At 38.7% G+C, this 135935-nt stretch overlaps 1 protein-coding gene across 1 annotated transcript; it reads right to left on the bottom strand.

Moving 5' to 3' along the window:
• Positions 1-16768: 16768 nt before the first annotated feature.
• Gs1l (pseudouridine 5'-phosphatase-like Gs1l) lies at positions 16769-88748 on the bottom strand. The gene is made up of 4 exons (XM_090385635.1): positions 88668-88748; positions 56902-57120; positions 43619-43851; positions 16769-17160 (listed from the first exon to the last, which is right to left on the bottom strand). The coding sequence occupies exons 1-4, from the start codon at positions 88723-88725 to the stop codon at positions 16984-16986; spliced, it is 687 nt and encodes a 228-aa protein (XP_090241761.1). The 5' UTR covers positions 88726-88748; the 3' UTR covers positions 16769-16983.
• Positions 88749-135935: the final 47187 nt, after the last annotated feature.

Below are 135935 nucleotides of genomic sequence, written 5' to 3'. Positions count from 1 at the left end.
AATTCCTGTGACGTCATCTACTCAAAGGATCATGGGAGACAAAATCAGTTCAAATCACCAGTACTCCTACTAGTATTTATCACAATCCTCTGCCTTCTTCCCTGAAGCCTGTGATTCCACCCTGTTCCAACATATAAAGTAACTGCACATGATGAGTCAAACGCTTTGCTGAAATCCAAATAAACAATGTCGAAATTATTCCTTAAATCCAGCTCATGAGTGACACTGTCCAAATAGCTAACCAGATTTGTTAATCATGATTTTCACTTTACAAAACCATGCTGTGTATCCTCCACAATTCCATTTATATCTAAATGATCTTGAATTCCACCCTTTATGCATTGCAGATGCATTGGAACTTTTCCAATCCAATGGAATATCTCCTGAGTCCAGTAATCTCTCATAATTAGCCTTAATGGTTCAATGCACTCACTTGCCACCTCACTTAAAACTATAAAGTATATGTCATCAACTCCAGGAGGCTTACTCGCCTGTAGGCTTGAAAGGTTTTTCATTAAATAATCGTGTGAAATTTCAATATCATTAGCATTAGCAAGGGCACATGATGCAAGAAAGCAAGCTTATACAGCATCAGCCAAAAAAACCTTCTCATTTCACCCATCCACTATCTCCAAATGTTTGTGAAGTTCTGCCTTGAATCTATTTAAGCTATCAACTTCTACAATGACAGATGGAAGTTTGTTCCAGCAATCACCACCCGCTGGCTAAAGGCAAACTTCCCCACATCTATCCTACAACCGTCTTTCCTCAATTTGAATCTATGCCCTCTCAGGCGATTATTCTAAGCAAGAGGAAGAACCCCATCAGCATTGAGCATGCTCAAACCATTCAAGGCTTTATATTTTATAGATTAAAAATTTAGTAAAATTGGCCAGTAATTTTCGAGATCATTACAAAAAAAAATTATAAAAGTCAAAAACTTCAATTTTTAATTCAGTTTGTATTGAAAACATTACAAAATATGAACCGCTAATTATATTAAAAGAAGAACAGCACCACGATTTGATTGGTTGTTCAAAGTAAGTTTTTCTAAAGACTCTCTCAAATTTCTCATTAAGTGTCAAACACATTAAAAATCAGCTACCTTGGTAACGGTTAATTATACAACAAATTTCAACTTGGAAATAACAGACAACTATAGCGCCATCTATCTATAAGAAATCTAACTATGAATTTTCTTCAAGCCTTTTATCGTATTTACTGTTAGAGAGAGAGAGCGGTTGTTTATTTTAATACGGTAATTTACGCTTCATTTTCATTTTAATTTTTTTGTTTATTATTTTATTAATAACATAAACATAACACTGTTAATGCTTAACAGCGCAGCGTGCGTGAAAACGTTTTAAAAATCACTATTTAAACAAGTTGGTCTTATTTTTTATTAAAATAAGACCAACTTGTTTACAATTTTTATTAAAATACAATATTTTCTATTGCATATATAATGAAAATAAAAAAAAAAACTTCAATAATATTTAAGAAATTTCTAGAATATTTCAGAATAATCCCGAAAGGTGTAGAAGAGTTCTGAATGTAGTATTCATAATGTTGCACTCATAGATGATTGGACAATATTTTAGAAAGTGGGAATGAATGAAGTCTTCGGTCGGTTTCTATTTTTTGTACAAAAAAACCCGAGTTGTTATTGCTCTTGGGTTTTTAGGAGCATCGGTAACTAAGGCCATGTTGTTCGGGTGTATAGTGTCTATAAATTGCATGTTCCGAAGTCGATTTTCTGTTTGCTGGATGAAAAATCGAAGTTTCCGAAAGAAAGCTAACTTGCCTGAGACCAACAAACTAGGCCACTTTATGAAAAAGACCCATAAAAATTCCATCAGTAATTAGCATTAGTATTAGTAGATGCATACGATGCAAGAAAGCAAGCTCATGCAGCATCAGCCAAAAGAAAAAGAAAAAATTAAACCCTAATTCCACAACAAAAGATGGAAGTCTGTTACACCAATCAACTACCGCTGGCTAAAGGCAAATTTCCGCATATCGATTCTACAACTGTCTTTCCTCAATTTGAATCTGTGCCACCTCAGGTTCTTAATCGGAGCAAGAGGAAGAATCCCATCAGCATTCAGCTTGCTCAACCCATTCAAGGCTTTATACACCTCGATCAGATCACCTCGCAGGTGCCTACTCTCCAAGCACTGCAATTTGCAGAACTTAAAACTTTCTTGGTAAGAGTACCCCCTCTGTTCCGCTCACCAATCTTGTTGCCCTTCTTTGTACTCGTTCTAACAACTCTACAACCTTCTTAAAATGAGGGGTCCAGACCTATACACAGTACTGTAGGTGTGGCCTGATCACTGCCTTGTATAACGGGATAATCACCTCCCTGTCCCTGCTAGCAAAATTCCTACGTATAGTTCATAAGACTCCATGACCTACCCTGCCAGCGCCTTTGCACTGCTCAGCGAACTTCATATTTCACTGCACAATTACCTCCAGGCCTTTTTCACTTTCCACTTCCCTGAGTGTAGTACCACACAGTTGGTACGTTTCTCTTCGGTTATTGCTACCCATATGCAGTACTTTGCATTTGTCAATGTTAAACTTCAGTTGCCACTTTCCAGCTCATTTGCCCTACTTATCTAGATCCAGTTGGAGTAGCATACTGTCTTTACTGTCGTTAACAACCCTTCCAACCGTTGTATCATCTGCAAACTTGGACATTAAACCTGATATACCTTCATCAATATCATTGATAAATATACAAAACAGCAATGGGCCGAACACCGAACCCTGGGGAACTCCACTAATAACATTTGTCCACGAAGAGCAGTGTCCATTGATTACCACTCTCTATCGTCTCCCACTCAATCACTCTTTTATCCATTGTAGCAACTTACCATTAATGCCATACCTCTCCAATTTGTACAGCAGTCTTCCATGTGCAACAGTATCAAAAGCTTTCCTGAAATCGAAGTAGATGATATCAAAATTAATTTTGGCATTCAGTTCCTTTGTGACCACATCATAGCATCCAATAAAATTTGTCAGACAAGGCCTCCCTTTAACAACCCCATGCTGTGTCTTAACTATTACTGCAGACTTGTCTAGATGATCCTGCAATGCTTCTTTAGCCAGTGATGGATGAGATTCGAACGTCATTCCCAAACCGAATGTCTTTTATATTCGGTTTGGGAATGACGGCGATCGCACCAACTGTGCTAACCACGAGGGCTAGAAAGTGTGAGTATTGATTCAATAATACAGAAGATTTTAGAGTGTTTTTCAAGAATATAAATTCAGGAGTATTAGCATTAGCATTAGCATTAGTAGAGGCATATGATGCAAGAAAGCAAGCTTATTCAGCATCAGACAAAAAAAAAAAAAAAAAAAAACCCACTTCCATTTCACCCCTCCGTTCGTTCGAAATGCCTGTCCAGTTGAGCTTTAAATTTGTTTAGGCTATCAACTTCAACAACAAGTGATGGAAGTCGGTTCCACCAACCAACCACCCGCTGGCCAAAGGCAAATTTCCGCACATCTATCCGACATCCGTCCTTCCTCAATTTGAATTTATGCCCTCTGAGCTGATTATTCTGAGCAAGAGGAAGAATCCCATTGGCATTGAGCATGCTCAAACCATTCAAAGCCTTATACACCTCTATCAGATCACCTCGCCGGTGCCTAGTCTCCAGACTCTGTAATTTGCAAAACTTAAGCCTGTCTTCGTAAGAGCAACCCTTTGTTCCATTCACTAATCTTGTTGCCCTTCTCTGTACCCGTTCCAGCAGCTCTACATCCTTCTTGAAATGAGGCCTCCAGACCTGTATACAGTACTCAAGATGTGGCCTAACCATTGCCTTATACAAGGGAATAATCACCTCCTTATCCCTGCTAGAAAAATTCCTGTATATCATTGACAAGACACCATGAGCTACTCTTGCAGCTCGTCTGCACTGCTCAGAGAACTTCATATCTGCCTGCACAATTACCCCCAGGTCCTTTTCATTCTCCACCACTGTCAGTGTAGTACCGCAGAGTTGATACGTTGCTCTGGGGTTACTGTTTCCCATATGTAGTACTTTACATTTGTCAATGTTAAACTAAATTTGCCACCTCTCAGCCCATCTGTTCAACCTTTCCAGATCCTGTTGCAGCAGCATAGCGTCCGTAGTGTCCTTAACAACCCTGCCAACCTTTGTATCATCTGCAAACTTGGACATTAAACTTGATATCCCATCATCAATATCATTCATAAACACCGAAAACAACAACGGACCCAACACTGAACCCTGAGGAACTCCACTAATAACATTAGTCCACGTTGAGCAGTGTCCATTGATTACCACTCTCTGTCTTCTGCCACTCAACCATCCCCTTATCCATAGCAGCAATTTGCCTCCAATGCCACACTGCTCCAATTTGTGCAGCAGTCTTCCATGTGCAACAGTATCAAAAGCCTTTCTAAGATCCAAATATATAATATCAAAGTTATTCCCTGCATCCAGTTCTTTTGTGACTACGTCATAGTATCCAATCAAATTGGTCAGGCAAGACCTGCCCTTAACAAAACCATGCTGCGTCTGAGCTATAACTGAATTCTTGTCTAGATGATCCTGCAGTGCTTCACCAGTGCCTCCATTAATTTACCTGGAACAGAAGTTAAAGTAACAGGTCTATAATTACTTGTGTCAGCCTTTGATCCTCCTTTGTGAATTGGGGTTACATTTGCACAACTCCAGTCTATGGGTACCTCCCCTGAGTCCAAAGAAGCTCTAATAATTATGGCTAGGGGTTTGCTTACCTCCTTTGCTGCCTTCTTTAATATAACTGGATAGATCCCATCCACCCCAGGTGCCTTTTTTATGTTTATCCTCAACAATCTCTCCTCCACTTTACTCTCAGTTATTACAAAATCATCCAGCTCACTGCCAATGTTTACTTTACCTACATCATTCTCCTTCCTGAATAACTCCTCATGCGTGAATGTAGATGCAAAATACTCGTTTAGATTGTTAGCCACCTGAGCAGGATCCTCAACTGTTGAACCATCAATATCCAGTGGACCAATCTGATTCATCCCTTTCCTTCTCGAATTTAAATATGTAAAGAACTCTTTTCTGTTTTTCTTTGCATCCTTTGCCAAGGATTTTTCGTAGTCTGCCTTTGCCTGCCTAATCTCCTTTGTGAGTTGGTTACAGACCAACTTATATCTATCATAGGCTTCCATGTCACCCATTAATTTATATGTATCCCATGCATTTTTCTTCTCTGCCACATGTCTCATTAGTTCATCTGACAACCATTTAGGCCTAAAGCTTGAACAATATTTCTTAGTTGGTATGTAAAGCCTGGTAGCCTCCAAGATTAGTTCCTTGAATGCTTCCCATTTTGAGTTTGCTGTTGGTAACATCATCAGTTGGTCCCACTGTACAGAATTTAAATACTGTCTCAAACCATCATAGTTGCCTTTACGAAAACAAAAACCCTTCCCTTTGCCTCTGATGGTAGTTACCTCCTTGAGTAAATCCCACTTCAACACACTGTGATCACTGCCACCTAGTGGTTCATTTATCTGCAGATTCTTAATGCATGAAGAATCACTGCTGATAATCAAATCAAGAGTATTACTCCCTCTTGTTGCCTCCCGAACATGCTGGTGTAGAAAACAATCATCCAATAAATCCACAAAAGCCCTGCTAGTGTGCGAGTGACCAATCCACAAATTCCAGTCAATATCTGGGAAATTAAAATCTCCCATTATAAGACTCTCTGATTTACTGGCCCACTCTATTTCCCTGTACAGTTTTTTATTATACTCCTCAGAGTCATTAGGCCTATAGCACACTCCTACTCTCAATTTTGATTTCCCTATGCTTATGTCACACCAAACTGACTCGACACTGCACTGTCCAGCGATGTCGACTGGCTTCATTTCCTTGGACTTTATGTGTTTCTTAATTAATAGCATAACCCCTCCTCCCCTCCTGTCCTGTCTATCCTTTCTATACACATTGTATTCCCCAAATTCCAGTTCCGCATTACTTATATCTGTGTGACACCACGTCTCTGATATCCCAACAATATCTGCCTTTGATGTTTTGAGCAATACCTCAAATTCATCAAATTTATTTACCAAACTCATAGCATTGGTGTACACGCAGGTATACATGCACCTGTTTCTATTCTTAGATACCCTAACACAACCCATGTGTTTACTTGTACCGCAATGACTCCCAGCAGTCTCTGAAATATCCTGCATCTTGTTTTTCAGGCTTCTGCTCATTTCAATAGAAGCAGTGCAAGAATCACTTCCACCTCTGCCAGTGGCTACTGTTAATCTATTAGTCCTTGTATCTCCCCCAACTAGCAGTTTTCCGACCCACCTAACATTGCCTCGACAGCAGCAGCAAAAATTCTTGCACCCTTTCTATTTAAGTGTATCCCATCCCTGTAGAAGCAATCTCTCCTGTTAACAAGTACAGTCCAGGCTGAAAAAAATTCTACCCCTTGAGCCTTGCACAATCCCTCCAGGGCCGAATTGATCGACAAGGCTCTCATCATATACTCCCTCCTATCGTGTCTGGGCAGAATTGCAGACACTTTCAAATTCAACCCTAATTCACGGCTTTTTTTCAACAGTGACCTGTACTTGCTAAGTAATTCCGCCGGTCTCCTACTCTTAATATCATTAGTGCCAACGTGTACAACTATATCACCTTTTGTGCCCTTAAAAGATGATATCCGCTCTACAACGTCATCAACCTTTGCCCCTGGCAGACATACCCTGGTCCTATTCCACCTATCCTTTTTACAAAGCATGTTCCCCGTTTCCCTGACAATAGAGTCACCAACAACTACTAGTTCCTGTGGGACCAGCGCATTCTGCCTAGGGGGCTGCCTCTGTGTTGCCTGATGACCAAGTGCAAGCTCTGGCGTTGATGTGGGCAGCTGAGAGCTTGATGGGCCCCTCAATTCATTTCCTTGGAGGGCATCCACCCTGTCCTTCAAGCTCTCATAAAGGCCCATAACAACGCTGAGTTGTCGCCTGATTTCCTTGCACTCCTTACATCGTGCACACACAAAGACATCCCCCTTGGCAGTATCATGTCCCGTACCCGACTGTCCGCAAACATCAAGCAAACAGTGCATTTTAAAAGACTGTGATTCAGAGGGCAACTGACCCCCTCAGTTCTCCCCTGAACCACAGCACTCCCATTTGCTTGAGCCTTTTGCTTTGCTGCTCTGGTCAGAGTCATGATTCCGATTTAATTCAATAAAATTTCAAAACAAAAATTAAATCCTTAAGTTATATCCCAAAACAGTTATAACGCTATATTTATTTTTTCGGTATCTAGTGTTTTCTACGAGTTCCCTTTATACAACTTCCGTATCACGTGTACCACTATAGTTATGTATTAATTATTTGTTACGATTAAGTCGTTATATATATATAGAGTTAAAAATACAATTTAATTGACAATAAAGTTTATCAAGATTAATAGATTTACTGATTAATTGACAATATTATATTATGCACTATACTACACTAAGGTTATGCTATCGTGTAAAAATGGCGGGAATTCACGAACGGTACTTCTACGGACTCGTAAGTATTGATTAGCTTCCAAATCTCGCAATTTAGAATAAACTAAGGATCCCGACTAGGTCTATAATCTACTTATAGAAGATAATTTGATATAACAATTGGTTAATAAATCGACTAAATTTGGTTAAAAAAAAAGACCACTCGTTCAATTTGTGACACGTGGATTTGATACCGTTACCGATACTAAGTAATATCTACAAAATCTCTGTCTAAGTTAAACTTTAAACTAAGTATCGTAACTAGGAATATAAAGCTACTCTAGAAAATAAGTTAATATGACAATTTAAGCTAATAAATCAGAAAATAAATCAGGAAAAACTTCTCTGTTCCAAGAGCTTCAAGGAGCTCGGCCGCACAGGCTATTCTCACACCCAGACCTGAATTTATGCCCTCTCAGGTGATTATTCTGAGCAAGAGGAAGAATCCCATCAGCATTGGGCATGCTCAAACCATTCAAGGCTTTATACACCTCAATCAGATCACATCGCAGGTACCTAGTCTCCAGACACTGTAATTTGCAAAATTTAAGCCTTTCTTCGTAAGAGCAACCCCTTGTTCCATTCACTAATCTTGTTGCCCTTCTCTGTACTCGTTCCAGCAGCTCTACATCCTTCTTAAAATGAGACCTCCAGGCCTGTACACAGTACTCAAGGTGTGACCTGACCATTGCCTTATACAAGGGAATAATCACCTCCTTATCCCTGCTGGAAAAATTCCTGTATATCATTGACAAGACACCATGAGCTACTCTTGCAGCCCGTCTGTACTGCTCAGAGAACTTCATATCTGCCTACACAATTACCCCCAGGTCCTTTCATTCTCTACCACTGTCAGTGTAGTACCACAGAGTTGATACGTTGCTCTGGGGTTGATGCTTCCCATATGTAGTACTTTACACTTGTCAATGTTAAACATCATTTGCCTCCTCTCAGCCCGGCTTCTCAACTTTTCTAGATCATGTTGCAGAAGCGTACTGTCGGTAGTTTCCCTAACCACCCTACCAACCTTCGTATAGTCTGCATACTTGGACATTAAGCTTGATATACCATCACCAATATCATTTATAAATACAGAACACAACAATGGACCGAATACTGAACCCTGATTGATCATGTTGCAGAAGCGTACTGTCAGTAGTTTCCCTAACCACACTACCAACCTTCGTATCAACTGCATACTTGGACATTAAGCTTGATATACCATCACCAATATCATTTATAAATACAGAACACAACAATGGACCGAATACTGAACCCTGAGGGACTCCACTAATAACATTAGTCCACGATGAGCAGTGTCCATTGAGTCACAAAAGAACTGCATCCAGTTCTTTTGTGACTGCATCATAGTATCCAATCAAATTAGTCAGGTAAGACTTCCCCTTAACAAAACCATGCTGTGTCCGAGCTGTAACTGAAGTCTTGTCTAGATGAGCCTTAACAAAACCATGCTGTGTCCGAGCTGTAACTGAAGTCTTGTCTAGATGAGCCTGCATTGCTTCTTTAACCAGTGCCTCCATTAATTTTCCTGGAACAGAAGTTAAACTCACAGGTCTATAATTACTTGTGTCAGCCTTTGATCCTCCTTTGTGAATTGGGGCCACATTTGCACATCTCCAGTCCATGGGTACCTCCCCTGACTCCAAGGAAGCTCTCATAATTATGGCTAAGGGTTTGCTTACTACCTTTGCTGCCTCCTTTAATATAACTGGATAGATCCCATCCACCCCAGGTGCCTTTCTTGTGTTTATCTTCAACAATTTCTCCTCCACTTTACTCTCAGTTATTACAAGATTCTCTAGCTTACTGCCAGAGTTGAATACACCTCTGGCATTCCCCTCGCTAAATAACTCCTCATGTGTGAATGTCGATGGAAAATATTCATTTAGTTTGTTAGCTACCTGAGCAGGATCATCAATAGTTGAACCATCGATATGAAGTGGACCAATCTGATTCATCCCCTTCCTTCTAGAGTTTACATAAGTAAAGAACTCTTTGCTGTTTTTCTTTGCATCCTTTTCCAAAGATTTCTCATAATCTGCCTTTGCCTGCCTAACCTCCTTTGTGACTTGGTTACGGACCAGCTTATATCTATCATAGGCTTCTGTTTCACCCATTAATTTATATGTATCCCATGCATTTTCCTTCTGTGCCATATGTCTCATTAGTTCATCTGACATCCATTTAGGCCTAAACCTTGAACAATATTTCTTAGTTGGTATGTAAAGCCTAGTAGCTTCCAAGATAAGTTTTTTGAATGCTTCCCATTTTGAATTTGCTGTTGGTAACATCATCAGTTGGTCCCACTGTATAGAATTTAAATACTGTCTCAGTCCATCGTAGTCGCCTTTACAAAAGCAAAAACCCTTCCCTTTACCCCTGATGGTAGTTACCTCTTTGAGTAAATCCCACTTCAGCACACTGTGATCACTGCCACCTAGTGGTTCCTCTATCTGCAGATTCTTAATGTATGAAGAATCACTGCTGATGATCAGATCAAGAGTATTACTCCCTCTAGTTGCCGCCCAAACATGCTGATGTAGAAAACAATCAACCAATAAATCCACAACAGCCTTGCTAGTGTGTGAGTGACCAACCAACAAATTCCAGTCAATAGCCAGGAAATTAAAATCCCCCATTATAAGGCACTCTAATTTATTGGCCCAATCCATTTCTCTGCACAGTTGCTCATTATGCTCATCAGATTCATTAGACCTATAACACACACCTACTCTTATTTTTCCTTTCCCAGTGCTTATGTCACACCAAACACTGAACATTGCATTGTCCACTAACATCAATTGGATGCACTTCCTTAGATTTTATGTGTTTCTTAACTAACAGCATAACCCCTTCTCCCTTCCTGTCCTGTCTATCCTTTCTGTACACATTGTAATCCCCAAATTCCAGTTCTGCACTGCTTATGTCTGTGTGACACCATGTCTCTGGTGTCCCAACAATACCTGCGTTTGATGTCTTGACTAGCACTTCAAGTTTATCAAATTTATTAACTATACTCCTAGCATTCGTGTACAGGCAAGTATACTTCTATGTACACGAAATTCCCAATGCCTTGCTTTCCAGGCTGCTGCTCACTTGCATTTCAATAGAAGTAGTGCAAGAATCACTTTTACCTCTGCCAGCGGCTACTGTTAATCTATTAGTCCGTGAATCCCCCAAGCGAGCAGTTTTCCGACCCACCTAACTCTGCCTCGTTAGAATCAGCAAATATTCTTGCACCTTTTCTATTTAAGTGTGTCCCATCCCTGTAGAAGGGATGGGACACACTTAAATAGGACACACTTAAATAGTCTCTCCTGTTAACAAGTACAGACGAGGCGGAAAAAAATTCTACCCCTTGAGTCTTGCACAATCTCTCCAGGACCGAATTGATCGACAAGGCTCTCATCATATACTCCCTCCTATCGTGTCTGGGCAGAATTGCAGACACTTTCAAATTCAACCCTAATTCACGGCTTTTTTTCAGCATTGTCTTTTACTTGTTAAGTAATTCTGCCGGTCTCCTACTCTTAATATCATTAGTGCCGTGTACAACAATATCACCCTTTGTGCCCTTAAAGGATGATATCTGCCCTACAACGTCATCAACTTTTGCCCCTGGCAGACATATCCTGGTCCTGTTCCATCTATCCTGTTTGTGCAATATGTCCCCCGTTTCCCTGACAATAGAGTCACCTACAACTAGTTCCTTTGGGACTAGCGCATTCTGCCTTGGGGGTTGCCGCTGTGTTGTGTGATGTTCAAGTGCAAGCTCTGGCCTTGATGTGAGCAGCTGAGAGTTTAATGGGCCCCTCAATTTAAATCCTTCGAGGGTATTCACCCTGTCCTTCAAGCTCTCATATAAGCCCATAACAATTCCGAGTTGGCGCCTGATTTCCTCGCATTCCTTACATCGTGCACACACAAAGACATTCCCCTTGGCAATATCATGTCCCGTTCCTGATTGTTCCACAAACATCAAACAAGCAATGCATTTTAATAGACTGTGATTCAGAGGACAACCGCCCGCCCCCCCTCAGTTGTCCTCTGATCCACAGCACTTCCATTAGTTTGACCCTTTTGCTTTGCTGCTCTGGTCTGAGTCATGATTTCTATTCAAGGTCAATAAAATTCCAATACAAAATATAACCCTAAACCTATATCCCAATGCAGTTTTAACACTATATATATGTATTTCGGTATCGAATGTTATCTCCGAGTTACGTTATATGACTTTCTTATCCCCTGTCAACTTATATATATTAATTTATGATATTGTGTTTGTAATAACTAGGTCGCTATAATATGCATATTCTGATTTAATTTTAATTTGACTCCATGTTGCTGCAGATGAGGTAATATATGCTCGAAGCTTTGAATATTTCTTCAGAAATGAGGATGATATATTGGTTTGGTTTGATATATGTGTTATTAACTTAATATCATCAGCAATCAAGTATTTCTTCGACGGAATCAAATAGAGGTGTGATGACAGCTATGAAGGTTTGACATTTCATGGTAGGTGTTCCTAATAAAGCCTCCCCTTGGATATTTAGTGATCTCTTCTGGAAGAGAGCTGACGAAATGCATAGGAATAACAATAGTTCCCATGTTGCGTGTTGCTTGAGGTCAAGAAGCCATGGTTATTGAACTGCATCAAATGGAGGTGCAGTGCGTAAATAGTTGATCACTACTTCTTCGTGCCATCTCAAATACATTGGTGATACTTTATGTGGTTGACATGAGGTTAATAACTGCGGAATGGTAGAGAATAGCTAAGTAGATTTGGGACAGTATGGTGTGATCTGTTGGTAAGGATATGCAATAAGATCTTTTCCCAGAACTTTCAGGATGCAAAGTGGCATTAGATATAGGCCATAGTGCTTTTCAATAGTACAGTATTTTACATTTCGGATTGGTCTCACCTTTGTAACTGCTCCATAGAGATGGAGACAATACTCTTTTAAACGTTATTGAAAACGATGAATAGCTGCTCTAAGATGTTGAAGCTGAGGCATTTGAACATAAAATTAACTCCATTTAACTAATGTTGCAGAGGTTGGGCATGGTTGAATGAGGAATGTTGAATGATTGATTTTATCTTTTATTGGAGGAAGGGAATGAAAACTATTTACCGGTTCTTTGTGGCAAACTTTGTTGTATATTCCAACCAGCTTTGTGGATCCAAATTTTGTGCAAAGCCTGTTGCCTTTTGGGAGCATGGGAGTTTTTGAGACACGATCGTTTAGTGCGTGTAGGGTTTGACTGACTGATTTTAAACCTGTTAAACTGAGTTGGGGCACTTAGATAAGTGATCCTATATTCTAGTGTTTTTTTTTTTTTTTTTTTTTTGTGACTACTTCTTAGTGCAACTGTTGCCTGAGATGGGAACTGTTACTTAAATCTGTAGTCCACCAGGCTTTGATATGAGGGGAAGTTGTAATCTTCTTGGTAGCCATATACCATGCGTTGTATTAAACCAATTAGTTAGTATCTTTATGGCAATTTCAGGTGACAGTCTTCGAGGATGGACCAAAAAATGAGAATTGATGCCTTAATGCATCTTGACACACTAGGAATTTTTCACTGGTGATACGCATTGCTATTTTGTATACCTTCCTGCTCTAGGGTTTGCATCTACAAAAATATATCATACATCATTCGAAAGGGAGGTTTCGTAATGTGTTTATGACATAAATTCATTTTTAATTATGAAACTGCACAATTTTATGTAATTGTAGCAATTAGTAAATTAGTTTCATACAGTTACACATAATTACTATTACGAAATATCGCAATTTGGCCCATAGGTGTCATTACGTTGTTGGTTGGCGTATCTGAACAAATCCAGATTTAAACAATGATGTCCATTCATTTTTAAATACCCCTATTTTTGATTTGAAAGAAAAAAAATTCAAAGTAGTAAAATAAATTGCAATACAGATTGATATAAAATATTTCTGACTTAACAAATAAGTAAACAATCAAATCCCTAATTTAAAAAAAAAAAATAGTTTCCATATCACCTGTGTACCCGATTTAACAATTCATCTAATTCTTTCTCGGATTTATTCAAACTACCCACCTCTACAACAGCAGGTGGAATTACATTCCAATATTTAACTACCCTCTCGCTGAAGACAAATTTCCTGCAACCATCCTTCCTCAATTTGAATTTATGCTTCCTAATGTGTGTAGCCTGAGTAAACAGCCATGTCCGATGTTCACTTAATTTGCTATAAAAATTATAGCCAAATGTCTATCTTCATGGATTGGCTGTTTTATTTTGGCCACAATGGTGAGGTCTGTGGCTCCGATGGATCCGCTTTCTCTTTGGTATTTGTGCACATTGTTTTCCATTGAACCTGAACATCTAAACTGTATTTTACAATTTTCAGTCTCATATGATGGCAGTCCTCCCCATATAGAGCTTTCATCTTCTCATAGATTTGTTTTGCTTATTTGCTGTACAAATGAAGAAATATATGACAGATTGGACCTCAACTTTCTCCAGCATATCTCTTCTTGCTGTATTGATGGCTCTGGCTCAGTAACCTATCAAGCTAGAAAAATAAATAAATATACATTAACTTAAGAGTACATATACACTGCCCTACAATTAATATCCGAACATCTGCCTTTAGACAAAAAAAAAGCTTTTATTGTGTCATTTAATATTTTGTGTTGAAACCTTTTGCTTTTATGACTGCCTTCAATCTTCAAGGCATACTGTCAACCAGCTTTTATTAAATGTCAGGTGATATGTTCCTCCACTTGGCCTTTAATGCAGTCACCAGTTCGGCCTTGTTCTTTCGGCGATCTTAACGTGCACATACCTGACAATCCAATACATCTCAAAGATGCTCGATAGTGTTCGGATCAGTACTCTGGGCTGGCCAATCCAGCTTTTCCACACCCATGTCCCCAAACCACTCTATTACGACTCGTGCAGTGTGGCATGGGCCTTACCCAAAGTATTGCAATAATGTTGGAAGTGCATAATTACCAGGCTGTCCTGGTATCGTACAGCATTCATGGTTTTGTTGATAATGACTAATGAGCCCAAGCTAAACCATAAAAAGAAACCCATACCATGACACTGCTTCCACCAAACTTCATTGTTGGGATGAATACAATCAGAAAGGAACTGTTCCCCTGGCATTCGACACACCCAAGAACAGCCATCCGATGGGTAGAAGTTTATTTAAGTTTTTGTTGTGTGGGGCGTACACTGTGATGTATAGAGAGAGTGGGGGAAAGACTGAAGACTGGAGGGGAAAGACAGAAGTATGGGGCCAATAGGAAAGACGACCCCAGGTATCAGTGCGGCATGCCCATGCCGCACCAGGAGAAGTAAACAGGGGGACGGTCCCCCCGCCAGGATATGGAGAGAAAGTGGACCAGACTAGGTGTTCAACCCAGATCACCAAAAGGCGAGGCAACAGCATAGCTGCAGTTACAGTCGTGGTTTTTGATTGCCAGTTCAGAATCACTTCAGATGGGTTACTGCGGTCAGTCATGGTTTTTGGATGTTTAGTTCAGTGTTACTTCAGGTAGGTCACAGTCTTGGTTCAGTATCTCACTAGTCTCGTGTTCGTCTTATGGGGTCAGGAAGAGGAGTGTTGACTCTGGTCAGTTTGTAGTACTGCTTTGATGTCAATTCAGGTAGTCATATTTGTTGAGAGCATCAGTCCTGGCCTTTTTTACCAGGTCATGAATGGAGAGGTATCTTTGTTGGTAATTTCTTCTGATCGGTTGAAGTCATGCGGTATGTTCATGCTGTAGGCTTGAATATCTCCTCCTTGGTTAGTTTCAATGGAGTTCTTCTATTCAGTTCACACTCTTCGTTTGTCCATAGGAGCTTTCCACTGCTCTACAGTCCAGGATTCGCGCTCCTTACACCATGTTAATTGGCACCTAGCATTTGTTGAGGTGATCAATTCTGTTGAATGTGTCATCTTGGATGCCCACTTTTGCATTTACCATGCTCAGATCCATTTAGGATATCATTCTTGTTGAAACAGTTCTGTAGTCTTTAACCATAAATTCAATAACCTTACCAACCAGGGAAGTCAAAAGAGCAGCCTCACTGATCTATAACTGGCTGTCATGTCATTGGCTCCCCCCTTACATATTGGGAAGACCGGCACTTCTCTAATCCAAGGAAATAATCTCCCTAATGATGATCTTGTTAACAATACTAACAGTTGGATGCACTCATCTGCTGCATTTTTCAGTGTAATTGGATGAAAATCATTTGCCCTTTGGGATTTACACTCTCATATCAGCAAGTTTTCAGGTAAGTGTTTCTATGGTATTTATTATGTCAATTATTTTACAACAGTTCAACTGATACCTTAACACTAATGTGGTTTCAATAGTAAAGATAGTTGCAAGGTACCTGTTCAACTTGGCTGCCATTTCATCTGGATTGTTGATTATGCTACCACTTTAATTTTGCACAGAGCCTACTGAATTTAATTTCTGCTCTTCAATTCAAAGGGTGGCTTCAGTAATTCAATAACAGAAGTCTGGAAGCCAAGATCATGGCAGTTCTTGAGGCGTATAGGGGAGTTGTACCTCTCTGCTCCAAGCTGGAAAATGTGTATGTTCCCAGACATCACGTTAGCATTAAAACTTGGTGAAACAATAACAAGATGAAAAGTTGGTTCTGTGAGTTTGAAGTTGGACAGCCAACATCCATTTACTGTCCAACTTCAAACTCACAGAACCAATTTTTCATCTTCCTTGTTTATTCATTCAGCTGCTGTTTTCTGGAACAACCTTCCTTCATACGTATTTCATGAAAATTACAGTCTACAGAAGTTCAAGTCCAATGTCAACAAATATCTTCTTTCGTCTTCTCAACCTCCAACCCAAGCACGGTACTAAGTACTATAGGTTCTAATACCTCTCGTTATTGGGGTTTACATAAAAAAAAAAAAAAAAAAAGACATTAAGCCAATGAAATAAGCTATTTACCAAACTGGTATTTCGATGATGGCTACATATTCTGATAATCAGAGATATGCATTTGCAAATTAATTTGCATTACTTTGGCTTAGATATGTAAAACAGAGAGAGACTGAATGTAACTCCTTTGCATCTGGTGATAACCTGACTTTTGGCTTGAACAAATTCTGTCCTCAAATTTAAAGAAAGAAATAAGTCAGAGACAGTATTTAGAAATAGAAATAATTAACATATATTTCTGATTTTATTTTGCAAGAAAGAATAAATCTTTAATTTGTACATTACTACAGCAGATGTCAAATTTAAAATGCAAGCTGTACAAATAACAATTATGAGTGGTTTCACAACAAATTTTAATTTGTCATGATTTTGTCAAATATAAACATATATACATATTTTACTATGCTTAAAGATAAAAATGGATTAACCATAAGACGGCAATCCAAACAACTGTGGTTGAAATTCTTCCATTGACTTCAGTACTTGAGTGGCCTTTTTGCATTGCTCAGGTTGGACCCTAGGATCTGGAATCATAACCACCTGCATTCCAGCAGCCACCGCAGCTTCCACTCCATTAGGGGCATCTTCAAACACTAAAACCTATATTTACATACAAAAATAAGTATTACATACTGATTTTTTGTTAATACAAGAAAAAGATAAAAAAGAGGCAAGTACAAAATAAAACAAGGGGAAAAAAAAAAATACAACAAAAAAAAAACAAATTAACCTCAATAATTCCAGCATACCTGGTAATAATCACAAACTACAACACAAATTTACCAAGGAGTTTCACATACAAATTGTGTAGAAAAATCAATAAAACAAGGGCAGAAAGGCAGAATAACTCCTCCTCCTCCACCCACCATAACCAACTTATATAGCATTATCATATTTACCCCCACCCAAGCTCCAGGGCCATCTTTTAGTGTTCAGGTACTCTCCATTCCAAAGCCCCACTATATTATATGAAATAAATTAAAATGTCCTTGCATTAAACTAATTTTTTGATTTTTAAAAAAAATTCCAAAGCATTTCTATAAATTTGGTTTTGAAGTTATTTCCACAACACTTATTCCAGTAGTAACGTAACTTGCAATATAAACATTGATTGCATGATTTTGCTAAAAGGTAAAGCTCAAGGTAGATTTAACTTGAAAATCGGCATTTAAAAATTAGCATTAGCATTAGCATTAGTAGAGGCATTTGATGCAAGAAAGCAAGCTTATGCAGCATCAGCCAAAAAAAAAAAAAAAAAACCACTCCCACTTCACCCCTCTGTTCGTTCAAAATACCTGTCCAGCTGAGCCTTAAACTTATTTAGGCTATCAACTTCCACGACAAGGGATGGAAGTCTGTTCCACCAACCAACCACTCGCTGGCTAAAGGCAAATTTCCGCACGTCTATCCTACATCTGTCTTTCCTCAATTTGAATTTATGCCCTCTCAGGTGATTATTCTGAGCGAGAGGAAGAATCTCATCAGCATTGAGCATGCTCAAACCATTCAATGCTTTATACACCGCTATCAGATCACCTCGCTGGTGCCTAGTCTGTGTGGCCCACATAATGAAAGTCTTATCTCATGTGGTTGCCCTTTGGCTGATCTCGCCATATGAGTTGCTTGATCTTTTGTCCCTTTCAAGTGGCACAATGTCTTTTTTCAGATGAGGTGCCCATACTTGGACACAGTATTCCAAATACGGTCTTACATCTTACACAGTATTCCAAATACGGTCAAATACGGCTTTATACAATTGGATTATGACTTCCCTATCTATACAGGATATTGTTCAATAAATCATCAACAGGACAACATGGGCTTTCCTGGCTGGCTGTTTGCACTGCTCAGAGGACTTCATATCTGCTCGTATTTTTGAATGAATTCTTGTTTGTTGCAACAACAGATGATGTTGATAAGATGTCCTGATGATAGCAATGTTTTAAATGATGAGGAAGATAAAACTTGGGATACGAAACTAAATAACTTCAAAGGTTGTATCGGAGTAGTAAATTATAGATTACTCTATCTCAACTGTGTCTACAGTAATGTCAGGAGTGTTGTGAATAAAATTTCTGAATTTGAACTCCTGGTTAGGACAACTAATGCTGATATCATAGGAATAACAGAAATGCAATGCCACATAGAAATTGGTTATTTGTTATTTGTTTTTTTTTAGGAGCATTAGCAACTAAGGCCATATTACTCCGGGGATATGCGGTGGTCATTCCCTGACCTTTCCGCATCCTCCGTATTTGGTGGCTCATGGGCTTGAACCCTGGTCTAATCAAGAAGCATGTGCTACGCACTGCTGCTCCTGCCCACCTGGCTACGGATGCGCCACTAGAAATTGGTGATGATGAGTTCCACTATGGTATGTATAATGTATTTAGGAAAGATAGAGAAGATATGAGGGAGGGTCATGCTTCTTATCAAAAGCAGCCCGAGTGCAAAAAGAGCTTTTGCTGAATCTGAAGTTAGGTCTGCCAGCATGGAATCTCTGTTATGTAAGTTAGCTGGATGCAAAGGAACAACGAAAGTAGGATTAATCTACAGACAAGAATATTGTGAAGAATATGATGAGAGTCTTCACATGCAGATAGAATGGGAAAGCAAGAGTGAATGTCTTATTATGGGTGACTTTAATCTGCCCCACAGATTGGAATAAGTGGGAGAAAATTCACAACATAGAAAACTTTTTTAAATCAAATAGATTATAATTAGAACCAACATGTTAGAGAAAGTACTAGGGGTGAGAATATTCTTGACCTTAACATTACTAACAAATCAGATAACATCACAGGGTTTAAAGTACAAGAACCATTGTCAGGAAGTGATCAGGCAACCATCAGTTGGAAGATGAAGAAAGATGTTGCAGTAGTTAGCATTAGCATTAGTAGAGGCATTTGATGCAAGAAAGCAAGCTTATGCAGCATCAGCCAAAAAAAAAAAATAATAATAATAATAAATAAATAAATAAATAAAAAATAACCACTTCCACTTCACCCCTCTGTTCATTCGAAATACCTGTCCAGCTGAGCCTTAAACTTATTTAGGCTATCAACTTCCACAACAAGGGATGGAAGTCTATTCCACCAACCAACAAACCACCCGCTGGCTAAAGGCAAATTTCCTCACATCTATCCTACATCTGTCTTTTCTCAATTTGAATTTATCCCCTCTCAGGTGATTATTCTGAGCAAGAGGAAGAATCTCATCAGCATTGTGCAGGCTCAAACCATTCAAGGCTTTATACACCTCCATCAGATCACCTCGCTGGTGCCTAGTCCCCAGACACTGTAATTTGCAAAACTTAAGCCTTTCTTCGTAAAAGCACCCCTTTGTTCCATTCACTAATCTTGTTGCCCTTCTCTGTACTCGTTCCAACAGCTCTATATCCTTCTTAAAATGAGGCCTCCAGACCTGTATACAGTACTCAAGGTGTGGCCTGACCATTGCCTTATACAAGGGAATGATCACCTCCTTATCCCTGCTAGAAAAATTCCTATATATCATCGACAAAACACCATGAGCTACTCTTGCAGCCTGTCTGCACTGTCAGAAAACTTCATATCTGCCTGCACAACCACCCCCAGGTCCCTTTCATTCTCTAACACTGTCAGTGTAGTACCACAGAGTTGATACGTTGCTCTGGGGTTGCTGTTTCCCATGTGTAGTACTTTACATTTGTCAATGTTAAACTTCATTTGCCACCTCTCAGCCCATCTGCTCAACCTGTCCAGATCCTGTTGCAGTAGCATAGTGTCAGTAGTGTCCTTGACAACCCTGCCAACCTTCGTATCATCTGCAAACTTGGACATTAAGCTTGATATACCATCATCAATATCATTTATAAATACAGAAAGCAATAATGGACCTAATATTCAACCCTGAGGGACACCACTAATAACATTAGTCCACGATGAGCAGTGTCCATTGATTACCACTCTCTGTTTTCTCCCCCTCGGCCACCCCTTTATCCATAGCAGCAATTTGCCTCCAATGCCACACTGCTGCAATTTGTGCAGCAGTCTTCCATGTGCAACAGTATCAAAAGCCTTTCTAAGATCCAAGTATATAATATCAAAGTTATTCCCTGCATCCAGTTCTTTTGTGACTGCATTATAGTATCCAATCAAATTGGTCAGGCAAGACTTCCCCTTAACAAAACCATGCTGTGTCTGAGCTATAACTGAAGTCTTGTCTAGATGATCCTGCAGTGCTTCTTTAACCAGTGCCTCCATTAATTTTCCAGGAACAGAAGTTAAACTAACAGGTCTATAATTACTTGTGTCGCCCGTTGATCCTCCTTTGTGAATTGGGGTCACATTTGCACATCTCCAGTTCATGGGTACTTCCCCTGAGTCCAAGGAAGGGCTCATAATTATGGTTAAGGGTTACCTTACTTCCTTTGCTGCCTCCTTTATTTTAACTGGATAGATCCCATCCACCCCAGGTGCCTTTCTTGTATTTATCTTCAACAATTTGTCCTCCACTTTACTCTCAGTTATTACAAGATTCTCTAGCTTACTGCCAGAGTTGAATACACCTCTGGCATTCCCCTCGCTGAATAACTCTTCATGTGTGAATGTCGATGCAAAATATTCATTCAGTTTGTTAGCTACCTGAGCAGGATTATCAACAGTTGACCCATCGATATCAAGTGGACCAATCTGATTCATCCCCTTCCTTCTAGAGTTTACATAAGTAAAGAACTCTTTGCTGTTTTTCTTTGCATCCCTTGCCAAAGATTTCTGGTAATCTGCCTTCGCCTGCCTAACCTCCTTTGTAACTTGGTTACAGATCAACTTGTATCTATCATAGGCTTCTATGTCACATGTTAATTGGTATGTATCCCATGCATTTTTCTTCTCTGCCATATGTCTCATTAGTTCATCTGACATCCCCTTAGGCCTAAACCTTGAACATTTCTTAGTTGGTATGTAAAGCCTAGTAGCTTCCAAGATAAGTTCTTTGAATGCGTAACATTTTGAATTTGCTGTTGGTAACATCATCAGTTGGTCCCACTGTATAAAATTTAAATACTGTCTCAGTCCATCATAGTCGCCTTTACGAAAGCAATAACCCAGGACATGATATTGCCATGGGGGATGTCTTTGTGTGTGCACGATGCAAGGAGTGTATCGAAATCAGGCAACAACTCAGCGTTCTTATGGGCCTATATGAGAGCTTGAAGGACAGGGTTGATGCCCTCGAAGGAACTAAATTGAGGGACCCATCAAGCTCTCAGCTGCCCACATCAACGCCAGAGCTTGCACTTGGTCATCGCGCAACACAGCGGCAACCCCCAAGGCAGAATGCGCTGGTCCCAAAGGAACTAGTAGTTGTTGGTGACTCTATTGTCAGGGTAACGGGGAACATGCTTTGTAAAAAGGATAGGTGGAACAAGACCAGGGTATGTCTGCCAGGGGCAAAGGTTGATGACGTTGTAGAGCAGATATCATCTTTTAAGGGCACAAAAGGTGATCTAGTTGTACACGTTGGCACTAATGATATCAAGAGTAGGAGACCGGCAGAATTGCTTAACAAGTACAGGTCACTGTTGAAAAAAAGCCGCGAAATAGTGTTGAATTTGAAAGTGTCTGCAATTCTGCCCAGACACGATAGGAGGGAGTATATGATGAGAGCCTTGTTGATCAATTCGGCCCTGGAAAGATTGTGCAATGCTCAAGGGATAGAATTTTTTTCAGCCTGGACTGTACTTGTTAACAGGAGAGATTGCTTCTACAGGGATGGGATACACTTAAATAGAAAGGGTGCAAGAATATTTGCTGATGCTATCGAGGCAGTGTTATGTGGGTCGGAAAACTGCTAGCTTGGGGGTGACAAAGACGAATAGGCACAATATGGCCTTAGCAGCCCTTGTGCCATTAAACAACATACCAAACAACCAACAAAGACGAATAGATTAACAGTAGCCACTGGCAGAGGTGAAAGAGATTCTTGCACTGCTTCTATTGGAATGAGCAGAAGCCTGAAAAACAAGATGCAGGATATTTCAGAGACTGCTGGAAGTCATTGCGGTACAAGTAAACACATGAGTTGTGTTAGGGTAGCTAAGAATAGAAATAGGTGCATGTATAGTTGCGTGTACACCAATGCTAGGGGTTTAGTAAATAAATTTGATGAATTTGAGGTATTGCTCAAAACATCAAAGGCAGATATTGTTGGGATATCAGAGAGACGTGGTGTCACACAGATATAAGGAATGTAGAACTGGAATTTGGGGAGGACAACGTCTACAGAAAGGATAGACTGGATAGGAAGGGAGGAGGGGTTATGCTATTAGTTAAGAAATACATAAAATCCAAGGAAGTGAAGCCAGTCGACATAGCTGGACAGTGCAGTGTCGAGTCAGTTTGGTGTGTCATAAGCATTGGGAGATCAAAATTGAGAGTAGGAGTGTGCTATAGGCATTAGCATTAGTAGAGGCATTTGATGCAAGAAAGCAAGCTTATGCAGCATCAGCCAAAAAAAAAAAAAAAACCCACTTCCACTTCACCCCTCTGTTCGTTCAAAATACCTGTCCAGCTGAGCCTTAAACTTATTTAGGCTATCAACCTCCACCACAAGGGATGGAAGTCTGTTCCACCAACCAACCACCCGCTGGCTAAAGGCAAATTTCCGCACGTCTATCCTACATCTGTCTTTCCTCAATTTGAATTTATGTCCTCTCAGGTGATTTTTCTGAGCTAGAGGAAGAATCCCATCAGCATTGAGCATGCTTAAACCATTCACGGCTTTATACACCTCTATCAGATCACCTCGCTGGTGCCTAGTCTCCAGACACTGTAATTTGCAAAACTTTAAGCCTTTCTTCGTAAGAGCACCCCTTTGTTCCATTCACTAATCTTGTTGCCCTTCTCTGTACTCGTTCCAGCAGCTCTACATCCTTCTTGAAATGAGGCCTCCAGACCTGTATACAGTACTCTAGGTGTGGCCTGACCATTGCCTTATACAATGGAATAATCACCTCCTTATCCCTGCTGGAAAAATTCCTGTATATCATTGACAATACTCCATGAGCTACTCTTGCAGCCCGACTGCACTGCTCAGTGAACTTCATATCTGCCTGCACAACCACCCCCAAGTCCCTTTCATTCTCTACCACTGTCAGTGTAGTACCACAGAGTTGATACGTTGCTCTGGGGTTGCTGTTTCCCATGTGTAGTACTTTACATTTGTCAATGTTAAACTTCATTTGCCACCTCTCAGCCCATCTGCTCAACCTTTCCAGATCCTGTTGCAGCAGCATAGTGTCAGTAGTGTCCTTGACAACCCTGCCAACCTTTGTATCGTCTGCAAACTTGGACATTAAGCCCGATATACCATCATCAATATCATTTATAAATACAGAAAACAATAATGGACCCAACACTGAGCCCTGAGGGACTCCACTAATAACATCAGTCCACGATGAGCAGTGTCCATTGATTACCACTCTCTGTCTTCTCCCCCTCAACCACCCCTTTATCCATAGCAGCAATTTGCCTCCAATGTAACACTGCTCCAATTTGTGTAGCAGTCTTCCATGTGCAACAGTATCAAAAGCCTTTCTAAGATCCAAGTATATAATATCAAAGTTATTCCCTGCATCCAGTTCTTTTGTGACTGCATCATAGTATCCAATCAAGTTGGTCAGGCAAGACTTCCCCTTAACAAAACCATGCTGTGTCTGAGCTATAACTGAAGTCTTGTCTAAATGATCCTGCAGTGCTTCTTTAACCAGTGTCTCCATTAATTTTCCTGGAACAGAAGTTAAGCTCACAGGTCTATAATTACTTGTGTCAGCCTTTGATCCTCCTTTGTGAATTGGGGTCACATTTGCACTTTTCCAGTCTATGGGTACCTCCCCTGAGTCCAAGGAAGCTCTCATACTTATATCTAAGGGTTTGCTTACTTCCTTTGCTGCCTCCTTTAATATAACTGGATAGATCCCATCCAGCCCGGGTGCCTTTCTTGTGTTTATCTTCACCAGTTTCTCCTCCACTTTACTCCCAGTTATTTCAAGATTCTGTAGCTTACTGCTAGAGTTGAATACACCTCTGGCATTCCCCTCGCTGAATAACTCCTCATGTGTGAATGTCGATGCAAAATATTCATTTAGTTTGTTGGCTACCTGAGCAGGATCATCAACACTTGACCCATCAATATCAAGTGGACCAATCTGATTCATCCCCTTCCTTCTAGAGTTTACATAAGTAAAGAACTCTTTGCTGTTTTTCTTTGCATCCCTTGCCAAGGATTTCTCGTAATCTGCCTTCGCCTGCCTAACCTCCTTTGTAACTTGGTTGCATATCAACTTGTATCTATCATAGGCTTCTGTGTCATGTGTTAATTTGTATGTATCCCATGCATTTTTCTTCTCTGCCATATGCCTCATTAGTTCATCTGACATCCATTTTGGCCTAAACCTTGAACAATATTTCTTAGTTGGTATATAAAGCCTAGTAGCTTCCAAGATAAGTTCTTTGAATGCTTCCCATTTTGAATTTGCTGTTGGTAACATCATCAGTTGGTCCCACTGTATAGAATTTAAATACTGTCTCAGTCCATCGTAGTCACCTTTACGGAAGCAATAACCCTTCCCTTTACCCCTAATGGTAGTTACCTCTTTGAGTAAATCCCACATCAGCACACTGTGATCACTGCCACCTAGTGGTTCATTTATCTGCAGATTCTTAATGCATGAAGAATCACTGCTGATAATCAAATCAAGAGTATTACTCCCTCTAGTTGCCTCCCGAACATGCTGATGTAGAAAACAATCATCCAATAAATCCACAAAAGCCCTGCTAGTGTGTGAGTAACCAGCCCCCAAATTCCAGTCAATATCTGGGAAATTAAAATCTCCCATAAGACACTCTGATTTACTGGCCCACTCTATTTCCCTGTACAGTTCCTTATTATACTCATCAGAGGCCTAAAGACTCTGATGAGTATAATAAGAAACTGTACAGGGAAACAGAGTGGGCCAGTAAATCAGAGAGTCTTCTAATAGGAGATTTTAATTTCCCAGATATTGACTGGAATTTGGGGGCTGGTCACTCACACACTAGCAAGGCTTTTGTGGATGTATTGGATGATTGTTTTCTACATCAGCATGTTCAGGAGGCAACTAGAGGGAGGAATACTCTTGATTTGATTATCAGCAGTGATTCTTCATGCATTAAGAATCTGCAGATAAATGAACCACTAGGTGGCAGTGATCACAGTGTGCTGATGTGGGATTTACTCAAAGAGGTAACTACCATTAGGGGTAAAGGGAAGGGCTATTGGTTTCGTAAAGGGGACTACGATGGACTGAGACAGTATTTAAATTCTATACAATGGGACCAACTGATGATGTTACCTACAGCAAATGCAAAATGGGAAGCGTTCAAAGAACTTATATTGGAAGCTACTAGGCTTTACATACCAACTAAGAAATATTGTTCAAGGTTTAGGCCTAAATGGATGTCAGATGAACTAATGAGGCATATGGCAGAGAAGAAACATGCATGGGATACATACAAATTAACACATGACACAGAAGCCTATGATAGATACAAGTTGATCTGTAACCAAGTTACCAAGGAGGTTAGGCAGGCAAAGGCAGATTACGAGAAATCTTTGGCAAGGGATGCAAAGAAAAACAGCAAAGAGTTCTTTAGTTATGTAAACTCTAGAAGGAAGGGGATGAATCAGATTGGTCCACTTGATATCGATGGGTCAACTATTGATGATCCTGATCAGGTAGCTAACAAACTAAATGAATATTTTGCATCGACATTCACACATGAGGAGTTATTTACCGAGGGGAAAGCTAGAGGTGTATTCAACTCTAGCTGTAAGCTAGAGAATCTTGTAATAACTGTGAGTAAAGTGGAGGAGAAATTGTTGAAGATAAATACAAGAAAGGCATCCGGGGTGGATGGGATCTATCCAGTTATATTAAAGGAGGCAGCAGAGGAAGTAAGCAAACCCTTAGCCATAATTATGAGAGCGTCCTTAGACTCAGGGGAGGTACCCACAGACTGGAGATGTGCAAATGTGACCCCAATTCACAAAGGAGGATCAAAGGCTGACACAAGTAATTATAGACCTGTGAGTTTAACTTCTGTTCCAGGAAAATTAATGGAGGCACTAGTTAAAGAAGCATTGCAGGATCATTTAGACAAGACTTCAGTTATAGCTCAGACACAGCATGGTTTTGTTAAGGGGAAGTCTTGCCTGACCAATTTGGTTGGATAATATGATGCAGTCACAAAGGAACTGGATGCAGGGAATAACTTTGATATTATATACTTGGATCTTAGAAAGGCTTTTGATACTGTTGCACATGGAAGACTGCTGCACAAATTGTAGCAGTGTGGCATTGGAGTCAAATTGCTGCTGTGGATAAAGGGGTGGCTGAGGGGGAGAAGACAGAGAGTGGTAATCAATGGACACTGCTCGTCGTGGACTAATGTTATTAGTGGAGTCCCTCAGGGCTCAGTGTTGGGCAATTATTGTTTTCTGTATTTATAAATGATATTGATGATGGTATATCACGCTTAATGTCGAAGTTGGCAGACGATACAAAGGTAGGCAGGGTTGTCAAGGACACTATTGACACTATGCTGCTGCAACAGGATCTGGAAAGGTTGAGCAGATGGGCTGAGAGGTGGCAAATGAAGTTTAACATTGACAAATGTAAAGTACTACACATGGGAAACTGCAACCCCAGAGCAACGTATCAACTCTGTGGTACTACCCTGACAGTGGTAGAGAATGAAAGGGACCTGGGGGTGGTTGTGCAGGCAGATATGAAGTTCTCTGAGCAGTGCAGACGGGCTGCAAGAGTAGCTCATGGTGTATTGTCAAGGATATATAGGAATTTTTCTAGCAGGGATAAGGAGGTGATTATTCCCTTCTATAAGGCAATGGTCAGACCACACCTAGAGTACTGTATACAGGTCTGGAGGCCTCATTTCAAGAAGGATGTAGAGCTGCTGGAACGAGTACAGAGAAGGGCAACAAGGGGTGCTCTTACAAAGAAAGGCTTAAGTTTTGCAAATTACAGTGTCTGGAGACTAGGCACCAGCGAGGTGATCTGATAGAGGTGTATAAAGCCTTGAATGGTTTGAGCATGCTCAATGCTGATGGGATTCTTCCTCTCGCTCAAAATAATCACCTGAGAGGGCATAAATTCAAATTGAGGAAAGACAGATGTAGGATAGACGTGCGGAAATTTGCCTTTAGCCAGCGGGTGTTTGGTTGGTGGAACAGACTTCCATCCCTTGTCGTGGAAGTTGATAGCCTAAATAAGTTTAAGGCTCAACTGGACAGGTATTTTGAACGAACAGAGGGGTGAAGGGGAAGTGGTTTTTTTTTTTTTTTTTTTTTTTCTTTTGGCTGATGCTGCATAAGCTTGCTTTCTTGCATCAAATGCCTCTACTAATGCTAATGCTAACCCTTCCCTTTACCCCTAATGGTAGTTACCTCTTTGAGTTAATCCCACTTCAGCACACTGTGATCACTGCCACCTAGTGGTTCATTTACCTGCAGATTTTTAATGCATTAAGAATCACTACTGATAATCAAATCAATAGTATTACTCCCTCCAGTTGCCTCCCGAACATGCTGATGTAGAAAACAATCATCCAATAAATCCACAAAAGCCTTGCTAGTGTGTGTGTGACCAGCCCCCAAATTCCAGTCAATATCTGGGAAATTAAAATCCCCCATTATAAGACTCTCTGATTTACTGGTCCACTCTATTTCCCTGTACAGTTTCTTATTATACTCATCAGAGTCTTTAGGCCTATAGCACACTCCTACTCTCAATTTTGATCTCCCAATGCTTATGTCACACCAAACTGACTCCACACTGCACTGTCCAGCGATGTTGACTGGCTTCACTTCCTTGGATTTTATGTATTTCTTAATTAATAGCATAACCCCTCCTCCCTTCCTATCCTATCTATCCTTTCTGTAGACATTGTACTCCCCAAATTCCAGTTCTGCATTCCTTATATCTGTGTGACACCACGTCTCTGAAATCCCGGCAATATCTGCCTTTGATGTTTTGAGCAATACCTCAAATTCATCAAATTTATTTACTAAACTCCTAGCATTGGTGTACCCGCAAGTATACATGCACCTGTTCTTTATCTTAGCTACCCTAACACAACCTATGTGTTTATTTGTACCCCAATGATTCCCAGCAGTCTCTGAAATATCCTGCATCTTATTTTCCAGGCTGCAGCTCATTCCAATAGAAGCAGTGCAAGAATCACTTTCAACTCTGCCAGTGGCTACTGTTAATCTATTAGTCCTTGTATCCCCCCAATCTAGCAGTTTTCCGACCCACCTAACACTGCCTCGATAGCATCAGCAAACATTCTTGCACCCTTTCTATTTTAGTTAAAGGTAAAGGCAAGGGTTTTAACTTAGAAGAGGGAACATTGACAGTTTAAGGTGATATATGGCATCTGTGAATTGGGCGGACTGCCAAGGGATGGCGAATACATTTCAATTATGGAACACTTTTAAAGCAAAAATCCATGAATGCATACATACATACCTTTAAGAAAATATTATTATTAGTAGCCATATAGAGCAAGGAGGCCTGAGGCTTATGCTGCACCAGCCAAAAAAAAAAAATTCCCCGAGTTACCCTGAGAGTGAAAGAGAGAGAGAGAGAGAGTCAGAAGTAGAAAGGAATCACCAAGAAAGAGAAGAATGATGATATCTAGCTCAGGACGCTGGGTTTGCCAAGCCCATACTCACCCGATGTCAGCCCCTGGGAGGAGAAGGCCAAAATGGATGACTGCAGAACTGGCTGGTCATATAGAGCAGAAAAAGATTGCATTTGACAGTTACAGAGCGATGAAAAGTACCGAAGCCCACAACACACAAGTTTATCTGTAATAGTACCACAAATAAGGTTAGGGAGGCCAAGGCTGCATATGAGAAAGCATTGGCTAAGAGCAATAATGGGGACAAGGAATTTTTCATGTAGTAGTAGTAGTAGTAGTAGTAGTGGCACATGATGAAAGAAAGCAAGTGTAGGAGCTTATGCAGCATCAGCCAAAAAAAAAAAAAATCACACCATTCCCTCCAAATGCCTGTCCAGTTCCTCCTTAAATTTATTTAACCTATCAACTTCCACAACGACAGATGGAAGTTTGTTCCAGCAATTAACCACCCGCTGGCTAAAGGCAAATTTCCGCACATCTATTCTACATCTGTCCTTTCTTAATTTGAACTTATGTCCCCATAGGTTGGTAATCTGAACAAGTGGAAGGATCCCATCAGAATTCAGCGTGCTCAACCCATTCAAGGCCTTATAGACCTCAATCAGATCACCGCGCAGGTGCCTAGTCTCCAGCCACTGCAATTTGCAGAACTTAAGCCTCTCTTGGTAAGAGAATCCCTTCATTCCCCTCACCAATCGTGTTGCTGTTCTCTGTACACGCTCAAGCAAATCTACATCCTTCCTAAAATGAGGCCTCCAGACCTGTACGCAGTACTCAAGGCGTGGCCTGACCATTGCCTTATACAGAGGGACAATCACCTCCTTTTCCCTGCTAGCAAAATTCCTATATATCATTGACAAAACCCCATGACCCGCCCTAGCAGCCTGTCTGCACTGCTCAGAAAACTTCATATCTGACTGCACAATTACTCCCAGGTCTTTTTCATTTTCTACCACCTTAAGTGTAGTACCACACAGTTGGTACGTTTCTCTGGGGTTACTTCTACCCATATGCAGTACTTTGCATTTGTCAAGGTTGAACTTCAGTTGCCACTTCTTAGCCCATCTGCCCAAATTATCTAGATCCTGTTGCAGTAGCACACTGCCATTACTGTCATTAACAACCCTGCCAACCTTTGTGTCATCTGCAAACTTCGACATTAAGCCTGATATACCTTCATCAATATCATTGATAAATACACAAAACAACAGTGGACCCAACACCGAACCCTGTGGGACTCCACTAATAACATTAGTCCACGAAGAGCAGCACCCATCGATTACCACCCTCTGTCTTCTCCCACTTAACCATCCTTTTATCCATTGTAGCAACTTACCCTTAATACCATTCTGCTCCAATTTGTACAGTAGTCTTCCATGCGCAACAGTGTCAAAAGCTTTCCTGAAATCCAAGTATATGATATCAAAATTATTTTTTGCATCCAGTTCCTTTGTGACCACATCATAATAACCAATCAAATTTGTCAGACAAGACTTTCCCTGTATGTATGTGAATACAACAAAGAAGAAAGCTAATCAGTTCAGACCCTTGTGGACTAGATGTGGGAAAGTCTTAGATAACCCAGCTGACGTTGCAGATGAATTGAATGGGCACTTTGCATTAGTCTTTACTGATGAAAGACCGACCCTTCATGATGTGAGGAGGCTCTGCAAGTGAGCTGAGCCATGTGAAATTAGTGATGTCACAATCACAGATGATTGTTTATTAGAAAAACTTTTGAACATAGAGGAAAGTAAGACTCCCGGAGTTAATGGCATATACCCTGTAGTTTGGAGGGAGAGTGCAAGGGAGTGTATTGAACCATTGAGGTTAATTATGAGGGCATCTTCAGACTTGGGGAGATTCCTTTCGATTGGAGAAGTGCCAATGTATCGTCAATACATAAAAGCAGTTCTAAGAGTGAAATTGGTAACTACAGACCAGTTAGTCTGACTTCCATGTTAGAAAAAATCTTAGAAGCAATGATTAAGAGTACAATCCAGGGACATTTTGATAGATATGGCATTCTGAAGGGCACATAACACAACTTTGTTAAAGGAAAATCATGCTTAACTAACTTAGTAGGCCATTTTGACAGTAACTCATGAGCTGGATTTAGGGAATAATTTCAGCATAGTTTATTACAATTTTAGCAAAGCATTTGACTCAGCCCCTGATGACAGGTTACTGTATAAGCTTGAACAGCTTACTGTTCAAGTAAGCTGTTCAGGATTACTGCTAAGATTCTAAGATGGATTGCTGGATGGCTGCAGGGCAGAAGGCAGAGGGTTGTAATTAATGGATATTTTTCAGATTGGTGTAACATCAAGAGGGGGGGGTCCCTCAAGGATCTGTTTTTGGACCACTGTTCTTTCTTGCTTTCATAAATGACATCAATGAAGGGATAGAGGGCATGATGCCAAAATTTGCAGATGACATAAATATTGGCAGAGTTGTTAATGAGCAGTGCTCCTTCAGGATAACTTGAACAGATTTCAGAGAAGTGCCGGCTATGTTTCAATGCTGCTAAAAATAGCAACCCACAAATAAATTATACACTTGGTGGGGTTGAATTATAAACAGTGGTGGAGGAAAGGGATATGGGAATTACAACACAGGCAGATATGAAGTTTACTGAACAGTGTAAACAGGAAGGCAGGAAAGCCCATGGTGTCCTATCGATGATTTATCAAACATTATCCCGTAGAGATAGAGAGGTCATAATCCCACTATATAAGGAAATTGTAAGACCACATTTGGAATACAGTGTTCAAATATAGAGACCTAATTTGAAAAAAGACATTGCACTTCTTGAAAGGGTCCAAAGATGGGAAACTCGAATGGTGTGATCGGCAGAAGGACCATATGAGGAAAGACTACGATTACGGGGGCTACAGAGCTTGGCAACCAGGCAACTCAGAGGTGACCTGATTGAGGTTTATAAGGCTCTGTAAGGGATTAGTAAAATGAATGAAGGTGGAATTCTCACTGTTATAAAGAATTCCAGAACTAGGGGTTATAAATACAAATTACAGGGGCTGAGGTTTAGATAGATTGTAGGAAGTTTTCTTTTAGCCAGTGAGTCGCTGATTGCAGGAACAAGTTGCCCTCGCAGGTAGCTGAGGCTGACAGTTTGAATAAAGGTCAACTAATAATTAACTGTGTGAGGAGGGAAGCATATAATTTGTATTTTCTTATCTACTTGGTTTTTTTCCAGTGGCAAATACTATTACTATATCATAACTCCTAAATCCCTTTCTTCTTCTACTGTTTGTAATTCAACTCCAAGTGTATAAGTTATTCTGGAGTTGCTATTTGCAAGCCTAAGACCTTGCATTTTGCCTCACAAAAATATAGCTGCCACTTTTCTAGTCATTCCTGAGACCTGTTCAAGTAATCCTGAAGAAGTGCTGCTTGACAATAATCATTAATGACTCTCCTAATTTTTACATCATCTGCAAATTGATGTAGTGCTCCCTATCCCTTCATTGATGTCATCTACGAAAATCAGAAACAAAAGTTCCAAGAACTGATCCTTGGGCAACCTCACTTCTGACTAATCTGGAGAATGTCAAGAAGACTAATCTGAAGGGTATCCATTAATCGCAACTCAACTCTCTGCTTTCTGGCCTGCAGCCACCCAGTGATCCATCTTAGAATCATTCCAGCTTATACAGTAACCTCTCAAGCAGGAATGAGTCAAATAAGTCAACTTGCTAAAATCCAAATAAACTGCCAAACTTGTTCCCTACACTCAGCTCATGAGTAACCAAATCAAATAGCCTACTAAGTTAGTTAAACATGATTTTCCCTTAACAAAAACAATGTTGTGCATCCCTCAGAAATCCATTTCTATCTAAATATCCCTGGATTGCACTCTTAATCATTGACTCCAAGATTTTCTCTACCACTGAAGTCAAACTAACCAACTTTATGTATTGGTGACATGCTGCCACTTCTCCAGTCCAAAGGAATCTCTTCCAAGTCCAAAGGTGCCCTCATAAATTAATTTCAATGGTTCAATACACTCTCTGGCAGCCTCCCTCAAAATTAGTGGGTATATGTTACCATCACCCCTGGGAGCCTTACTTGCCTTTATGCTCAAGAGTTTTTCTAATAAACAATCATCTGCAATATCAAAATCACTTTCATATGGCCAAGCCCGACTCACAGAGCCCCTTCTCAGCCTGAAAGGTCTTTTGTCAGCAAAGACCGATGCAAAATACCTATTCAATTCTTCAGCAACATCAGCTGGGTTAGCTAAGACTTTCACACACCTAGTACATGGGATTACATCTGATTTTCTTTCTTCTTCATCGTATTCACATGCACGAAAAAATTCCTTTTCCTCATTATTTGCTTCCTTAGTCGGTGCTTTTTCATACTTGGCTTTGGCATCCCTAACCTTATACGTAGTACTATTTTATATCAACATTTAGTTGTTGTATGCCTCAATGTTTGCTTTAATCTTTGCATGCAACTTTTCCTGCTATATTACACTGGCCAGCTCTGTATTCATCCAACTTGGCATCCTCTTCATGTTATATTTTGTTAATGGTATATGTGTTGATGGCTTTTGTGATTATTGCTTTAAAGGTATTCTATGATTCTAAAGTATTTGCACTCCCTCTGCAATCTGCCCAATTAACAGATGCCATGTAGCACCTTAAGATGTCATAGTCTTCTTTTATGAAATTAAAATCCATGCTTTTACCTTTAACTAATGCAGCATCTTTCTTCATCTTTCAAATAACTGTGATCACTATATTGCCAATCCTGTACTGTAAGTCCTGTGATGTCATCTGATTCCAGAGTAATGATGAGGTATAGAATATCCTTACCCCTAGTATTTTTCTAAAATGTTGGTACAATTAATAATAATCTAATTTATTTAAAAATTTTGCTCCTCATGGTAAGTTTCCCTCCAACTTATTCCAATATTTAAGGAAAGACTGAAATCATCCATAATACCACATTCATATACTTTCTTGCCCATTCAAACTGCATTTACAAACCCTCTCATACTCTTCACAATCCGCTGGTCTGTACATTACTCCCACTCTCATTATACCTTTGCTTTTAAACTAACTCGCACCAAAGATTCTATGCTGGCAGTTTTAACTTCTGACTCAGCAAAAGCTTTTTTTTGTGCTCAGGCTGCTTTTTACAAGAAGCATAACCCTACCACCTCCTCTATCTTTCCTACATACATTATACATACCACAGTGCAACTTGTCATCCACAATTTTTGGGTGGCACAGCATTTCTGTTAGCCCTATTATGTCAGCATTAGTTGTCCTAATCAGGAGTTTGAATTCACAATTTTATTGACAACACTCCTGATATTACTGTACACACGGTTAAGGCATGCCTCCAAAGCCGAGTGGTTGGGAGCAGGAGTGCAGTAGCACACGCTTCTTGAGTAGACTGGGGTTCGAGCCCCTGGCAGCTAAATACAGTCCATCTGCCAACCCGCACTGGACCAGCGTGGCAGATTACGGTCCATTTTTCCTCAGCATGAATTGTTGAGGGGGCTTCCATCCTGCAGTGGGTTGAAAATGGCTGCAGTTTACTTTTTTTTTTTTTTTTTTTTACAATTAAGGCTAAGTATTCCTCTATAGTCTACCACCCTGTCACATCCGTTGAAGTTCTTTAGGCTCATTTCTCTAGCCTTATCTTCCTGATCATTTGAAATGCTGCCACCCTCAGAACATCTTGCCAACATCAGCTGTTGAAGCAACAAACAAGAATTATTGATATGGGTGCAAGCATTACTTTAACCCATATCATCAGATAAACTCATGTCCATACTACCCTTCTCCTCACAACCAGCAGTTTCCCTGAATCCTTAAAGTATCCTGATGCTATTTGGCAAAAAACCTTGCACCACTTTTATTCAAATGAATACCAATTCTATAAAATAGATTCCTTCTACCTACAAATACATGCCATGCTAATAAGAATTTCCCTCCTAGAGCCTTGCAGAGATCCTCAAATCTGGAGTTAATCTACAAGGCTGTCTGCATATAATCCTTCCTATCGTGTCTGGGCTGAAGTGTAGACACATACACATTCTGACTTAACTCGGCATTTTTTCAGCACAGTCCTATATTTCTCTAACAAATCATCAGGTTATATTCATTTAATACTGTTGGTTCCCACATATATAATAATGCACTCTTTACCTTCTTAAAATCTGACAATCTGTTGGAAACAACGTCATTGATGATTTTGATCAAGAAAGAGGAAAAATGCCATCAGCATTCTGCTTGCTCAAGTCATTCAAAGACTTAACCTCCTCAATCAGATCACCTCTCAGGTGCCTAATCTCCAGAGATCACAATTTACAGAACTGAAGTCTTTCTTGGTAAGAGCAGTGAAAAGCACATATCAAAAAACCAGTTCAGCAAAATGAACTGATTTGGTTAGTTCTACATATCTAGTCAGATATTGTACTTGTATTATAATTATGACTTAAAATTACACCAATTACAACTGAAAATAAATTAAGTAATTAATAATAATTATTAATTATTAACTTTAAAATTATAGTTAATTATTTCAACTATTAACAATATATGACAAATAAAGTTTGATTTAAATGTCATCAAAACTAAATTTCTAACATTACATTTGGAAAATAAATCATTTTAATAAAAACAAAAATGGAGGTGATCTGATAAAGGTGTTTCATGCTTGTCCATATCAAAAACTATCTTGTTTACATCACAAGTAGAGTTCAGAGTAACTGCCAGTAGATGGGGAGAGAAGATGCAGATATCCAATGGCACAGGTCAAAGTCACACTAGTACTCTCTTCAAGGTTCTAGTAAGAGGCTTCCTGAATACAAGGGTCAACCATGACCTCAAAGATCCACAGATGATCAGTCATTGATAACATAAAAGAATGTGATGTAACCAAGGTACAACAGGCTAGTTACAATATAGCAGAAAAATAATTAAAAGAGATGGATTAAAGAAGTAACTAACAAGCAAATACAAAATTTAAATTGTTTGTATAGTAATGCTAGGAGTACTATCAATAAAATAGATGAATGCAAGCCACTCATCAGGTCTACCAGAAGAGTGGAAGAGTAGCTTCAAACTGCAGTAAAATAAGAGTCTCTATATACAACCTGAATGAACAATTAAATCCAGGGGTGTCATTTCAACTTATGATTCAATGAATGAAAATCATGGACTAGTAACTCAGCTTGTGGGATTAATTTTTTTGAATCAACTGATAACAGTTATTTATATCAATGTCTTAGGGAAAGTACAAGGGTCACAAATATTCCTGATTGGCCAATTTATTAGATACCCTACTGTTTTCATGGAATGGACATTCCTTTATCAACAGTATCATATGTTTGTACTATGCAATATAAAGCAGGTTGGCAAACATGCAGGAATATGACTTAAAATTACACCAATTACAACTGAAAATAAATAAAGTAATTAATAATAATTATTAATTATTAACTTAAATATAATTGAAATAGTTGAAATAATTAACTATAATTAATGGATAATTATAGTTAATTATTTCAACTATTAACAATATATGACATATAAAGTTTGATTTAATGTCATCAAAACTAAATTGCCTATGAGTGCAATTCGGTGTGAGAATGGGCAAGACAAGGGATTAAACAGACTGAAAATGTCATTGTAGTTGGCAACAGATGTGTTGGTACGAGGGGGTGTTCAATAAATTACCTACCTACAAAGGAAATGAGACAGAGGCAAAAGTCTTGTTTTATTTTTAAATGTAATTCCCCCTGAACTTTAATACACTTGTTCCATTTTGTTGGCAATGAGGAAATACTAGATAAATAAAATTCTTTATCCTGTCTGTCCATCAAAGAACACAGAAACAGCAGACTTCAGTTCATTATCATCAGCAAAGTACATCCACATAAGATTTTCTTGAGGTGCCAAAACAGGAAATAGTCACCAGGAACCAGATCCCACCTGTAAGGTGAATTGTTAAATTCTGTAAAGTCACAGTCTCTCAAAGCTGCAGCAATGGCATGTGACCTGTGCACTGGTGCATTGTCCTGAAGAAGCAGCACACCTCTGGAAGTTTTCCACAGTGTTTTTCCTTTATGACATCCCTTAGGTTGTACCATAGGGATGCATATGATTCCCCAGTGACTGTTTCTGCTGTTGTTCCAAGTAGTGAATGTACAAAATTCCCTCAGCATCCCAAAAAATTGTGGCCATAATCTTGCCAGCTGAAGGTTGTGTCCAAAATTTTTGGATGGAGAAGGGCCCTTGTGCTTCCATTACATTGATTCTTGCTTGGTCTCAGGATCCCAGTGATGAACACATGTTTCATCACCTGTAACAATTCTAGAGATGAATGCTTCAGAATGCCTTCCATAAAGCTCTAAATTCTCCTCACAACACTGTACTCTGAATTGCTTCTGTATAGGGATCAGAAATCTGGGGACCCACCTTGTACAGATCTTAGTCGTCCCCAAATGTTCATGGAGGATGTTATAACAGTTCCCTCAGATATGTCACATTCCTTAGGAATTTGGGACACCTTTAAAAGTCTGTCGTTCAGCACAAGGATTTCCACAGCTTGGCACATTTCTGGAGTGGTCACTGTCAGAGGCCTTCTTGGATGTGGATCATCTTCGATGGACTCTACCCAACTTGAATTGTATTGGCCAAATTTTCACCTGTTACTCTGAAGGTGCACTGTCGCCATACACAGCCACCATCCTTTCACGAATGGCCTTTGGCCCATTTCCTTCTTTAGTGAGAAACCTGATGATTGAATGTTGCTCCAAGTTCAGCAAATCCATAATTTGATATATAGGTGTCTTCCTTCTTTCTGTTACAGCAGCACAACATAAAAACATAGTGGGATCAAAATTAGTATAATTCAAGTTGAGATATGTAGAAACATGATAAATCATGAATCATTGAAATATAACTATGGGACCAACCTTAGGTAGATAATTTATTGAATGCCCCTCGTATGAATAAACTGCAAACCTGATGTTGTTTTCATGTACAAGTGTACTTGGGTGTATCAATCATAATCCAGCTAATGGCTATCCTTTGGACAGAAACAGCTCATTGATGCAAAAGGCCAACAGAAGATGACAAGACTTGTGTAGGGTTGAGATATGTAGAAACATGATAAATCATGAATCATTGAAATATAACTATGGGACCAACCTTAGGTAGATAATTTATTGAATGCCCCTCGTATGAATAAACTGCAAACCTGATGTTGTTTTCATGTACAAGTGTACTTTGGGTGTATCAATCATAATCCAGCTAATGGCTATCCTTTGGACAGAAACAGCTCATTGATGCAAAAGGCCAACAGAAGATGACAAGACTTGTGTAGGGTAACATAAAGGTCAGTCAAATAATAACTCGGTATAACAGTGATAACTAAGGAGCCATTTCAGAAGACATAAGTCAACATATCTTGTCACAGATGGGGCATTCAGCTAACCAAATTAGGTTCCACTTGACTCCACACAGCAAAATACAAGAAGGTACAGTCATAATGGGCTCAAGAACACACCAATGGAGAATAGGAAAAACATTGCTTGGTCTGACAAATCACAGTTTCTGCTGCTTCATGCTGGTAGGAGACTCAGAATATGGTGAAAACAACAAAAATCCACGGACCCATCCTGCTTACAATGTAGGCTGGAGGCTGGTCAGGTAGCTAACAAACTAAATGAATATTTTGCATCTACATTCACACATGAAGAGTTATTCAGCGAGGGGAATGCCAGAGGTGTATTAAACTCTGGCAGTAAGCTAGATGATCTTGTAATAACTGAGAGTAAAGTGGAGCAGAAATTGCTGAAAATAAACATAAGAAAGGCATCTGGGATGAATGGAATCTATTCAGTTATTTTAAAGGAGGCAGCAAAGGAAGTAAGCAAATCCTTAGCCATAATTATGAGAACTTCCTTGGACTCAGGGGAGGTACCCATGGCCTGGAGATGTGCAAATGTGACCCTAATCCACAAAGGAGGATCAAAGGGCAACATAAGTAATTACAGACCTGTTAGTCTAACTTCTGTTCCAGGGAAATTAATGGAGGCACTGGTTAAAGAGGCATTGCAGGATCATCTAGACAAGACTTCAGTTATAGCTCGGAGACAGCATGGGTTTGTTAAGGGGAAGTCTTGTCTGACCAATTTGATTGGATACTACGATGCGGTCACAAAGGAACTGGATGCAAAGAATAATTTTGATATCATATATTTGGATCTTAGAAAGGCTTTTGATACTGTTGCACATGGAAGACTGCTGAACAAATAGGAGCAGTGTGACATTGGAGGCAAACTGCTGCTATGGATAAAGGGATGGTTGAGTGGGAGAAAACAGAGGATGGTAATCAATGAACACTGCTCTTCATGGACTAATGTTATTAGTGGAGTCCCCTGGGGTTCAGTGTTGGATCCACTGTTGTTTTCTGTATTTATTAATGATATTTATGATGGTATATCGGGTTAATTTCCAAGTTTTCAGACAATACGAAGGTCGGAAGGGTTGTTAATGACACTAATGACAGTACGCTGCTGCAACAGAATCTAGAAAAGTTGAGCAGGTAGGCTGAGAGGTGGCAACTGACGTTTAATATTGACAAATATAAAGTACTGCATATGGGAAGCAGTAACCCCAGAGTAATGTATCAACTGCGTGGTACTACACTGACAGTGGTAGAGAATGAAAAGGACCTAGGGGTTATTGTGCAGGCAGATATGAAGTTTTCTGAGCAGTGCAGACAGTCTGCAAGAGTAGCACATGGTGTCTTGTCAAGGATATACAGGAATTTTTCTAGCAGGGTTAAGGAGGTGATTATCCCCTTGTATAAGGCAATGGTCAGGCCACACCTTGAGTACTGTATACATGTGGAGTCCTCATTTTAAGAAGGATGTAGAGTATGTGTATTTTTGTGCAATTGCATCATTTATACACAGCTAAATATAGATTAGCAATTTTGCAATAGCGGCATCATTTAAGTTATGAGATGTAACTTAAACAATGCAACTATTGCAAATTTGCTAATCTATATTTAGCTGTGTTTAAATGATGCAATTGCACACTAAAATACACATAGTCTAATCTCTTTCGCAGCTTGAGGCTTTAAGCCCTAATGCATTAGAGAAGGATGTGGAGCTGTTGGAATGAGTACAAAGAAGGGCAACAAGATTAGTGAATGAAACAAAGGGTTGCTTTCACAAATAAAGGCTTAATTTTTGTAAATTACAGTGTCTGGAGACTAGGCACCTGCGAAGTGATCTGACTGAGGCATATAAAGCCTTGAATGGTTTGAGCATGCTCAATGGTGATGAGATTCTTCCTCTTGCTCAGAATAATTGCCTGAGAGGGCATAAATTCAAATTGAGGACAGACAGTTGTAGGATAGATGTGCAGAAGTTTGCCTTTAGCCAGTGGGTGGTTGATTGCTGAAACAAACTTCCATCTGTCGTAGAAGTTGATAGCTTAAACAGATTCAAGGCAGAACTAGAACATTTGGAGCAAGTAGATGGGTGAAATGAGAAGGTTTTTTTTTTCTTTTTTGGCTGATGCTATATAAGCTTGCTTTCTTGCATCATGTGCCTTTACTAATGTTAATGCTAATGCTAAATAGATCTGCAAGCCACAGTTTGCAACAACTGTAGGAAACAATTGAAACATCATGGACCAGCATTCCTCTGGCACAATTTCAACACCTCACTGAGTCCATGCTGAAATAATCCAGGTTGTGACAAGGGCTTAAAAAAGGACCTATTAGGTAGGTTTACGTAACAACATGATCACTTGATGTGGGTAATATCATAAATGTGATGGTACATGAACCATTAGCAGTGGGTAACCACTGTTTCTGAAACTGGGATGAAACAAGCCAGAGGAAAAGCAGAGTTGAGTTATAAGGAAATTTCAACATTTATCATCAAAGCCATAAAGCCTTGAATGGTTCGAGTATAAACCATTCAAGGCTTTTACATAAAGCTTTGTATAAAGCCTTGAATGGTTTTAGCATTCTCAATGCTGATGAGATTCTTGCTCTTGCTCAGAATAATCACCTCAGAGGGCATAAATTCAAATTGAGGAAAGACGGTTGTAGGACAGATGTGCGGAAGTGTGCCTTTAGCTAGCGGGTGGTTGATTGCTGGAACAAACTTCCATCTGTCATTGTAGAAGTTGATCGCTTAAATAGATTCAAGGCAGAACTTGACAAACATTTGGAGCGAGTGGATGGGTGAAATAAGGGTTTTTTTTTTTGGCTGATGCTATATAAGCTTGCTTTCTTGCATCATGTGCCGTTGCTAATGCTAATAAGTGCATTCATTCCATTTAGGTATTGCACAGGGAGGATGCCAAGATGGATGAAAAGGAATTTAGTAAGCTTCACAGAACAGAAGAATGCCACATTGGACAGTTACAGTGCAGCAAGAAATTCAAATTTATGCAATGATTATAAGTTAATTTGTAACAGAATAAAAAAAAAGATAAAGTTAAGGATATGATATCTGAGTATGAGAAATCACTAGCCAAGAAAGCCCACAGTAGGGTAAACAAGCTTTATTTGCATGTAAAAACAAAGAGGAAAACATTAAACTATACACCTTGATACAATGGAAATGGTACAATTGCTGATAATCAAACCAATGCTGCTGATAGCTGAACTGACAAGCTGCATCAAAAGTCCATCTAGGCGCCTCCGTAGCTAGGTGGGAAGGAGTAGCAGTGCGTAGCACACGCTTCTTGATTAGACCGGGGTTCGAGCCCATCACCACCAAATACGGAGGATGCAGAAAGGTCAGCAAATGATCACCGCACATTCCCGGAGCAATATGGCCTTAGTTGCTAATGCTCCTAAAAACCAAATAACAACAACAACAAAAGTCCATCTGGAGCTTGGAAATACTGAGCAAGTGGACTCAAGAACTGTAGATTAAGTGATGTTTATAGTTATTATGAAAAACATCCTAATAGAAAAACTGAGCTTGAAAGTGGATAAGAGCTCCAAGTACCAATGGTATTTGATTATATTAAAGATGGTTGCAAAGGAGTGCATTAAATCATTAAGGTTAATAATGAGGTTCATCACTGGACTCAAGGATCCCCTTGGAGAAGTTCTAACTTCTCAACAAGTAAGGGGATGAAAGGAAGAGCTAAGGATGAGATGTGAGATAAAAGATTGTGGAGTCTACAATTAAGGGTACAGGATCATCTTGAGATGTATAAGTTTCTAAATGGACTATAACACTGCTTTATAAAAGGGCAAATCTTGTTTGACCAAACCTGACAGACTACTGTGACATGTTACAAAGGAGATGGATGCAAAAGACAATTCTGACATTGTATACTTAGACTTTAGCAAAGCAATTCACATGGTCCCATTTGGCAGGGTTCTGTACAAGTTAGTACAGAACCCTGCACTAACTAGTGTATACTGGGATTACAGGCAAGATTCTAAGATGGATGTAGAAATGGTAAAAGGGCAGGAAGCAAAGTGTCCTTATAAATGGTCACTCTTCAAATTGGAAAAGGATTATGAGGGGGTCCTTCAAGATTCAGTTCTGGGCCCACTTTTATTTCTGATTTTCATGAATGATATCAATAATGGAAAGAAGGAAGAAATGTTGAAATCTGCAGATAATGATGGTCAGAGGGTGGTTTGTGCTATGAATTAGGCTGATATATATCCTTCCAAATAATGGCTTCATGGATGGTCACAGAAATGTCAGATATGCTTTAATGCTGCCAAATGAGACTTTACATTTGGCAAATGACTTGAAAATAACTTATACACTCAGGTTGGGGGTGAACAAAAATAGTTGCAAAGCATAAATAAAAAGGAGGGACTTAGGTGTTGTGATTGGAGTCATAAAAATTTACTGCACTTTTGCAACTAGGGAAAAGGTTATAGTGCTATTATACAAGTCAATAGTGAGACCATATTTGGGAATAGTGCATTTAAGTCTGGACACCACATTTAAAGAGATTTGTTTGAAAGGGTTCAAAGATGAGCATCTCATCTGGTGAGAACAGCAAAGGGATGTTCATATGAGGAAAGACTACAGAGTTGTAAACTAGGCATCTGGAGGACAGAGGGGGAAGTGGGGAGAATCTGAATGTAATGTATACAGCACGTGAAGGAAGACAAAATAAACAATGATAGCATTTTCATATTGAAACAAGATACAGGAACTGGAAGAAGCATAACTACAAATTATCGGGCAAAAAACAGTGATACTCAGAAAATTCATTTTGCAACAGATGTAAAGCAAAGGCCTTCTAAGTTCTAATAAAAAATACCTTTTCAGGAAGTGGCTGGTCCTCAAAGCGAGAAGCACACACTATAAATACATCAGGAGCAGGCTTTCCCTTTGTAACTTCAGGATCTTCACTTCCAAGTACTACATGGTGAAAAAGACTAATCAAATCCTGATGATGAAGTGTCTTCAAATCAAAACTGCTTTTCTTAGAACTGGTAGCTATAGCAATAGGAATGTTATGTTTATGTAGATGGTGAACTAGTTTATCCACTCCTGTAAAAGAATAGAAAACTGTTGGTATATCAAATAATTCATATTCCACAACCTTAACCAGATCAGAGATACTTCATAAAGTGACAGTACCAAAAATAAAAATGCTAAAATTTTTTACAGTTATTCTAAAATTAATGAATACAATCAGTAAGAGATAAGATTCTTGAAAGGAAATTTACAATTCCTGTATTTGTATGAGCTACAGTCTTCAAATGGAAAAAAAAATTGTTTTCTTCATCTTTATAATAGCTATGCCATTATAAACACGAAGAGCAGAATTCTTCAAAGAGGTTCATACTGCTGATGCAACTTCAATTTGAAATTTCAAACAAAATGCCCTCAGATTTTTAGATTTCCTGTTGTGTTTTATTTCACATTCACTGAAGAATTCTGAGTTTTAACTTTTACTTATGTTTTGTAAAAGTTGAGTTAAAGACATTTAGAAACTAAGTCTTAAAATTTTATTTAATAATGTGTTGCACCTTAGTCTAGGATAACAAGAGTTATACAGAGACAAGTTTGAAATGAACTATGCTTAGTTGTATTAGATTCCACATAAGGTTTTATAAGGTTCCAGTAAAAAAACAGGTTTTTTCTTTTTTTTTTTTAAATGGAACATAAAGGTTCAATGAGCAAATTTTTCTTATGTTTTCTGAACTAAAAACATCTTATCGTTTTATTTTCTACTATTATTATAGCAATTTCATTTTGCCTTTCTTTTAACACTAAAAAATTAGGTATTCCTAAATTCAATGATTTATTCCAAAATAACAATCAGGCTATTAAGCAATTTTGTTTGCCTGTTATGTTTGATAAATGAAAAACAACTAAATTTCTTGATCTGCTTTGAACTAATCTGTAAGAATGATAAACACACACAGGTGAATATTGAGAATTCCACCAATGGCTACTAAGTTAATAGTTAATAACCCAGATGTGTAGAGCAGCTACTGTCAAAGTTTGCATGGGCTGTCATTCATGCTTATGTCTCTTTCAAGGAGCTGTGGATTCTGGTCAGAGACCAGTGGAGAGACTCCTAGAGTCCAAACATATAGCAAGAAGGTTGCCCACTATCCAGTAACCAGCATCTATACACAGTTTAAAAAAGTAAGTTAATGTGAGCACGTGTGTGCTCACATTAACTTACTGATGCACACACACACACACGCACGCACGCACGTGCGCACACACACACACACACACACACACACACACACACACACACACACACACACACACACACACACGCACGCACGCACGCACGCACGCACACGCACACTGTGTTTGTTTGTTGTTTGTTATTTGGTTTTTAGGAGCATTAGCAACTAAGGCCATATTGCTCCGGGATATGCGGTGGTCATTCCCTGACCTTTCCGCATCCTCCGTATTTGGTGGTGACGGGCTCGAACCCCGGTCTAATCAAGAAGCGTGTTCTACGCACTGCTGCTCCTTCCCACCTGGCTACGGAGGCGCCACACACGCACACACACACAATAAAAGTACATCAGAAGTGGTCAATATTTGTTGTGCTAATCTGCCAGCAGCTGAACCACTGATATTATGTTTATTGCTGTGTGCTAATTGAACAAATAAATGGACAATATGGCAGATTCTTCAGTTTATTTTAGTTAATCCATGTTTTTGTTAACTGATGTACAGACTTTTTTCAAAAGTTTTGTCACACAGATATGAGGAATGCAGAACTGGAATATTTGGGGAGTACAACGTCTACAGAAAGGATAGACAGAATAGGAAGGGAGGAGGGGTTATGCTATTAATTAAGAAACACATAAAATCCAAGGAAGTGAAGCCAGTAGACATCACTGGACAGTGCAGTGTCGAGTCAATTTGGTGTGACATAAGCATTGGGAGATCAAAATTGAGAGTAGGAGTGTGCTATAGGCCTAATGATTATGATGAGTATAATAAGAAACTGTACAGGGAAATAGTGGGCCAGTAAATCAGAGAGTCTTATAATGGGGGATTTTAATTTCCCAGATATTGACTGGAATTTATGGGTTGGTCACTCACACACTAGCAAGGCTTTTGTGGATTTATTGGATGATTGTTTTCTACATCAGCATGTTCGGGAGGCAACTAGAGGGAGTAATACTCTTGATTTGATTATCAGTAGTGATTCTTCATGCATTAAGAATCTGCAGATAAAGGAACCACTAAGTGGCAGTGATCACAGTGTGCTGAAGTGGAATTTACTCAAAGAGGTAACTACAATCAGGGGTAAAGGGAAGGGTTATTGCTTTTGTAAAGGCGACTATGATGGTCTGAAACAGTATTTAAATTCTATACAGTGGGACCAACTGATGATGTTACCAACAGCAAATTCAAAATGGGAAGCATTCAAAGAACTTATCTTGGAAGCTACTAGGCTTTACATACCAACTAAGAAATAATGTTCAAGGTTTAGGCCTAAATGGATGTCAGATGAACTAATGAGACATATGGCAGAGAAGAAAAATGCATGGGATACATATAAATTAACATGTAACACAGAAGCCTATGATAGATATAAGTTGATCTGTAACCAAGTTACAAAGGAGGTTAGGCAGGCAAAGGCAGATTGAGAGAAATCTTTGGCAAGGGATACAAAGAAAAACAGAAAAGAATTCTTTACTTATGTAAACTCTAGAAGGAAGAGGATGAATCAGATTGGTCCACTTGATATCGATGGGTCAACTGTTGATGATCCTGCTCGGGTAGCTAACAAACTAAATGAATATTTTGCATCGACATTCACACATGAGGAGTTATTCAGCGAGGGGAATGCCAGAGGTGTATTCAACTCTGGCAGTAAGCTAGAGAATCTTGTAATAACTGAGAGTAAAGTGGAGGAGAAATTGTTGAAGATAAACACAAGAAAGGCACCTGGGGTGGATGGGATCTATCCAGTTATATTAAAGGAGGCAGCAAAGGAAGTAAGCAAACCCTTATCCATAATTATGAGAGCTTCCTAGGACTCAGGGGAGGTACCCATAGACTGGAGATGTGCAAATGTGACCCCAATTCACAAAGGAGGATCAAAGGCTGACACAAGTAATTATAGACCTATGAGTTTAACTTCTGTTCCAGGAAAATTAATGGAGGTACTGGTTAAAGAAGCCCTGCAGGATCATCTAGACAAGACTTCAGTTATAGCTCGGAGACAGCATGGTTTGTTACGGAAAAGTCTTGCCTGACCAATTTTATTGGATACTATGATGCAGCCACAAAAGAACTGGATGCAGGGAATAACTTTGATATTATATACTTAGATCTTAGAAAGACTTTTGATACTGTTGCACATGGAAGGCTGCTGCACAAATTGGAGCAGTGTGGCATTGCAGGCAAATTGCTGCTATGGATAAAGGGGTGGTTGAGGGGAAGAAGACAGAAAGTGGCAATCAATGGGCACTGCTCATCGTAGACTAATGTTATTAGTGGAGTCCCTCAGGGTTCAGTGCTGGGTCCATTATTGTTTTCTGTATTTATAAATAATATTGATCATGGTATATCAAGCTTAATATCCAAGTTTGCAGACAATACAAAAGTTGGCAGGGTTGTTAAGGACACTACTGATGCTATGCTGCTGCAACAGGACCTGGAAAGGTTGAGCAGATGGGCTGAGAGGTGGCAAATGAAGTTTAACACTGACAAATGTAAAGTACTACATATGGGAAACAGCAACCCCAGAGCAACGTATCAACTCTGTGGTACTACACTGACAGTGGTAGAGAATGAAAAGGACCTGGGGGTAATTGTGCAGGCAGATATGAAGTTCTCTGAGCAGTGCAGATGGGCTGCAAGAGTAGCTCATGGTGTCTTGTCAATGATATACAGGAATTTTTCTAGCAGGGATAAGGAGGTGATTATTCCCTTGTATAAGGCAATGGTCAGGCCACACCTTGAGTACTGTATACAGGTCTGGAGGCCTCATTTCAAGAAGGATGTAGAGCTGTTGGAACAAGTACAGAGAAGGGCAACAAGATTAGTGAATGGAACAAAGGGTTGCTCTTACGAAGAAAGGCTTAATTTTTGCAAATTACCGTGTCTGGAGACTAGGCACCGGCGAGGTGATCTGGTAGAGGTGTATAAAGTCTTGAATGGTTTGAGAATGCTCAATGCTGATGGGATTCTTCCTCTTGCTCAGAATTATCACCTGAGAGGGCATAAATTCAAATTGAGGAAAGACAGATGTAGGATAGATATGAGGAAATTTGCCTTTATCCAGCAGGTAGTTGGTTGGTGGAACAGACTTCCATCCCTTGTTGTGGAAATTGATAGCCTAAGTAAATTTAAGGCTCAGCTGGACAGGTATTTCGAACGAACAAAGGGGTGAAGTGGAAGTTGTTTTTTTTTTTTTTTTTTTTTTTGGATCATGCCGCATGAGCTTGCTTTCTTGCATCATATATATGCCTCTACTAATGCTAATTCATTCTAATGTATTTAAATCAAAAATAAAAACACCCTTCATTCCTCTTTTTAATTCATATTCACCAAAATTTTGTCTACTGGATTTACAAGGTGTACACCAGTTCTTTTTCTATTCAATTAAAAAAAAAAAAAAAAAAAAAGATATATATATATATATATATATATATATATATATATATATAAAAAAAAATAAAAATTAAATTGAACACTAGTAGCATGGTAAACCAGTAGAGTAAAAATAAACTAAACCATACTTGTAAACGAAACAAAGGGATGGGGGGGATATATTGAAGGATATTGCAGAAGGAAACATTCATAAAGTAATTTCGAAAGAGCCAAAAAATATAATATCAAATAACAACAGATATATTTGAATATTTACATGAAATTTAGTGGCACTCTCTGACTAGCATCTGGTCCAACTTGTGCGAAATATCACTTAGAAATGAAATGAAAACCAATTACAATACTGGACCAATTAAAATTATAAATAAAATGAAATAGACTGACCATTATGCCCCATCTCGACGGAGGACCACAAGGCCAATAATGGTCAGGGAATCACTGCATTTCGAACATTAGACAAATCCATGCATATGAGAACCAATACATTGATTGATCCTCAGATGCAATGGATTTGAATAATGCAGTGAGAAATTATAATGAAACAGAACCTAGTACTCACATTGGTAATGCCATACAGTCAGTATGATGGTCATATTTTAATTGATCCAGTATTGTAATTGGTTTTCATTTTATTTCTAAGTGGTATTTCACACAAGTTAAACCAGATGCTAGTCAGAGGGTGCCGCTAAATTTCATGTAAATTGGCATATTCAAAAATATCTGTTGTTATTTGATATTATATATTTTGGCTCTTTCTAAATTATTTTATGAACATTTCCTTCTGCAATACCCTTCACTTCATTACCTCCCCCCCCTGTTTCGTTTTGCAAGTATTGTTTAGCTTATTTTCACTCTACTGATTTGCCATGCTACTCGCATTCGATTTAATTTTTATTCTAATTTTATTATTTTTCCATTTATCATAAATAATTTTATTATTTTTCCTTTTATCATAAATAATTTTCTTAATTTTCATTTTATTGTAATTAGTTAATTTTTAAATGTGTGTATATATATATATATATATATATATATATATATATATATATATATATATATGATTTTCACCAAGGTTACGTTCCACCGTCTCAGGGTCATTAGCTGAAGCAGTGTAAATCGAGGAAGAATTATAATGAATTTAAACAAGATAGGCTCCTTCACTATAAAATCTGGCCCATAATAGTTAATATAAGTGTTTTTTATATTAAATATTTGTGGTTGTTTTATAATTATGAGATATAAATAATATTTATAGATAAAATGTAAGTAATAAAATAAAAATTTAACTTAGTACTTCATTCTTATAGAGCAAGCTTTGGAGTACGTAGTAATGCTACTGTCTGCCCCCTTATTGTTCTTTGACAGTGGCATAATGGGGCAGCATTAATGGGATGGGCCTGATGGAGGGTCAACTGGTTCTGCAGGTTCTTGGCCTTTGAAAAGAACTGCAGCAAATGACGTCTGGTGAGTTTTTTTCTCTTCCAACATATTGTAGTAGGGCTTCAATATGTTAGTAACAGTTCTTTGGATGGAAGAGCTGCATTCCCAGTCTGGGTCATTATCACAGTTTCACAGCCTGTCTGTATTTGTGTCAAAGCTGATTGAAATGTCTTTGTCGTGAGGATCCTAATTGGTACAATCTCCAGCTCTTCCTCCTCAGAATCCTGTTTAGCCAGTTTGGCAGCCAGCTCCTCTAAGTCCTCCTCTGAAAGAGGCTCACCGTGGCTTTACAGCAACTCGCTGATATCACCAATGTCAACCTTGTCAAGGCCAACATCTTCAGCGACTGCTGAAACTGGCTCAAACTCAAGAAAGTAAGACACTGCATTAGGCCACAATTTCCTCCAAACACTAATCATGCATGATTGCAACACTTCTTTCCAGGCTGCAGCGATGTTACTTATGGCCTTAAGGATGTAGTAGGACCTCCTGTAATCCCTCACAGTCACTGAGTTAGATGCCTGCACTGCTTTGACAATCCCTTTGAAGGTCATACATAAATAGTAAGCCTCAAAGGTCGCAGTAATGCCCTGATCCATTGGTTGCAACAGTAAGGTAGTGTTGGGTGGCAAACAAACAACCTTCGCATTCAGAATGCCGTTAGGGAAATTTTCAAGGTTGGCTGGATGTCCTGGAGCATTCTCAAGGACTAAAACAAAATTTTTGGGTAAGTTGTTTTCTGCACAAAATTGGGCCAACTCTGGACAAAAGTATGAGTGTACCATTCATTAAAAAGGATCTGGTTACCCATGCCATCTTATTAGAGTGCCAGAAAACAGGAAGTTGAGTCTTCACAATGCCCTTCATAACACGTGATTCTCTGAATGGCACACCAACATAGCTATAACTTAAAAGTTTCTGATGCATTACCACCCAGAAGTAATATAAGCAGATCTTTTTCAGCCTTAAAACCTGGGGCAGACCTCTCTTTACAGGCTATGTACGTCCTACCAGGCATCTTCTTCCAGTATAGGCCAGTTTCATCAACATTAAAGATCAAGTCTGGGGTGTAGCAGCCTTCATCCATTAACTTTTGGAATATGGGAGAATATTCTTCAGAACATGCAGTGTCGGCACTAGCCACCTCACCAGTAATTTTTATATTGTGAATTCTGGTCGGTCCGGTTTTGAACCAGGAAAACCAGCCCCTGCTAGCTGAAAATGATTCAGTCCTTCCAAATTCCTCATTAATTTCATTGAACAAGCTCCTAGCCTTGTCCATAACCACTGCCTGTGTTACAGGAATGTTAGTCTGGTTCATATCATCTATCCACAGCATTAATAACTTCTACATCTTCTCCATTATCTCACTCCTTCATAAGTTGTTCTATAAATGCTCACATTAACGATTCCTGTATGTGACTGCTTGATCTTCTCAGCATTATTCATAATGGTCATAACAGTAGAAGGTGCTAATTTTAAGGTCTTGCACATCTCTGAATGCCGCTCACCAGATTCTATACTACAAATAATATCCATTTTCACTTCAATCATTAGAGATTTGCAGCTTTTTTTAAACATGTTCAGGCACAGATTCACCACTACACTTAGAAGACAAGGTTGCACAATTTATTTAAAATAATAAGGCACTAATAAGCACAGGAAATTATTAAAATTTAAGGCACAGCTCACAACACATGCACACTGGCAGATGAGGAGAAAGCAACTAACATCCACACTAACATTGCCTAGGTATCCACTTCCTGTGCTGTGTTTACACTTGCATTTTCAAATTTTATTTTTATATTTGTTTTTTTTTTTATTTGTTCTTTATTATTTTAAAAGGGCATTAATGTGAAACAGCATAAAATGAAGTGCCATAAAGTGGGGCCTACCTGTATATATATACAGTTTGGATAAAATGATCAAAAGTGACATGTACGAAAATATGGGCTGATTATGCTATAAAAGTTATATGGAAAATGCACCTAAGTGTGCTAAGCAACAGCAAAGGATACAAAAGTATATAATTTTTCTCACTTTATCACTTCAGTCTTAAATATATATATATATTTGCACACCTGCGTTTCTGTTCAGACAGTACTGTTCCAACAATGATGAAGTTCCATGGTGGCAGTGGTCTGTTGGAAGTGGTCTGATAACCACTTGCGGGTGCTTATCAGACAATAGACAGCTGCATTCATGGTTTGATTGATTATCATCACTATCATCAATCAAACCATGATGCAGCTCTTTACTGTTTCATTCTTAACAATTCTGCTTTACCTGCATTGAGGCAACTCTTTGTAAAGGGAACAACCTTATAATCAGTGTGACAATTCTCTGTAACATAATATCAGTAAATGTCAGGTTTGAGAGAAAAAAATATGAAGACAATGCCACCTCCGGCACATTGGATCCAGATCTGAATCCAATACTTGAAAGTGTCCTATTGTGGGTCAGTAATGTCATTAAAGCCCATAGGGGTCAGATTCAATATTAAAAAAAAAAAAAAAATCATTCTGAGTGTTTTTTCATTAGTGTCACAATGCATTTTGGTATTGTTATCAGAATGGCTAAATGATGCAAAATGAAGACTTCTATTGCATCTTCCAAAAAAAAAAATCAAATTTTATCCTTGTTCTTAAGGACAGTAAGAAATGAGGATGAAAATAACCAGTACTGCCTGCTAGTGGCATAACTAGGATTGTATACATTCTGGTGTAGTGAATGTCTTAAACTAGTCTATCATTATTAATATATATCAGATTTTAATATTTTTTTTTTCTGCAAGAAGCATTAGATTCAATGTTCAAAGATATCAGAGAAAATACAATAAAAATCAATTATGAGTACAATCTAAATCATTGTTACAGTGATCATTATTAATGCACCATTATTTTAATAACACTAAACACAGGGAAATTCTATAGCAATAAATAAAATGTATATATATATGAAAATTTTATTATAACAAGTGCTTAAACTGCATTAATAACAATTTTTTTTTGCACCTATACACACTTTTTGTTTAATTTTAACCATTGTTGAGGCTACATGACATGTATTATCACATTTTTGTTACTCAAATTTATTGAAATGAGTTTATGACTGGGGTATTCAAGTCTGGCTAACGCCTTGCAAATTGATATGCCTTTGTGCCTCCTCTTTCGTGGTTCATTAGCCAACATTTAATTTTAATCATGAATATGTTTGTTGTGGAGCAAACTGTGCACTTGAAAAAGCATGACAGTTGATAAAATTCTGTTGAAGTTACTTTCCATGGAAATATGTAAGGTACATTTTACGATAAAGGCATGGAAAAGAAACAAAAAGGCGTGGACTTATTAACAAAATTTGAAATGATAAATGCCTACAAGAAGAGCAGTGTACTGCAGTGTACTTGGAAAAAATTCATGTTCACTCAACAGCAAACATGTCCGCTTTATAACTAAATGTTGCTACTACCTGACAAAAGAGTAAACAAAGTCAAGTCTGGTTACTACACTTTAAGATCAATCATAGTTTCTCACACTCCAATCACAAAACTTGTTTCTATAACTTTAAAACATGATAATACAAAGTAGCATTAACAACGATTGAAATTAAACAAGACATAATTGCAAAAAACAAGCATGAAAAAATTACATTATTTAAAGCACTCATTATAGCAAAGTTTCGTATTTACACATATTTCACTTCTCATTGCAACAGAATCTCCTTATATTTCATGTTATTAAACTGCCGGTACATTAATGATACTCACTGTAACAGACTTTTTGCTATAGACCTGTGTTAACATTAATGGACTTTCACTATATACCTCATGGACTATGATACATCTACTCACCTGTGTAAAAATGGATCATAGCTAAACACCCTCATCAATTTACAAAGAGTTTCAATTTCAAGCAAATATATCTTTTCTTTGTGATTATTTTTGCATAAAGCATGAGACTACATGTAAGATTCACTAGTGAATGGGTCAGTACCATTGCACTATGTTTAGTTTGTAGTGAACTGCCAAAGTAGATAATTGGCATCGTTTTAATTGTATCTCATATTGTGAATGCCTTCACAACGAGTTGCCATGGTATTGCACTTCCTCAAATAAGTAACACTTCACCAATGGAGAAGACTAATGCTACTTATTCTCAGCTGAAACCACCACCCAGACGATGGTGGTATCCACTGAGAATCTCCTCGGTGGGTGGGTTAGTACCCTAGTGTTGCAATTGTGACAATCCAGTTATGAAATATAACTCCACAATATGAGAGATGCCTTTTAAGCAGTGCTGTACACGGCTTTAAAGCAAATTAAATCAAAAAAGTGCTGAAAGCTTTTGCAGGTATGCTGACCCATACAGATTCGGCTGAATCTGGCAGTTGCTCAGATTGGACAGAGACAGATCTATACCTCAAACAGTTCATTCTGTCTCATTCCACAGACATCTGGCAACTTAAAAGGCCAGTGAAGTATTGAAAATTACCATTCCCATATGATCCACACCTTGTGACATGGTGCATTATCCTGGTTGAAATAACCATTACCAAATGAATAAAGTGTAAGCATGAAGGGATGCACCTGGTCAGCAACAATATTCAAGCAGGCTGTGATTCAGATGCCAAAACAGTGGTATCAGGGCAGGGCCAGATTTAAACTTATTGTAGCCCTAAGCTACAACACATATGAGACCCTTCTCTCTTACTGTTCACTTGTGACAATATTAAAAAAAGGATTTTTTAAGATAGAGTGAGGCCCCTTGTAATGAAAGGCTTGTATATTAACAAGCTGTAGCTTGTTTAGCTTATATGTAAATCCAGCCCTGTATCAGGGATATCATTATTAAAAATAATGTGTGCCAGGTAAACACCAGTGATAAGTTGCAGCCATACTGTGGTCCTGTTGTGAGCATGGAACAACATGGAATCTAGGATTTGTCAGACCAAGCAACTTTTTTCCACTGTTCATATGTCCAGTGTCAGTGTTCTTGTACCCATAACTGCTTGTTTATAGCTGACAAGGGTGAAAACCCATGAGGCTATTTGCTCTTATATCCTCCCCATCTCTGTTAGAGTCTGATGAACTGTGTGTTTTGATATATTCCTTTGCACTCAACTGTCGTTTTATCTAAGCAATTTTCACACATACACGTTTCCCCCTCTCTATCTGATTATCTGTTTTGTTTCCTGGTACAGACACATGACTGTTTCTGATGGAGTGGTCAATTCCTCAGGTGGCGCCTCTGTAGCCAGGTGGGAAGGAGCAGCAGTGCGTAGCACACGCTTCTTGATTAGACCGGGGTTCGAGCCCGTCACCACCAAATATGGAGGATGCGAAAAGGTCAGGGAATGACCACAGCATATCCCAGAGCAATATGGCCTTAGTTGTTAATGCTCCTAAAAACCAAAAAACAAACAATTCCTCAGATGATGGGTGTGCATCCAATAAACTGGCCACTCAGTGTATACTGATCAAATGATCTTGCAAAAAACTCCCATAAATTAAATTAATGGTTATACTAAATTAGAACCAATATCTCTAATTTTTATGGGAGAGATATCCCTAATCCTTTAATACGTTGATTGTGGGTGCCTCCGTAGCCAGGTGGGCAGGAGCAGCAGTGCATAGCACACGCTTCTTGATTAGACCAGGGTTCAAGCCCGTGACCACCAAATACGGAGGATGCGGAAAGGTCAGAGAATGACCATCGCATATCCCTGGAGCAATATGACCTTAGTTGCTAATGCTCCTAAAAACCAAATAACAACAACAACAACTTTGATTGTGATTGCATAATCATAATTCACAAGTTCAGAAAAAAAAATTACAAATAATTTTAAAATATAAGACTGCTATCATCAATTTTGTATATATGTAGGATAATATACTTAAAAGTACAGCAGAGTCTCAACAGTGCAAGAGACCAGAGTCAACTCAGATTGTACAAAATGATAAAATAAAATAAAAATTTTATTTTATTTTATAATTTTATTTATTATTATTACTATTTCTAAAGATATTAGGGTTCTGTGGAAGATACAGATTTGCCAAAGGGTTTCGTGGAAGATACAGATTTGCCAAAGGGTTTCGTGGAAGCCTTAGATCTGCAAAAGGGTTACATGGCCAAAAAAAAAAAAAAAGCAGTTTCAAAAACCCTTTTATGGTTTACCAATACGAACAAGAATCTTTTCTTGCTATTTAAAAAAGATATTAACTGTTAATTAAGTTGTTTGTTATTTGGTTTTTAGCAGCATTAGCAACTATGGCCATATTGCTCCGGGAATATGCGGTGGTCATTCCCTGACCTTTCCACATCCTCCGTATTTGGTGGTGACGGGCTCGAACCCCAGTCTAATCAACAAGCGTGTGCTACGCACTGCTGCTCCTTCCCACCTGGCTACGGAGGCGCTTGTTAATTAAGTAAAGTATCAGGAGACTTAATGTAGAAGGATACAGTACCTACACCTTGTACATGGTGCACTATGGCCATAGATGCTAATGTATCTACAAAATCCCCAAACAAACACCTTGCACAAACATTATGTTAATTATTTATAAAAAATAAAAAAAATATATATATATATATATATATATATATATATTTTTTTTTTTTTTTTTTTTATAAATATCTTTTTTTTTTTCTTTTTTTTTTTATAAATATCACAACTGCCCAATCAAAGTTCAACAATTTTGGTTAAAAAAAATCAACAACTACTGTCTTTTTACATGTGAACTATATGTGAAAAACAATAGTCACTGAGTTTTGTAACTGAATTATCAACTTATTGGCCTCATGATAGCATCAGGAAGTTGATCAGAAATGTACTAGTAAATGTGTATACTGGGTGCAGAACAGTAAAGAATAAACCACTTCTTTGTATATTGGAGTTACACTTGCAATATACAAAGATAAAAGTATTTTCCTTGTAAATAATATTACTTAAGGCTACACAAAATAACCTCTTTGCAAATACATGCATATTATTTAAAAAGCACGTTCAAGTGTAATGAAAATAATTTTTTTTTATTTTTTTACTAAAAATTAAACTCACCAGGCAAAACTTCTGTCTCTAGGAAAACTGTCTTATACAATTCTTCCATTCCTTGAAGATATTCTTCAACTGTTATGGGAAGATCCAATTCTGAAATTATAGTCTCTGCAGCTTCCACTGAAGTCTTACCCATTGCTTTTACTTTAACATCCCAAGTGTACTGTTTCCCAAAACGGTCTGTTACTAATTGTGTTGCTTTGGTATACAAACTTTCTGTATCTTAAAATAATAAAGAAAAATTTACTGAAGGATTTTAGTTAAAAAAGTAATGAAAATAAAAAACAGCTTGGAAATATCAGCCTTTATTACAAATTAATTTAAAAATAAATACATATAATTATTAAAATAAAAGATCTGAATACCAGAACAGTTTCAGCTTATTCAACTGTACTGCTTTTTATTCAACTGTACTGTTTCTTTTTTTATTCCAACACAAGGCCTGAAAAGCCAAATGGTCAATGCAGATGAAAAGTAGTACAGTAAACCCTCGATTTAACGGACCCTGATATTTCGAATTTAACGTACCGACAAATAATACAGTAATGTACATATTAATCTCGACCATGTTATTTTTTTTAGGTTATACAAAACTTTAGTGTTATTATTAATTAAAAATTAATAATAATTACCTATTTTCATTATTGTTTTGATAATTACCTACTTTTATTTTTATAATTAAATTCAGGAAATTTTTTTTTATTCTTTATTCTTTAAAACGTGTTCAAATAGCTGTTTTCCCAGATAACAGATAAGAGCAAGCCGTGACTTGAGAGCTGAATGTGACTCGGGACACTAAACTGCAGGTCTACCAACTTGCTTTGTTTTGGTCTCAGTCTGCCTCAAGCTATCATGCGCGGTCAGGTTGTATATAGGATGTTCTTGTGATTTCTGAATTGTGACTATTTATTAAATAATTTTGCAATCCTTACAATTTAAAATGGCATCAAGTGATAGAGGAGTTAAAAGAAAGCATGTGAATTTAAATGTGGCACAGAAATTAGAGCTAATTGAGAAATTAGAACAAGGCGTCTCAGTAGCATGTGTTTGTAAAATTTACAGCGTAAAAAAACAAAGTTTCTGATATCCATAAATCAAAGGCCAAATTGCAACATAATTTTATATTGTACAGTACTGTATATTGTATTAAAGCTTTTTTTTTTACATTAAGAACAATAAAAAATGCCCCCCCAGGTTACCTTCGATTTAATGGGTTTTCGGCATTAACGGACACCCCTTCTCCCCTATTAGTCTGTTAAATCGAGGGTTTACTCTACATGCATTTGGGTTGACCATGATTCAAGCCTATGTTACTGCTAAATAAAATTATATATAATATCCTTGTTAAAATTATTTAGTCATAAACTTTTATGACCAATGTGGTCGTGCTAAAGTATAAACAGAACAACTGCCCTACAGGACAGAGGAGTTTACATCTTCATTGCAAATGCTTATGCCAGTCAATATAATAGTGTCATGGTTAACAATGGGCTGTGCAATTTTTGTGGTAACAAGTGAATTTACACTTGCAATATACAAACCAGTGGTTATATACACTATCCCAGAACCACAATCAGCCCTGTACAGTAAACAAATAAAACTGAAAGAGTACTAAAGCACGCCATCAAGTGCTACTATAAATGGAAAACACAAAGAATTGCCATATATTTTGGTGTATGTCAACCTATGAAGAACTTAAAAAAAAAAAAACCATCTAAATTTTAAGGTCAACTATATGCCGAATATAAAATCCTAAACTTGAATTAAAGGCACATTCTCAAGGCTAGAAACACATAAATTAATACCAATATATTTACAATTTATTATATATATATTTTCAGACAAATAAACATTGTTATTCACATTTTAAAACCAAAGAATTTGTTCTTCTTCTCCTTTTTCATTAGGCAAAAGAAGCTCATATAATTCATCAGGAATATTGTTTTAGGTTTATTTTTCTCAGTTCTCAAAAATAAACATACAAGATTATTAATTTCTTATAACAAATACACTTCAGTAAATTTTCCATAAGAAATAATAAAAAGCGAAATTGTCTTTTTAGTACCAAGTATTTAAAACAACAACAAGAAATGGCTTGGCTATATAATAAAAGCCTCCAATGCACGTGTGTGTGCACACACACACACACACAGCATTAATAAGAATGTCACATTACCAGCTATGCCTGTAGGTTTTAGATTATGATAATCTACATAAGGGAGTAATGTATATGCTTATCACTTTCTTTGCACTTTACTGTGCAGTGCAGAAATAACTGCATTAAAAGTATATACTGTTTCTTAATGCAGATTCTACTGCAATGCACTGCTGTGTGAGGTGCAAACATGCTTGTAAAAAAATTGAATCAAGGAATATGGTGAATACATAATTATGTATGAATTTAAGGCAAAAGGAGAAGTTAATTTATATGGATATACAGTAAACTAACTTTATCATCCTCCAAATCTGTAACCTTGACCAGTGCAGCCTCACTATTTCTCACTAGTTTGATACCACTTACCCATCATCTTCTTGGTCCTTCACAAAGTGTACTGTTCAGCTAATGCTCTTCCAATCCTTTCTGCACTTCTATAGAATCTCCAGTTTCTTTTATTTATCTCTGACTGGATATTAGTTATTTTTTTATTTCCTTATTTGAAATATGGTTCTGTCATTGCTTCCGTCAGTTAGTTCCTTGAGGTTGTCATAGACATTCTCTCAGATATGCCAGACAAGCTGTACTTGCTACCTGGGAGTCTAAAACACTCATGGAATTGATATTCGGGTTGGGAGTCTAAAACACTCATGGAATTGATATTCGGGTGACATTCATAAAAAGCGAAATTGTCTTTTTAGTACCAAGTATTTAAAACAACAACAAGAAATCATGTTGTTGTTTTAAATAGAAATCTTAAAATAACAAGAGGATTTGGCTGTGACAGCCAAATCCTCTGCTTGCACCTTCACGATGGAGGGACTGTTAGTAATCCTGGGTATAACCTCCATGCACAAGTACATGGTGGGAGACCACCCAGGTGTGAACCAACGTAAGCAGGGGTTGAGGTGTGGTGTCCACACCATATGGAGGAACGCCGCCCCTCTATGTTACCAGGCAGTACTAGGTCGTAGATGACTCTCATCAACCGGTGCAATACCACCACTTTGCTTATTGGAGGCTTGAAGTGGTGGAACCCATGTTTAGTCTCTAGAGCTAAGTTCCGGTCAACCCTTTCCCATCTCTTCCATCATGCAGTATGATTGATGACTTTTGAGGTTATGATGAACATCGTGGCGAGATCCATTATTCCTTACATTTCGATGGTACAGCTCTAAAACGGCATTTACAGGCAGGTAACTCTCTAGGAGGCTTCCGGATCGGCTAGTGTATAATCTTGCTACCTCTACTCTGCCAGATAATGACTGGAGGGAGTCCGAGTAGCGTGTGTGCGGGGGGGCATTGTCAAGACCACGTTATGTCAAGGATCTGGGTATATTCTTACCATGTGTATGCCATATCCAAAAATTTCATTACTTCATACAGCACATCCCACCACTTTTTCTTACTATTGAATACACCATGAATTGTCAAACTAATAGAGCAAGCTTATCTGCGAAAAGATCTAAACCTCCCAAACACTTTCTAATTCATTTCACAAATATATGTGGTCTCAATTCTAATCTCAATGATGTACATTTCCACTTGCAGTCTACCAAACCCCATGTACTTTTTCTGACAGAATCTCAGTTATTGGTTGATTCAACTATTGCTCATCTTAGATGCCCAAATTATTCGCTGTATGATTCCTTTTGCCTCAAATGGTGCATGTGTCCGTTCTGATATTCTCTGTCAGAGACTTGGTAATTTGGAATCTCCTCTCTTCGATCTTCTCTGGATTAAAATCTCTCTACCTCATTGTGTCAAATTCATCTGTTGTCTCTACCGTTCTCCCAACTCCACTAATCACTTGGAGCTCTTTGACTTCCTTTCTTTGCAACTTGACACTCTCCAGTCCAACTTTCCTAACAGTGAGGTAATTTTTCTTGGTGATTTTAATGTTCACAACTCCAGCTGGCTTCCGTTTTCTAGTCACACCGACTCTGCTGGTCGAGATGCTGAGGCTTTTGCGATTACTAATGACCTTGCACAGATTGTTGATTTACCTACAAGAATATCAGACAATCCTAATCATACTGAAAACATGCTTGATCTTTTTTTCACAAACAACCCTTCTAAGTACATGGTCGAAGTGAGAGGTCCTTTAGGCACTTCAGATCACAACTTGGTGATTGTCTCTTCTCCAATGGAGCCTTTATCTCATGGCTATTCCCAACCTTCTGTTGTTTGGCATTACAAGAATGCGAATGCAAAATGGGATGACCTGCAAGATTTCTTTCTTCTTTTCCTTGGTGGGATTATTGTTTCAAAACTTCTGATGTCAACATTTGCTCATATCGTGTCAGTGAAATTATTCTTGCAGGAATGGAATCCTTTATCCCACACTCCTCCTTAAAATCTCGTCCTTTATCTAAAGCTTGGTTTTCCAATAAATGTGCTAAGGCTGTTCAAGAGAAGAATGTTGCTTATCATAATTGGCTTGTTTCTAATTCTTCAGCTTCATTTTCTGCCAACACCAAAGCTCGCAACAATTGTAAAGCAGTTATTAATCAGTCCAAACTAGAGTTTGAACAGGCTAAGAGTAGAAAACTTGCTTCTTGCACTAATGGTAACTGAGCATTCTGGTCGATTGCCAAAGCTATTGGCTGCAACTTTTGCCCATCTCTGCTCCCACCTCTGTCCAAACCAGATGGTTCTGCTGTTACTTCAGCCAAGGATAAAGCTGTCCTGCTAAGCATCCCATTTTTCTTCCAACTCATGTATTAATGATCATGGTAAAACACCTCCTTCCAGTCCCAACACACTCCATTCAATGCCTCCTGTGGTCTTCCATCAAAAGAATGTCAAAATTTTGACGAATCTTGATGCTAAGAAAGCAACACGTCCCGATGGTATTTGTCCACTTGTTCTCAAAATCTGTGCTCCTGAACTTACTCCTATTCTTTGCCACCTTTTTTTCACTTTCTTATTCCAAAGGTGTTTTTCCTTCTGCTTGGAAATTTGCTCATACCCAGCCAGTTTTTAAAAAGGGTGACAAATCCCTTCCATCCAGTTATCGTCCCATTGCGATTACTTCTACCCTTTCTAAAGTAATGGAGAAATCCATTAACCACCAACTGTTAAACTACCTAGAAACCTTCCGCCTGATTAACAATCACCAGTATGGATTCTGTCAGTGTCAATCCACTGGTGATATTCTGGCTTATGTTACCCATTTATGGATTAATTCAATGGAAAGGTTCGGAGAAACACAAGTAGTTGCTCTTGATATCTCAAAAGCTTTTGATCGTGTTTGACATAAAGGTCTTCTAAACAAACTTTCATTTTATGGTTTGCCATCTGTTTTTTGTGATTGGTTTTCCAGTTTTCTCTCTAATCACTCACTGAGGGTGATGGTAGATGGCTCTCTGTTTTCTAACTTCTCCACTAATGCCGGTGTCCCCCAAGGTTCAGTTCTTTCCCCCACTCTTTTCCTCTTGTATATTAATGACCTTCTTCCATTGACTGGAAATCTTATCCATAGTTTTGCCAATGATAGCACATTGCATTCCAATTTCCATTTTGAGAAACCTTGCCCTGCTCAATCAGCTTCAACTTCTCAAAAATCTGCTCCAGTGGGGCAAAGACAACTTAGTTGATTTCAATCCATTTAAAACTCAGTCTTGTCTTATATCTTGCAAAAAGGATACTTCTGCTCCTATGCTTATCTTTGGTGATACTCCGATTTCTAGGCAAAATGATATATCTCTTTTGGAGATCACCCTGACTTCTAATCTCTCTTGGCACAAGCACATTACAAATATTGCTTCCTCTGCATCTAAAAAACTTGGTTTTCTCTTTTGCTCTCGGCATTACTTATCTTCCAAACAGCTGTTCACTCTGTACAAATTGCAAATCCGCTCTACCATGGAATATTGTTCCCACATCTGGGGTGGTGCCCCCAAAACTTTCTCTCAGACTTCTTGATTCCATTCAGAAGAGAGCAGTTAGGTTAATTAATGATTCATCTCTAACAGAGTTTCTCCACTCGCTGTCTCATAGACGTACTTTTTCTGCTGCATGCCTCTTCTACAGATATTTCCATGAGCACTGTTCTTCTAAATTGGCTTCTATAATTCTCGCTCTCTCTTTCAGAACAGTCCGAACACGTGCAGCCACCAGCCAACATCCATTTACTGTCCAACTTCAAACTCACAGAACCAACTTTTCATCTTCCTAGTTTATTCATTCAACTGCCATTTCCTGGAACAACCTTCCTTCATACGTATTTCCTGAAAATTACAGTCTACAGTAGTTCAAGTCCAATGTCAACAAATATCTTCTTTCATCTTCTCAACCTCCAACCCAAGCACAGTACTAGGTACTATAGGTTCTAATATCTCTCATGTTTAGGGTTTACATGGGATTTACTTGAGGGGGGGATACAAGGACTAATAGATTAACAGTAGCCACTGGCAGAGTTGAAAGTGATTCTTGCACTGCTTCTACTGGAATGAGCAGAAGCCTGGAAAACAAGATGCAGGATATTTCAGTGACTGCTGGGAGTCATTGCGGTACAAGTAAACACATGGGTTGTATTAGGGTAGCTAAGAAAAAGAACAAGTGCATGTATACTTGCATGTACACCAATGCTAGGAGTTTGGTAAATAAATTTGATGAATTTTAGGTATTGCTCAAAGCATCAAAGGCAGATATTGTTGGGATATCAGAGACGTGGTGTCACACAGATATAAGGAATGCAGAACTGGAATTTGGGGAGTACAACGTCTACAGAAAGCATAGACAGGATAGGAAGGGAGGAGGGGGTTATGCTATTAGTTAAGAAACACATAAAATACAAGGAAGTGAAGCCAGTCGACATCACTGGACAGTGCAGTTTCGAGTCAGTTTGGAGTGACATAAGCATTGGGAGATCAAAATTGAGAGTAGGAGTGTGCTATAGGCCTAATGACTCTGATGAGTATAATAAAAAACTGTAGGGAGAAATAGAGTGGGCCAGTAAATCAGAGTCTTGTAATGGGGGGTTTTAATTTCCCAGATATTGACTGGAATTTGTGGGTTGGTCACTCACACACTAGCAAGGCTTTTGGGGATTTATTGGATGATTGTTTTCTACATCAGCATGTTCGGGCGGCAACTAGAGGGAGTAATACTCTTGATCTGATTATCAGCAGTGATTATTCATGCATTAAGAATCTGCAGATAAAGGAACCACTAGGTGGCAGTGATCACAGTGTGCTGAAGTGGGATTTACTCAAAGAGGTAACTGCCATCAGCGGTAAAGGGAAGGGTTATAGCTTTTGTAAAGGCAACTACGATGGTCTGAAACAGTATTTAAATTCTATACAGTGGGACCAACTGATGATGTTACAAACAGCAAATTCAAAATGGGAAGCATTCAAAGAACATATCTTGGAAGCTACTAGGCTTTACATACCAACTAAGAAATATTGTTCAAGGTTCAGGCCTAAATGGATGTCAGATGAACTAATGAGACATATGGCAGAGAAGAAAAATGCATGGGATACATATAAATTAACATGTGACCCAGAAGCCTATGATAGATATAAGTTGATCTGTAACCAAGTTACAAAGGAGGTTAGGTAGGTGAAGGCAGATTGAGAGAATTCTTTGGCAAGGGATGCAAAGAAAAACAGCAAGGAGTTCTTTACTTATGTAAACTCTAGAAGGAAGGGGATGAATCAGATTGGTCCACTTGATATCGATGGTTCAACTGTTGATGATCCTGCTCAGGTAGCTAACAAACAAAATGAATATTTTGCATCGACATTCACACATGAGGAGTTATTCAGCGAGGGGAATGCCAGAGGTGTATTCAACTCTGGCAGTAAGCTAGATAATCTTGTAATAAATGAGAGTAAAGTGGAGGAGAAATTGTTGAAGATAAACACAAGAAAGGCACCTGGGGTGGATGGGATCTATCCAGTTATATTAAAGGAGGCAGCAAAGGAAGTAAGCAAACTGTTAGTCATAATTATGAGAGCTTCCTTGGACTCAGGGGTGGTACCCATACACTGGAGATGTGCAAATGTGACCCCAATTCACAAAGGAGGATCAAAGGCTGACACAAGTAATTATAGACCTGTGAGTTTGACTTCTGTTCCAGGAAAATTAATGGTGGCACTGGTTAAAGAAACACTGCAGGATATTCTAGAGAAGACTTCAGTTATAGCTCGGACACAGCATGGTTTTGTTAAGGGGAAGTCTTGCCTGACCAATTTGATTGGATACTCTGATGGAGTCACAAAAGAACTGGATGCAAGGAATTACTTTGATATTATGTACTTGGATCTTAGAAAGACTTTTGATACTGTTGCACATGGAAGGCTGCTGCACAAATTGGAGGCAAATTGCTGCTATGGATAAAGGGGTGGTTGAGGGGGAGAAGACAGAGAGTGGTAATCAATGGACACTGCTCATCATGGACTAATGTTATTAGTGGAGTCCCTCAGGGTTCAGTGTTGGTTCCATTATTGTTTTCTGTATTTATAAATAATATTGATGATGGTATATTAAGCTTAATGTCCAATTGTCCTAGTCCAATGTTTGCAGACGATACAAAAGTTGGCAGGGTTGTTAAGGACACTACTGATGCTATGCTGCTGCAATAGGATCTGGAAAGGTTGAGCAGATGGGCTGAGAGGTGGCAAATGAAGTTTAACATTGACAAATGTAAAGTACTACATATGGGAAACAGCAACCCCAGAGCAACGTATCAATTCTGTGGTACTACACTGACAGTGGTAGAGAATGAAAAGGACTTGGGGGTAATTGTGCAGGCAGATATTAAGTTCTCTGAGCAGTACAGACGGGCTGCAAGAGTAGCTCATGGTGTCTTATCAATGATATACAGAAATTTTTCTAGCAGGGATAAGGAGGTGATTATTCCCTTGTATAAGGCAATGGTCAGGCCACACCTTGAGTACTGTATACAGGTCTGGAGGCCTCATTTCAAGGATGTAGAGCTGTTGGAACGAGTACAGAGAAGGGCAACAAGATTAGTGAATGGAACAAAGGAGTGCTCTTACAAAGAATGGCTTAAGTTTTGCAAATTACCATGTCTGGAGACTAGGCACCAGCGAGGTGATCTGATAGAGGTGTACAAAGCCTTGAATGGTTTGAGCATGCTCAATGCTGATGGGATACTGCCTCTTGCTCAGAATAATCACCTGAGAGGGCATAAATTCAAATTGAGGAAAGGCAGATGTAGGATAGACGTGCGGAAATTTGCCTTTAGCCAGCGGGTAGTTGGTTGGTGGAACAGACTTCCATCCCTTGTTGTGGAAGTTGATAGCCTAAATAAATTTAAGACTCAGCTGGACAGGTATTTCGAATGAATGGAGGGGTGAAGTGGAAGTTTTTTTTTCTTTTTTTTTGGCTGATGCTACATAAGCTTGCTTTCTTGCATCATATGCCTCTACTAATACTAATGCTAATGCTACATAAAAATAAAAAATAAAAAAAAGTTCCATTTATTTTTTTTAAAAATGCAATTTCTGAAGTTTCTAATTTTTGATCGATTCCTTTCATTCCTTAAAAAGTTCTTAGTTTCATAGTTAAAATAGGTTTAAAAATGTAATAAACAGCTAACCACTTTTTTAAGTGGTGCTTTATGTTTTTTTATTTTTTTGCAAATGAAATCATATCCTCCTGTGGACCTTTGCCCACCAATATTCTATAACTGGTTGTATAGAATTTTCTGCTTTTATTTCAGTATACTAAGAATTATGAAACATTAAATTTTGGTTTGCCATTTAACAAATGCTATGTGAGCAAAAGCATCTATTTTTTTTTGTTCACCAAAAGCATCTCTAGGCAGTTCCCATTTCCACATGGCATCTGTGAGACACCAGTGACAGGCGTCTAATTTTCCTTTGGTTTCACCACATAAATGTAAAGCTGACAAAAAATACAGATCTGCACATTGTGTGTTCCAGACACCAGGTGAGCATTTGTTTCAATTTGTAGGCGTGACCTTGAAAATTCTAAAAATTATGATGCAACTTTCATTATTGTCATTACCAGTTTCTCTCATTTATTTTCATCTGATATTTTTTAACTGAGTTTATCAGATTATAATTAATAAACCACTGTTTTCAATTCTATAAAAATGCATAAGGGCTGTCTTAGAGATGCCATGTGTGCATTTCTGTTAGATTGAGGGTGGAAGTGATGGAGAGTTAACTTTCTTCTTTACTTATTTTTCTCTTTATTTCTGGGTTTCATCTCCTGCATCATTAAAGACTATTTCTATGTAGGCAAATTTATTCCAATTCTTGAAGAAAGTTGGTAGATATAAGGAAAATTTAGAGTGATTTAAATTTTTATAATCTATAACGACTTTTTTAACTTCTGTTTTTGTGTTGATCACTTTTGTGAGTGATACAGGTCATGATTATGGGGGAGGCAAGGGATGCTATTGTCATCACCTGCTAATGATGGGTGTATGGCTCTGTTTAGACTAAAACCTAGACTATCAATACCACAAGTTTTATTCAACAATACTTCTAACTCTCTTTTCTAAGATACTTGCATAAACTTTCATTTTTTTTTTTTTTTTTTTGTTTTTATGGTAACCCAAATACAAAGAACCTGCAGTATTGTAATACTGTGTTTAGTTCAGAGGACAAAAGTTACTTGTTTATAAGAAATTTCAATTTCTTTAAATTGCAACTTTTTGGAAAATACACAAAAAGGAAGATGCTCCAAAGAACAAATGTAGAAGTGGATATAAAAAGAACAAAAAAAAAAAGTTACTTCAGTGAGTTTTGAGTTGAACAATGACTAAGTGGTGCATATTTGTACTAGTTTGGAAAAAAAAGAAATGGAATTACAGATGCAAATTCAGAAGAATAGTGTCCAGCTATATACCAGGTGGTTATAAAATAAGTTTCCCTATTCAGGAGACCTAATGTCAAAACAATTAGAGTAAGCGCCATGAAAATCGGTGGGTATGTCATTTAGGGTATGGGGAAGCGATATGTAGAAGAAAAAAAATTAGTTCAAATTTATGCCACCAAGGGAAAAGTCGATGCTACACATATGTGAAAGTTGTTATTTAATTCAAGACATGCTGCTTACACAAATGACCTCCTGTTAGATAAAAGCAAAATGGCCAACGCCACCATCAATAACCATTATGGCTCTTACAAAAAAGAATGTGCTCTTTTAGTAAAACTATTCTACCAGAATAATAGTAATGCTAATTCAGCACTACATGAATATCTGAAACTTAAAGGTTTGCGTAAAGGACCTTTGATGTCAGTGGGGCTTCGAAAACTAATAAAGAAATTTGAAGTGACTGGGGAGTTAAGTGTAATTCCAGGCAGGGGACGACCACAAATCAAAACAGCGGTAATGGATGAAGTGGCGGTTGCAATGGCTTCCAGGTCAGAATGCAAAACACTACCAGTCAGTAGTACCAGAGGTTTGACAAGAGACTTGAACCTTCCTTGGTTTACTGTACGTAAAGTGCTTTGAATAATTTTACACTGGTTCCTGTACAAGATTCACGTAGTGCAAGAACTAAAGTCTTGTGCTCAGCAACAATGAATAGACTTTGCTCTACGATTTCTGGCTCATATGGAACTTGACGATACATGGGATCAAATGATCTTGTGGTCTGATGAGGTACATTTCACTCTTCATGGGGCTGAATATGGGGAACTTCTAATCTATCTGCTGTGCATGAAAGACCACTACAAAATCCATATGTTGCAGTATGATGTGGATTCACAGCAAAGTTTATAATCAGGATATTTTTCTTTGAAGAGTCTGCACTTCATGGCCCCATAAGGTGTATGATAACTAGTGCACAGTACTGCACTCTTCTAACAGATCACATTATTCCCGCTCTGCAAGAAAGGTAATGCTTAGAGACCGTAGTGTTCATGCAAGATGGTGCCTCTCCCCACATTGGTCAACAAGTGAAGGAACTGCTCCATTCAACATTCGGAAATGATCGCATCATTTCTAGAGACTTTCCCCAGTTCTGGACAGCCCAATCAGCAGATCTCAATCTCTGTGATTTCTGACTATGGCGGTACCTGAAAGACAGAGTTTACCATGGCAGCATACAGATGCTTGTCAATTTGGAAGAAAGCATTAAATAGCATGTAGCCAACATCCTCAATGAGATGCTACGCAAAACTGTCACACATAGTCCTCCATTTTCAGAACATCATCTCAAGTGAAGGAAAGCAAATAGAACAATATCTGTAGATTTCCAAGTTCTGATATGAAAATCTAATTCTAATTTAAGTATTCCATCTCATGTTTACAATGCCAATTTCTCCCTTGGTGGTAGAAATTTTAACTAATTTTTTTCTTCTACAAATCACTTCCCGATACCTTAAATGACATACCCACTGATTTTCACAGTGCTATCTAACTGTTTTGACACTAGGGTCTCCTGAATATGGAAACTTATTTTATAACCACCCAGTATAAAGGCTTAGAGGGGAGCAGGCATTCTGTGTGTTATCAGACAGTCTAAAACACTGATGGATCCAATATCTTTATATTTTAGAAGATTTAGGAGAAGTCCGGCTGGCCTGCTTCCCTAAAATCCACTCATGCAAACCTTGATGGTAGGCCCCATTATGTCACTTCGGTAGCAACGAATGTGTAGAGTGATTCTCTTCAAGACGCCTAGTCAGCATGAAGAGGAAAACATGAGACCCTCCAGCACATGACAAAATGATGAAACAAATGGCCCTCAATTCCCATGGGGCTTTCACTCCCTCTCTTATAGTGAGAGGATCAGATCTAAATCTACTCTCTGCTGCAACCTGCAATATATGTCCATAGTCCACAGAGCCCATGTGCTAAAAATAAAGTCATTCCTTCATCTGTGCTCAGCTAAGCAGGATCACATCAACATCTGGAACACGGTTGGTTCGCACTTGCCTGGCAGGCATCTCCGTAGTACCCCCCTCCCTGTGCTCAAGGCTCCAGCGGTTACAGAATTTCAATAGACACTTCCCTAATGTGACTCAGGACACTCAACTCGCTCGACCTGTGGACAATAGATAAGGCATATCGCGATGGCATCTTGTCCTATCTAGCTGTTTGTAAAGGACATTTATGTAAGTGCCGATCTTAGTTAGCCGATGTCATTTCATGTTCTGCTCAACTGTAGCCCTTTTTCGTTGTAATTATTACTTCATTTTTGCATTTTGATTATCATCTTTGCTTTGATCTATTAATTATTATTTAGTTATTATTATTTTTTTTTATTTTATTTATTTATTTATTATTTATTTTTTATTTATTTTTATTTATTTTTTATAAAAAAAATCACTTGTATAAACAACAAATTGTAAGATTCCTCTGGCTTTCTGTGTAAGGAATCACTATTGTATAAAATTTATGTTAATAAAGAATCTTATTATTATTAATGGAAGCAGAGAGTGCTAAGAATCTCTGGGTACAACCAGGCTGCCATGCACGGAAACTGAACTTGATCTGTTACAATGTAAGATGGCTCATCAGTGACGATAGGATATTAGAGCTGGAAAAAGAATTAGAAAATGTGAATTGGAATATCATCAGCTTGGCTGAAACAAGAAGAAATTAATCACATAAATTTATCAAGTGGAAATCTACTGTACACCAATGGAAAGAGTGAAAAGAGCAAAAGTGAAATTGGCTTTCTGGTCCATAAAGATATAAAAAACAACATTTTGGAATTCAAACGTACATCATCAAGGGTGTTAAGACTACTACTCAGGATTTCTAAGAGGTACAAAAAGGTTATAATGATATATGCACCAACATTGAGCCACGATGATGAAGAGGTTGAAAAAATGTACACCGAAATTGAGAGACTTCTAGCTGAACAGAAAACTCACTACACCATTATTATGGGGGAACTTCAATGCTAAGGTTGGAAAGAGACAAAACAGTGCAGAAAGGGAAACTATAGGAAATTTTGGAATTGGTGAAATAAATGAAAGAGGTGCAAGATGTGGAATTTGGAATCTCGAGGGATGTCAGTACTGAACACTTTTTTTCAAAAAAAGGGTGAACAGAAAGTAGACTTGGAAGAGCCCAAATGGAGTAACAACTAATGAAATTGACTTCATCCTCACTAACAGAAGATATACTGTGAATGATGTCACCATCCTGAACAAGGTAAATGTTGTAAGTGATCACAGAATGGTAAGGTGCACACTTGATATGATGTAAGAAAAGAAAGAAAAAAAAACAGACTCGAGTAAATAATACAAAGGTCTTTGAGATAACAACAGAGGAGAAAAAGAAGTATTTACTGGAACTTAAGAACAAGTTTGAACTTCTGTGGGGCATGCATTTGAAGGTCTTGTGGTAGTCAATGTAGGCTGGGTACAAGTTGTGGTGCTTCTTGTAGGCTTGCTTCACGTAGGCCTACCTTCACTCACCTCTTCTATCTCATACTGTAGCCTCCTTTACCAGGCTAGTGGTTTCCTGTCTTTGCATTTTGTTTTCTGTTGGTCTCTGGTTTCTCTTCCATTCATCCTGATGGTTGCTACAATAGCACAGTAAATGGCCACGTGGCTGTATCTAGTGTACTTCACCCGATTTGTGGTGTCTTTGTCCTTAGATTTCTTGAGTCAGGGACTCTGGGATCATGTCAGGGTGCCTTATCATCTGGGTGAACTGTTCTGCTGTGTGCCTGTATGTGCATCTGAACACACAGGCACATAAGAACACATAGCAGTGCCTGTGTATGTGCAGCTGAACTTCTTGTACCAGTAGCTGTGGATGTTATCTATTCCTGGGATAAACCAGTTATAGGATTTTCTGATCGACTGCAGTACTTCCTGAATCTTCCATCCTGTCATCTCTTATATGTTGCTGGTTTTCTTCCAGTCTAGGTCTATCCAGGGGGGGGGGGGGAAATGGCTGTTATGGCTGACTTTGCTGTTCCACAGGTAACTCCAGAACTCCTTGTGTGCCTTCTGGTTGGGGGGGTGCACTGCCCTCCTCCTCCTATTGCCCAATATTCTTGTAGAGGGCTCACTAGTTTTCTTCAAATATCTGGTTGGCTGATTTCCTCTGAGCATTCTCCCTATGTCGGCAAAATCTTTTACTAAGTGCAAGGAGGTTCTGCTTGATGGTATACGTGTATTCTTCGATTCTCTGATTATGGGTCTCGTGTTTGTTGTGGATGTTGTGTTTCTTGAGGATGGCCTTCACTTTTCTGATCATCTTCTTACTTCTGCTACCCTGTTGGTACTGAGTTAGTTGGCCTACCTTCACTCTTACCTCTTCTATCTTGTGCTGTAGCCTCCTTCACCAGGCTGGTGGTTTCTTGTCTTTGCAAATATCTTGGTTTTCTCTTGGCCTCTGGTTTCTCTTCCATTCATACTGATGGCTGGTACAATGGCACAGTAAATGGCTGTGTGGATGGTATCTAGTGTTACCATCCACCTTTTTCAGGGGCGTAATTCATGCAAAAGGTGGCTTCACCGTTGTTAAGGTAATTGAGTATTATTCTCCGATTGAGGTGGTCAATAACTTGCCACAGAATTCTAATGGATCTTTGTGGGGTCCATGCCCTCAAATTTTGCTATGGTCTTCTTCCACTCTTCTATTCTGGATATCATAACCTTGTCTGTTTTCACTTCAGCTGCTTTCCTGATTTCCATGAATTACGCCCCTTTTTCAGGGGCGTAATTCATGCAAAAGGTGGCTTCACCGTTGTTAAGGTAATTGAGTATTATTCTCCGATTGAGGTGGTCAATAACTTGCCACAGAATTCTAATGGATCTTTGTGGGGTCCATGCCCTCAAATTTTGCTATGGTCTTCTTCCACTCTTCTATTCTGGATATCATAACCTTGTCTGTTTTCACTTCAGCTGCTCCAGGTTGTAGTTCTCGTACTCTGTGTTCTTCCTCCAGTTCTGGCTTGGTTGTGCTCATATTCTTTATTCTTTGTAGTTGGTCACATCATGCTTGATTTTTTCCAAGATTGCAGGAGCTATCAGATTCTTTGTAACAATGTCTGTGTTATCTCTGGTCTGCTATCTGCTGTTCAGTGTCCTAAATAGTCAGAAACCATTACAACCACTTTGTGTGTGATCTCGTCCTGTGCATATCATTGTCATGTCGGCCTCTAGCTTCGTTACTTCGTAGTATGCTCGTATGATGAATGTATTCATTTTGATGCTCCATTTCATGCATTGGCTTTTTTTTCCTTCCTAGGTGGCCAGTGCAGTTGTGCAGGAAGTGCTTCCAGTTGGGTTGGGCTGGATAGTCTTGCTCTTCCCTTGTGGTAGCTATACAGGTGACAGCACCACTGCCTTCCTTGGAAGATTGCCTCCAACTTTCCAAACTGACCCCTCTGCCTAAGACCTGAATGTAAGTGACTTTATCCTGCCTCACATTTTATTATTATTATTATTATTAGCATATGGTGCAAGGAAGCCTGAGGCTCAATGCTGCACCAGCAAAAAAAAAAAAAAAAAAAAATTCTTAATTACCCTGAGAGAGAGAGAGAACAAGAAGTAGAAGGGAAACACCAAGAAAGAGAAGAATGATGACATCCAGCTCAGGACCCTGGGTGTGCCAAGCCCATACTCACCAAATGTGAGCACTTGATGGAGTATGTTCAATATTTCAACTTCTGATCTTCATCCAAGTGTGGGAGTGGATCTGTTTAGCTTTGGCTTTTGCATTCAGAGTAGGGGGATAGTTATTTGGACCAGCACCAGATGGCACCACTCTCTGCATTATCCATCACAATTTTTTATTTTTTTATTTTTCCCTAGCTTTTTTTTTTTTTGTGTGTGTGTCAGGATTCAGGTCAGGATTCAGACTCAGGTCAATGATATTGATGGACCAGCATCATAATCACTGGGCTAATCATGCTCCTTTTATTATTATTAGTAGTAGTAGTGATGGTAGCAGCAAATGATGCAAGGAAGCAAATTTATACAGCTTCGACCAAAAAAAAAAACTGCACCAATCTATCTGTCCATACCATCTAATAATATGTATAATTTTTCCTTAAATTTATTCAAACTATCCATTTCCACAACACCAAATGGTAGTTTGTTCCAGCAATCAATTAATCTCTGGCTGAAAGCAAATTTTTACACATTAATCCTGCAGCCATCCTTTTTCAATTTCAGTTTGTCTCCTTGTGTGAATTGTCTGAGAATTTAGAATACCATCATCATTAAATTTACTCAATCAATTTAAGGCCTTAAACACTTTGGTCAGGTCTGCATGCAAGTGGCCTAGGGTCCAAATGACTTGTTTTTACACATAAACAAAAATTCAATCTACTAGCAGACTAGCATCTCTCCTATAATCCATCCCCCCATACTGTTTATATCTATTCATGGCATTTCATGTTATTATTAATCATTACATGCTACAGGTTCAAGCCAATCCTCATTTTCATACTCTGATACAGCTCTAAGGTGGCCAGAGGAGTTTATACCTTCACTATAACTGTTTTTGACAGCCAAATTATTGTTTCCACAAAAAGTGCTCAACTTTTGGACTATTGCATATGGACTATTGCATTATAATGGGCTCAGACATTTTTTAAATACTTATCAGTGAGACCAAACGATGTTGCTCACAGATGTAAGCATAGAGGCTACTAAGATTTTTGTACCAACTAGGAGATATCATTCTAGGATTAGACCAAAATGGATATCAGATGAACTGAGTTTTAGTAGTAAAGAAGAAAAATTGATGATAATAATTGTTGGGGCCATACAGTAAGCAGAGAAACTAATCTGTAATTAAGTTCCCCAGCGGGATTAGGCATGTTGCTAAAGGCAGATTATGAGGAGTCTTTAGCTAAGTGTGCAAAGTAGCAAACAATTCTTTGCTCATGTTAGCACTTACAAGGAAAGGGATGAATCACATTGGTCCACTTGACATGAATGGCATAACTACTAATGATCCTGTAGAGGATGCTGACAAACTGAATATAAATAATAAATTTTCTGTTTATAATCTAGGACAAACATAATGTCAAAGGAATTCACAAGGTAGAAAGATACAAGAACATTAGAACAAGTGTATTTAGTAGTGCACAGTTTTAAATCATGGTCACTCAAAGCAAATGCACTTCAGTACTCTCGGATAAGACCACTTGCTACAATGGCCTTTATATATTCCAACTACATTCATACAAAATGCTTTTATAGATAGGGTCAGCAGATATCTATCTAATAATCAGTACACTCTTGATACACTCTTTTTAGAATGCTCAGTATCCTCTCTACATGATTTAGGCCAGGCAGCATGGCTTCAGTATATTACAATATTTCAGCCTTCTACCTTTGTGCCATCTCCTACTCTCACTGATGGGATTTACTCAGATGTGTTAGCCACCATCAAATTTACAAAAGATCATATAACATCAGCTACCAATGCAATGTCTCCAACAAAAAAGCAGGGAATGATACAGTGGCCCAATTTGTGGTCAGATGCAGTCCATATCTTATTGAATATCTACTTAGAATCTTTAATGACATTCTGACCCATGAATATTTTCCACCCCAGTGGAATATCTATCATCATGCCAATACCTAAAATTCAGAGACCAGGCCAACCTGCAGACTTCAGACCCACTGCCAAAGCATCCTGCCTACTAAAACTACTTGTGAGACTGTTGCTCCCAACTTTGTTCCTAGGGTCTATGCCAAATAACCTCCCTCAAATCCACTATCTGTCAGACACTTCCTCCAGGGTTCTCAACATTTTTGAAGAAATACAGATATGACAATTGTTTACTTATACCTGAAGTCAGCATTGATGGCCTCCTCTCTGCCACGAATACTACCACTTACTTGCCTTTCTCCGATCTCTACTCACCTCAAAAACATACTAACTAAAAATATTCTCACCACAGCTATTCATGCAGGCATTCCTCAAGGAGTGTTGTCTGGTCTCCTTTTTACTACTGTGTTCTACCCTATTATCACCTCTGTTCCTTACATTGTTTGCTATGCAGATGACATAAAGCACTTCACAGCTATTAAAGCTAGAGATAATCCACAAGCTTTAGCTCACTGCTTATGTGGATTTTCAAAACATTTGTCTTGTTTTGGTCTTAGCTTAAAACATAATAAATCAGCTGTGATGACCTTTTCTCTCAAGAAAAGCCCTACCTGCCTTCAACTAGCCATACTAGGAGCATGCATCCCACAGGCTATTTCTCATACTGACTTGGGGTCATCATCAATTCCAAATTGACTTTTCGTGATCATGTAACTCATCTACTTAAAAAGATGTCCACAGTGAGATGGTAAGCAAAACAGCAATTACTTCATCTCTCTCATCCTAAGATACCAATGTCAACAGAATTATCCACCCAGCAATACTGTATGCAGTGGAAATTTGAGCATCTGCTGTCCTCCTTCCCGCAACTACTAACAGAATGTTTGCAGATGAATACTGGTTGTTGAAGATTGTTTGTTTGTTTTGTTTTGTTTGGTTTTTAGGAGCATTAGCAACTAAGGCCATATTGCTCCGGGAAATGCAGTGGTCATTCCCTGACCTTTCCGCATCTTCCGTATTTGGTGGTGACGGGCTCGAACCCCGGTCTAATCAAGAAGCGTGTGCTACGCACTGCTGCTCCTTCCCACCTGGCTACGGAGGCGCCTAAGGTTGTTGAAGAGGACCACCTCCAAACATCATATCCTGCAAGGGTTCCTGCCTATCAGAAATTAAATATCATATTTTATAATGCACTGCTGATCACAACCATAAAAATGCTCACTGGTGATCTGAATCCGGTGGACACTTGGGATACCACTGAGAGGCAGATACCCCAACCAGTTCTTCAGGTAAAAACTGCCCTCTGAGCCAGTAATGCCGTCAGCTTTTCAGAATATTTCTCCCAACACAAATGCTACCTGCAGTCCAAGCTCTAGACTGAAACTTTTATAGATTTACTAGAGATAAAGTCTACAGGAGAGAGACACTCATAGCCCATAATAAACTGACTTAAAATGATCCATGCTACGGCCATACCTCTGTAAATCAGGCCTTGATCTACCTACATTAGGCCCAGTACATTAGCAAACCTATCTGCCATCTGGTGTATAATGCTAACTCCACCACTGTATTGCACCAAGGCCAGATATCTAGATGTAGGCCTTGGCTTTTAATTTTCCATATGGAAAATATGTATTTAATTCACTTTCTCATTTATTTCACTTTTAATTTTATTATTTCTTTTTATTTGTGTTATTACTCCAACAGTACACTCTGTAAAACCACTAACCTGTGGCTGCAATGGGTTATTACAATAAGGTTTTTGCAGTAAAGATCTTATATAACACTGATTTAGAGTTAAATGATTTTATAATTAAGTGGTTTTCAACTGGGGTGCCGCAACAACATTCTTGGGGTGCTGTGTAATTTGGGTTTAAGTTACTTAAATTTATTATTTATTTTTTTTTTAAAGTTGTATATTTAAATTGTACCATATCTTTTTAATTGGTGATCTATAATCGATCTTTATTTAGTACCTCTAAAGAATAAAATTATTATACAGACGTATAATAATTTTATTCTTTATATTATACAGATATATATTAAAACGTCAAAAACCACTGTGTTAGGTATTTCTTTTGGCATAGGGGTGTCATTAAAAAATTACTGGGACACTAAGGGTGCCGTGAACCGAAAGAGTTTGGGAACCTCGGTTATAACTGATAGGAAGTGGGAAGAAAAACTACTACAGCTAAAAGTGGAAAAAGCACTTGAGACTAATGGAATGTATCCAAATATATAAAAAGTAGCAGCAAACGAGGTAGTCAAACCTTTAGGCATTACAATGAGAGTATCCTTAGATTCGGGAGAAATTCCTATAGACTGAAGATGTGCAAATGTATCACCAATTCACAAAGGTGGTTCCAAAAGTAAAGTGAGCAGTACCTCAGAGGCTCACATCTGGTGAGTATGGGCTTGGCAAACCCAGAGTCCTGAGCTGGATATCATCATTCTTCACTTTCTTGCTTTCTTGGTGTTTCCCTTCTACTTCTGACTCTCTCCCTCTCTCTCTCTCTCTCTCAGGGTAATGCAGGAATTTTTTTTTGGCTGGTGCAGCATAAGCCTCAGGCTTCCTTGCACCATACGGCTAATAATAATAATGAGCTTACCCAGGTGGCAGAGCAGTGGTTTTCAACCGGGATAACGCTACAACATTCCAGGGGTGCCACGTAATTTGGATTTCAGTTACTTAAACTTATTTTTTTTTAAATTTATATATTTTTAAAAAGGTATATGGTATCTTTTTAATTTTGTGGTGATCTATAATTGATGTTTATTTAATTCCTCTATATAAAGAATAAAATTATTATATATATATAATTTGTATTATGAATTGTAATTTTGTTTATAGTTATATTATTGTAATAACTATCATATAACATATTTTTTTAATATTAGACACACACACAATCGGATCTAACAGGTAGAAAATTGAGTAAGGGTGCCAAAAAATAAAATAAATTACTTAGGGATGCCATTATTAAAAAAGGGTTGAAAACTGCCACAGCAATCACCAAGTACCAACAGCAAATTTGTCACTGTAAATAGTCAAGACATGATAAATAATTCAGATGTTAGCCAAAACTGTTAGAAGCCACCAAAGCCAAACCTTGCCAAGCCAAACCTGAAAGTGAATAACCACAGACCTGCAAGTTTGATCTCTATGCCAGGGAAAATAATGGAGTCAATAGTTAAATAAGTAACACAAGATGATCTTGATGGGGTGAAGCTATAAGGCATTCGCTGCATGCATTTGTTAAAGGGAAGTCACATCTTACTAGACTGATTAACTACCAAGAGGTCTTTACAAATGACAAAATTATTCTTTAGAGACGTAAAGAATAATTTTGTCATTTGTGAAAAAAAAAAATCAAAGTATATGACAAAATTATTCTTTACGTCTGTAAAGAATAATTTTATCATTTTAGTAAAGCTTCTGATACTATATCACCTAAATGTCTTGTGTAAAATGAAGTTTTTTTTTTTTTTTTTTTGGTAGTTGTTGGCGCATCGGCTTCTGTGGCCATAGTGCACCTCCCAAGGTTTTTGCAGTACTTTGATCCAAGTCCGAGGCGGGATTCGAACCCACGACCTTTGGGTTGCCAGGCAGGCACCTTACCCACCTGGCTAGCCCGGTCAGCGTAAAATGAAGTAATGTGGTACTAGGGGGAAGTTACTACTATGGATAAAGTAATGATTAAGTGTTAGGAGACAGAGGTTATAAACAGCCAGTGCTCTTCTGATATGTTGAGCTAATGTGTTGAATGGAGTATCACAAGTTTTAGGTGCATAAGTGACTTAGACCATATTGAGCTGCTGCTGCTGCTGCTGATGATGATGATACAAATGTCAAGGAGCTGGTATTCATGATATATTCTTACTACTGAATACATTATGAATAGTCAAACTAATAGAACAAACATCTGCGAAAAGATCTAAACCTCCAAGACTCTTCCTTGTTCATTTCACAAATATATGTGGTCTCAATTCCAATCTCAATGATGCCCATTACCATTTACAGTTTGCCACACCCCATTTACGTTTTCTAACAGAAATCCAATTATTAATTGAGTCAACCACTGCTCAATCTCAGTTGTCCTAATTTTTTGCAGCATGATTCTTTTCATTTCAAAGGTGGCCCTACTGCACATGTCCACTCTGATATTCCCTGTCAGAGACTTGGTAATCTGGAATCTCCTCTTTTTTATCTTCTCTGGCTTAAAATCTCTCTACCCCATTCTATCAAATTCATCTGTTGACGCTATCATTCTCCCAACTCAACTAATCATTTGGAACTCTTTGACTTCCTCTCTTTGAAACATCACTTTCTCCAGACCAACTCTCCCAACGATGAGGTAATTTCCTTTGGTAATTTCGTCCCTACAAGAATCATTTCAGTGAAATTATTCTTGTAGGGACAAAATTCTTTATTCCATGCTCCACCAAAATTTCATACTCAATCTAAACTTGGGTTTTCAAATAAATGTACCAGGGCTTTTCAAGAATGTTGCATATCGCAATTGGCTTGCATCCAAATCTCCAGGTTCATTTTCTGCCAACGCCAAAGCTTGCAACAGTTGTAAAGCATTTATTAATCAGGCCAAACTAAATTTTGAATAGGCTAAAAGTAGAAAACTTTCCTCTTGTCATTTTGGTCTCTTGTCAAAGTTATTGGCAGCAACTTTTACCGATCTCTACTCCTATCTCTGTTAAAACCTGATGTTTCTATTGCCATCTCAGCTAAAGATAAAGCCAGCAGATAGCATCCTACTTTTCTAAATTTTTCTACCTCTTGTATCGGTGATATCGAAAAACCATCTCCCAACATTCTCAGTATACTCCACTGCATGCCTCCTTCCATCAAAAGGATGTCAGATAAATTTTGAATGAATTTTGAACACCAAGTAGGATCAATGCATTTAGTGGCATATCTAGTTTGCTCAATATCACACACAAACTAAAGTTAAATCCTACCTATACAATAAAGCTTTTTATTTTTATTTTTCAGAAATGGAAAAGGATGCCATTCGGTGCTGGTTTTAGTAACAACAAATCAAGAACTAGAAGCCATCTGTCCAGGAACGAAAAGTTCTTTGATTAAAAAAGGGGGAAACAATTATGATGCCTTATAGCTAAATGAACAGAAGCTGATAACACAAAATAGATAAAAAAAATAATAATAATATGATTAAAAATATCTCTACACATCCAACAAGATGGATAAAAAGTAATACGGTGTACTAGTTGGGAAATTATAGAGCGAGAGAAAGATAGGTTTGTATATGTACAAAAATCGTATACAGGTGTGAGTGAGATGCATCTGAGTATAAGATATCAATCATAAAGAAATCCAGGAATGCAAACAAGGATTTTTATATTTAAGTAAATACAAAAAGGAAAGAGTAAATCAAACAGGACATTTGCAGTACACAAAAAGTACATTCTGTTTAGAGAGCCTAACAGAAAAGATGTTGAGCTTGAAGCGGTGGGGAGATAAACTCCAGATATGAGAGTAGCATTTAATCAAACTGAAGGTAGTTGTGAAAAAGAGCACTAAACCATTAAGGTTAATCATGTGATCACATTGGACTCAAGGTAATAATAATATTCCCTTTAATTGGTGAGGTACCAAACTGATCAATTTGACTGTGGGAGCAGGCAAGATCATGGAGTCTACAGTCAAGTGTGCATTACTAAGTTATCTTGTAATTCACACTTGACCATAAACTCCTAAATGGAAAGCACAGCCTTGTAAAAGGAACATCCTACTTGACCAAACCGTTGTGATGTGGCCACACAGAAATGATGTTAAAAACAATTCTGATGATAAACTTCAGACAGACATTATGTGGAAATCACTACTAAATAGGTTTAACAGAGATGCTTTAATTAGTTTATTGGAATGAAAAGACAATTATTATAATAGGCTCAAAAAGTCTCAACAACCCAATTTATTGGGTTGTTGGGCCTGTTTGAGCCTTTTTGGATTTCTGTAGGCTGAAATCCATCTTTGAGCCTGAATTTTTGGTCTTGTAATATACAGAGATCCAAAGGTACAAATTTTTAGAGTTGAACCTCCATGGTAGAGTTATAAACTTATCCTAATAAGCACAAATATTTATTTGATTTATAATTAGTTCAGTAGCATTTTTGTCATCACATTAGTATCCAAAATAACATAGATTTACCTTCATTATTTAGTATATATTCATTTAAGAAGTGCTTTAAAAAATTAATTAATGTTTTAAGAAATTAATATTAATTTAGAATAAAATTTAATTTTGATTTAAAACTTGATCCAACCAAACAAATCATATTAGATTCACATTTCAAAAAGCTACATTAACCTTTCTTTGTTAGTTAGTATTAACTTTGTATCTCTTTGTAAAAAAATTCTAAAAATTTGTATCTTTGCATCACTTTGTATAATGTTAACTTCTCTTTGCATGTATTGAGTTCTCGTGACTGTTTGGGTCTATTGTAATAACTTTCCTCTCGTTCTAATAAACTAATTAAATACTTTGTGTAGTAAAGTGCCTTTATTAAACCTCCTTAATTCTGACATCATATACTTAGAATTCAGCAAAGCATTTGACAGTCCAATATGGAAGACTGCTGTACAAGATTAAAGATCCAGAGGTGGTCTGAAGGATAGCTGCAAGTCAAGAAGGCAGATGGTTATATTAAAGGGCCACTTCTCAGAGTGGGCAAAGTCATAAATAGATCCTTCAGGATTCAGTAATGGGGCCACTCTTGTTATAACTTGTTCCCATTCCATTATAGGGAACAGAGGGCATGATTTTTTTTTTTTTTTTTCTTGTTAGTTGTTGGAGCATCAGCTTCTGTGGCCATAATGCACCTCCCAAAGTTTTTTTTGCATTTCACTGTGATCCAAGCCCAAGGCGGGAATCGAACCCGCGACCTTTGGGTTGCCAGGCATGCACTTTACCTACCTGGCTGGCCCGGTCGGCAGAGGGCATAATGAAATGAAGTTTGGAAGGGTGGTCAATGGTAGAAATCAGGCTGAGAATTTTCAGAATGATTTAAACAGGCTTCATGTGTGGTCAAAAAATGGAAGTTATGTTTTAAAGGTGTCAATATGTTTAAAGGTGTTCCACATTTTGGAAAATAACCTGTAAACTTGTAAAACTTGTCGAAGGGTGTAAATGAGAAGAGAGATTTGATCGTTATGGTATAACCACACATGAAAATCAATGTGTAAGCAGGTGATCAGGAAGAAGCATGATGTCTTATCAATGCTCTTAGCAGTATAGCAGTTTCACTGGTAAAGTGCTTGTTCAACGTAGAAATGTTGTGTTTACTTTTCTGTTTAACTGTACTTTGTGTTACTTTTAATTGATTTATTTTTTATCATATGGAGATGTGCAAATGTGACCCCAATTCATAAAGGAGGATCAAAGGGCGACACAAGTAATTATAGACCTGTTAGTTTAACTTCTGTTCCTGGAAAATTAATGGAGGCACTGGTTAAAGAAGCACTGCAGGATCATCTAGACAAGACTTCAGTTATAGCTCAGCACAGCATGGTTTTGTTAAGGGGAAGTCTTGCCTGACCAATTTGATTGGATACTATGATGCAGTCACAAAAGAACTGGATGCAGGGAATAACTTTGATATTATATACTTGGATCTTAGAAAGGCTTTTGATACTGTTGCACATGGAAGACTGCTGCACAAATTGGAGCAGTGTGACATTGGAGGCAAATTGCTGCTATGGATAAAGGGGTGGTTGAGGGGGAGAAGACCGAGAGTGGTAATCAATGGACACTGCTCATCGTGGACTAATATTATTAGTGGAGTCCCTCAGGGTTCAGTATTGGGCCCATTGTTGTTTTCTGTATTTATAAATGATATTGTTGATGGTATATCAAGCTTAATGTCCAAGTTTGCAGACGATACAAAGGTTGGCAAGGTTGTCAAGGACACTACTGACACTATGCTACTGCAACAGGATCTCGAAAGGTTGAGCACATGGGCTGAGAGGTGGCAAATGAAGTTTAACATTGACAAATGTAAAGTATTACATATGGGAAACAGCAACCCCAGAGCAACGTATCAACTCTGTGGTACTACACAGACAGTAGTAGAGAATGAAAGGAACCTGGGGGTAGTTGTGCAGGCAGATATGAAGTTTTCTGAGCAGTGCAGACGGGCTGCAAGAGTAGCTAATGGTGTATTGTCGATGATATATAGGAATTTTTCTAGCAGGGATAAGGAGGTGATTATTCCCTTGTATAAGGCAATGGTCAGACCGCACCTAGAGTACTGTATACAGGTCTGGAGGCCTCATTTCAAGAAGGATGTAGAGATGCTGGAACGAGTACAGAGAAGAGCAACAAGATTAGTGAATGGAACAAAGGGGTGCTCTTACGAAGAAAGGCTTAAGTTTTGCAAATTACAGTGTCTGGGGACTAGGAACCAGCGAGGTGATCTGATAGAGGTGTATAAAGCCTTGAATGGTTTGAGCATGCTCAATGCTGATGGGATTCTTCCTCTTGCTCAGAATAATCACCTGAGAGGCATAAATTCAAATTGAGGAAAGACAGATGTAGGATAGACGTGAGGAAATTTGCCTTTAGGCAGTGGGTGGTTGGTTGCTGGAATAAACTTCCATCCCTTGTCATGGAAGTTGATAGCCTAAATAAGTTTAAGGCTCAGCTGGACAGGTATTCCGAACGAACAGAGGGGTGAAGTGGAAGTGGTTATTTTTTATTTATTTATTTATTTTATGTATTTTTTTTTTTTTTTTTTGGCTGATGCTGCATAAGCTTGCATTCTTGCATCAAATGCCTCTACTAATGCTAATAAAATGTTTACTCTTTGTTTACAGCTTTCATTGCTATTCTGTAATAAATAGAACAAAAGTGTCAATTAGAAACAATTTTTTACAAAAAATTCTGACATCCTATTTACTTTTTTTTTTCTTTTACTGATAATTTAATTTTGAGATAAAATTTGAGAATTATGTATGGTAATGAAAGGACACATACACAAAAACACATTTTAAAATAAATATTTTATACTGTTAGTTGGTGTTATAATTGAACCCTATAATCAGCTACACACAAATTGTGATATGTGGGGAATTTGCTATGAGATGGACTTTCTACTTATTATACAAATGATTTAACATAACAAAAATGATACAAGCTCACCCAGAACACTAATTCTAAGAGGCAAGTTTTAAAGAGAGTATTACCTCCCCTCCTTGGAAGCCAATTAATTTTAATTTATTTTTTAAATCTGCATACTTTGAAACATAGAAGAGCAAATGTTTTTTTTTTTTTATTTTCACTTGTCATTCATAATGTTTTCATTACTGAGAACAATGCAATACAAGCAAGGAATTAAGAAGGGCCAGTGGCCAAAAATATTTGCATGACACTTTCCTAGATATTGGTGTTACAGGATAGTAAAAGCTACAATAAAATTACGTACTTTGAAATCAATTTAGGGAAGTCTTTTTTATTATTGTATGCATGAATTTTTGATTAAATATAAACTTCTGGTACACTGAGGAATTCCCTCTAGAAAAGATGGGGGGGATGGGTCCCACCAGGGAAAAATATTTAGAAAATCATGGTGCTAAATGAGCCAAATTTTCAAATTTGGATTTTTTTGGGTTTTTTTTTTTTTTTTTTTTACTTTGAATATATATTCTTTTGCTTCTGAGATCTCAAGAAAAAAATTATTTTATCATTTTGGCTACTTGTTACTTTTGCTGCTTGCCCTGTTACTTCTTTGAATGATTTTATCAGAGGTGGGCCAGAGGCTGATGTGATTTTCAATATTACACTCTCCAATACATTCTATTTGTTGGCTAATACATCAAAACTAAATGCAAAAAAATCATAAGAAAAATATGGATCTTTCTTATCCACAGTAATATATGAGTCAAGTCATTTGGAAATGTTTTGTTTGCCTGTACAGTAGTCGCATCAACACTGTTAGAGTTTAATGAAAGCAGCACCACCGAGTTCCTGTTGCGGCTAGCAGCTATACATACAAATTCATACAAGGTAGTTATTTGTTATTTGGTTTTTTTTAGGAGCATTAGCAACTAAGGCCATATTGCTCCGGGATATGCGGTGGTCATTCCCTGACCTTTCCGCGTTCTCCGTATTTGGTGGTGACGGGCTCGAACCCCGGTCTAATCAAGAAGCGTGTGCTATGCACGGCTGCTCCTTCCCACCTGGCTACGGAGGCGCCGCTACAAGGTAGTGTGACTGTGGCTAAGACAAGTGAAACTCCTTGGTAGTATGTGGGAGAGGCGGTTGTATAGGTTTTATGGACACCACTGTATTGTGGATCTAAGATCTACAGGGTGTCTCAAAAATATTGGTACAAACGTTTAGGAAAGGTAGGTAACAGCTAAAGGAATTTGAATCGCATATGAATCCATAACCGGAAACGTCACCGTAAGTCGGTACACGGCGCTGTTCATCAGTTAGCGAGAGGAAAAATTTCTGGTTTACTCATTCAAGCAGTAGTCACCGCACGAAGAGCATGCATCGATATGTGAACTGTGAGCTGGCAGACATGCACCTAGTGTATGGATTAGCAGAGGGCAATGGACGAGCTACTCAACGAATTTATGGAGAATGCTTCCCAGACAGATATGTACCGGACCACCGTTTGTTTGCGCATGTGCATCAAAATTTGTGCGATTATGGGTCATTTAGAGGTAACAGCAGTGGTGCAGGCGGACAACGTTCGACGCGAACTCCGTCCATGAAAGAAAGTGTGTTGAATGCCGTCCAGAATAATCCAACTACCAGCACACGTGCTGCTGCCTCTGCCTTAGGAGTGTCTCGTTGCAGTGTACAGCGTGTCTGGCATGACGATTCCTTACATCCTTTCATCTCCAAAGGGTTCAGTTACTGCTCCCCCAAGATCATCCTGCACGTTTGGCTTTTGCGCAGTGGTTTCTACAAGAAAGTGTTCAAGACTTGAATTTTCCAGCCAATGTTTTGTTCACGGATGAGGCTTATTTCATTCGGGAAGGCTTATTCAATCAGCACAATGCTCATGTGTGGGCTCACGACAACCCACACAGTGTGTGCCCCCATGCAGCACAACATCGCTTCGCAATAAATGTGTGGGCAGGTATCGTCAGTGACTGTTTGGTCAGCCCATACCCGTTACCATCCCGCATGAACTCCGCTAAATATCGGATCTTTCTTGAACAAGTTCTACCAGGGTTACTTGACGATGTTCCAGCAAATGTGAGACGCAACATTTGGTTTCAACATGACGGGGCACCTGCCCATTATGGAAGGTGTGTTCGTGACCATTTTAACAGGCGTTTTGGGCGTCGATGGACCCGTTGCCTGGCCCCCACACTCACCTGATTTATCGAGCCTTGATTTCTTTCTGTGGGTGGCCCTCAAATCTATCGTGTATGAATTGCCTGTGGAGACAGAAATGGATCTCGGGGCGAAACTCGTCTGCGCTGCTGCTACTGTCAAAGAAACTCCAGGTGTGTTCGACCGTGTCACGCATGCATTGCGTCTCATGGTGGAACCTTCGAGCATCTGTTGTAACATCATTAAATGCACCCATCTCGTACTCCATTGTTAATATTATGTGAAATAAATGTTTGCCACTAATTACTGTCTTGTGTCATTTCTGCTTCTTGTGCCTCTGCTACTACTTTCCCGTGACGTTTCCGGTTATGGGTTCCTATGCAATTCACATTCCTTTAGATGTTACCTACCTCCCCTAAACGTTTGTACCAATATTTTTGAGACATCCTGTATATAAGCTTAGACCCGAATTTTTTGTTTAAGCATTGTTGAATAAATGAAAAAATATTTTGTTTTTGTATAAAATAATTGTTGATTTATATTTAAAATTCATTAAAAAATTAATGATCACTAGCTATTTGTAATTCCAACCCCCCCCCCTCAAACACACACATTTCCTCACAATAGGGTGCAAAAAACACTAGTAAAAATTTTTGACCCAGTTCACCTATGGATTTTATTAAGCATTTTAATTATTAATTAAACATTGTGATTGGCAAACACTCAATTGGCATTAGCAATAATAAATATATTTAAGTTTCAATATAAACTTTTTTTGTTTTAAATATGATTTTTTTTATTTATTTTTAACTTCTGTAAAAAAAAAAAAGCCCTGATTATTTGTAAGTAGTTTACATTTAATTTTTACTTATTCCAGAAGGGAGGAACTTTTTACTGAGCTGTTAAATTTGTCCGAAAACTAAGAATGGCCAATTTCTTTCGAGCGACCAATCGCCATCGATGACGACGAGTGCGTAACCGTTGATCCCGCCCCATTGACGACACCGAGCGAATCGTGACGAATGCGGCAACTTCACCTTTACCTTGAAATTAGTGCAATGTTGCCGCATAAATATGGGTAAGAGATATACTCTCTACCAATGGAGTAACCAATCATGAAATGAGTACACCAAGTCAGCAGGGAAGTGAGGTGATCGATACTCGAAGTCCATCACCAGTTTCCATGCATTCCTTTCAAGAAATAAAACATTTTTCCCTAAAAGGAACACTGCGAAGCTCCATCCACACCCTGTCCATCCGAGGTAACGTAAGTGTTCCTTGGTTCGAGCCCCGTACATTGGTAAAAAAAAAAAAAAAAAAACCCACTGGTATCCAGGCGCTAATAAACATGCTAAAAAAAAAAGCAAACAAGGTGCTAGAGGGGTCTACTGAAGATATAAAGCCCTCTAGCACAGAATCAGATTATAAAAAAGTTTTTAATGTACATATGGCCCGTTTTGAAATTTATTAAGCTTCTTCGATGTCTGCTTTAGGAATCACTGAACATTTTTGCATTTATTGCAGTTTATTATTATATATGTATATAATCGTCCATTCAAATAATCTCGTTATCAGTAGAACCAATGTATTATCACTCGTATGCGCTTCACGCTACCCACGAGAATAAAATACACAGAATTCGTTGTAGAGATAAATAGCGAGAGACACGCACCGGTACATGTATACACCTTTAACATTTTTACTGATCACTTTTCCCTCTAAAGCTTTCCGTAAGTGTATAAACACGAAACCACCATTTCAAAAACATCTTAAATATCTATTATTTAAGATTTACTTACTTAATAATAACCCATCCATATCAAATATCACATGGGATACCGGTTTGTAAGTCGCCATTCCAAAACTTTCAGTGACCTCTAGTGACGTGAAACCTATACTAAATCAGAGTATGTACATGTTCTGCATAATCGATATGTTAAAAATAGTAAAATTGATTTGTCGAAAAAAACTCTATTTTTCATATCTGTCCAGTTTTCTTAATTTCGACAGAAACGCATATGGTGCTGATAGAGTTATTTACTTAATCCTTACATTATTTGGTTTAAGATAGCATCAGTTCGTTCACTTGAATAAACTGACTGTCTTTTAATAAAATCTTCCAATATAGCACTGATTATAGTGGTATTTAATCTATTTAATCCACAGCACGTTCTTCATCCTGGACTAACGCAACAATTTCTTCTTCAGTTAAAATATGATAAGCAGGATCCTCAGCATCTTTGTTTAACTGTGCCCCTGCATCAACTTGCCCACACTCGGAAAACCCGGGAATCCCTTGAAATAAAGATACAATCTCTGACCTACGTCTTCATTCAAATCTTGCACATATCTGACCGTCTCTTTGGCAGCACCCCAAAGTTTATGCCATGCCTTTCTCAGATTTCTCTCCGACATGTTCCAGACATCTGGTAACATGTAGCAACAAACCTTAATGTTGAGCTTCATTGAAAACTCAATCACGCTCTCTTCGTCTCCCTCTTGAAGCAGCCAGCGATGCAAGACTTAAGTTGGAATTCAAGCATTTTTCTGTTCTTTATATCATACTGGTAAACCTTTAAAAAATCATGGATTCTTGGATTTCCCAATCACCAATAATCATAAAACATGCTTTCCACTTGCATTTTCACACACCATAATTGTAACACGCTGTTTGATAGCTTTGAAACGAGGAGCAGCTATTTTGCGTCGTGATGCAAGTAATTTACAAGAGAGTGACTTCCAATTAAGACCAGATGAAAGTGGTCTTAACTGGAAATGCATCTGGTCTTCCAATTAAGACCAGATGAATTGTAAACGTCATCCTTGGAAAACCTTCTTCCTCCACCATTTTCAGAAAAGACTCTTTAGACGCTTCTGCTTTTCTGCTTCCGGGAAATCACCAAATAAAACTTCTCCTTGAATTTCAAGCTCCCTTATTGAAACCCTTATCAAGCTCCCGAACTGAAGGTACAGCTGTCCTGTTAGTCTGTTTGGAAGAAAGTGTGGTCCAATTAGAGTCCAGTCTCCTGTCTGGGTAGTCCTGCCTAGACATTCAACGAGAAATGTTGCTGATGTCGTGACTCGTGAATTGCATTAGGATTTTCGTCGGACCAAACATGACAGTTATGAAAATTACAAATACCATCAAGAATAAACCCAGTTTCGTCAGTGAACAAAATGTTGTTTAAAAATTGGGGTTTAGTACACACTGTTGTTACATCCACTGGCAGAAGTTCACTCTGGGAGCGGAAGTTCACTCAGGGAGCAGAAGTTCACTCTGGGTTCAGGACACACTGTTGTTGCATCCACTGGCAGAGGTTCACTCTGGGAGCGAAGTCTGTATTGCTGAGACCTTGTACACGCTGGTACGTATGGTAGGGGTACAGTAATTAGCGACGTAAAATTCGCCACACACTGTTATGACTCAGTACACGCTCTTGCAGAGCAACCCTCTTTGTCGAAATTCCTGGATTTTGTTCTATTCTTTCTAACACCCTTTCCTCAACGTCAGGTGTTATGCTTCTGGGCCTACCTGCTCGTACTCCATGTGCGAAGCGCCCATGTTCTCTAAGCCGTTGATGTACCCTGATAAATGTGCGCCTGTTGAGCTACCTTCGGCAGGGAAATGCTTCTTGATACACACGTGCAGCCTCGAGTCCATTGCCGTTGCCGTGGTGGATCCCAACTAGAAATGTGCAATATCTCGAAAACGATTCACTTAAAATTACCCATGTTTACTAAGCTGTTTTTTGCATATTGTAGTCTGTACAGTTCACCTTTAAATTATTGACCATCACTTTTGAAACACCCTGTATATCTTTCCTTCTTGTGTGCGAATCGGTTCGAAAGCCGTATGATGGTGCTATTTTTCTAACTATAATTGCTCTTTTAGCCTTACACAAAGTTCAGCGTCTGTATTACGCTTCCTTGCCAGTTAATTTTTGTACACTATCCTGGGAGGAGGCATACTACATTCGTTTAATTTTCGTTCTCACCCAGTCATACTTCTACTTATTCATTCTTCATTCTATCGCATTAGGTCGCTTCTGCTCAAGGTAAACGCTTTCTTTTCTCTTAACCCACGCGGCCTGTTGGCATATGCCACGTGGTCTACATCCCAGCTTCGGCATGACACGTTAGTAACTACCATTATGGCCCACTGACTTATGCTATTTTATTTTATTTCATTCTATCTTCGAAATTTTATTTACTTAGGTATTTTTCCTATACTTTTAGATATAAATTTTACTTTTTATATCTGCCTCTGTAGGGTCGGCCGCGAGATATACATCAGCACTTATATACTCTTTCTTTTCTTTATTTAAATCTGTAATTACCGTGTACTCGTGTTCGAAACAGAGGCTCCTACTTTTTGCTGCATTCTGGTTTTGGTGGTTGCTCCTGAAGAAAACGTCGAAATCATCGTGATTGGATCGAATACAATTTGAGGTATAAAATTTAGGGTTAGCAAGCATAAAGCAAAGAAAAAGCATATATATATATATATATATATAAAAGAAAGAAAATTAAACATATATATATGAGTCAACCACCAAAATTTCGAGAAAAGACAGCATAAAGGCTTCTGTTTCTGATGTAAACGTCATGGGAGTAAATAGTAATTAGATTTTGAAATTAGAATCGAGAAAATTAAGAAAGAAAATATTATTAAAAACAGTCATGCAGTTTACGGTGGAGTCAACAGAGGATCAAATAGATTACTTAAAAATAAATGAAAATAATAACAAAGACCCCCCCCCCCCCCGTTTTTCAATCACCGTTTCCAAAGACAAATGTACATCTAAAAACGTGGATAAAATAGGAAAAAAGTCTAGAAGAAAACAGAAATAAATGTGTGTGTGTGTGTGTGTGTGTGTGTGTGTGTGTGTGTGTGTGTGTGTGTGTGAGAGAGGGAGACAAATTCATGATATATACAGCCCATCATAAAAAGAAATTTATAATACTAAACTTTACGAAGGAGAGACAGTTAATAAAAAAAACAAACAAATATATCGTCTCATTACGCATGCGTATAACTAAATAATTGGCTTCTTGGTTGTTACTTTTATATCCAAAACAAATGTTCGAATGTTTTTACAGGTAATTGGGCATAACAATTCCTGAAAGAGGATATAAATCTCCTATTGTTTTATGAATATTTTGGAATAAAATATACATAAGGAAAATTATAATTAGTATAATTACTTTCAATTTCTTATTTAATTCCAATAATTTTTGGTAATAATATTGAGAGAGGTGAAAACTGTAATAAAAAGAAAAGTATCACTGAATTGAGATTCTTTCCTTAAAAGTGCTAACTTAAAAAAGCTTGGCATATATTTCCGTTTCCTTCTAGACTTTCCTCTTCCTGAAGTTATTATAGTCCACCTCCTAGTTTAGGCTCTAATATTTCCTACATTTATAGATGCATGTTTGATTTTGGAACAGTAAGTTCTTTTTATTATTTTTAGTTTATTTTTAAGTATTCCATTTTATCCTCTGTTGCATGCGTATTTTTTTCTTTCATTTTATTTTTGGCTCTATACCTTTCTTATTTGCTAAATTCTAAATCCCAAATATAATTTACTATTCACTTACATAACGTTTACGTCAGAAACATAGGCCTACATATTGCCATATTTTCACACAATTTCGGTGGTTCACTCTTGATAACGACCCCAAGGTTGTGTGTTAGACAACATTTTTTTTTTTCTGTGAATATCAAGGTTCGCCGGTTTCTTACCACTTTATTACTCTAGTATATATATTTACTATATATATATATACGAGATGTAGCAATAAATTTATCGAACTGGTGCTGCTGTGGTTATGTTTGATGAGTTTGAAAATGAGTGAGTTTAAAAAAGCGTGTTGCGATTTTGAAAGCAACGAACGAATGTGTACGAAAATCTTCAACAGAAACGTATGAAATGTTAAAAACTGCTTATGATGATGAAATGTTAAGTTGTACCACTGTGTTTAAATGGTGTAAATGGTTCAAAGATGGACGCGAGGATGTTCGTGTTGATCAGAAAATTGGGCGTCCATCAATCTCTCGAAATGAGGACAGAGTTGTAAAAGTTTGGTAAATTGTGGCAAGAGAGCTTTATTTTTATTATTTTTTTTTTTTTATGAGAACCCCAAACACGAGAGGTATTAGAACCTATAGTACTTAGTACCGTGCTTGGGTTGGAGGTTGAGAAGACGAAAGAAGATATTTGTTGATATTGGACTTGAACTTCTGTAGATTGTAATTTTCAGGAAATACGTATGAAGGAAGGTTGTTCCAGAAAACGGCAGCTGAATGAATAAATGAAGAAGATGAAAAGTTGGTTCTGTGGGTTTGTAGTTGGACAGTAAATTGATGTTGGCTGGTGGCGGCACGTGTTCGGACTGTTTTGAAATAGAGAGCGGGAATTATAGAAGCCAATTCAGAAGAACAGTGCCCATGGAAGTATCTGTAGAAGAGGCATGCAGCAGAAACAGTGCGTCTATGAGAAAGCGAGTGGAGAGACTTTGTTAGAGATGAATCATTAATTAACCTAACTGCCCTCTTCTGAATGGAATCAAGAAGCCTGAGAGAGGTTTTGGGGGCACCACACCAGTTGTGGGAACAATATTCCATGGCAGGGCGGATTTGCGATTTATACAGAGTGAGCAGCTGTTTGGAAGAAAAGTAACGCCGAGAGCGAAAGAGAAAACCAAGTTTTTTAGATGCAGAGGAAGCAATATTCGTAATGTGCTTGTGCCAAGAGAAATTAGAAGTCAGGGTAATCCCCAGAAGAGATATATCATTTTGCCTAGAAATCGGAGTGTCACTAAAGATAAGCATAGGAGCAGAAGAATCCTTTTTGCGAGATATAAGACAAGATTGAGTTTTAGAAGGGTTGAAATCAACTAAGTTGTCTTTGCCCCACTGGAGAATTACCTGAAGATCGGCATTTAAGGAATTGGCAGCAGATTTTCGAGAACTTGAAGCTGATTGAGCTGGACAAGGTTTCTCAAAATGGAAAGTTGAATGCAATGTGCTATCATCGGCAAAACTATGGATAGGATTTCCAGGCAATGGAAGAAGGTCATTGATATACAAGGGGAAAAGAGTGGGGGAAAGAACTGAACCTTGGGGGACACCGGCATTAGTGGAGAAGTTAGAAGACAGAGAGCCATCTACCATCACCCTCAGTGAGGGATCAGAGAGAAAACTGGATACCCAATTACTAAAAACAGTTGGCAAACCATAAGATGGAAGCTTGTTTAGAAAACCTTTATGCCAAACACGATCAAAAGCCTTTGAGATGTCAATAGCAACTACTTGTGTTTCACCGAACCTTTCCATTGAATTAGTCCATAAATGGGTAACATAAGCCAGAATATCACCAGTGGATCGACACTGACGGAATCCATACTGGCGATCGTTGATCAGACGGAAGGTTTCTAGGTAGTTTAAGAGTTGGCGGTTAATTGATTTCTCCATTACTTTAGAAAGAGTAGAAGTAATTGCAATGGGACGATAATTGGATGTGAGGGATTTGTCACCCTTTTTAGGAACTGGCTGGATATGAGCAAATTTCCAAGCAGAAGGAAAAACACCTTTGGAATAAGAAAGTGAAAAAAGGCGGCAAAGAATAGGAGTAAGTTCAGGAGCACAGGTTTTCAGAACAAGTGGAGAAATACCATCAGGACCTGGAGCTTTCTTAGCATCAAGATTCATCAAAATCCTTCTGATATCCTTTTGACGGAAGACCACAGGAGGCATTGAATGGAGCGTGTTGGGAATGGTGGGAGGTGTTTTACCAAGATCATTAATACATGAGCTCGAAGAAAAATGGGATGCTAGCAGGTCAGCTTTATCCTTGGCTGAAGTGACAACAGAACCATCTGGTTTGGACAGAGGTGGGAGCAGAGATGGGCAAAAGTTGCGGCCAATAGCTTTGGCAAGAGACCAGAATGCTCGGCTACCATTAGGGCAAGAAGCAAGTTTTCTACTCTTAGCCTGTTCAAACTCTAGTTTGGACTGATTAATAACTGCTTTACAATTGTTGCGAGCTTTGGTGTAGGCAGAAAATGAAACTGAAGAATTAGAAACAAGCCAATTACGATATACGACGTTCTTCTCTTGGACAGCCTTAGCACATTTATTAGAAAACCAAGGTTTAGATAAAGGACGAGATTTTAAAGTGGAGTGTGGGATAAAGGATTCAATTCCTGCAAGAATAATTTCACTGACACGATCTGAGCAAACGTTGACATCAGAAGTTTTGAAACAGTAATTAGACCAAGGAAAAGAAGAAAAGAAGTCTCGCAGGTCATCCCATTTCGCATTCTTGTAATGCCAAACAATACGAGGTTGGGAATAGGCATGAGATAAAGGTTCCATTGGAGAAGAGACAATCACCAAGTTGTGATCTGAAGTGCCTAAAGGACCTCTCACTTTGACCGCGTACTTAGAAGGGTTGTTTGTGAGAAAAAGATCAAGCGTATTGGCTGTATGATTAGGATTGTCCGGTATTCTTGTAGGTAAATGAACAATCTGTGCTAGGTCATTAGTAATTGCAAAAGCCTCAGCATCTCGACCTGCTGGGTCGGTGTGACTAGAAAACGGAAGCCAGCTGGAGTTGTGAACGTTAAAATCACCAAGGAAAATTACCTCACTGTTAGGAAAGTTGGACTGGAGAAAGTCAAGTTGCAAAGAGAGGAAGTCAAAGAGCTCCAAGTGATTAGTGGAGTTGGGAGAACGGTAGAGACAACAGATGAATTTTACACAATGAGGTAGCGAGATTTTAAGCCAGAGAAGATCAAAGAGAGGAGATTCCAAATTGCCAAGTCTCTGACAGGGAATATCAGAACGGACATATGCACATGTACCACCTTTGAGGCGAAAGGAATCATACAGCAAATAATTTGGACATCTGAGATGGGCAGTAGTTGAATCAACTGATAACTGAGATTCAGTCAGAAAAAGTACATGGGGTTTGGAAGACTGCAAGTGGAAATGGACATCGTTCAGATTAGAATTGAGACCACGTATATTTGTGAAATGAATTAGGAAGTCCTTGGGAGGTTTAGATCTTTTCGCAGATAAGCTTGCTCTATTATTTTGACAATTCATAGTGTATTCAATAGTAAGAAAAAGTGGGTGGGACATGCTGTATGAAGTAATGAAATTTTTGGATATGGCGTACATGTGGTAAGAATATACCCAGATCCTTGACATAACGTGGCCTCGACAATGCTCCCCGCATACACACTACTCGGACTCCCTGCAGTCACTATCTGGCAGAGTAGAGGTAGCAAGATTATACACTAGCTGATCCGGAAGCTTCCTAGAGAGTTACCAATAGGTTCAGTCCGGTGTACTAACTAGCGGCCGGCCTACGAACACCGTTTTAGAGCTGACCCTCGAAATGTAAGGAATATTGAATCTCGCCACGACATTCATCATAACCTCAAAAATCATCAATCATACTGCATGATGGAAGAGATAGGGAAGGGTTGGCCGGAACTTAGCTCTAGAGGCTAAACATGGGTTCCACCACTTCAAGCCTCCAATAAGCAAAGTGGTGGTATTTCACCGGTTGATGAGAGTCATCTACCACCTAGTACTGCCTGGTAACATAGAGGGGCGGCGTTCCTCCATGTGGTGTGGGCGCCACACCTCGACCCCTGCTTACGTTGGTTCACACCTGGGTGGTCACCCACCATGTACATGTGCATGAAGGTTATACCCAGGATTACTAACAGTCCCACCATCGTGAAGGTGCAAGCAGAGGATTTGGCTGTCATAGACCGTCCGGACTTCGCCGAAATTGGGTCCACTTTGATTTGAGTGTCACCCGAATATCAGTTCCATCAGCGTTTTAGACTCCCAGGTAGCAAGTACAGCTTGTCTGGCATATCTGAGAGAATGTCTGTGACAACCTCAAGGAGCTTCGTTAGATCCTCAAAATGATGGCTGACGAATTGGATATGAACAAACAGATGATTCTTTAAATTGTGCATGAAGATTTAGGGAAAGGAAGGTCTGTACAAAATTTGTGCCGCACAGTTTCACTGGTGAGCAGAAGCAACGAAGATTGTCATCATGCGAAGACTTCGTCCAGAGTTGTCAAAACAATTCTAATTTCCTCAACTGTATTGTCACTGGAGATAAGGGTTGGTTGTTTCAGTATGACCCAGAGACGAAACGACAGCGCATGCAGTAGGCCCATCACCAAAGCCCAAAAAGTTTATTTACAGAAGTGGAGGATCAAAACGATGCTGATCACTTTTTTCGACAAACAGGGCGTGATTGACAAGGAATTTGTACCAAAAGGGAAGAGTCAACGTTGTGTTCTATGTATAGGTACTTAAAAGACAATTGAAACCCATTTCCCAAGTGAGACCGCAATTTGAAGAGAAAGGCAGCTGGTTCTTGTTGCATTTCTCATTCCTCGCCCATTCCTCACTTGTTGTGAAGACATTTATAACGAACCACGGCATTGTACAGATTAACCATACACCCTACTCTCCCGATATAGCCCAGTGGACTTCTTCCTCTTTCCCTAGATGAAATTGCCTTCAAAGGAAAAAATATTTCAAGGCATTGAGGACATAAAGGAAAACGTCACCAGCAAACTGAACATCATCTCTTTGGACATTCTCTCTTACTCTTTTCAGAAACTTTTACAATGGTGTAATAAGTGAATTCAATGTATTGTTAACGTGTATTAGAAAAGTGCATCTTTCCTAATTTCTTTAATTGTGTATTTGCTGCATACACTCAATGATCACTGAATTATGATCACCCCATCCGTAATGGACTCACGTAGGCCTTCGTGGGTAGCACAGAAGAAAAGTGGAGTCCCATAAATAACATGAGAAATTTTTATGGTATTTGTTCACCATCAAATCACATCTTTTGAAGGAAATATCCATATCATTGAAGTCTGCCTCACAATTTGCACTAGTTCCACATGTGTGTCATCGGGCCCGAATTGTGCACGAATGGTCCAAGTAACACAGTGAAGATATCACCCATCTTCATTAGCATCCAAATTCGCCTGACCTCAATCCAGTTGAACACCTGTGGAATGTTTTGGACCTGGATGTGAGGCCTATGGATAAGCAACCATCATTTGTTCGGACACCATAGAAAGCTTTGCAGGCAGCATGGCTGCAGATCCCTATGGACGTCTTCAGACATCCAGTGGAGTCAATGCCTAGGCAAATAGTGGCTGTTATTCGTACAGTGGCCCAACACTAGTAGTTGGTTATAATTCAATGATCACTGAGTGTATATTAACTTCAAGTTGTTCATTAATAACAAGAGAATGATTAATACATGGAGCGCTGGAAGCAAGTTAATTATTTTATTTTTTAAAGATTTAAAGCAATTGATTGGTTATCTCTTAAAAGTCTGCAAACTTCAGACTTTCTTTTCTTCAGAAAAATTTATTAAACAAATTGAAATATCTAAATGTGTGGCTTTTGCATTTTACTCTTCCTTCTATCAAGCCTTTATCGAAACGTATTTAGGTAATTTGTATAAATGGAAAGAAAGGAATACAACTACTCTCACTCACTCACTGACATATTGTTTACCACCTGTTTACTGCAATAAACGAAAGGAAAATTTTCACATTGGTTGACGACGTGCTTCATGTGTGTGTCCAATAGAGTGTGCTATCTACACCCAGCAATGGCATTGCACTCGATAAGCGAAATCAAGTACTTATCACGCGCTACATATACCTGAAAGGAGTGAGGTGAGCTGAGCCTCTAAATCAGATTTATTACAGCTTTAATAATAACCGGAAATTGGTAAGTAACTTATTCAAGACCTGTTTGTTTATTGACTTGAAATTTATAACTCTGAATAGTAAATTACTGCGCTATATATAATAGGTTTGTAAATTGCGTATATTTTGTGGGCGATTTGCTTGTTTACTGGATGAAAAATCTCCAGTTTCCAGAAGGAACACCATGCTACTTTTGCCTGAGACTGACTAACTCAGCCACGTTAGTGGTTTAAGATATCAATCATAAACCTACTAAATAGGTTTAACAGAGATGCTTTAATTAGTTTATGGGAATGAAAAGACAATTATAATAGGCTCAAAAAGTCTCAGCAACCCAATTTATTGGGTTTGAGCCTTTTTGGTTTACTGTGGGCTGAAATCCATCTTTGAGCCTGAATTTTTGGTCTTGTAATATACAGAGATCCAAAGGCACAACTTTTTAGAGTTGAACCTCCATGGTAGAGTTATAAACCTATCCTAATAAGCACAAATATTTATTTGATTTATAATTAGTTCAGTAGCATTTTTGTCATCACATTAGTATCCACAATAACATAGATTTACCTTCATTATTTAGTATATATTCATTTAAGAAGTGCTTTACAAATTAATTAATGTTTTAAGAAATTAATATTAATTTAGAATAAAATTTAATTTTGATTTAAAACTTGATCGAACCAAGCAAATCATATTATATTCACATTTCAAAAACCTACATTAACCTTTCTTTGTTAGTTAGTATTAACTTTGTATCTCTTTGTAAAAAAATTCAAAAAATTTGTATCTTTGCATCACTTTGTATAATGTTAACTTCTCTTTGCATGTATTACAAAACCAAAAATTAAAACCTGAAGACAGATTTCAATAAAATTCCAAAACGCAGCCAATTTATTGAGTTATCGTGACTGTTTGGGTCTATTGGAATAACTTTCCTCTTGTTCTAATAAACTAATTAAATACTTTGCGTAGTAAAGTGCCTTTATTAAACCTCCTTAATTCTGACATCATATACTTTGAATTCGGCAAAGCAAAATTCTGACATTCTATTTACTTTTTTTTTCTTTTAAAATAAATATTTTATGCTGTTAGTTGGTGTTATAATTGAACCCTATAATCAGCTACACAGAAATTGTGATATGTGGGGAATTTGCTATGAGATGGACTTTCTACTTATTATACAAATGATTTAACATAACAAAATTATTTTCTCATTTTGGCTGCTTGTTACTTTTGCCGCTTGCCTTGTCACTTCTTTGAGTGATTTTATCAGAGGTGGATTGGCCTCTGACTGGATCAGTGGGCCAGAGGCTGATGGAGGCTGGTGTGATTTTCAATATTACACTCTCCAATACATTCTATTTGTTGGCTAATACATCAAAACTAAATGCAAAAAAATCATAAGAAAAATATGGATCTTTCTTATCCACAATACAGTGGTGTTTTGTTTGCCTCTACAGTAGTCGCATCAATGCTGTTAGAGTTTGATGAAAGCAGCACCGCCGAGTTGCTGTCGCAGCTAGCAGCTATACATACAAATTCATACAAGGTAGTGTGACTGTGGCTAAGACAAGTGCAACTCCTTGGTAGTATGTGGGAGAGGCGGTTGTATAGGTTTTATGGACACCACTGTATTGTGGATTGTTAATCACGTTAGCTCTTAACTCGGGTTAATTGGACCATCTATGGATCTAAGATCTACAGGGTGTCTCAAAAATATTGGTACAAACGTTGATGGAAGGTAGGTAACATCTAAAGGAATGTGAATCGCATGGGAACCCATAACCGGAAACGTCACCGTAAGTCAGTACACGACGACGTTCATCAGTTCGCGAGAGGGAAAATTTCTGGTTTACTCATTCAAGCAGTAGTCGCCGCACGAAGAGCATGCATCATATACGAACTGTGAGCTGGCAGACATGCACATAGTGTATGGATTAGCAAAGGGCAATGGACGAGCCGCTCAACGAATTTATGGAGAATGCTTCCCAGACAGACATGTACCGGTCCACCGTTTGTTTGCGCGTGTGCATCAAAATTTGTGCGATTATGGGTCATTTAGAGGTAACAGCAGTAGTGCAGCGGCCCACGTTCGATGCGAACTCCCACAATGGAAGAAAGTGTGTTGAATGCCGTCCAGAATAATCCTACTACCAGCACACGTGCCGTTGCCCCTGCCTTAGGAGTGTCTCGTTGCAGTGTACAGCGTGTCTGGCATAACGATTCCTTACACCCTTTCATCTCCAAAGGGTTCAGTTACTGCTCCCCCAAGATCATCCTGCACGTGTGGCTTTTGCGCACTGGTTTCTCCAAGAAAGTGTTCAAGACTTGAATTTTCCAGCCTATGTTTTGTTCACGGGTGAGGCTTATTTCATTTGCGAAGGCTTATTCAATCAGCACAATGCTCATGTGTGGGCTCACGACAACCCACACAGTGTGTGCCCCCATGCGGCACAACATCGCTCCGCAATAAATGTGTGGGCAGGTATGGTCGGTGACTGCTTAGTTGGCCCCTAACCTGTTACCATCCCGCATGAACTCCGCTAAATATCGGAACTTTCTTGAACAAGTTCTACCAGGGTTACTTGACGATGTTCCAGCAAATGTGAGACGCAACATTTGGTTTCAACATGACGGGGCACCTGCCCATTATGGAAGGTGTGTTCGTGACCATTTGAACAGGCGTTTTGGGCGTCGATGGACCCATTTCCTGGCCCCCACACTCACCTGATTTATCGAGCCTTGATTTCTTTCTGTGGGTGGCCCTCAAATCTATCGTGTATGAATCACCTGTGGAAATGGATCTCGGGGCGAGACTCGTCTGCGCTGCTGCTACTGTCAAAGGAACTCCAGGTGTGTTCCACCGTGTCACGCATGCATCGCGTCTCATGGTGGAACCTTGGAGCATCTGTTGTAACATCATGAAATGCATCCATCTCATACTCCATTGTTAATATTATGTCAAATAAATGTTTGCCACTAATTACTGTCTTGTGTCATTTCTGCTTCTTGTGCCTCTGCTACTACTTTCCCGTGACGTTTCCGGTTATGGGTTCCTATGCGATTCACATTCCCTTAGATGTTACCTACCTCCCCTAAACGTTTGTACCAATATTTTTGAGACACCCTGTATATAAGCTTAGACCCGAATTTTTAGTTTAAGCATTGTTGAATAAATGAAAAAATATTTTGTTTTTGTATAAAATAATTGTGATTTATATTTAAAATTCATTAAAAAATTAATGATCACTAGTTATTTGTAATTCCACCCCCCCCCTCCCCAACACAGAGACACTTCTTAATAGGGTGCAATAAACACTAGTAAGAATTTTTGACCCAGTTCACCTCTGGATTTTATTAAGCATTTTAATTATTAATTAAACATGGTGATTGGCAAACTCCAACTCTCCATTGGCATTAGCAATAATAAATATATTTAAGTTTCAAAATAAACATTTTTTTGTTTTAAATATGATTTTTTTTTTATTTCTTTTGAACTTCAGTAACTCTGTTCCAGCAGGGGGGAAAAAAGCACTGATTATAGTGGTATTTAATCCACAGAGGGTGGATCAAAGCTTCTTACTTCATCAAATGAGCAGGTTTTATTATTTTTAAATATACAACCATGCTGCTAAAAATGTTGAAGTAATACAATGCTGATTTTAATATTGTTCTTATTATTCAACAAAAAATACGTAACCCGTGCGTTTTCCACCCTCTGTGGGAAGGATGGTTACGATATCACTGTACTACCCACGCAGACTGGAGTCAATGGTTAGAGAAATAACTATTAGTAGATATTAGTAAAAAAAAAATTTCTGAACTGGTGCAATAAAAAGAACGCAAGTGAAGGAACTCAAAAATGATTTCATTTTTATTCAATTTAATCACACCTGGTTGAATGAACTGATTATACAATTCTAAAAGCTTCTGAAAAGAGTCAGCGAAGGCATCCAAAGAGATGATGTTCAGTTCGATGGTTAGGTTTTCCTTTATGCCCTTAATAATCCGAAATCTCTCCTTCGAAGACAATTTCCACCTTGAAAAAGAGGAAGAAGTTCGGTGCTAGATACGGAGAGTTGTGTGGATGGTTGATCTGTACAATGGCATGTTTCGTCAGAAATATCTTCACAATAAGTGCGGGGGCACTGTCTTGAAACAAAAACCAGTTGCCTTTCTCTCGAAATTGTGGCTTCACTCGGGAAATGAGCGATAACAGTCTTTGAATCAAATACGTAGAATGCAGCATTGATCCTCTCTCCTTCAGATATAAATTTCTTGTGAATCACAACCTGTTTGTCGAAAAACATGATCAGCATCTCGATCCTGGATTTCTGTAAATGAAACATTTCGGTACTTAGTAATAGTTTAGAAGTCCCATGGGTTGTAAAAAACCCATAAACACTCATATCCTGTGACAATACAAAAAAAGAAAGGATTGTCTTGGCAAGTCTGGATGAAGTCTTCATATGACGGCGCTGTTTTGTTTTTGTTCATCCGTGTGGCTGTGGCCTACAAATTTTGCACAGACCTTCCTTTTCCCTAAATCTTCATGGAGAATTTAACAAATCATCTCCTTGTTCAATCGTCTCTTTCGGCTCGAATATTACCTTACCGCACGTCCGTTTGTTGTAAAAACGAACAAGTTTTATTAAGACATTTGTTATTTCTTCTTGGACCTATCCTATTTATCCATTTCATCAACTAATTTTTCAATGTTCTTCCATCTACCCGCATAGTCGCGTATGCTGATAATATTTCCATTCTTCTCACAAATAAAGAGCCTAACGATCTCCACCTCAAGCTCTCCGTCCTGCTTTCCATAATGCACAATTGGCTTCATAAAAATCAGCACATTCTTAATTCTGAAAAATCCAAATATATCGTCTTCAAAACTAAAAACAAACCGCTAAATATCAATTTCAAGATAGTGTATAAAGAAGAGCATCTTGAGAAAGTAAAATAAAATTTCTAGGAATACAGTTCAATAGTAACCTAAGCTGGGATAAGTAAATAATAACCACATGCAACAAAACTTCATCACATGCAAGAATCCTTATCTGAGCCTCTTCCTGGGTGGATCCTTCACTTCTCAGACTGCTCTATCTGTCCTTAATTCAGTCCAACTTTTGGAATGATTTCTCGAGAGCCACCTGAAAGACAACCTTGCAAGAGTTGACATTTTTAACAGATGCAACAACCTTCCTGTAAATATCAGACAAGCTAATTCACTAAACGAGTTCAAGAAACTCCTGACTGAATACATTTCTATGGATGACTGAATCAAAATTACCTACCAATCAACTAAATTTTTAATAATGTCAAGCAAATGTGTTAGCAAAATTAAAATAATTTTTTCATCATTTCAAATTGTAGATACTTCACTACTTTAATTGTAAAAATTCTCACAATTTTTTAAAAATATTTCTAATCATCGTATAATTATTGAAAATTTCATTATTCTAATTGCAAAAATTATTAGAAATTCAGACATCTTCTTCCTCAAGCTGCAGGCGTCTGAATTTATTCTCTATTTAAATGTACATATTTTCTAATTTATTAATAGTACATCAGTTGCTGTTGTAATACCTGTACTTTAAGAATTCCATACAGTTTGAAGGCCTCATTTTAGGAAGGATGTAGAGTTGCTGGAATGAATACAGAGGAAGACAACAAGTTTGGTGAGGAGAACAAAGCGTTGCACTTACTAAGAAGGGCTTAAGTTCTACAAACTGCAGCGACTGGAGAATGGACACCTGTGAGGTGATCTGATTGAGTTGTATAAGGCCTTGAATGGTTTCGGCAAAGTCAATGCTGATGGGATTCTTCCTCTTGCTTAGATTACGCTACTGAAGGGAACATAAATTCATATTGAGAAAAGATATTTGTAGAATAGATGTGCGGGACTTTGCCTTTAGCCAGCAGGTGGTTGATTGCTTAATAAACTGCCATCTGTTGTTGTGAAATTTCATAGCTAAAATAAATTCAAGTGAGGACTATACAAACTATTGGAAGGAATGAATAGGTGAAATGGGAGATGTGGTGTTCTTTTTTGAGGGGGGTGATGATGTAGAAACGTGCTTTCTTGAATTATTTGCACTACTAATTGTAAAGTGATGTGCGAGGGTTTTTTTTTCGTTTTTTTGACTGATGCTGTCTGTATAAGTGCTCCCTTGCATCATATGTCTATCTTTCGCTTGTTTCTTGCCATGATACCTTTGTACACCATACAGAGGCGCCTTAGCAGACGATAGGTATACACACTGCCTTGTATATGAGGATTAGGGCATTATGTTTTTGACCGCATCCGCTCTGCTAACTCGTCTGATCATGGCAGCATATTTTTGAAATTTTGTCCATTGATAATTCAGGTGGGGATGGAAGGTGAGGCCAGTGTTGATATGGATTGCTAGATATTTAACATCCATGTATAATCCGATTGGTATATTATTAAGCTTCATGATTGGAGGTCTGTGGATCTGCAGCTTCCCTTTTAGGAGAATAGATTTGGTTTTTTCTCCGTAGATAAGTAAGTTGTGCATACCTGCCCAATCCTGAAGTTTATCCAAGGTGTTCGCTTTCTGTTCCAGGGCTACTCTGGTGTCCGCCTCCACCAGCAGAATAAGATCGTCTGCAAATGCTAAAGGCTTAGCCCCGCCCAGGTCCATCCCCAGGAATTCGCCCAAGATGATCGACCAGAGGAAAGGAGAATTGCCTGTGCGAACGTACATTTTTGCCGATCCTGGAACATTGAAGTTTTTTCTGATTTATTTTCTGTTTTATTAGCTTAAATTGGCATATTAATTTATTTTCTGGAGTAGTTTTATATTCTTATTTACTAGTAAATTAATAAGAGGAGTTTACCTCAATATCTAATTACTTTTCATACTCTTATTGACTATTTCATTCACTTCCTGTCTCTCCAGTAGTATACAATCGATACACACAATTATGGGAGATTTTTTGAATGGCTTGGTACAAAATTACATTAAATCTACACTAAGGTACTCGGCCCAAAGTTACCATATTTCTTTCCTAAAATATTGCCTTCAAAACAACATCGTTCCGAAGTTTGCCAGGGTGAATTTAAATCAAAAAATTTCAGGCATAAAACAACTATCACTGGCGACATCACGTAATATTGTTAAGCTTGCCTTAAAATCTCGATATTCGGATAAACAAAAATACCTTTCCCAGGTTAGGAAGCTTCGCGATAAATTAAAAAATTATCTACATCCGAACGATTGGTCTGTATTGAAGACCTCCATAGATTTGCGACGGGAAGCACAAGCCTCAGAAATAAAAAACAGACACGTTAATAAGTTGCAAACATTATCGAATAGTTCAAGACACGTTAATACGAATTCTAACACATTGTCGCGAGCTTGCGACCAAGTTCACACGAGTTGGGTGACATCCCCCCCACAGACACATAACGCACTACCACAGAATATGTCGGCTAGTTCACGAACACCCCCTCACCCAGTATCCAACGAACCGACACATCAACAGGTTACAAATCTTTCCTCGTGTACACTATCGCAGGACCAGATTTCACTTTTATCCAAAGGATTAAATTATAATTTACCACCTCGAAAGCTGCCAAAAAAACAATGCGTAATTGATTTTGAATTTGGACTTCGTAGTGTTCCACAAAAAGATGTATTTATTCAACAAGTTAACCAAGTAGTGAATAACATAAAAGAAACACGACTTCCTAAATTGAATACACATGACAGTTCAGCTTTACGAGAACTTCGAGAAAATAAGGACATTATTATACAGAGGGCAGATAAAGGAGATACAGTGGTAATACTAGATAAACATGATTATATTAATAAGTTAGATTCAGTTGTATCTGATAGCTCCACTTATTGTGAAGTGGACCCGACACTGTTTACCAATTTGGTAAATCAATACAATAAAACGTTAACCACATATCGTAAAAACTACATTACTATGGTTCAGTTGAAGGAATTGAAGTCCAGAACATACAATATTCCTGCACTTTTTGGTCAGGTAAAATTACACAAGCCTGGATTTCCGATTCGACCTATTGTTTCCTACAGGAACTCGGCATTTTCAGCCTTAGCCACACATGTATATAACATTATAAAACCTTTTAGACAGGTTATACAATTTGGGATTAAGAATTACGATACATTATTTAATAATCTTAAAGACTGTAGACTCGGCGACAATGACAATTTATTCTCATTAGATGTTACATCATTATATACGAATGTAAACGTTGAATACACATTAGATATTATTTGGGATATGTTAAATAAAAACTCGACACCGATTAATTATACGAAGCTGCCTATAAAGGAGATTTTTCACTTAATTAAACTATTAGTTGAGGCTAACTACATCACCTTTCGAGACAAGGTGTACAAACAAATTTTTGGATTACCAATGGGTTTGAGCCTGAGTGGCTTAATGTCAGAGATCCATCTCTCAACGATTGAGCAGATACATTTGACACCTTTTCGTCCCCGTATCACATACTATGGGAGGTATTTAGACGATGTTCTAGTTATTACCGATAGTAGTACTATCCAAGATATTTTACATTCGTTTAACAATATTCATTCTAGACTCAAATTTACATTGGAAAGGGAAGATACGGATACTAAGTCATTAAACTTTCTAAATTTCACGCTTACCCGGGACTCGAACAAAATACAATTTAGCATCTATCGAAAACCCACAAACACCGGTATGCTTCTACATTATAATAGCTACCACCCGTTCACCTACAAAAGATCGATTATCTTTAATCAATTTCTAAATGCCTATAAATATTCAACGACGGATTCTGCTTTAGACTCAGAAATACAAATATTAACTAGCAGATTCTTGAACAGGGGTTATCCCATTAACACTATAAATCGAATTAGGGTACAAGCTAAGGATAGGATACAAAATACTGCACCAATCAACAATAGTAATATCAAAAAATACTTTATTTCTGTCCCATATGTTGAACAGTGGCACAAACAGCTTAACAGATTCTTTAAAGATACCGAATTTAAAATTATAGCTAGGCCTATACGGAAGTTACACACTATACTGAACAATCGCTCGGTTCTTTCGGCGTTCCCAACACAAATTAATGATCTTGTATACAACATTTCTTGCGGTGATTGCGACTCGTCTTATCAGGGTTCCACGCGGTTTTCTCTTAATATCCGTGTAAATCAACACGAAGCCTCTGTTCGTGCTTCTCGTTCAGCAGCGTCAGAATTAGCCTTTCATGCCATTAACGAAAAACATACTTTTTTATTTAACGAGGCCAAAATACTTAACGTTCAACGTAATTATACGCGACTATTAATTGCAGAAACCGTTGAAATTAAATTACACGAGAATTCTGTTAATGTTCGGCGGCCATATTTGATCTCCGATGCGTGGACCTTTACGCGCATGCGCGAAGACACATAATCACTATTTAAGTTGCAGGTTTAGCCTGGTTCGATAATTTTCATTCCTGTGATCACGACAGTCGGTCGAAAAGCATTGTCAGCTTCAGGAAGGAAAATCGTTTTGAATATTTTCGTTAGATTCTTTTAATTGCGTTAATTTGAATTTTAATTGTTTTGAATTGATTTTGAATTGTGTTAAATTGATTATTTAATTATTTATAATTTACTTTAATTATTTATATTTTACTTTAATGTACCGGTAAGTTGTCGATTTTTTCGTTTTTTCCGTTTTAATTTCTGGAGGGTATCATACGGAAGTGTTCCACGTACTATATTGAGGTAAACTCCTCTTATTAATTTACTAATATCATTATCAACGTAGAACATATTGAGTATTACAGCTCTGATTCATACTATCTAATTCTTATTTACTATACTTAGATTAAAGTAATTTAGATAGAGATTTTGTAGGTATTACTTAGTATCGGAAAGGGTATCAAATCCACGTGTTTACCGTTCGTAAATAGCCGCCATTGTAACGCGATACAAAATATCTGGAACTAGATAGCATAAGCTTAATATAGTACAGTACATAATATTGTAAATTAATCAGATAATGAATCTTGTTGAACTTCATTGTCAATTAAATTGTACTTTTCACTATACATATAACGACTTGGGTTACGTAACATAAATAATTAGTAAAAAATAAATAATTAATACTTAACTTGATACGGAAGTTATATAAAGGGATTTCGTAGATAACACTCGATACTGAAACATAAATATAGCATTATAACTGTGTTGACATAAAAGTTTAGAGTTTTTAATTTTGTACTGAAATTGAAATTTTATTGAAATTAAATCGAAATCATGACTCTGACCAGAGCAGCAAAGCAAAAGGCTCAAGCTAATGGGAGTGCTGTGGCTCAGGGGACAACTGAAGGGGGGCGGTTTCCCTCTGAATCACAGCCCATTAAAATGCACTACTTGCTTGATGTTTCTGGAGCAGTCAGGTACAGGACATGATACTGCCATGGGGGATTTCTTTGTGTGTGCGCGATGCAAGGAGTGTAAGGAAATCAGGCGACAACTCAGCATTGTTATGGGCCTATATGAGAGCTTGAAGGACAGGGTGGATACCCTCGAAGGATAAAAGTGAGGGGCCCATCAAGCTCTCAGCTGCCCACACCAATGCCGGAGCTTGCACTTGGTCATCACGCAACAGAGCGACAGCCCCTAAGGCAGAATGCGCTGGTCCCAAAGGAACTAGTAATTGTTGGTGATTCTATTGTCAGGGAAACGGGGAACATGCTTTGTAAAAAAGATAGGTGGAACAGGACCAGGGTATGTCTGCCAGGGGCAAAGGTTGATGACGTTGTACAGCGGATATCATCTTTTAAGGGCACAAAAGGTGATATAGTTGTACACGATGGCACTAATGATATTAAGAGTAGGAGACCGGCGGAATTACTTAACAAGTACAGGTCACTGTTGAAAAAAAGCCGTGAATTACGGTTGAATTTGAAAGTGTCTGCAATTCTGCCCAGACACGATAGGAGGGAGTATATGATGAGAGCCCTGTTGATCAATTCGGCCCTGGAAGGATTGTGCAAGGCTCAAGGGGTAGAATTTTTTTCAGCCTGGTCTGTGCTTGTTGACAGGAGAGCTGCTTCTACAGGGATGGGATACACTTAAATAAAAAGGGTGCAAGAATGTTTGCTGATGCTATCGAGGCAGTGATAGGTGGGTCGGAAAACTGCTAGATTGGGGGGATACAAGGACTAATAGATTAACAGTAGCCAATTGCAGAGGTGAAAGTGATTCTTGCACTGCTTCTATTGGAATGAGCCGCAGCCTGGAAAACAAGATGCAGGATATTTCAAAGACTGCTGGGAATCATTGCGGTACAAGTAAACACATGGGTTGTGTTAGGGTAGCTAAGAATAGAAACAGGTGCAGGTATACTTGCGTGTACACCAATGCTAGGAGTTTGGTAAATAAATTTGATGAATTTGAGGTATTGCTCAAAACATCAAAGGCAGATATTGTTGGGATATCAGAGACGTGGTGTCACACAGATATAAGGAATGCAGAACTGGAATTTGGAGAGTAGAATGTCTACAGAAAGGATAGACAGGGTAGGAAGGGAGGAGGGGTTATGCTATTAGTTAAGAAATACATAAAATCCAAGGAAGTGAAGCCAGTGGGCATCGCTGGACAGTGCAGTGTTGAGTCAGTTTGGTGTGACATAAGCATTGGGAGATCAAAATTGAGAGTAGGAGTGTGCTATAGGCCTAATGACTCTGATGAGTATAATAAGGAACTGTACGGGGAAATAGAGTGGACCAGTAAATCAGAGAGTCTTATAATGGGGGATTTTAATTTCCCAGATATTGACTGGAATTTGTGGGTTGGTCACTCGCACACTAGCAAGGCTTTTGTGGATTTATTGGATGATTGTTTTCTACATCAGCATGTTCAGGAGGCAACTAGAGGGAGTAATACTCTTGATTTGATTATCAGTAGTGATTCTTCATGCATTAAGAATCTGCAGGTAAATGAACCACTAGGTGGCAGTGATCGCAGTGTGCTGAAGTGGGATTTACTCAACGAGGTAACTACCATCAGGGGTAAAGGGAAGAGTTATTGCTTTCGTAAAGGCTACTACGATGGACTGAGACAGTATTTAAATTCTATACAGTGGGATCAACTGATGATGTTACCAACAGCAAATTCAAAATGGGAAGCATTCAAAGAACTTATCGTGGAAGCTACTAGGCTTTACATACCAACTAAGAAATATTGTTCAAGGTTTAGGCCTAAATGGATGTCAGATGAACTAATGAGACATATGGCAGAGAAGAAAAATGCGTGGGATACATACAAATTAATACGTGACACAGAAGCCTATGATAGATACAAGTTGATCTGTAACCAAGTTACAAAGGAGGTTAGGCAGGCGAAGGCAGATTACGAGAAATCGTTGGCAAGGGATGCAAAGAAAAACAGCAAGGAGTTCTTTACTTATATAAACTCTAGAAGGAAGGGGATGAATCAGATTGGTCCACTTGATATCGATGGTTCATGCATTAAGAATCTGCAGGTAAATGAACCACTAGGTGGCAGTGATCACAGTGATGATGATCCTGCTCAGGTGGCTAACAAACTAAATGAATATTTTGCATTGACATTCACACATGACGAGTTATTTAGCGATGGGAATGCCAGAGGTGTATTCAACTCTGGCAGTAAGCTAGAGAATCTTGTAATAACTGAGAGTAAAGTGGAGGAGAAATTGTTGAAGATAAACACAAGAAAGGCACCTGGGGTGGATGGGATCTATCCAGTTATATTAAAGGAGGCAGCAAAGGAAGTAAGCAAACCCTTAGCCATAATTATGAGAGCTTCCTTGGACTCAGGGGAAGTACCCATGGACTGGAGATGTGCAAATGTGACCCCAATTCACAAAGGAGGATCAAAGGGCAACACAAGTAATTATAGACCTGTTAGTTTAACTTCTGTTCCTGGAAAATTAATGGAGGCACTGGTTAAAGAAACACTGCAGGATCATCTAGACAAGACTTCAGTTATATCTCAGACACAGCATGGTTTTGTTAAGGGGAAGTCTTGCCTGACCAATTTGATTGGATACTATGATGCAGTCACAAAAGAACTGGATGCAGGGAATAACTTTGATATTATATACTTGGATCTTAGAAAGGCTTTTGATACTGTTGCACATGGAAGACTGCTGCACAAATTGGAGCAGTGTGGCATTGGAGGCAAATTGCTGCTATGGATAAAGGGGTGGTTGAGGGGGAGAAGACAGAGAGTGGTAATCAATGGACACTGCTCATCGTGGACTAATGTTATTAGTGGAGTCCCTCAGGGTTCAGTACTGGGTCCATTATTGTTTTCTGTATTTATAAATGATATTGATGATGGTATATCAAGCTTAATGTCCAAGTTTGCAGACGATACGAAGGTTGGCAGGGTTGTCGAGGAGACTACTGACACTATGCTACTGCAACAGGATCTGGAAAGGTTGAGCAGATGGGCTGAGAGGTGGCAAATGAAGTTTAACATTGACAAATGTAAAGTACTACATATGGGAAACAGCAACCCCAGAGCAACGTATCAACTCTTTGGTACTACACTGGCAGTGGTAGAGAATGAAAGGGACTTAGGGATGGTTGTGCAGGCAGATATGAAGTTTTCTGACAGTGCAGACGGGCTGCAAGAGTAGCTCATGGTGTATTGTCGATGATATATAGGAATTTTTCTAGCAGGAATAAGGAGGTGATTATTCCCTTGTATAAGGCAATGGTCAGACCACACCTAGAGTACTGTATACAGGTGTGGAGGCCTCATTTCAAGAAAGATGTAGAGATACTGGAACGAGTACAGAGAAGGGCAACAAGATTAGTGAATTGAACAAAGGGGTGCTCTTACAAAGAAAGGCTTAAGTTTTGCAAATTGCAGTGTCTGGAGACTCTCCACCGGCGAGGTGATCTGATAGAGGTGTATAAAGCCTTGAATGGTTTGAGCATGCTCAATGCTGATGGGATTCTTCCTCTTGCTCAGAATAATCACCTGAGAGGGCATAAATTCAAATTGAGAAAAGACAGGTGTAGGATGGACGTGAGGAAATTTGCCTTTAGCCAGCGGGTGGTTGGTTGGTGGAACAGACTTCCATCCCTTGTCGTGGAGGTTGATAGCCTGAATAAGTTTAAGGCTCAGCTGGACAGGTATTTCGAACGAACACAGGAGTGAAGTGGAAGTGGTTGTTTTTTATTTATTTTTATTTTTTTTAATTTTTTTAAAATTTATTTATTTAATTTTTATATTTTTTTTATTTATTTATTTATTTTTATTTATTTTATTTTATTTTATTTTTTTTTTTGGCTGATGTTGCATAAGCTTGCTTTCTTGCATCAAATGCCTCTACTAATGCTAATGCTAAAGGTACCAGAACCAAGGCCTGAGGGCAGCCCCGGCGGACAGACCTGGAAAGGGTCTTGAATTTGCTAATTACTTAAACCTTTCTGTCGCTAAGTTATCGGCCTGACGTAGTCGAGTGGTCAGGAGCGAGAGTGCATAGCACGCGTGGACTGGGGTTCAAGTTCAGTCCACTCAACTGCGGTTGAGTGGACTGGGGTTCAAGCCTGTGACTACCAAATACGATAAATATTTGTATTGTCGATTTATTGTAAACTGACATGGTTGTCCTGCCGGAGTATAAACAGAATTTTTTTTTATGACTTTAGAATGTTGAAGAGGGACGTTTGCTAGTCGGAGTCTACGCAGGGCGCTAGGCCACCACAGGTGGTCGAAGTCTCCAGTGAAGTCTACCATGATGACAAGAAAATACTTTGCTGTTCATTGGGTGGCTTCAGTTATTAGGCTATGGATGGCGTCTTCAGTGCTGAGTCTCATTTTAAAACCGAACTGGTATGCCGATGAAAGTTGCTCCTCCATATAACTTGCAGTGAGACGAAATAGCCTCAGATGCTCCGGAAGTTTTGCTAGCACAGAGAGCAAAGATATTTAGTGTATGAAGCTGGGTTTTGTGGTGGTTTTTCCGGGTTTTTCAGAATCAATTTTAAAATGGCTCTCTTCCAGAGAGTTGGAAAGGTTCCGGCTCTAGTTGGACCCTAAGAGGGAACGAAAGCGTGTTGCGAACATACCATCTGAAAAGCCTGAAATGCTACCAAGAAAGGCACGCTAACTAAAAAAAATTATAACAGCGGTTGCCTATACCTACCCAAAGCCTCCTCCTTGTTTCTTACTAGGCCTTCAAGTGACATTCCTTCTGACGGTCCATGTCCTCTTCAACTACAAATTGACGATGCTTGGAATCCAACAAAACCCACTCTGGGAATGCAGCCAGCAGTAAACATTGGACCATGTTAGATATGAATGCCCACTGTGTGATGACTTCCGTATTATGCTTATAACAAAGATCCAGGACCAAACTCGGCACCACAAATACTTGTATCTACAAAATGAACATTACATTGCTTTCTCACAGTTCGCAACTCAGGCGTAAGGGCGAAGTAGAGCCACCTAGGCTGCATATATATTCTGAACTAGAGACATCCTTCCAACTACTGGCTAATGACCTCTCAACAACGCGTCTTGATAATCACCGGATTCGACTACCAACTCTGAACAGTGACTCCTAATGCAAACCTCATCTGAAACAGGATTTCTATGCTGGCACTGCACTAGTGAGAGATCTTCCTTCCATCAATGTCAGCATCAATCTTATCCCTTAAAGGGTAAGATTGATGCTGATACGGTTTCTGCAGTATGGATTTCACTGCTGTTCGGCCTCCAATCAGCAACACTGACATCTAAAGTCTGTCCTCATTTGAAGTAGGATTACAATGCGGGCACAATAAAGATACGTGATCTTATCTGTTTCTTGCAAACTCCTTTTGGAGTAGGATAAATGCTGACACTAGTTCTGATTGTGGGATTCCACAGTCATTGGACCCCCAATGGCCATCATGTCGGAACACCGGTTCCTACGACTTTCTCCCCTCTTCCACACTCCCACCGTTTTGTCCATTTTTCTTCTAGCGGACCATCATCTCCACGGTCCACTACTTTAACTTTGCCATTCGGTCCTGCTCTCTTGTCTATTTCCCAGTGCTCTTTTTCTTAATAAAAACTTTTTTTTTTACTTTACTTAGGCTCCCCGAGGAAGCTAAGGAGGCCCTGGTGGACACTAGCCAGAGAATGATGGACTGCCTGGCTTACCTCCTAGTGGTGTGTACAGGCAACTTGGGTTCCCAATATGGCCCTGCAGTCAAGAGCCAGAAGAACAACATAACACAACGTTAGTCTACATAACACACTACATGCACTACTGGCTTTTACAGAGTCCTGTTTTTCACTCAAGACCCCTGATGGCACAGTTGTGGGAAACTACTGGTGGGCCTTTAACTCTAAAACTATGTACATTTTGACATCGAGAAAAAGAACGATTTTTTTTTCTGATGTACTGTCGACCACCTGCATCTTGCTCATCTAAGGGTGCATCAGTCACCTTCATGAACTTTACCACAGACCTTGCCAACAACCCAAAAGCAGAGAAGAGGCAACTCACCTCCCAATTGCAGCCAAGATGGACGAATTCCACTAAAGGGAAAATAACAAAGAAATTTGTTCCCTATGAACACAAGGTCTACCCTAAATCTCGAACATGGTTTTCCACCGGCCTGCATACAACATTCCCTCTGACAAGACATGGCTCCATCAAAGCCAAACTCACATCCTTAGGAATCACCTCGGATCCGTACTGCCTTTATGGGGAACTGGAGAACTGGTCACATCTGATGCATGACTATCCTCTCTATGAAGATCTACGAAGACAAATGATTACAAGAGTGACCTTCCTCCCAAAGTGCCAGGAACATCATCTCCTGGATAGCAATGAAAAAAAAACAAATTCTTCACGCACTTTTCCCAAGAGCTATTCAAGAGGAGCAGATCCTTTCCTCAAGACCATCAACAACATCTTCCCACCTAATAATGTGATTAATCCTTACTTAAATTCTAATAGGAAGGATACAAGTTTAGAAGCCATGATGTGCATCCTGAAGAACACTACGGGCTTGTTCTGCCACTAGCCTGCTTGCCAAATGGCGGTCAGATCCAGGCAAACTATCCTGGTCCACTCTGCTTCCCCATTCCTATACACAACACGCCTGATAGAGTCCTCATCAACTCCTTTGGAGATGCTTTACTCTACATCCCCAATACTGCTTACTTTTCCTCCCTCTCCAGTCTGCTTTAATCCCCACACTTTACTACTCTTTTTTTTTTTGTCCCCGTCCAAGATCAGGCGACCCTGGCAGAGACAAGCCAGAAAATAATATGCTGCCTGGCTACTTCCTAGTGGTGTGTGCGGGTTATAAGAGATCCTATCAGGGGACCTGCGGCCAAATGCCAGAACCCAATAGAAAGCTGCACATTCAATATAGCACACTTTTCTGGCATTTTTACAGTAGTACTGTATTTTCTTCACAGCGTACATAGAGAGCAGATGTGGGAAACCACATGTGGTGCCTGGCCTTCGCACTATGCACCTACATTTTACATATTGCGTTAGATCAAGGAAAATTTCAAGTTAGTTCGCTGCATGGACTGTAAATCTAGTTATAAATACGATTTATTCTTTGAGTTTATAACAACTCTTGTTTTATAACAAGAAATCAGTGAAATTGTTGATTAGACAAACTGGAAGAAGTTAAACGACAGCAATGTTTTTAATTCAGTTAACTTTATAGAAAACTTCATACTTAACTGGCAAGTGAGTATAGCTGTTAGAACAATTTCATCCCAATGTGTATTTTTGTCCATAAATTGCATATTTTCTCTTGTCGATTTATAGTAAATCCACAAGAGAGAAAAGAAAGCCCATAAAAGTTTCTCGTGTAACTAATTGGATTCGAACCCCCAATGTGTTTCCCATTTCGTGTAGGGAATGGAGATGATCATAACCACCTGCTACCCGCGAGGACATTGCTAGGACGTCTACAGGACAGCTACGTCGGAACACTGAGAGAAGAATGGACAGTGTTAATTAGCTTCCGTGGGGTGTGACTAGGAGCTTTTGCCTGCTCTATTTTCTTCAACTGCTGTGCAATCCAGCATGGCTTTTCGCTATGAAATGTCATGCTAGAGAGGGTCACTTGATCCACGTGAAATATGACAGCAAGACAATATTAACGTTCACATTGAATAAGAAGTACCATGCACAAGTTCTGGATCATTTGGTCCCCAAAAATTCACTGAGTAAGGAATCAGTTTAAAAGAAAGAGACTTTCCTGTTACCCAACAGTAGTTTTTGTTAAAGCGCGGGATTATTGATCCAACCTTTCCACTCTCTTGATTTGTCTTCCCTAATTACTACTTTTCAGGGTTCAGAATGGATCGTATGACAACGGAAAGTTGTTTCAGTTCATCACAAGCATTGGTAATGTCATTTAATACTTGATTGGTGTAGAACGTTAGGAGCATCAGCGACTAAGACCATACTGCTCTCTGTAGAGTCATTAAATCGTGAGTGTTCTGTGGTTTGCTGGATGAAAAACCCGAGTTTCTGGGAGAAAAAAACATGCTACCATCGCGAACAACTCTAACAGCAATCTCACAAATATCTAACTGTTCAAAGCGATGGCATTAGAAAATATTAAAAGCTCTTTTCATTTTCATTTACTTTAAATTGATTAAGTCCACTAATTTAGTTATCATACGTGTACACTGCTGTGCAAAAATTAAGGACCAACGCTATTTCTAAAGGTTACAACCACCAAATATTTACTTAAGGTACTCTTTACTGATGAGAGTAGATTCAGTCTCACAGCGATTCTGGACGTCAGCTAATATGGCGAGAGGTTGGCACACGGTATCACCCCGCAAAAATCACTGAAAGGGATCGATATGGCGGTCGAGGTGTTCCCGTCAATGAGGCGTTATCTCGGATGGACATAAACAACTCCAGATACTGGAAGGCGGTACTGTAACCGGTGCACGCTACTGTACTGAGGTAATCCTTCCCCGTGTGCGTCTGTTCCGAGGTGCCATTGGCCCCGAGTTCGTGTTTATGGATGATAACGTCACGCCCCATCGCACTGCAGCTGTTGATATGTTGTTGATATGGCAGTGATGCATCTGTATCATGGCAGCCAGTTTCCATTTTTGAATAAAGTCCCTCTGTACCGTTTTGTTTTCGTTGTTGTGTCGGTGTTGCTTCCTTCACCATTCTGTACCTCACGAGGCTCGGTTGGTATGCTTTTCCCATATCCAGGCCACTTCTATGAGAAGCTACAGGTGAAAACCTGACTGGTCCTTAAATTTTGCACACCAGTGATGGTGTAACAACATTTAGAATTATATTCATTTCTTTAATTTTCAGATTGACTAATTAAGCAAGACTATGAGGAAAAGCGTAAGATGGACGATATTCATAATTATTCAGACGGCGCTGATCATCTTCTGGATTTTCGCCAATGGCATCCTCTATGAATCAAAAGAAAATGAGAGTAATAGAACTCCTCATTGGATTAAACTATCAGATGGCATTTGGATTTATTCAGCTTTTTGGGTAGGAGCAAATGAAAGTAGCAATCCTAGTGCAGTGATTATCCTTTCTCTGGTTCATCCACAAGAGAAAAGGCTGCAGGAACTTCAATGTGCCCTGCTCTATGAAGAAGTAAACAGGGTTATTTATATAGATGCACTGCTGAACGTATATGCACACCATAATGAATCCTCGGCTAAAGCAGCCTATTTCATCTGCTATTTTCATTCTCTAGTCCCTCCTTCCAATGTTGCACTTTCCTTTAAAGTTCCTTCCATGCAACTTATGTGGATTCATGTGAAGTCATATGAGGACCCACGTTTACCTCTCAGCGACATTACGGTTTATGCAAGGCCTCCCTTTGGGCCCTTCAACGAAACTTTAAAATGGCCGACTTTGTCACTATATTGAATTTTATTTATGAACATCTATCAGTATGTATACATTTTGTGAATAAAAAGCTGAAATCATTTGTGGTAATTCTTTGTTCCGAAGTAGTAGTTTGTGCAGCACAGAGCCGTATTTAAGCTACTAGATTAGGTTATGTAAGTGTTATGAGTCAAAGAAGCTAAGGCTATGAAGTATCAAAATATTGTGTGCAATTTCATTTTCCGGTTGGTGTGCTGTTTGCTGAATGAAAAACCCGAGATTCGGGAGGGATTTTGTCCACCCATACATGGGATGGACAAAATAATGGAAAAACCTATAATAAGAGTTAGAGGTATGCACTAAATATAATGTTGAGACACCCTTTGCTTTCTAAACAACTTCTATCCTACTTGGAATAGATTCAAATCAATTTTGAACTGTCTTAAAGGGAATATTGAACCATTCTTCATGGGGGAACGTTTCAAGCTCCTTCAGTGATGAAATATGCCTGTAGTGGCTCAATAACGGTTAAGTCTGATGATTGTCAGGCCATTGGAGTTGCTTAGCCTCAGTTTATACTCCTCAAATCAAGATTGGGCACACCTGGCTGTATGTATTGGAGCATTACCTTAAACATGGCATCATTTGTGAGAAACAATGTTACTCAGAATATCAAAGTATCAGTGGCAGTAATTCGCCCGTTCAGGGTGAATAGGATCTCAACAATATCAAGATATCGCTGTCCAAAGCATTGTTAATCCTCTTCCATAAAAGAAATCATCAGTGCATGTTCGTCATACAGCCATTACAAAAACTATTACTTCCATATTAGGTATTTTGATTTTACTCACATTCCCAACCTGTATTTCTGAGTCAAACGAAATCCACTTATCATGATCATGCTTATCTTGTTTGTTTTTTTTCGGGGAAGGGGCTTCAAGAAGACGGAGTTTCCATTGAGAGGACTTGTTATTTGTTATTTGTTATTTGGTTTTTAGGAGCATTAGCAACTAAGGCCATATTGCTCCGGGATATGCGGTGGTCATTCCCTGACCTTTCCGCATCCTCCGTATTTAGTAGTGACGGGCTCGAACCCCGGTCTAATCAAGAAGCGTGTGCTACGCACTGCTGCTCCTTCCCACCTGGCTACGGAGGCGCCATTGAGAGGACTAGGCCTTGGAAAAGAAGGAGGAGGAGGGGCTTGAAGAAGCCGAGGCTTCCACTGAGAGGCTATGCCTTGGAGAAGACGATGTCTTCTCTTCCACTGAAAGGACCAGTGGTTTGTTTCCGAGTCACATCCACAGATATGATTCGGAATTTGTTAAGAACAAACAAATGTTGTTGTAGCAGGTCTTATTAGCTTCAGCGAGTAAGATTATAATGCTCCATGTATATTGTCTGTAAATTGCGTGTGTTTCTGAGTCGATTATATGTTTGCTGGATGAAAAACCCGGGTTTACGGGAGAGAAAACCATGCTACCCTCGCCTGAGACCGATCAACTTAGCCACGTTGTGAAAAAGGCCCATAAAAATTGCTCAGTCATCGACGGGACTCAAGTCTCACCCACCCGGTGTAGGGAGGACAGCAATTCTACCAACTGGACTGAACACGAAGGCCGGAACACGAGTAATTGAATCTTTAGTTTTTGAAGCTGAAAGGCGACCAAAGCGAGAAAAATCTTCAGGGAAAAGCATTCAGAAGAGATGATTCAGATGGTAAAATAGTAGATAAGGCCAAATGTTAGCTACTCTTTTACCATCTGCTACTCTACGTCAAATTTCATCTACCGTTATTATATAACTCTTCTGAATGTTTTTCCGCCTTCTAACGATTCGTATTTCAATACCTGGAAACAGAAGGTATTTACTCTACTTTCCTTTTTTTTTTTATAATTTTGATATACAGGGTTGTTAAAATTAAAGTATCCCTATGGTGAGGGCTCTGGAGCACGTTCTAAGGCTGGTACTGAAGAGAAATTTGGACAACAGGCACAATAAAGAATGCGCTCGCCATTTATTGAAAAAAGAAATAGTTACAAAATTTGTCACTATGGCGCGTAACTATCTTAGTTACGATTATGCAAATAACTTACGTTATTTGCATAATCGTAAGTTATAGCCACAGCGACACAACTCAGCTCTACTGTACTGTATGAAAGCAAAGCAGTCTCTTCAAAATCATACTTCAAAATCATAGGCCCACGTGGACCTATGACTGTTTGTGCTGTCCGCAAAATGATTGCGAAATTTGAAGCGACAGGACATCTTGGTGTTCAACCAGGTAGTGGTCGAAAACGAGTAGGCTCCTTTCGTGTTGAAGATGTGGCTATGGCTGTCGTGGATTTATCGAGTCAATCTCCATGTGGTAGCGCAGCCATGAAACATCGTTTGCAGTGATGAAGCCCACTTCTGCTTAAATGGACAAGTGAATATGCACAACTGTTGCATTTGGACAACAGAAGACCCTCGAGTTATCCAAGAGGTCCTGTTGCATTCTCCAAAAGTGAGAGTGTGGTGTGGATTTACGGCCATATTTTTTTGAACAGGTAACACCGACTGAACCCTGCACCTGTTACGTCAGAGGACAGCGATATTATGAAATGTTGGCAAATTTCGCAATACCAGAGCTGCAACAACGTGGGTGCCTTCGGGATACCATATTCATGCAAGATGGTCCATGAATATGGTATACACATACTCAATACGTATTGGTAGCTTACCTGGTGACCCTAATGTAATACAGTAGAAGATCGATTATCCGAACTAATTAGGACCAAGGTTGGTTCGGTTAATCAAAACTACATGAGAATACCCAGTTTATACAAAACAAAGTGTAATTAGGCCTACAAGTAAATTATTGCTACTGTATTTTGAAATATGAAGTATTGATTTAGGAAATTGCTTGTAAATAATAACCAAAACGTTTTGAAGAAATAATGTATATTATATTTATTTTGAACTTACCTAATTGTTTTACATTGTTTCAACTATAAATGACACTCTCTTTTTTTTTTACATAAACAGAAATAAACAAACACAAGTAATTTTACACAAATAAGAGTATAACGAATCTTGGGAAGGTTTATTTTTTTAAAATACGTAATCTTTCATTTTTCTTTGAACCATGCGATATTGTCTTTTTTTCGGGGTGAGGTCTCTCATCCTCTTTAATAGCAATATCTCCGTATAATTGAATTTAGACAGTTGCTCACACCATGCCATTGCAGTTTATAGCCGGTGAAGGCCTCCGCGTGAGTGGGCCCGCTTCCTCTTCTTCTTCGTCATCAGAATCACCTTGGTTAAAGCCAGCACGTTCTTCATCCTGGACTAATGCAACAATTTCTTCTTCAGTTAAAATATTATAAGCAGGATCCTCAGCATCTTTGTTTAACCGTGCCTCTGCATCAACTTGCCCACACTCGGAAAACCCGGGAATCCCTTGAAATAAAGATACAATCTCTGACCTACGTCTTCATTCAAATCTTGCACATATCTGACCGTCTCTTCGGCAGCACCCCAAAGTTTATGCCATGCCTTTCTCAGATTTCTCTCCGACATGTTCCAGACATCTGGTAACATGTAGCAACAAACCTTAACGTTGAGCTTCTTTGAAAACTCAACCACGCTCTCTTCATCTCCCTCTTGTAGCAGCCAGCGACGCAAGACTTAAGTTGGAATTCAAGCATTTTTCTGTTCTTTATATCGTACTGGTAAACCTTTAAAAAATCATGGATTCTTGGATTTCCCAATCACCAACAATCATAAAATATGCTATCCACTTGCACTTTCACACACCATAATTGTAACACGCTGTTTGATAGCTTTGAAACGAGGAGCAGCTATTTTGCGTCGTGATGCAAGTAATTTACAAGAGAGTGACTTCCAATTAAGACCAGATGAAACTGGTCTTAACTGGAAATGCATCTGGTCTTCCAATTAAGACCAGATGAATTGTAAACGTCATCCTTGGAAAACCTTCTTCCTCCACCATTTTCAGAAAAGACTCTTTAGAGGCTTCTGCTTCCGGGACATCACCGAATAAAGCTTCTCCTTGAATTTCAAGCTCCCTTATTGAAACCCTTATCAAGCTCCCGAACTGAAGGTACAGCTCTCCTGTTAGCCTGTTTCGAAGAAAGTGTGGTCCGATTAGAGTCCAGTCTCCTGTGTGGGTAGTCCTGCCCAGACATTCAACGATAAATGTTGCTGATGTCGTGACTCGTGAATTGCATTAGGATTTTCATCGGACCAAACATGACAGTTATGAAAATTACAAATACCATCAAGAATAAGTAGTAGGAATAAGTAGTAGTAAGTAGTAAGAAGTAGTAGGTAGAAGGATCCTTTCGCATCATCATCATCATCTAGCCATTGACAAAAAGCTGGTCCAGGAATGGGCACAGTTCAGCTTACAGCAGGCAGATTTTCCTGACTCTGATTCCTTTCTCTTGCACGACTGGTTACCTAGGGCACACTTGTCTGAAATAGAAATAACTAGAGAGACCCTAATAGATGTCATCAATAAACTACCCAACAAAGCCACTGTAGGTCCGGATGGTTTCCCACTCTTTATTATCAAAATTTGCAGCCCATATATAGTCGACCTTCTCCTTCACCTTTTCAGACAAATCCTGCAATCTGGAATAGTTCCTTCAATTTGGAAAACTTACCATGTTAAGCCCATTCCAAAGATCAAGAAACCCAAATCTCCTAAAGACCTGAGACCAATATCCATCAGTTGTTCTTTACTCAAAATTTTCGAAAAAGTAATTCAGCCAACAATTGCCCAGCATTGCTTTGCACACAGGCCCGAGTACCTCCATACCGTTCTACAAAGGAGATCGACAACTACCAATCTTCTTGATACCCTCTTCAGAATTCAGCACACCCTTAACAACAAATCACAGATTGATATCATTTTCCTCGACATAAAATCGGCTTATGACAGAATACACCTCCCAGCTCTTTTTACCATTCTGAAACATTACTTCGGCCTGGCGGATACCTTACTTCAAATTTTGAAGTCTATTTTACTCCCTAGACATCTGTCTGTGACCCACAATGACTTTCAAGTAACTATTGACGTCTCAAGAGGCATCCCACAAGGAAGCGTACTGTCAGCTATCCTGTTTGCAGCAGTTTTGGAGCCTTTCCTTGCTCAGAATCCGAACTTTGTTTCTTATGCCGACGATCTGAAGTTCTACGTGAGTTCAGATCATAATCATCAGATTCATGATATCAACCAACAAGCTTCTAGGCAGATATTGAGCTTGGAAAGTTATCTTGCCACAATAGGGCTGCATCTGAGCCCTTCTAAATCAGCACAACTGACGATAACCAAGAAGAAAGCCAAAAATGATATCCAAATCTTTGTGAGTGGGGAACCGGTGCAAAAGGTGACCTCTCATACTGATCTTGGCCTCACTTGGGACGTTGGACCCACATTTCAGCCTCACTTTGCCAGGATGAGGCAGAAGACGTACGCTGCTCTTTGGGCAGTGCGTCAAGAGCTCGTTGGTGTGCATCAGCCAGCGCTGCTTGTTCGGCACATCCTGAGGTGTATTACGCCGATTCCTCTCTATGCTTCAGAAATTTGGTCATCTGCCCCTGCCTCATACCTTCAGAAGTATCTTAGTTTAGAGTACTGGTTGCTTAGATGGATGAACAGGGTGGTAGGCCATCCCCTAACTATCTCCAGATCTATCCTACAAACAAATCTAGGCACCACTCCCTGGAGACATATCATCATGACGAAAAATGTCCTCACGCTTGCACGGCTTATAACGAGGCGAATTGATGCTCCATCAGTGTCCACATTAATCTCTGGCCCGAGGAGGGCAAGAGGGGAGCACCCCGACTCCTGTCTCCCTCTACGTCTTTCGCTGTCAAGCATTGATTCCCTGAGGAACATGTTTCCAGCCAATTGTCTTCGGATCTTCAATAAATTTAGGATCCACCCTGATAGGTTCTGTGAAGACAAGCCCTACAGGAAGGAAATCCTCAAGAACTGTTACCAGATTATGAACCTATAATACTCACCTGCTCCTGGACAGACCTTTTTTTTAACTTGCCTATTTGTATATGACAAAGACTTTCTGTCTTCATACAATCATATATTTTGTATATTACTGTATATTTTGTACATTATTGTATATTTAATCCGGTAAAAGTCTCGGGTCGAGCACGCATGTACTCTTGTTTATTGTACATTGTGTTCCTCGCACCTTAGTCTGTACTCACACCCTTCTGGCACAGAGCCGTCCCGGGGTGACCCAAGGTTTCTTGGGAAATAAACTGATTTTAATAATAATAATAATAATAAACCCAGCTTCGTCAGTGAACAAAATGTTGTTTAAAAATTGACATATAACAGCTACAAGGTGGTGTGTAATAGAGCCACAGAAAAGGTTCGACAGGCAAAGGCAGTTTATGAGAAATCACTAGCAAACAGAGCAAAGAGGGGGGATAAGGAATTCTTCACATATATAAATGCCAAGAAGAGCAGGACAAACCAGATCGGACCTTTACGTAAGGGAAAGGGGATAGTAATAAATACACCAGCTGCCGTTGCAGATGAACTCAACAGTTATTTTGCATCGATATTTACAAATGAAAAGCCTTTTGTGGCAATGGGAAATTGTGGGAGCGAAGTTAAAAAATATGTAATTAATGATATTGAAATTTCGCAAGATTATTTAATGAAAAAACTTTCAAGCCTACAGACTAGTAAGGCTCCTGGAGTTGATGGAATATACCCTATAATCTTGAGAGAGGCGGCAAGCGAGTGCATTGAACCACTGAGGCTGGTTATGCGAGCATCACTAGACTCTGGGGAGATTCCCTTGGATTGGAAAAGTGCAAATGTATCTCCCATACATAAGGGTGGCTCCAAAAGTGAAGTGGGAAATTATCGACCTATCAGTCTGACTTCAGTAGTAGGGAAAATCATGGAGGCATTGATCAAGGGTGGAATTCAGGATCATTTGGATAGAATTGAAATTCTCAAGGATACTCAGCATGGTTTTGTAAAGGGAAAATCATGTTTAACAAATCTGGTTCGCTATTTCGAAAGGGTCACTCACGAGCTGGATTTAGGGAATAATTTCGACATTGTTTATTTAGATTTCAGCAAAGCTTTTGACTCAGTCCCACATGAGCGGTTGCTTTATAAGCTGGAACAGGTCGGAATCACTGGGAAAATCCTTAGATGGATAGAAGGATGGCTTCAGGGCAGGAGGCAGAGGGTTGTGATAAATGGCTATTCCTCAGATTGGGTTGATGTAAGAAGTGGGGTTCCCCAAGGATCAGTATTAGGACCACTGTTGTTTTTAATTTTCATAAACGACATTGATGAAGGGATAGAGGGCGTGATGTCTAAATTTGCAGATGATGTTAAAATTGGTAGAGTAGTTAATGATCACTGTCAAGCTGAGCTTCTTCAGAGAGACCTAGATAGACTTCAAGAATGGTCAGAAAAATGGCAGCTGTGCTTTAATCCAACAAAGTGTAAGGTATTACACCTGGGAAACAGTAATCCCAAAATAACTTATTCACTTGGTGGAGTTCAACTAAACCCAGTACTGGAGGAAAGGGACTTGGGTGTTACGATACGGTCAGACATGAAATTCTCTGAGCATTGTAAACAGGTTGCAAGGAAGGCCCATGGTGTCCTATCGATGATCTATCGAACTTTTGCAAGTAGAGATAGGGACGTGATAATCCCATTATATAAGGCCTATGTTAGACCACACTTGGAATACTGTGTTCAAGTATGGAGACCGCACCTAAAGAAAGACATCGAGCTTCTTGAAAGGGTGCAAAGAAGGGTAACTCGCCTGGTGAGATCGGCAAAAGGGCGTCCTTATGAAGAAAGACTTCGAATATGTGGGTTGCAGAGTTTGGAAACTAGACACCTTAGAGGAGATTTGATTGAGGTGTTTAAGGCTCTGAGAGGCATCAGTAAACTGAATGAGGACAAAATTTTCAAGATTATAAATGATGCTAGAACTAGGGGACATAAATTCAAGTTACGCGGGGAAATGTTTAGATTGGACTGCAGGAAGTTTTATTTTAGCCAGCGAGTTATAAATTACTGGAATAAGTTGCCTTCATGGGTGGTAGAGGCCGACAGTTTGGGGAAATTCAAAGGTCATCTGGATAGTACTTTCGGGTAAGGGAAGCGCATAGGATGATAGGATTAATTTCCTTTTTATTTAATTTTTAATTTCATTTTATTATTTTTATTTCTTTATTAATTATTATTATTTATTTATTTAATTTTTGTTTTTATCATTGTTTTGTTCGGATTTTTTTTTTTTTTTTTTTTGGCTGGTGCAGCATAAGCCATAGGCTTTCTTGCACCATACGGCCGTTACTAATACTAAAAAATACTAATACTAATTGGGGGTTCAGGACACACTGTTGTTGCATCCACTGGCAGAAGTTCACTCTGGGAGCGAAGTCTGTATTGCTGAGACCTTGTACACGCTGGTACGTATGGTAGGGGTACAGTAATTAGCGATGTAAAATTCGCTACACACTGTTATGACTCGGTACACGCTCTTGCAGAGCAACCCTCTTTGTCGAAATTCCTGGATTTTGTTCTATTCTTCCTAACACCCTATCCTCAATATCAGGTGTTATGCTTCTGGGCCTACCTGCTCGTACTCCATGTGCGAAGCGCCCATGTTCTGTAAGGCCTGATAAATGTGCGCCTGTTGGGCTGCCTTAGGCTGGGAAATGCTTCTTGATACAAACGTGCAGCCTCGAGTCCACTGCCGTTGGCGTGGTGGATCCCAACTCTGTACAGTTCACCTTGTCAGTGGTGGATCCCAACTAGAAATGTGGAATATATCTCGAAAACGTTTCACTTAAGGACCCATGTTTACTAAGCTGTTTTTTGCATATTGTAGTCTGTACAGTTCACCTTTAAATTATTGACCATCACTTTTGAAACACCCTATATATCTTTCCTTCTTGTGTGCGAATCGGTTCGAAAGCAGTATGAAGGTGCTCTTTTTCTAACTATAATTGCTCTTTTAGCCTTATACAAAGTTCAGCGTCTGTATTACGCTTCCTTGCCAGTTAATTTTTGTACACTATGCTGGGAGGAGGCCTACTACATTCGTTTAATTTTCGTTCTCACCCAGTCATACTTCTACTTCTTATTCATTCTTCACTCTGTTGCATGAGGTCGCTTCTGCTCAAGGTAAACGCTTTCTTTCCTCTTAACCCCCGCGACCTGTTAGCATATGCCACGTGGTCTACATTCCAGCTTCGGCATGACACGTTAGTAACTACCATTATGGGCCACTGATTTATGTTATTTTATTTTATTTCATTCTCTCTTCCAAATTTTATTTACTTAGGTATTATTTCCTATACTTTTATTCCTGATTTTACTTTTTATATCTGCTTCTGTAGGGTCAGCCGCAAGATATACATCAGCACTTATACACTCTTTCTTTTGTTTATTTTAATCTGTAATTACCGCGTACTCGTGTTCGAAACAGAGGCTTTTACTTTTTGCTGCATTGTGGTTTTGGTGGTTGACTCCTGAAGAAAACATCGAAATCATCGTGATTAGATCCAATAGATTTTGAGGTATAAAATTTAGGGTTAGCAAACATAAAGCAAAGAAAAAGCATATATATAAAAGAAAAAAAAAAAAAAAAATATATATATATATATATATATATATATTAAATAATATATATATATATATAAGAGTCAACCACCAAAATTTCAAGAAAAGACAGCATAAAGGCTTCTGTTTCTGATGTAAACGTCATGGGAGTAAATAGTAATCAGATTTTGAAATTAGAATCGAGAAAATTAAGAAAGAAAATATTATTAAAAACAGTCATGCAGTTCACGGTGGAGTCAACAGAGGATCAAATAGATTATTTAGAAATAAACGAAAATAATAACAAAGACCCCCCCCCCCCCCGTTTTTCGATCACCGTTTCCAAAGACAAATGTAGATCTAAAAACCTGGATAGTCTAGAAGAAAAAAGTCTAGAAGAAAACAGAAATAAATGTGTGTGTGTGTGTGTGTGTGTGTGTGTGTGTGTGTGTGTGTGTGTGTGTGTGTGTGAGAGAGAGAGAGAGAGAGAGGGAGAGACAAATTCATGATATATACAGCCCATCATAAAAAGAAAATTTATAATGCTAAACTTTACGAAGGAGAGACAGTTAATAAAAAAACAAACAAATATATCGTCTCATTACGCATGCGTATAACTAACTATTTGGCTTCTTTGTTGTTACTTTTATATCCAAAACAAATGCTCGAATGTTTTTACAGGTGACTGGGCATAACAATTCCTGAAAGAGGATATAAATCTCCTAGTGTTTTATGAATATTTTGGAGTAAAATATACATAAAGAAAATTATAATTAGTATAATTACTTTCAATTTCTTATTTAATTCCAATAATTTTTGGTAATAATATTGAGAGAGGTGAAAACTGTAATAAAAACAAAAGTATCACTGAATTGAGATTCTTTCCTTAAAAGTGCTATCTTAAAAAAGCTTGGCAACTATTTCCATTTCCTTCTAGACTTTCCTCTTCTTGAAGTTATTATAGCCTACCTCCTAGTTTTGGCTCTAATATTTCCTACATTTATAGATGCACGTTTGATTTTGGAAATAGTAAGTTCTTTTTTATTATTTTTAGTTTATTTTTAAGTATTCCATGATCCTCTGTTGCATGTTTGTTTTTTCTTTCATTTTATTTTTGGCTCTATACCTTTTTTATTTGCTAAATTCCAAATTCAAAATATAATTTACTATTTACTTACATAACGTTTACGTCAGAAACATAGGCCTACATATTGCCATATTTTCTCACAATTTCGGTGGTTGACTCTTGATAACGACACCAAGGTTATTATTTCCATATTGTGTGTTAGACAACAATTTTGTTTTCTGTAAATACCATAGATTCACCGGTTTCTTACCACTTTATTACCCTCGTATATATATTTACTATATATATACGAGGTGTATCAATATTTTTATCGAACTGGTGCTGCTGTGGTTATGTTCGATGAGTTTGAAAATGAGTGAATTTGAAAAAGCGTGTTGCGATTTTGCAAAGCAACGAACGAATATCTACGAAAATCTTCAACAGAAACGTATGAAATGTTAAAAACGTATGAAATGTTCCTCATTTATGATGAGGAAATGTTAAGTTGTACCACTGTGTTTAAATGGTATAAACGATTCAAAGATGGATGTGAGGATGTTCGTGTTGACCCGAAAATTGGGCGTCCATCAATCTCTCGAAATGAGGACAGATTTGTAAAAGTTTGGGAAATTGTGGCAAGAGATCTTCGTTTGATCCTCAAAATGATGGCTGACGAATTGGATATGAACAAACAGATGAATCTTCAAATTCTGCATGAAGATTTAGGGAAAGGAAGGTCCGTACAAAATTTGTGCCGCACAGTTTCACTGATGAGCAGAAGCAACGAAGATTGTCATCATGCGAAGACTTCGTCCAGAGTTGTCAAGACAATTCTAATTTTCTCAACTGTATTGTCACTGGAGATAAGCGTTGGTTGTTTCAGTATGACCCAGAGACGAAACGACAGCGCATGCAGTAGGCTTGTCAACACCAAAGCCCAAAACGTTTCTTTACAGATGTGGAGAATCAAGACGATGTTGATCACTTTTTTCGACAAACAGCGCGTGATTGACAAGGAATTTGTACCAGAAAGGAAGAGTCAACGGTGTATTCTACGTACTGGTACTTAAAAGACTATTGAAACCCATTTCCCGAGTGAGACCGCAATTTGAAGAGAAAGGCAGCTGGTTCTTGTTGCATTTCTCATTCCTCGCCCATTCCTCACTTGTTGTGAAGACATTTATAACGAACCATGGCATTGTACAGATCAACAATACACCCTACTCTCCCGATATAGCCCAGTGGACTTCTTCCTCTGTCCCAAGATGAAATTGCCCTCAAAGGAAAAAAGATTTCAGGGCATTGAGGACATAAAGGAAAACGTAACCGGTCATCTGAACATCATCTCTTTGGACATTCTCTCTTACTCTTTTCAGAAACTTTTACAATGGTGTAATAAGTGAATTCAATGTATTCTTAACGTGTATTAGAAAAGTGCATCTTTCCTAATTTCTTTAATTGTGTATTTGCTACATACACTCAATGATCACTGAATTATGATCACCCCATCCGTAATGGACTCACGTAGGCCTTCGTGGGTAGCACAGAAGAAAATTCTAGTATTTGCTCACATCTTTTGAAGGAGATATCCATATCATTGAAGTCCGCATCACAAGATGCTCTAGTTCCACATGAAATAAGGAATGTACCATAAAGGGATGCACCGCCCAGCACAATGAGAAGTACCCCTACCACGTAGCAGTATTTCCCGGACAGAAAGGAGATCTTCCAAGACAATGAGCTGTGCCATCGGGCCCGCATTGTGCACGAATGGTCCAAGTAACACAGTGAAGATCTCACTCATCTTCATTAGCATCCAAATTCGCCTGAACCCAATCCAGTTGAACACCTTTGGAATGTTTTGGACCTGGAAGTGAGGCCTATGGACGTCTTCAGACATCCAGTGGAGTCAATGCCGAGGCAAATAGTGGCTGTTATTCGTACAGTGGCCCAACACTAGTAGTTGGTCATAATTCAATGATCACTGAGTGTATATTAACTTCAAGTTGTTCATTAATAACAAGAGAATGATTAATACATGGAGCGCTGAAAGCAAGTTTATTATTTTATTTTTTAAAGATTTAAAGCAATTGATTGGTTATCTCTTAAAAGTCTGCAAACTTCAGACTTTCTTTTCTTCAGAAAAATTTATTAAACAAATTGAAATATATAAAATGTGGCTTTTGCATTTTACTCTTCCTTCTATCAAGCCTTTATCGAAACGTAATTTCTATAGATGGAAAGAGAGGAATACGACTACTCTCACTCACTCACTGACATATTGTTTACCACCTGTTTACTGCAATAAACGAAAGGAAAATTTTCACATTGGTTGACGACGTGCTTCATGTGTGTGTCCAATAGAGTGTGCTATCTACAACCAGCAATGACATTGCACTCGATAAGCGGAAGTCAAGTACTTATCACGCGCTACATATACCTGAAAGGAGAGAGGTGAGCTGAGCCTCTAAATCAGATTTATTACAGTTTTAATAATAACCGGAAATTGGTAAGTAACTTATTCAAGACCTGTTTGTTTATTGATTTGAAATTTATAACTTTGAATAGTTAATTATTGCGCTATATATAATAGGTGTAAATTGCGTATATTTTGTGGGCGATTTGCTTGTTTACTGGATGAAAAATCCACATTTTCCAGAAGGAACACCATGCTACTTTCGCCTGAGACTGACTAACTCAGCCACGTTGTGAAAAAGACAGAAATTCTTAGCGTCATTTATGGCATTCGAACTGAGGTCTTTTCCACCTTTTGTGCAGGGAATGGTGATTATAACAACCCATATAATTTACGCCCCAGAGGGCGTAAATTATTTGTAAATGAGCTAACACTGTTAGCTTATTTACTAATATGGTGATATGCAAACCCAGCTGCATTGGAAAAACAGAAATAGTGAGAGTAGGAGAGTGTGTTACAGGCCAACAGACTGCGGTTTAGTTTAATGATTATAACGATAATGATCATACGATTATCAATTCGTTAAACTCAATTGATACATCATCGATTATCAATTCGTTAAATTCAAATCGAACAGTGGGGGAGACCAATCTAGAGAAGTAAACAAACATGAGAGACTTTCAGCGAAGAAAACAGACATTGAAAATAAAATAGTCATAAAATTGAAAGTTTAGACGAATAGGAAAGCACAGCCAATAGTGACAGTTCTTATTAGACAATTTTGAAGGTATAAGGAGTTATGATAAGTGAAAATGATGATATGATAAAGTGAATAGGAAGGAAAAATGCTGCTGAAGAGAATGAAAATAATTATAGCAAGAGATAGTCAAAGGCTGGAATAATGATAGAGGTGTGTGCGTGTGTGTATTAAGCGCCAAAGCAACTAAAGCTGTGAGGCATTAGTATATTGTGTCTATTATTATTATTATAGTCTTTCGTGGCCCCCGGATATTTGTCCAAATCCACCTAATATCACTGACTTTATTATACATAAACAAGCCTGGAAAAAAAATAAATAATAATAATAAAAACAATGCTAGGTTTGTGTAATGTGTGTGAGTTTTCTGCACTCACTCCTCTGGAACAGAACAGTGTACCTCACTCATCGCAACCACTATGACCACTATCCAAATGCTAGTTGGCAAGATGAACTCCCCTGACTTCTGAGATATATGTCAGTGGCATGTTCCACTTCCTTCCCTAAGAGCCACTCCTCTCCTTCAGCTACAGCGGAATAGGCTGAAGATCAGTGACACATTTCTACCCGGCTAAGTACTTCCTACAATCGGAGTAGACCTCCAGAAATTCGCTTTTGATTGCAATTACAGGCGCTCGTTGGCCGAACTTGTTCCTCTTTTGTTCAGCCCCCTGATGTCGACTCATACCGATATCTCCACCTGCTGTCAGGCGCAAAACGGCACGTGTCAGGTACACCGGCGAACTGTTTCACAAGAAAATGCAAAACCGCATACCGAACAACTTAATGCACGCCTGTGAAATATTCTGTCTTATACGCATATATGTGCTTTGTACATATGAACGTGTACATACCTTGGTGTACTGTCTGCCTGAGAACTATGTACATGTTTTTATATTACCCCATAACCTTGTCAAGCTCCTGCCCTCCTGGCTGTGACGGGCACATTATTGTATCTTTACTGTACAATAAAGATTTCTTCTTCTTCTTCAAAAATCATTACAAGGAATCATGAAATCTTTTCCAATTTATCTTTTTGTATGCAAACCTCATATTCTCATTGATTTTAATATAATAAGTCTTACTATATACCCCCACATTTACATGAAATTATATAGCCCGATAGTCACTGTTTGTTGCATTCTCATCAACAACCCAGTGATCTAACGGACTTCGAACGTGGCATGATAATTGGTGCAAGACGTGCTGCACAACCCTGTGGTATCAGGGTTGATTGCACAATCCTGATACCACAGTTATGTTTAAAGAACTATTGCTACGCCTCACTCTAGTAACACAAACTGACTTAGCAGTTACAGGAAAATCTACCAATCTACACTGCGCTGCCACTTTATTAGGTACACCCCTGCTGTGCACACAAATGGTTTGTCCCACAACATTACAAGTCACATGACCACAGTTGTGGATATAAATGCAGCAGAACAACCTTTCTAGTATCAGTTAAGCGTACAAACCGTAGCAAGAATGGGGAAAAGGAGTGATCTAACGGACTTCGAATGTGGCATGGTAGTAAGTGCAAGACGTGCTGGACAAAGCATCTCTCAAACGGCAGTTCTCCTGAACCTTTCACGCACCACAGTTTCAAGGGTGTATCGAGAATGGTGCAACGAACAGAAAACATCCTCTCAACGGCACTCCTGTGGAAGAACATCGCTTGTTGATGCGAGAGGTCAGATGAGGATGGCTAGAATTGTGCAAGCAAGCAGACGAGCCACAATGTCGCACATCACGTCAAAATACAACCTTGATGCGCAGAACAAAATATCGCAACGGACCACTAGTCGCCCTTTGTCGCCAATGGGCTAGAACAGCCGACGGCCACATCGCGTACCTTTGTTATCAATGAAGAACAAGAGAGCACGCCTCCTGTGGGCACAGCAACACCATCACTGGACTATCGAGGATTGGAAAATAGTTGCTTGGTCTGACGAGTCGAAGTTCCTGGTGCATCAGGTTGATGGAAGGCTCAGAATTTGGCGAAAAAAACATTAATCGATGGACCCTTGCACAATGTCTGACGACTACTGTGCAAGGTGGTGGGGTTCAACTCTATTAGCCTATATCTGAACCTTCCTCTGACAGATGCTTTTTAGCTTTAGGCACACTGACTGGACTCGGTTAAATCGGTTTCTGGGCAACGTTGATTGGATTCCAATCCAAAATTTTGAATCGATTGATCATTACATTGATTATCCGCACTTAATCCTCCATTCTGCAATTTCTGAATTTGTTCCCATCAAATTCTCTACTTCTAATCGTGGTAACTTCCCTCACTGAATGTCGAACAAGCTTGTGTATTTAATTAGACGCCCTGTTAAGAAAGTTACAAAATCTCAAATACCTTCACTCAGTTGAAGCTGGACTTACTCGGAATTTCAATTACAGACCATTATGGTGTTATCTCAAACAGCTATTGGAGATCTTCCTGAATTCCTATGTTAACTAATGATTTCAATATCTCAATCCATTGTCCTCTTGGCATTGCTAATCTTTTCGCTACCCATTTTTCAAAACTTTGTTCTCCCAAACAGCAACCGTCTATTCCCTGTTTGAATATAATACTAATGACTGTTTTGATAGATTAGTTCTCACTACTGATGATGTCCAGTCAGCCATTTCTCGGCTTAAAGATTTCGCTGCTCCTGGTCCTGATATCCTCCCAGCTCATTTTTTCCAGAAAAGTATTTCGTCTGTGGCTTCAGTTCTTAAAAATCTCTTCAATTACTGTCTTCTTCATGGTTGTTACCCTTCAGCATTTGAGGCCAATATGCAAATAAAACTATGACGTGGGGTGATGAGACGTTGCCTCGTTCAGTACAAAGAGTAAACTGCATTAATCTGAAGCCAGAATTGGGAAAATACACGATCTATCAGACTTTGAGAAAGGTCTTATGGAGGGTGTATATTCAGGAGCCACGATTCAAAAAACGAAAGACATAGCTAGTTTCTCAAAAGCATCCATCACAAAGGTATTTAATGGCTGGAAAGCAAACGGTTCTTCCACATCTCAAAGGAGTAAAGGTGGCAGAAAAACAATACTTCAAGAGCGAAGCCATCGTACTCCAAGGAGGACTGTTGGACATCATTGTACAGCAAATAACATCTGAATTCACCAAGCCCAGAACTACCCTATTTCATCTCGGAACTTATGGTAGGCAAGAGTGTGGCGAGAACTGCTTGCATTGTTAAGACAACCCAAGCATCTTGAGATGGTATCATGGTATGAGGATTGTTTCGTTAGCACTGACTAGGTCTATTGACACCGGTGGAAGGTCGAATGTCATCCAGGGAGTATTTGAATTTTGTATCAGATCTACTGCACCCTGCAATGTTACACTTTTATCCGACGGGAGGAATTTTTATGGGCCTTTCACATCGCGGCAGAGTTAGTCGGTTCCAGGCGATGGTAGCATGGTTTTTTCTCCCGGAAACTTAGGTTTTTTCATCCAGCAAACAAAAAATCGACCCAGAACACACGAAATTTACACACATATATATGGCCTTAGTTGCCCATGCTT

Source organism: Mastigoproctus giganteus, chromosome 12 (genome assembly GCF_048544385.1).
Source record: "Mastigoproctus giganteus isolate SK-2022 chromosome 12, ASM4854438v1, whole genome shotgun sequence".
NCBI lineage: Eukaryota > Metazoa > Arthropoda > Arachnida > Uropygi > Thelyphonidae > Mastigoproctus > Mastigoproctus giganteus.
This window is presented reverse-complemented; position numbering and strand designations above follow the sequence as displayed.

Bases quoted from the DNA above. Each gene is read 5' to 3' on its own strand.
- Gs1l (XM_090385635.1), bottom strand. From the start codon at position 88,725: ATGGCGACTTACAAACCGGTATCCCATGTGATATTTGATATGGATGGG. The intron at 57,121-88,667 runs GTAAGTAAATCT...TATTATTTTAAG, and splicing joins TATGGATGGGTTATTATTAA to ATACAGAAAGTTTGTATACC. The intron at 43,852-56,901 runs GTGAGTTTAATT...ATTCTTTTACAG, and splicing joins AGAGACAGAAGTTTTGCCTG to GAGTGGATAAACTAGTTCAC.